This window comes from Conger conger, chromosome 3, assembly GCF_963514075.1.
Source record: "Conger conger chromosome 3, fConCon1.1, whole genome shotgun sequence".
In the NCBI taxonomy this organism is placed as follows: domain Eukaryota; kingdom Metazoa; phylum Chordata; class Actinopteri; order Anguilliformes; family Congridae; genus Conger; species Conger conger.
Genome location: NC_083762.1, coordinates 31,550,780 through 31,665,823, shown reverse-complemented (window position 1 = coordinate 31,665,823; position 115,044 = coordinate 31,550,780). Strand labels below are relative to the sequence as shown.

Below are 115,044 nucleotides of genomic sequence, written 5' to 3'. Positions count from 1 at the left end.
GTCATTAAAAGGGTTTGACAGTAGTAACTGTTTTATTTTGGGTATGTTATTTCCAATGTGTTAATAAAAGGCATGACACTTAAGGGGTTAAAGTAAGTATAATGCAAAAACCGCTCAGAAAAACCAATAGCCTAAGTTACGGAACGCGGCAGTGCAGGATACAGCTACCGCGATTGTGGTGCTTCATGTTTCCACTGAGCCAAACTCGTTCTCACTCAAAATGAGAGGTCTGTGGAGTCTCTATTCCCCTCCCCCACAGCCACATATTACCATCTCTGCTCTGCTGTCTAGAAAGGTCATGTGACCCTCATCAGTCTCTCAGGGTGGGGGAGGGGAAGCAGATTGAACCTGTTCTTTGTTAAGAGGTCAGTGAGAGCTCCCTGGCAGGAAGGACTCTTACCGTCAACCACCTAGTAGCTGTGCAACTCGCTGCAGGGAGAGTAGAGGGTGTCGGAGGGAGTTGGAACGAAAAAAAAAATTGTTGTGGGAAGGGACACAGGACACTGCTGAATCCTAAGGATTATCCCGCCCGGTTAAATTCTATTCTGGATTAGATCTAAAAATATCAGAAAGTAACTAACAAGATCCATTATCACTCTTTACAGGCTTCGGATGGAGAAACAGAATAACAAAAATGATCAGAGCCAAAACAGTGGTTGTATTTCATATTTGACTTTGTGAGGTATTTCTAGCATGTGACACAAATCATGAGCAATTTAGATCAAAGTGTGCATTGGCGTAGACTTGTGTATTTCAACAGAAGCAAAAGGAGGTAAATATTACTAGCACTCCATTCAAACAAAGCACAGCATTGCAGAAGTGAAGACATTTAGGAATTCATAATACCAAAATACCAAGTTACATTTAAGGCCTGTTAATATGTGCTGTTATTTTAAGACTCACAAAGCTATTGTGTGTGTACATGCACAAATGGAAATGTCTTATTTAGTAACAAGTAGATTGACAATATAATGACATCCATCCAGTGGTCATTGTGTATGCTCTTTCAATGCATACTGGGAGTTGGCTCATCTAGGGATTACTGAGCATAATGAGAGTAAGTTATACAGCAAGATAAGAATACCCTGTGTTGTATTGACATATAGCTACAAATATAGTATAGTATTACTACCGTACAGTATTTCTATATATTTTCTTAGTAGGGGGGGGGGGGGGGGGGGTGATTCATCCCAGAGCAAATGCATATTCAATCCAAAAGTTAATTTTATGTGTCGATTGACTATTATAAGATTGTATACTCTACCAATGGTGCAGCTATTCTAAATACGTTGGTAGACAGAGGAATGTGTCACACAAATGCAGAGCCGTAATGATGTCAACTTGTTATTTACTTTCCAAATGTGAATGACTGAGCAAGGCGAAAGGAGAATTAATCAACCACAATGTGACCGTACAGGCGAAAAAAACTCGGCGCTCACATAGCACGCGGACAGAGTGGGGGAAGGGAATCTACACAGAGGCCAGATACAAGGTAATGTTGCATCATGCTAAGACTTAAGTTACTGTAGCGTTTTTCAGTGTTTGCTGATTACGAATAGTGACTCCACAGCCAAATTAATTTGTAATTAATTTGAATGTAGATTTCGAATTTATTTTCTCAGAGTAATATATATAAAAAACAAAAACAAAGAAAGGTTGTTTACTTTATTCATTTTCCTATGTGGATATGACATTATAATTTTGTATTATTTTAGGCATCATTTTATGGCCATGAAAAAATTTACAAGTGGGCTTATTTATTCTACGCAGAGATCAAGATGCAATCAGACCTCATGTTTTGCTTATAACTTCTGAAGCCCAGTAATGGTGTAGCCTTTTTGGAGATCTCAACAAAAACTTAACGATAGACATTTGACCCAGCACTTAAGAAGCAAGTGTTGTTGGAGTAGGTCTACTATATTATCAAACAATCAATGATCTCGATAAAAACAATTACATTGAAGTAAGAATATGCATAATCACACTGTAATTCGCGACATTGAAACAAAGCACAACGCATAGCTAGCTGGCAGACTACATTATGAAATCATGTCCTAATTTTGTGCTAGTGCGTTCTAAGATGGCGTTATTTGTTATTTGTTGTTGTGTGGATGCATTTCACTGTGTTAATAAGCAGGTTTAAGGTCAGTTGCTGATTTCTCCATTGTAGGTCACTGATGGTGCGGTCCCTCGCTTTCTTTCACATTGCGAGTGTTAGCCCCTGTCTGCTGTAACGTTACTGTAGCAAGCTAGCTACGCACACTGAAAACTCCCCAGAAAATATGTGTACCTTTAGATTTTAGTTTTTCTGTTCCCTCCGAACTTTATCACACGCTTGGTCGATCGGTGTCATACACCCATTCTTATGTCCCCTTTTTAATGTTTACAGACAACAAGAGTTACCGGGGGAAGAATTAAGAGGTTCCGAATGAAATGGGAGGAAAGTAGCTAGTGAGCTATACATTTACCTAGCTAGTGAAGTTGGAGGATATTTCCTTGTGGAAGTTAGCTAGCCAGCTAGCCAGCATAAGCGGTGGCGACCACGCAGCAGCGTACTTTCTTTGGTCTAGGTAAGTGGAACTCAATATTTGTCGGTCTAGCTGCTAGTTTACCAGCCAACTATGGCTTTATGTCTTTTTTCTTGGCCAAATGTACTGCGTGGTTCAATTCATAAACTTCTTTGGACTGTTTGTAGCTATCCACACAACTGCTAGGTTGTTAGCTAGCTAGCTGTCTGGCTACCTACTTTTCGTACATGTGCTGTGTGCCTTCGGACTATCCACGTTGTCAACTGTTCTCTAAATGTATGTTTCGAAACGTCAGCATGATTACAAGCAAATACATACAGGCAGAACATTTGCGTTATCACAGCGTTGTTTTGTGATTGAGTATAACGTTATTTGTGAGTGTACTAGACTGCTTAGCTAAGTTCAGAAAGCGTGTCGTTTCACAACTTGTTTGGGCTAGCTAGCTAACGGTTATGTGGTGTATTTCCTCGGCGTTTTAGTCCTCCTGTTTTTCCTACACTGTTGCTGAGCAGGTTCCTTTTAATATTATTAATTTTTTCAGTTATATTTTATAGTATGGTCCACATTGCCTATGCACATAGCTAGATCGGAAAGCTGTGGGGGAGGGGATGTGTTGCCACACAGATTCTCGCTAACTGTAGTAACGTTAACGTGACTTTGCAGACACCGGCCGGCCGGTGTTTGCGAATATGTGTATCAGTTTACTGCAGTTTATCATGTTAAGAAGATAGAACTTTGTTGGACTGTTTCTCGCACTTGATCGAACACTTAATTGATAAGCTAACGTTCGGTTATTGAACACGCGAAATGTACACCATAGCATTGATGTGAACACATGGTCTGCCATCATAGTTGGCATGCGATTGATAGTTATCTACCGGTTGCATTTTTCGTAAATTTAGCTAAGCACATTTTTATTTGATTTCATATTGTATCAAAGAATGGTTTGGACCATTGTTTCTTCACAAAAATGCATCTCAATGAGGTGTATTTTATTGTTCTGTACCTTGGTTGAACACTTAACTCTGACTGCTGACTCATGGATTCAGACAGCAGTTCTTGGAGTCAGTAAACTTGCTAGTTGCTACATCTTGTATCATTATTGACTTTACTGTCAACTTAAACTCTATTTACTTTAAGTAGTTATTATAGTTTGGAAGATTAAGAATTGAGTTGTCTTTATCCAAGTCTTGGAATCCAATAAAGTGGCCTCGAAAGTTACGTTTGCAAGATAATCTGGCTATAGGCTTAGTTGCCAGCTAATTAGCCCTAGGCCTATTTAATGAAGTGATTAAGTGTGCATGTTCTCCTCTATAGGCATATGTAAGCAGGTCCGTGGCTCCAGGTGCATACAGTGATTCCAGGTGTTTATCATGTCTTCCTTCAATGCCACCTCCAACATTACTTGCTGTCAGCGCTTTTGCTATTCATCCTCTAATTTGGTATTAAATACAGTTCTGTCTGTATTACAGATACTGACGTGCAAACAGCTCCTCTGTAAACCAGAGCTGTACATTCTGAGCGGTTGATGGTTTTATAAGTGTCCCATTTTTAGGACTGTGAGCACAGATGGTGGTGTCGTTTCGTCGTTATCTGTTTTTTTGAACAGGGATCTTCAAAAGCCCGGTCTTTGAAGTCAGGTTTGTCTGGTCTGTGAATTGCTGCAAAATTATCTGCTTCTTGTTTTTTGTAATCTTTGATGGGGATGTCTTTTGACCTATTACGGTGTTTCTGATCACTGATCTCCATACTTACAGTATTTGGATTCTAGTACTGATTACTATTACTTACCTTGAACAACAGTAACTAATTTTGGTACAAATTAATCGCAGTGAAAAGTAAGGTGCTTCATTTATTGGATTAGTTTTGTTTTAAGCTTTAAAACAATATGAGCTAGGGTGGGTCATTCGTGAATGATTCCTCCTTTTTCGGTAAAATGGGCTGCCTAACCTCTGTAAAATAATGTTTTGCCAATTTGGTTGACCAATTTCCTCTGTTGTTCATCCCAGACTACCACTAATGAAATTACGGTATGTTTCTAGTTATCCACTGTAGTATCTGTCCATTCTCATTGTTTGGTTGAAATGTGTTTTGTTTTATAAACTTGCGGTAGTTCACCCTGGTAAAGTAGACCTTTGTTGTGTGACATCAAAGCACCAAAAAATTTGAGAAAATCCAACAGTAACGTCTCTTTCCAAATATAATCCCATGGTTAAGCATGAACATTCACTGATTTAATTTTCTGTGAGGTTCCTTCAAACTAGTTTACTTCTACCAAAGTACACCAACTGTGTAGCAGGCAGTAGTATGAAATGTCAGTGGTGGTGACAGAACGTAGTGGAATGTGACGTTTTATAGTTTTTTATTTTCTAAATTGAGAAAATAATCCCCTCACATGAGACTTGAACCAAGAAGAGGGGTATATCCTGTATACCGGCTTGAATCAGACATTGTGGTGATCCAGGTTGATATCTGACCTTTGGGACCATTTTTGATACTCTGTTCTGACAATGCTCATGCTTGGCCACATGGAAATGTGGAAGGGCCCTCTTTTTCTTCCCAGCTGGCCTATTATTAACATCAGGCTTTTATAGTCACTTGTGAGTATGCTGCTTCTCAGTCCAAATTGACTCTTTCTTTTTTTTGGAATATAAAGTTCATTATTACATTTTTTTGAGCTCTGGGTGGCCTTCAGAGCCAAAGTATGCTTGTATGGTTGGCCCTCTGGATCTGGGATGTGTTCAATAAATATTTTCTTCAGAGCTGTTTGTTGGGCTAATATTTGTTTAAAGTAGAATGGAGGGAACATGGCTTGCTCCCCATGAGCGGTTAGCAGTTCACATGGGCAGCTTGCCAGCTGGCAGTTGGATATCGTATTTAGAACGCGCACACATGTAAACACGTGTGGGCTTCTTCAAGTCGAGTGCTTGTATGATATTTGTTGGTTTATGTGGATCTGCTCATTGTAATGCGCAGCTGCTTTGACTTCATTGTTGTCTTTGGAATCTAATTTCTTTTAAAATCTGTAAAATTTAGGGGCACACTGCAGGAGTGTTGAGGACCAGAATCTACATGCATTTTTTTCCCATGACAAAAATGCATTGAAAATATGGCGGTTATAATTGGCAATTGGCAGATTTTTAGAATGTATTATTTCTACAAAACAATTGTCCTTTTTACAGTGCTCAAGTATTAGGGATATGACAAAACATCGTATTTGTAAAAAGGTACCATCCCATTAACTGTGTAGCTAACTGATACTGCTTATGACCGCTAGGGGTTGTATCTAATTCATGAAAAAAAAAAAAAAAAGAAGTAGCCCACTGACAAATTTAATTGCAACTTAAAATTGTTTCATTTAAATGTCAACATTGTAAGTCAGATAATAGCCTAATTGCCAAATTAACGATTGACATTGACATCGTGCTCACAGATGTCCAGCAGTCTGGAGTTAAAGCCTTTAGGCTATGTCCAGGCATGCTGGTCGATCGCGTGCCATCAAATGATAATTCTTTGTGTTTTCATCCCTCTTCCATATGGCTTCTGCCTGACAGACTTTATTGGCATGAAATGTGTGCAATCTGCTGCTATTGAGAACTTTGTTACAGACAGGGTTGTGCACTCAAAATTCTGCGGTCACGTTAATGTCCAATATTTGCATGATATACAGTAACATGATAAAACGTGGTGGCGACACAATAAATCTGGTCTATTTTAGGCAGGGAATCCGGCGGAAACTGTAAATATAACAGTGGGATTTTGTAGAGATTCTGTCGTCGACTGGTCTAAATATAACTTTTATGCCAATGGTTTCTATACACTGGCTTATATGTAACGGTAAACTTATACCTTTTGTTTCTTCTGCTGCAGGACAGTCTTTATGGTGACAGGATTAATGTGGTCCTTTTAAAAGCAGTTCAATAACGTAGTAGCCAAACTCTTTTCTCCTATAGTGTGCAGGAACACAATGAAATATCTGATGAAGGAGATAGGAAGTGGGGTGGGCGGGTGTTAATTACACTTAACTGTTTAAGTTTGTAGGTCACAATTTTTGAAAGGTCGCATTCATATTCCAGCATTGAAAATGCAAATTGCAGTTCAAAATGGTATTGAAATATCCCTTTCTTTCAACAGGCCATTTGGCCCTAAGCTTCAGAAAAGGTATTACCAATGGAGTCAGTGACTCATAAACATTAATTTATCATAGTTTTTTCAGGTGCCAAAAGGTCTTAAGCCTAAGCTAACCTACAGCCAGGAAAATGTAACAGCTCAACATTATACTGCTGTAATTAGCCAGCCCTGTGCATGTACTTGACAATTGAGATTGTTCTATTGTAGTCTGGCCTATCTAAGCCTTTCCCAGTTTCCAAGCTCCTAGATAAGCTCCTACAATAAGAGCAGTGCCTGCTGCCACACTGGGTATTCACACAGGTGACAATATGGTGCTCCCACACTATTCTGCCCTCTGTTAAACCACAACCTTTCACTACTGGAAGCCGTTGCAATTCCACACCTGTATTTCGCTCTCTTAGCTGATAAAATGTTTGCAAATGCATTATTTAAAACCTTATTGTACTTGCAGCAAAAAGAGAAAAAGAGTAAGGGAAAATGGTGCCTTGCGGATGCCAAACACTGGCTGAAAATAAACACATTTGCTTTGTTGCGTCTAACAATGCCGGAACTTGTCAACAAGAGGCCGTATGTGTGAGGACGGCAGTTATGGAAATGGAAACGGAAACTGAGTGATTTTAGACTTTGCACTTGAGAGATATGTGGCTTAACTTGAAGGTCCTGATTCAAAAGATGTGGTGTCTCAATTTGGAAATAAGCCTTGTTTATGTGTGCTTTTTGCTAAATACATGTTCCAGTAACCTAGTAAGTGCTAAAAGGCTGATTGTGAAGCCCTTTTGTTGTAACAGACTGTTCAGTCTCTCAGTAAAGCCAAATAGGTGTGTTTGCTGGCAGCAAAAGTTTTTGGCAAAACCATCACAGTTCATTAATATTCTTGTACAATATAGTCTCCAGCAGGATTATGCAAGATATAATTTTATTATAAGTTGTGCAACATCATTGTTCGCACAAGCCCCCACCTTTCCCTCTTTTTATGGCCACCTTTTTTCACCAACTCCCTTGGTTTCCATCTGTACTAAAAAATGTGGGCTCTGTACATGTAGCTAGAATTACTATTAATGACCTGACCTGATGGCTGAATTCACATGACATTTTAGTCAATTTTATGCAACTATATTTTACTAATTTGTGCATTTGGGCAGTGTTTCTCTTAGGAGTTCTTCCAGCAGCGGCGCATGGGCACTGTTGTGCTGTTGGTTCTTGGAAGTTTACACCAGCCGATTTGCCCCTCAGCTGATTCACCGTTGTTCATGTCAGCATTTCTTTCTCACGTACCATGCAGCCACTCATCCATCACCCCTGTGTTTTTACCACTCAGTACAAACAACACCCCAAGAGACTCCCATGTAACACACTCTGAAAGAATAGGAGTAAACAAGTTGACGTCACAGAGTGACGACTCATTATGGCTGGTGGGAAAATCTAAGGCCACGCCAACAACATCACTGTCAGGACCCGGCTAGTACATTAGATTAAAACGTATTAATACGGTGCAATCTTGTCATTTTGGGCTGTACAAACGGATGAGAGAAAGGTAGTCAAATATTGTGGCGTAGGTTTCCACCTGAATATCAACACGAGACGAGGCAAAGGTGGATAACAGCTGTTCGAAGGAAGAACTGGGGCGTATATCACCAAGCAGCATTACGGAATTAACTGGATAAGTTTACAGAGTAAATCTTTGAACCCTTCCAAAACTGGAAAATGGGCTGAAGTGAAAACTGCTGTTCCGGGTTTTACTCCGTGAACTTATCCAGCTTCACTTTACTTTAGTCAGTTTATTTTTACTGGGAAAATGTGCATTGATAAATATTTCTGTAAATGCGCTAGTTTAGCTGATGTGGCACAATTTTTTTAATGCATCCCCTTGGGCAGATACATTTAAAACAGTAAATGCAAAATACAATTACATACGTAATACAAGTACATTAAAACAGAGATAGCTATACATCAAACAGAGAGCACATATGTTGGGATATTGTAGAACATGGTCAAACATTAAGATATTCAAGAATGAGATTGTTTGCTAACTATAGCTACAATAGCTATATATATTTTATTTAGCAGAGGGTGATATACTGTTGGATAGCTAGTTCCAGCGAGGCTGTTGTTAGTCGGTGTTTTTCACTGTACTGCCATCACTGATAGCCTAATATCTCTGACAAGTCAAATGGTAACGTGTCATTCCCATCGACTAGTTGTTGCACAGACTGTAATGTTTATGTGGATAGGCTACTTGTATTCAGTTCTAGGTTAACATGGGTTCATCACCACCTTTCAGTTGACACTTAATACTGCAGTGCAAGAAACTAATGACTGGCCTGGCCAACCTACCGTCATACCCCCATGTGGGGGGACCAAAAAGAAATTGCTGCAGTGGTTACAGATATTCAGCTAGAAATGAGTAGCAGTGCAGTGCCACTGCTGCTTCTATGTAGGGCATACACTGTAGGGTTCATCTGCAGCCCAATGATCTATGTAGGGCATACACTGTAGGGTTCATCTGCAGCCCAATGATCTATGTAGGGCATACACTGTAGGGTTCATCTGCAGCCCAATGATCTATGTAGGGCATACACTGTAGGGTTCATCTGCAGCCCAATGATCTATGTAGGGCATACACTGTAGGGTTCATCTGCAGCCCAATGATCTATGTAGGGCATACGCTGTAGGGTTCATCTGCAGCCCAATGATCTATGTAGGGCATACACTGTAGGGTTCATCTGCAGCCCAATGATCTATGTAGGGCATACACTGTAGGGTTCATCTGCAGCCCAATGATGTAGGCGGGTCTATAGCTCCAGCAGTGTTTGAGCATTTGTATTTAAGCAAACCTTACTAAACTTTACATTTACCTTGCTATACATTTGGTATACATTGCTATAATGTTAAGGCTTATAAAGCTCATATACAAGCTTAGCAATATATATTATTTTAATACTCCCACAGGACATCTAAAAAAATAATAATTGTGAAAAAAAAAAAAAAAATTCCCTCGGGATGAATAAAGTATCTCTATCTATCTATCTATCTATCTATCTATCTATCTATCTATCTATCTATCTATCTATGTACATTCATTAATTGCCTTGTACTTGAGTTCATTCCAGGCCCATTGCAACTAGGTAATAGGAACTCTTCAGAGCTATGGTGGTTGTACTTGTGAAGCTAACCTGTATTTTGGTTTTTGTCCTCGTTGTGTCGCTGTAAGAACTAATTGCTGTAATCAGTCATACACAGTCAAAGGAATGTGGCGAGTGATATAATTAAGGACCGGTTAAAGAGCTTAAGGTCAGAAAGGTGCAAGTCTCTAATTGAATTATTGATTGCGGTGATTAAGACTCCTGTTATTGTTTACTATGACTTTAGAAAGGCCCGTGTTAACCTAGGTATGTGAAAAGGGCACTACAGGTTTAACAAGTCAAGGACAAATCACAGCTCTAATCATACTGTAAATCCTTTTTGGAAAAATGCTGTATAATCATCTTCCTCCTTACAATAATTTATGCAAAAAATGTCATTGCTACCATTTCATAATTATCCGAAATGGCAGCAAAGGTGTTAAATATTGAGCTGAAAGTCGAGACTGCACCCATAGGTTATACGTTTAAACTAAACACCAAAATGAATGTAACTTTCCACTGCGCCATATATATAAAAGAAAATTAAGCGGTACATCATTTGCAGGCAAAATTACTATGTAGGCAAGTTGAAAAATAAAGGTTTTCATTACCTGTAACCACTGTTCATACTTTTATTCAATCCAACTATTTATTTTTTGGGTTGGCTCCATTTAAGTAAGTTGGTCTTAATGTGACCATATCTAGGTCCTTATGTCACACTGACACAGCCATGGATCATTAGTTTATCATTAGTTTATCTCTGTTTACAGCACATTTGTGACGTGGAATCGCAGATGCCTCAGGAGTGAGAAATTTGTGTTGCTTAAATTAGTAAGGCAAGGTCACAAGGAAAGCAGCTGGTTTTGGAAAAGGAGTAGATGACTGGAGTGGTTGATTTTCTTTCTCTATTTTTGTTATACCAGCAGGTTCTGATGGGTTGTGATTTATATTTGTTTACATTTCCAGTTTCAGGAAATGTATCAACTTGTTTCTTCATTCTGTTTGCAAACTTGGATGTGCTGACGGGACTAAAATGAACAAACTGGAACTAAAATGTGTGATTGCATATGCTGGCTGATTTTCAGGGACACGTATCCTGGGGAATGCTTTACATTTGCAGTCTTATTTCTACAATGTAATGTGGATCTTTGATACTGTAGTGTTTTACTGCTGGGGCGGCCTGTAGCATAGTGGTTAAGGTAAATGACTGGGATACGCAAGGTCGGTGGTTCTAATCCCGGTGTAGCCACAATAAGATCTGCACAGCCGTTGGGCCCTTGAGCAAGGCCCTTAACCCTGCATTGCTCCAGGGGAGGATTGTCTCCTGCTTTGTCTAATCAACTGTACGTCGCTCTGGATAAGAGTGTCTGCCAAATGCCAATAATGTAATGTAATGTTTCATAATGAATCCCTTTATGCATTTTTATTCCTGCTCATTACAAATAGGCACACCATCCTTGCTTGAAGTGCTATGGATTTTGTGGTGCTGAGAATTTGGCATGAGAATACCTAAGCATGGGGCAGCCAATAGCCTTGTGGATAAGGTGCTTGTCTGGGACCTGGAAGTTTGGTGGTTCAAGCCCCAGTGTGGCCACAATAAGATCAATGCTGCTGTTGGGCCCTTGAGCAAAGCCCTTAACCCTGCATAACTCCTGGAGGGATTGGCCCCTGATTGGTCTAATCAATATAAGTCGCTTTGGATAAAGGTGTCAGCTAAATAACTAATGTAACGTAATAGAAAACTACTGTGGGAATGATGAACTAGTTTTTGCTCATAATGAATGCATTTTTGTGTAATCACTTATAAAATAACCCTCACTTGAAACAGCCTCAAATGAGGGGGGGGCGCATTAATAAGATCGGAAAAATAAATGACCACTTAACCAGACCACATTAGTTCTGCACTGATGTGGTCTGGCGTGTTTGCAGCTGGTTTGAATAAGGTGTGAATGGGCTGAAATGGGGCCTGTGGTCACTGGCAGTACAGAAGTGGAGAAATGGAGCTCCGGGCACGGCTCTTTTCAAGTGAATTGGAGGCTTGAGTTGTATGGAGCATACTGAAGTGCTGCATCGAGTGAGAAATGAGCAGCACGTCTCTTCCCTCCCGAGGGACTAGATATTTAGATGTACACAACCCAAATAGTGTGTGATGGATTAAAATCACAAGGTCTCCTAATTGGCCTCGAACGTGTTCCTGTCAACGTCTGAGAATAGAGTTGTTCTCAGTCTGTCTGCGAGAGGTTTTGGGCTGCAATTTCTCTCCTCCAATTCCTGATGGTTTTGGCCTCTTTCCCACCGCAGGAACCTTTCCAGGAACTGGGGAACTAAAGCCCCTTTCCTTCGGAGGAACCAGGGCTGATTTTGCTTCCTGGAGCGTGTTGCCCTTTTTAGTCCCCAGAAGGTTGTGCTTTTCTAGGGGACCAGGAACTATGGGGTGGAGCTTGCAGTTTTGTGCATTGCTGATTGCGACTGCAACCTTCCTGTGAATATTCTTTGAGCAAACTAACCCCCGTTTTTAAATGCCCATACTTTACAAATTTGAAGGAAATGAATTTAGGTCTGATTACTAAACTACGACTTGACATGATTACCAATAACTAAACTGTCACTTCTAGAAGCATATTGATATGATATGGTCACTAATGTTAGTGCCGCGTCAAAAAACAAACTTTGTATGCAAAGGAATAAAAGGATAGCTGAATAGGTGGTTCTCTCTGGTCTCTGGCCTCTGGCGATTCCCTCAAAATAAGCAAAATTTTAATTGTGTCTAACCACAATAACCAAAGTGGCTGACCAGCAAATAGTCAGTTCTTCACCACAGCCCCTTCTACTTTGATGAATCGTTCCGGAGGTGCAATGGGAAAGCAAACATGTACAAGCTCCATTGTGGATATTCTCTGCCCACTTTTAGTTCCAACAACCTTTGCTCCCAAGGTTCTAAATCCATCAGGAAATACACAAATAAAATTGAGAAGTCAATGGTGTTGCCCTGCAGGTCCTTTGAGGCCAATACAATCAGACTGAATGACAGCTGTGTGTAAGTGAAGTGGATAGTCTTTACTCGTCAACAGAGTTGACCATCTCTCAGTGTATGGTTACCAGTACAGCAGAACTAACTGAAGTATAGGCAGCCTGTGAATATTCCTGCCTTATTTTTTGCCAGCTTGCTTCCATGCCAGCAATAGTTGGTATTTTCTTGTCATGATGGTGCACATGACGTGGTTTTAGTGCCCTCATGCACTTAGAAGGCAAAGTCAATGTCCGCTCTTACTCATTGATTCTGTGTGAGCATCTTCACTGTGTTAAAGCATTTCTGTCCTGCAGGTTAGGGGTGTCTTTTAAGACTACAGTGCCCTCATCCACAAGTAATCGGCAAGTGGTCTCAGGAATATGATGCTGACATTATCCGTATATCACTCTATTGACCGTTTATGGGAAATTCCTGCATTACATGACCAAGCAATTGCAAGTTTTGAAACACTTTTTTTGTGCTGCTGGGATCCTGTATAATTCCAGGCACTGGTAGACTATGCAATAATGCATACCAACTGTACTGGCCACATTTACAGGCACTGCAACCTATGAAATTACATTAATTTGTCCTTTTAACACTGCCTATATCGTGATAAAACATGCTAAAGCATGAGAAGCAAATCTGCTGTATCGAATTGAGAGCTGCACTGGTCAGCACGTCACAGCTGTGCTTTCTGTGCGATTTCTACACATTTGTAAAAACTTGTATCTCTGAGGTGTCGAGGCAAAACAAGATCTCTGAGATGGGGCGACTATAGCAACGCTGATGGGAGCAGTTAGATCAGGAGTCACCGTGGGAGCTCGATTTGTTATAACATTGAGGAGCCGACAGTCGCCATGATGTCGCGGTGAAGATTGATGTTATTCCCAACAGCTTTACCACGGCAAACCTGCGCGTTCTCACACTGCTGTTTCTCATTCTCCCCTTTTTTGAACATTTGTGATGTAGCTTTCAACGACACTCGAAGAGATCGGTTCCCCAATCAATTATCCCGGGCATAACCACTCATTTGCCACCCTGTGTTCCTGCTAGCCACGACGTGACTATCGATCGCCCTGGAAACCGGGATCAACCGTCACTTCCCACTCCCGCCGCCCACTGGTCTCCAGCCTACATCTCTTATTGCTAAATGAGTCATCAGCCACTGGGGATAAGAAATGGCAGTGCAGGGTTACCTGTGGTTATCTCTCTTTCTGGCGCTCGTTCTCTCTCACTCTTGTCTGTCTCTCGCCCTCCTCCCCTCCCCCCACTGCAGCCCATCCCGGGGCTTCAAAGGCGGGCTTTACTGAGCAGAGCAGTTCAGGAGAAAATGGCTGCTGTTTCCAGGCCTTGTTTGTGCATCTGTCAGGAGATGACTGCTCAGGAGAAAATGGGGTCTTCCGCATGTCAAGATCATTTCTCCAGCGCTTTATTTAAGTGTGTTTTATGTCCCTTTTTCAACATCTTTTGAAATGTGTCTATACACTGTGCCCTCCAAAAGTACGGTAACAGTAAAGTGTATTTTTTATTTTTTTGTTGTTGTTGCTTTATACTGTAGGCATTTGGATTTGAAATCAAAAGATGAATGTGAGGCAAGTGCAGATAGTGAGCTTTTATGTCATGTATTTTCATGCATACTTTTTATCATTATGTTTTTACCATTTTACAGAAATGGCTATTTGTTGCATCAGCTCTGCAAAATTGTGTTAACCGATGACTGACGAGTGTTAACTGTTGCTCAAGTGTTTCCTTTTGCATGGATTGTTAACACATAAAAGAGCAGTGAGCGTCTATTCTAGTCTATTCTAGTTTTGGTTTCGTATATGGAGACTGCAATTGCAGTCAGAAGTCATAAACCATCATAATGATGCGGCAGTTTGCCAGTTTGGCAAAATGTATAGCAAAGTAACAAATGCCATCTACACTGTGTAGTCACGCATATCAGTAGTCACGTCAATGCAGGATTATTTGTTTTTCATACAGGAATGAGACAATATTGTTGGTGAAAAATACACAGATATATGTGTGTGTGTATATATATATATATATATATATTTTTTTTTTTTTATATAAACCCAAACCTAGTCTTTATGTGTCTGACAGTTGTGTTGTTTATTGATGATAATGTTTACATTGTTGGTAGCATTGCAAGATTGAAAGAGAGAGCGCATAATTTGAATGAAAAGTGGAAAGGTGAGATGTCACGCTCAAGCTAGTTAGCTCCATCAGTAAATTAATCTCCTTTTCAGTATGCGGTAAAAATTTGTTTTGAGTCGAATGGACATTATTTGTTGCTTATTTTGTCCCACTGCTGTCACAACTGTTTTAATACAAGAATGAACGGCATACATTTATTGTGTTATTATTGTCAGTTCATAACAACGCAAGTGAACTACTGTATAAAACTTTTAAAATGTACTGCATTACCTATAACCACACATTGGGTACTGTACCCATCCCTCCCCCAGTTTACTGCATATTTCTCATGAATTGCTATTCAAATGGTAATTTGTTGCAGGGCTGCTTTGCAAACCAAAGAACAAAGTTATTTCCATCCATGGCAACCTGTGATTCGATTGAAATATGTCAAAATATACTCCCACACCACTTGCTCAGCTGATAAGCCGCCAGGGACCTGCTATAGAATGGTAAATATAACTTGAGGACCCTTTTAGCATTCACTGGTTTGCAAAATGAGCCATTTAAATCTGAAAGAGGATGTATAATTGCACTGTATATTGTGTAATTGCAATTTAAGATTGTGGATTGGAGATATTGCTTCATCTTAACGTACAGTGACTTTTGGACTTTTATTTAAGCCATCTGTGCTCTGATCTCCATCTTGGCAAGTCTTGGGGGAAACTTATCCTTGCACCTAGCACCACAAACTGGAGTAGCCTGGCCAGCAAAAATAAGCTCTTGTGTGTGAGGTTGTATCTCTTATAGACCTATGTAGTTTCATTATCAGAGATTTAACATGCCAGTAGTCATTAGTCATTATTGCACTCCTGCGGCTGAATGTTTGGTGATATTTATATCCAAGCAGCCATATTGCTCTAAAAGATGACCTGCAAAACTCTCTTTTTCCATCAGTAATTTACATAGGACAGTAACTTGGGAAAATTTTGCAGCTGTACTACATCTATGCAGCAGTCATTTTAAATAGGTCTCACAATTTCGGGTGGCTACTGGGTCACAACTAAATATACCGTGGCAACATCTCATGTCATAGGTTGAGTTGACATTGCCCCAGAGGGCTCAGCAAGACTCACTGAAGAGTGAGTCACTGTGTAGATCTGCAGAGCATCTTTAACCTTTTCAAATGCCACAGTGAAGTGTGTTCAAACGCGCTCAGTTAATCTTGTCAAACTTGGGGTTTTTTGCCCAGCTTCTCCGTCCATGCCATGCCAATGTGAGAGCTGAGAAGAGTGAACACAGGGCACAATACTACTGGCCAAGAAAATGAGTTAATTTGGTTTTTTCCTTTGTAGGTTGACTAATTATCAGTTGAGTAAATACAACATTGTGAGTAGCTACCATATGAATTGGCTCACTGGTAATTGTTAGGCTCGATTTAGCTAATGTAAGCTTCCTTTATCAGATCACCTTTTGTTGTATTAAAGCATCGGCCTATCACTATGTTGCCTTGAGCACAGATCTATTAATCTCAAAAGTGTAGGGTTTCCTGCAGCCGTGTTTGGTCTATCGGTGAATGTTGGAAAAACTGAGAACACATACTTGGCTTTTTAATTAAGTGAGTTGGTGTACAGTAGCAATGACAACTACTATCACATGTTGCTCTTTGCTAATCCTACTGTATGCAACAACTTGAGAACCCTTTAAATATAACTTGAGGACCCTTTCAGCATTCACTGGTTTGCAAAATGGGCCATTTAAATCTGAAAGTGGATGTATAATTTCACTGTATATTGTGTAATTGCAATCGAAGATTGTGGATTGGAGATATTGCTTCATCATAACGTACAGTACCAGTTCCATGTACTTACTGGATATTGGTAATTTACTTAAGTTAGTTTGGTTGTGAAATTAGTTTAAAAAAATGTTATATAATAAATCCAAAACCATTCTCATGCGAAGCTGAATTATCAGTGATTTATTAATGAGGACAGTTGTGTGAGTGGTTATGTTATCATTAATGTGTCTGGTTATCTTGGTTGTACTATTTCGCTATCTTGGCTAATCAGTATGGACTACTCACTGGAAGTGGAAAGCACTGGCAGCAGTCTAGTTCTGCTTTGTCTATTCTTTGTGCAATTGGGATGCTAAGTCCTGGCAGGTTAAGGAACCATTTCAGTTGGTTGATTTAAGGTTTTAACCATTTTATCTTAGCCTATATGGTCTTTTGTAAGGAATAATCCATGATGAGGTGGTCTTTACACAGCCCAAAATTGCTGCTGGGTCTGAAAGCCAACTGCAGCCAATCTTTGCCGAACGGAAAGAAAACGTGAGGTTATTGTTAGCTCGCAAAATAAAATTTGACACTCTACTCCAGACTTCAGTGCCATGCAACTGAATGGGGCCCTTTACATTTTGAACTGAAGTATAGAAAGACTTCAATTTTTTTTGTTGTACAGCATTGCTGTCAAAATCAGTTGGCACATCTTGTTCTTGCAGCCAGTCCCACCAAACAACATATTCAATTATTACGGACTTCACGCTACATGTAGTTCACAGAGAATATACTGAGTGTACTGAATATATTATTGCGTCTCAGGGCTCTGTGTCTAAGTATATTCCTCTTACAGAGGTTTGATGATTCTCTCCTCACTTGTGTGATTTAAGTTATGTTATTATTACTGCCGAATGTAACCGAGTTGTAAGTAATGCACTCACAATGCCGTATTTGCCTTGAAGAACTTAATCTTAAAACCCTTTAATGACCACCTAATTGACTGTATTCCACTTATACCATGGTCTTTTACCAATAATAGAAATATGAGCAGGCGTTGTCAATATTTTTTGGCAATTCACCCTCAAAATGCAACTTTATTTTGCTGTCACTAACTATGTCAAGCCATTAAGGCGGCTACTGTTTCAGTTCCGCTCAAAATAGAGAAGTTAGGCAGATAAGCTATGTTCGGTTGTATCTTGGTTAAATTCAAGATTTTAAATGAGGCATTAATTGTTATTTTTTATTTTTTATTTGCCACTTTTTATTTCCAATTCCCGGTCCCCTTAAACTCCAAAATAATAGTGTGGGCCTCACATTACATTACTATATCACACAATTTAGCCAACATAGCCAGATTCAGTATTTTATGCTTGTGATAGCCAATAAAGAGAAAGATTATAGAAATTGAGAGTTGTCCATTTACGTTTCACATAACGTTGGAAAACTAGAAAACATTAAGAAAGCTGGCTAATATCATGATGTAACCTTAGAACTGTGAATGGTCTTGTGAAGGATACTATCAGATGCCAGTTCACAATTTGTAAATGCAAATAGCTTTATTGGACCGACAAAGTTGTGGTCAATAAAAAAACTGAAAAAAATAAAAAATATATTTGAACTGGTATCACACTGATGGCTTTGGGTCTCCTTGCAGCAAACTGCCGGCAGCGTATGAATTTAGAGCAGGGATTAGACTTGCCAAACGCTGAATGATTATATTTATTTAATCACCACCTAGCATCCAGTGAGAATCGTGTATTTACCCAGACCATGGTATAAATTGGTATAATCACACAGTGGCTCTGCCTCCACTGTTTTTTTTTGTTTTGTTTTTTTTTACAGTTTCACATTGATTGCATTTTATTTTATTCTTTTGTCTTATCTTTCTTTTATATCCAGAGTGTTTCTGAATTGGGACTTTACAAAATGGTCTGTTTTCCCTTTATATAATCAACATTGGGATTTAATGTCCCTTCATTCATATTGTTGGGACCTTGTGAAACAGTGCACATGGGTGAAAAGGCTGGTTCTTTTGCTGCAAAGGCAGGTATATAGGCTGTTGCTCATGTTCTGTAGGAAACACTAGACAGGTCAATGTGTAGTCACGCCTGTACGCCCACACACTCCATGCGCATGTAATGAATACTAATGAATTATGCAATTTGCTGCCAGGGGTTCTTCCTTCAGTTTTCAAAGCCTTTCAGAAATGTCCTTTTTTCTTTTATTATGCAAATGAGGAGGGAAGACGTACGTAGTTTGCCCTTTTAAGGCACAAGATTAAATGCTGGGTTCTCCCTAGAGAATGTATCTGTTGCGGTGCTCCCTCTTGTGCCACCGGGAACTTTGTTCTACCACTAGTCTATCAAGTGCAGGAGGTTCATTTCATTTAGCTAATATAATAGCATAATGTTTTGTGGGTACGCAGCAGGTTATTCTAGCTCACGGTTTCGGCGGCTTATTTTTTTGTGAGAACAGGTTCACTGTGAATTGTAGACATAAAACCGTCTAGGCTTTTACGCAAAGGCATTTAAGCAAACACCCGGCTACATTTCGTTGAAGTGAAAGTTTCCTAGCTGACTACGACATAGCCAGGCAATATCCTGGACTACCTGCACTACATTGCGATTAACCTTGTCCGTTCATCAAAACCTCTTTCCACCCAATTTACACGTCTAGACCCCGGCTTTCGCTCACTGGGATAGTTTGTTAACGTTGACTCTGCGGTACTGTGTCAGTTTGCAAATGAATGCCATAATGGTTTGTGCTTTCGTTTCATAGCTAATGTGTTAGTTTTAAAATGACATGTTGCATTTCACAGGTTATTGACTTAAATAGCTTACAGGTGTGAGGGTTGGAAGTTACAAAAATGACTAAATAAATGCTGAATTGGTTAAATTGCGATTGAATTAAAGCTTTTCTCAAAATAAAAACAAAAATAAATATCGAATCAAATAAAATGCGATTAGATTAAATATTGAAGTGTTAAAACAAATGAAATGATATCTGATCACCTTCACAATGATTTATTTCACAATTTCATTAAATATATATATTTAATTTTGTTTAGTTTTTTCTGGAAAAAATTGCTGTCTAAAGGAAGAGTTTCTTTAAGGGCGGGGGTGTGTGTATTCTATAGTGCTTCCAAAACATTTACCATTAGTCACAACTTATTCAATTACCAGGCTATCCCTTTCAGCAGAAAACAGCCTTTCAAAAAAACCCCAAAAAATAAAACAGGATTTTCCAGGACATACATGAATAAAGCACTGCATTATAGATATGTGTACACCATCTCAGTGGGGAAAAAAAACTTTGACTGTAAATGTGACCTGACTGTAAATCCAAAAAGACTTGGACTTTAGTCATTTACCATCCTATAAAAAGGTTTTTAAACCTGCATAAAGTGGCAGCAAAGTATAGCTCGCAAGAGATAACGAAACTGGCAGCAGAAACCTTTGACCTCCTCACTTACCAGATTACTGTTCAAATCAGAATGGGATGAGATACTTCTTGTTGGTCTCTGGCCTTTAGAGTATTGTGGATGAACTGGGGAGACTGAGCTATGATCTGTGGGAGTGCATGTGTAGGAGTCTCATGAGCACATTTCTGTGTATAGAATGGATATAACGTTCATGGCGTTGTGTTCGGTACTGCGAAGCGCGGGCGTACAGAGCCGCTATTAGTGTGCTTGGAGCGATGGGGCGAGGGAACTCGGTTCAAGGAATCTGCAGAGTGTACTTCACGTCTGCTGCTGTTATAGTTTACAGCCAGTTTTACAACCCCTGAGCTTGTTAGATGGCACAACTGGACACCAGGGACAAATATTGCATTGGTTTATGTAGACTATATAAGTCCTGTTTCCATATGCAGTGGATATCTATGTTCCATACAGCCCCCCGCCATGAACACAGCTGAATTAAAGGAATACATTTTTGTGAGTGACCATGAATTTCAGAATGGGCTCTTTTCTCTTTAACATGCAGGAAGTATACACTTTGCCAACACTCAAAAATCCTCTGGTGTTTATTTTATCAAATTTTGCTTGTTTCTGTGAATGGTGGACAACATTTAGACTGCAGTGTTTTTATAATGTCATTTTTAAAGATGAGGGGCTTAAACTTGTTGTTTATGGTGGGGGGGGGGGGGGGGGGGGGTTCTCTGGAGGAGGGAGAAAGTGTTTTGATGAGGGAGACATTAATGCAGTGATTCTATCATGTGTCTGATAGATTGATTAGCACTGGAGAAGTCTCACAGGGACACAGGCCCCTACAGTGCTTGTTGCTAATTATGTTTTAAGTTTGGTGCTGAAAGGCAGTGTAGGCATCCAGGCAACCGATCCAAGCTTTGAAGCACAGGGAACCAACGGGCCCCGCTAGTTAGCTAATTAACCGCGCTGCTCCCGACCCTCAGGAGCCTAGCCCGTGCTCATGCAAACTTGCTTACCATGAAAAGCCGGGAGTACAGAGCACTTTGTCTGGTAAATGTACGGTTTTAATTTACATTCATTCAGTTGGCACTTCTACAGCACGCTCCATGTTTTCTTTACTGTGACGGGGAACTATTTTTCATCAGTGTTGGCATGAGGTATTTCCACCTGTATGTTGGCAGTCACCCAGGGATTGTGTTTAATTAATTGTCTGATTGTCTTTGGGACAATTCCAGAGTCTCGATTGTGAACTAAGGCAACATCAATGCTTGCCTTAATGCCTTCTTATTAGCAACAGCAACACATCGGTGATGATGGCGAATGGACTATTGCTGTTTAAATCACAAAGTCTGGACAGATTTTCATATTGTTTGTGTTCTTTTAAAGAGTTTCTGGTTGGAGTAATGCAGACTAAAGACTATAATCAGGGCACTGTGTATTTGATGCTTTATCATTTTTCCTGTAACATTAGGCAAATTTATGACTGAAATGTGGAATCCCCACCAACTTTCTGACCAATCACCAAACACCATGTACAAACCAATTTCTTTATTTACAAATTTGTGCCCTTGAATTCTTATGTGAAACCAACCAGACTAAATAAAAAATATACAATGTCACTATTTAGCAAATGAACAAGGTGTAGGAACGGCCTGAAAGCAGTAAACTTGCATATTTACTTATTTGTTTAGGTATTCGTGTAATCTATATAGCTAATCTAATGATATAGTGTGATGTATAAACATGAAGGGATGAGCTTACAATGCTGACAATATTTGCTATCTAGATGCACACACGTGTGTACACAAAATAAGAAAAAAACAGCTGATTCACACCTTTTGGATACACAGGTTTGTTTTACAGTGTGTATATTCAAGTGTTAGCCATGGCATGTTCTAAATATAAATAAACAACTTGAACCACCTTCCCCATTCTGCATGCTGGTAGTGGGGAAGGTTTGTTTTATGATAACCTTTGAAAACGGCACCGTTGAGTCACTCGCAGAGCAGAGGAACAAGTGAGAGGCGCATCGTGCCCGTTCCCATATACATAAAGACCATGGAGGGGTTTTTTTCTGGGCATTTCCTCTGCATAAACCGTACCAAAATATCAAATAAAAAGGTGGGAACCAGTGTGTACGTGTGTTTACCCTCCACTGCATCCCTGGATATGACATTTCACTTATCAATAACGAGACATTCTCCGTAATTGTTGATTTTCTGTGGCCTTCACCGTAGCTAATTTCTCGGTCCACTTTTACTTTGCGTGTCACCTCTCGCAGTGATAAATCTATAGGAAATTAGTAAAAGAGCGCGTTGTAGATTTGCAGCGTAGATATGTAGACTGATGTATGTGTTCGGATGTTGCCTTCCGTTTTATCTTGACATGTTAGTGGGAATCATTAAGGGGAACATGTCCCATTACTCACATTGACAGCAAGTCTAACCGCAAGCTCGCCAACCACTATGCCTTGGTAGCCACTGTCTGATGATGTCCACTGAATAAATTTGTATCCAGGAGTTGCGCTTTTGCTTCCCCCTGCATGAGTCATTGGCCAGAGGGAAGGTAGAGCCTAGCTGTTGAGTCCAAATATGGTCCCAGTGCTTATTTTTAAAGACTGATTATTTACAGTCATGTTTGCATTTTGGTATAAGTGCATACATATACACATATCCCCCTAATGAATGAAATTGCTTTAAGTTCCAGATGGTAAATAATATTTGTATGGTAAACCTTTAGTGGCCATTCATAGAAAAGCCCTCCTTGTAGTTTAAATGTTGATTAATACTACAACTACTTGACAACTGGCCTTCTGATAACACACAGGCTTGGATAACTCGCGCTTGTGGAGTTGGCTACCGTTATTTTTATCCGTTCCAACAGCTTTTCGAGAAACGGAAGAACATGCCGATTAATCCCAGATGAAGTGTACCACGGTGGATTAAGTCCTCCACTGTCACTTCAGGACATGAGCGTAAATTGTGAGTGGGCTGGTTCCTCGCTGGTTGAATGTCATCTTCGTGGACGGCTTTTCGCTCGGAAAACGAGGCCAGAGCTTCGGCATTGTGGGAGAACACTGTGGGCCGAGCAAGAGGTGAATTATTCATGCTGAGTAACATGTTCAATCCTGCTGGCAGCGCGCCCAGCCAAAATTGGGACAACACTGCTTCTTGTCTGTTCCTTCATGGTTCTCGCTTGTTGCTATGCTACCGGAGAGAAACCCTGGAGCATATGAAGGAGTTACGAGGACGTGTAATGAGACGCTACAGAAGCTGAGGGGGTTGACGCAAACACTGCCTTTCATAAACTAGGCACTGGCTCTCGGTGTGCATTGTTATATTTGTGTGTTTTGCCTTTATTTAGCCTGGTGGATGAACTCAGTTGTCTATTGTAGTGAGGACCAGGGGAGTACAGGGAAAGTTGAGTGTGTAGCCAGTCAGATGTCGGGGATGATTATGCAGCCACATGCAGAGAATTTTGTGTCGTGAGTCAGGACTTACTGTCCTGATCTGAAGGACACACCACCTTTTACATTGCAGCCCCCCTATCTCTGTGCTGGGGCATTGGATTTCTCTTTGATCCAGAGGGAAGAGTGCCCCCTAATGGCCTATTAGCACATCTTCTAGCAGTAACTTCCCATCCAAGTACTAACCAAGCCCTCATCTGCTTTCAGAAATGATATTCATTTAGCACATCCACACAGACTTGCAAAACAAATGACATTCTAATTTAAATATCACATTTTGTACAATGTGCTCCTAGGAGCAAAACAATGTGTTTTTAAGGCTGGTTTAAAGCTGTGCTTTTGCTGCCTTTGTGCCGTCCTTGCTGCCTGTGTGCAAATTGTGACTGTATTGACTAAAACTGCAGTTAAAAGTGCAGGTATGTTTATGTCTACAATTGGATGGTGAAGGACTAGGTTTCAAAACCAAGGGGAAATGATGGAAGCTGTTAACCATTTCAGTGTGCAGTACCCCATATTCTTACAGAGTTTATATAACTCTGTGTGGTTGGAACTGTAGTTCAGTAAGGAAGCTATCACTTGTCTCAAAGGTGGCAAACCAGTAGCATTTAACAGTGTGAAAGTGCCTAAAGTCATCGCACATTTTCCCAACCTGTGTGTGAGATGTGAATGCAGTAAGCTGGAATTGGAATGGCAGGGTGTGTGAAAGCTCCCTTAGCCATGCCACCAGTGTGTGTGCGTGCGTGCGTGCGTGCGTGCGTGCGTGCGTGCGCGTAGCATCAAGGTGCCAAACAACCTCTTGAGTAAACCGTTTGCCTTTGCTGGCTGGCTGTGAGTACAAATGGGAGGGAATTATTTCAGTTGAAAAATCACTGTGATCCACTCTTTGTAAATGGTTTGTTACAATCATTAGCTACAGCCTACAATGTTTTTGTCTTCTGAATGTTACTATCATTATAGATCACAGTAAAGGAAAGACTGCCTGCAGTGCTTGATATAAAACAGATTCCTACATTTTCCTCCATTTGAGATTGAAACAATACTATTTTTAATACTAAATTGAATTGAATTTCAAGTCCAAAGCATTCCGAATTGTTTAGGATATGATATTGTGACAGTCTGAGAACAGGTCTTTCTGCAGAGCTTAGATTGGAGAATGTCTTCGATTAGATTATTATTATTTTTGGTTTTGTGATGTGCGCTATAAACAAGAGGTTGTGGTTCATGTGAGATGTGAGTGAAGGATCATAGCCAGAGAAGAACAGTATCTTGTTGATTATTACAGATGGGGAAAACATTGCCTGTGTGAATTTGGTGATTTCATTGCACTATATCCACCCCCATTTCCTTGCTACTAGATGTTTGTCCCTTCAAGGGTGTGTATTTTTGTGGTTGCTTCTCTTGTGCCATTAAAATGCACACTTCAGATATATACTGTCTGCATCCCTTAATGTGTTGATCATTATACATTAGCCTCAATTAATATCCTCAGAAAAACGGGGATTAAGAAAGAACTGTGCCCAAATCCTCTTATATGTTTAAGAGCCTTCCAGAAATATCAGGCACCTTTGATGTAGACCGCTAATAACTAGCTTTACACACGAGGATATCTTCTCAGTATGGTTCCACAATGTATCCGTCACAGCATTTTAACACAGGAGAAGATAATTGTCCACTCCCTAGAGCCCTGGTGAAAATGTAGGTCACGCTGATGGGGGGAGAAAAAAAAAAAAAAAAAACTGGAAAAACAAAAAGTGCTTCTGCCTCCACTCCGCACAGCTGCAGACACGGAAACTCAATTTGTAATGGCGGAGAGTGGAAAGAAAATGTATTTTTTACATGAAGGACAGGCTGTAGATCCAGACGGGCCACAGAGGTCAGCACGGTGTAAGTGCCCGTTACTTGAAAGACAGCGGATGGTGCACAGTGGAGAGTAAAATCATTTCTAAAGACAATTAATTTATTAAAGAAGTTTGGCCATAATGTTGAGGGCTCATGGTAACTTAACATACTGTGCTTTTCTTTAACTGTTAGGATTCATTCATAACATTCATTTTCAATGTTAATTGGTTAATTGATATTTGACTTGACCTTACATTCAAATCTTAAATTTGTCACTAGGTTTGTTGGTCTCGGCTGCTCAAGGTATTCCTATTACTAGGCTCCTGACCTACAATGAGTTGAACTTTTGTATTGCCCCTGGATACTCAAATGACTATTGCCGAACAAAACATATTCATTTTCACAAACTGGCTATGTTAGTTTCTCATGCTACGTAGCCAGCTACCTGCCAGCCTGCTTGCTTCGTCTCATCATACTGTAGAATGTAGTAGTTTTGTCCTACTGCCCAACTGCAGCATCTGACTTCAGTCAGTTTGAGGTCCGGAGAAATGGTCGGTGTTCATCGAAGGCCCCCTCCTCCATAATGTGACTGGATAATGAAGTTGTCACTGCAGACCTAAAGCCCTTTCCCAGGTTAGGCCATGTCAGAGCAGCCAGGCAGCGGTGCAGTAGTAGTAGTCTCTACAGTGGCAGTTCATGAAAATGTATCATTTTACCCTCTACATAAAAGTGAAACACAAAAGCATTGAACTGTGGTCTACATTCTAACAAGCCTGCCCTTGATTGAAATATACTATAATAATACAGTAATTTTCTCCTTTGTGTTGTTCCTGAAAGTTATGGGCAAAGTTTCTCTGCTGTTCGATAATACATGACGGAGTATGTACTTTGAACATGAACGGAATTGCCAATCTTAGCATTTTAATTGCTATGAATTATTTTTTGTCTTTGTGCAAAGTTACATAACAGGCTTGCACAGGTCACACGTTGTTTAGAGTGGAAAATATGGATTTGTGGAAGAATCACTTGTGGGTTTAGGCGTCGATAGCAGTTATTGGTGAGGGTTAGTTGAGAATTAATGCGTTAGTGGAGATGTTCTCGGATTTCAGATCAGATCTCGGGAGATCTCGAGACACTCTTGCCTTGCCGTTTCTAAACTGCGCTTGCTTTAACAGCCATAGCCACACTGGATGAGCCAGCATGGGCACTGCTTGAACTCACAGAGGGAGGTGTGGAAGAGTGACATACTTTACATATTTGTCATGTTTGAGATATTATCACTCTGAACTGTACTGCTTTCACAAGACCTACAGCAGAATGGTACTAAGCCATGTATGCAAAGCTAGGTCACAGGGACATCAAAGGTGTGGTGATTTGTCCAAATGTGTCACTGGTCACTACGTTTGACTCATAGGGACCGGTTAAAAATCAGGGTTTTCTATTATCTGTGACTGACTTACCTTGTTAAAACGCACGTGCGCGAAATTGCTTGCACAGTACGTACGAAGATACAGAAAGCTGTACCAGGACGGCAGAGCAAACAGCTATGCCAAGTTGGTTTACACTTACAACAGTGGAGATTACTGGTCTTTTCATCTGAAAACCAAAATTGCATCTTGTGGTTACCTTTCTCAATGATTGTCAGCTACAGGTTCAACTAAGTTTCAACTAACTGACAGATGCCTAACCGAGATCTAATCTCTCCATCTCTCTCTCTCTCTCTCCCACAGTGGGCCCACCCTTCATAGAGACCTCATCAGTTGAGGTGGGCTAAGATGAGTATAACCAGTGATGAAGTCAACTTCTTGGTTTACCGATATCTCCAGGAATCTGGTAAGCCAGCTTTCAGATATTTCTGCTCACTCGAACTTAATCTATCTCTCTTCACGGTCAATTTAGGAAACTAAACTGAAACCAAGAATCGCGGTCTAACATTGGTCATGTACATCTCTCCTGTAGCTGCGCATAGGCATTACACCAACTTATGATACCATTCAGGTGTAATGCCTCCACTTGTAGTCCCATTGTGGAGAATGGATTCAGAGAATGTAGTGGAGGCTGCATTTCAGATGAAGGAAAATGAATAGATGAAATAGCTGGGCTGCTTATTGTATGTATTCTGAAAATGCCTTGATAAACTAACCATTTATACTTTTTTCTGTGTGCATGTAATGGTCAAGTGAATTCTTTTCTCAGGTTACCTCTTGGCCTGACCATAGTCAGGCAGTGAAAATGTCTTTGCTTAAACACGTGGTTTAAAATGCCTTTGTATCAGGAAGGCAAATTGGAAATCATTGGAGTGCAGCTTCTCCATTGAACTCAATATCTAGCCTGCATAATAATCAAATCTGCAATCTAGGCATATATTGGCATTATTTCTAGCTTCCATTGTGTGGTACGGTGTGTACTGATCAGGGCACATATTTCCTAAACACGTTTTATGCATTCAAGGGATGCTTGTATGTTCGAAATGGTTCACCGGTAGGTTGTTTTCTCATAGATTCAGAATGCATGTTTTTGCATTTGCATATAAACTGGGACAAACCCCCAGGCCTGCCCGGTTCTATCCAGGGATGGATGTACTATATCCCATCCCAGAATAGGAACAAATACCCGTCAGTGCATTCATGAGCAAATCGCCAGTATTCAATCTATCTTGTAGATTCAGGACTGCGTTCATAAGCACCTTTCGCTATCAGGGCTGTTGAAAAACGCAGAGGATCGCCCTCCTTTAACAGATTCCTCCGTAGTTTAAAACCACCGTAAAGGTTATTTCCCAGTTGCCTGGATTGCAGCAGGATCTGAACGTGATACAATAAGATGTGTCGAGACCGAATCCGCACGTCCCCGGTGGGTAATAGCTGGGTGCATAACAAGCTGTTGAAACTGGCTGTGTAAGCAGTACGGGGGTAGCGGGCGCGCTGCGGGGATCCAGAGACGCTGTGGAGATTTCCCCCGCGTTCTCCACGCTCGCTAAATCATGCTCGTCACGTCTGCCCGCATCTCCCCCCCCCCCCCCTCCCCCTCCTCCAGGTTTCTCCCACTCGGCTTTCACCTTCGGCATCGAGAGCCACATCAGCCAGTCCAACATCAATGGAACGCTAGTGCCCCCTGCTGCCCTCATCTCCATCCTGCAGAAGGGTCTGCAGTACGTGGAGGCGGAGATCAGCATCAACGAGGTGAGCCGGGCGAAAGGCCCCAGACGCCCTCGAGGGCCCCCGACCAATCCCCCCCCCCCCCCGCGCTCTGCAGGACCCCCACAGGTTCAGGAGAATCTGGTATCAGCAGGTTCTCATACCCCTCTTCAGCCAATTCCCAAAAGGCAAGCCGACAAAAAAAAATAGTGCACTTAGAGAAAACTTCACGGTGTCGAAGTCTTATCTTTTCTTGGGGCTTGACTCATCCCATTACTTGACTGCCTCCATTAGTGGCGCTGAGAGCCGGCTCTAAGTGGGGGGAAAAGCGGTTCGTCGAGCTCGGCGGAAATGACTGTAGTTTATCCGTGAGAGCACCGTCCTGAATCTTCCTCCCCTCGAGAGAGGCGAAGCTTTCATGTGCAGCTGGCGTAAAGTCTAGACTGCGCTACTCAATTTTGGAGCTGATATAGTTGCTTTATAAGAGTGGAGTATGACTCTTGATGAAATCTGGTGAGGTGCACTTCGTACTTGTACCTCGGCTTAACAATTCTGCGAGGCGTTAGGTCCTGTGCGACTTCTGTCAGTTCATAGACAGGCTTTATTAATATAGAAATACAGACCTTAAATGTATATCACCGATGTCGTCCCCAAGACATATAGCCCATTATGGACAAAGGCGCCCTTTAGAAAACCCATAGAAATGCCTAAGTCAATGCATTTCAAAGGTCATTCAACGTCGTATCCGTCTGTTCAGGGAGATGTAACGCGCAGGTCACATCTGTCTGTTAAGGGAGATGTAACGCGCAGGTCACATCTGTCTGTTAAGGGAGATGTAACGTGCAGGTCACATCCGTCTGTTAAGGGAGATGTAATGTGCAGGTCACATCTGTCTGTTAAGGTAGAGGTAACGTGCAGGTCACATCCATCTATTAAGGGAGATATAGCCTGCAGGCGGCATCTGTCTGTTAAGGGAGATATAACATCTGTCTGTTAATGTAACATGCAGGTCGCTTCTGTCTGTTAATTGAGATGTAACATGCAGGTCACATCCATCTGTTAACCCCTTCCCCGCCAATTATTTTGGAAAAAACCTGTCATTTTCAGACTATTTTTTTAAATTATATTTAATATAGTATTTTTTATGCTGATTATGAAAAATAACATTTCATTTTTTCCCCATTTTTGTAGTTGAAATTTTATTTTGAAAATACCCTTTTCGGCAAAAACATGTTAACTCGTCTTCCCATAAACCGTATTTTATTACCAAAAGTAAAGGGGAATGAAAAACCTATTTTTTTGTTAGTTTTTTTACATATACTAGCAAAAATATTGCAGAAATTAAAATGATTTGCAAATATAAATGAATGAAATTACTTATGAATGAAATTATTTGGAATTATTTTATAGCACAAATTACCTTTATTTGCAAATATTCAGTCAGCAAATTTATGAATGGTATTATCTGTTATCAGACGTATCCAAGCTTCTAAGCGAAGGTTCATATTCACCATCTTCCCCTGAAGTAAACATTTGGAGTGTAATTTATTGAAAAAAATAATAACGAATGAATGGCCCGAATGAAAAGAAATGCCACTGAGAGCATTGACTACTGTCGGAAAACTATGAAACAGGCGCCCCTTGAAATACCTGCGCGATAGCTAACACCTCTGCCAGACGTATGAGTCGACGAGTAGACTCGTTTCATGCTTAGAAAGGCTCAACAATGCCCATCGACAGAAACTCGTCTGTAGCTGGTTTTAGAAGGTTATGTTTTAGACGTGTTTACTCGTCCGTGACTGAAAAAAACACATTCGGTAAAAACGTATATACTCGTCTCCGCCGGGGAAGGGGTTAAGGCAGATATAGCATGCAGGTCACATCCGTCTGTTAAGGGAGATGTAACGCGCAGGTCGCCTCCGTCTATAAGGGGTTAAGGCTGAAAAATCATACCCCTGCAGGGTATGCTTGATCAGTGCATCGTTCCCCCCCCCCCCCCCCCCCCTCAGGATGGCACGGTCTTCGATGGCCGGCCGATCGAGTCCCTGTCCCTCATCGACGCGGTGATGCCGGACGTGGTGCAGACGCGGCAGCAGGCCTTCCGGGAGAAGCTAGCGCAGCAGCAGCAGCAGGCCGTCGGCACCATGGCAACCATACAGCAGAACGTGCCGAAGAACGGGGAGGCCACCATGAATGGGGAGGAGAACGGGGCTCACACAATGAGTAAGAACACAGCCTTAAATATAACCATCTCTTATTACCCATTACCTGATACCACATACACAATGAGTAAGAACACAGCCCCAAATATAACCATCTCCATTACCCATTACCTGATACCACATACACAATGAGTAAGAACACAGCCTCAGATATAACCATCTCTATTACCCATTATGTGATACCACATACACAATGCGTATGAACACAGCCTCAAATATAACCACTATCATTCCACGATACCTCATACACAATGAGTAAGAACACCGCCCCAAAAATAATCTCCACAATTATGCGGTACCTCATACATTCTTGTTTTTTTTGGTCTGCATCAGTTTTCAGAATGGTAAAATCTTTTTCTCCTGCTCCTCTTTAACAACAGTAGTCTTCAAACATCCCTCTGCCTAATTTTCACAGTATTTCAATTTAAAAAAGATAACTTAAAGTGTGACTTATTTAATCTTGCATCTTGGAGGTTATAATGTACTTCCCAAGTCCCCCCCCCCCCCACCTCTCCTAAATACATTAAGTATATAGAACCCCTACTACAGATTGGTTTGTGGTCCTCAGTGGTGTTTTCTACAGAGCATTTCAGGTCATAACTGGTGTCATAAATTTCATCACCCAAATGCAAGCCCCTCTCCATTCAGTTGAAGTACTCTTGATCCAGGCTGTTGCTGGAACACATCAATTCCTGCTCTACCCACTGCAGTAAAGTCTCTCAGCATTAGTCCACTGGAAATTTATTCCATTGCCTCTAAGCCAAGGATACTCAGATCTGGCCCACGAGGCCAGGAGTACTGCTGGTTTTATTTTCAAACTGAGTCGGCTGATTAATGTCACCGATTGGCCAGAAGTTCCGCTCACCTGCATGCCATGCCTAAATCTGTCTTTGGTTAGAGGGGGAGAATGAAAATCAAGATTGGCCAAATTTGTGTATACCACCGTATATATTCACCTTTATTGTTAGGCTTTTATTTTCCAAGGCAATCTGGAAAGCGTGTTTTGAGGGAACCTCTGATGCTTATCTGGTGAAAGGAGTGATTGTTCTCTGGACAGGCACTACTGTGGATAATCTATATTTCACTAAAAACAGGTTTCACCTGATTGGATTTTTTTTTGCCTGCTGAGTGAAAGGGATCATTCGTTGACCTCCTCCTATTTTATGGAAAGAATCATTTTCAGAAACTTTTTGGGCACAGTTACAGGGTGAAATTAGTAAATGTCAGATTTGATTGTTAGGACCTAGAGATGATACTTTAAATGTGAGCAGGCATCTTTGAGGACATTGAAACAGGCACCATGCAAAGTACTGAGACTTGCATGTCTTATGTATGAAACATTTCTCTTACTCAGATTTTAAATTAATTTTGTGTTAATTTTAAACATTGCAACGCTTGGTGTTTTTTTTCCCCCAAGAAAAAGTGATGCATTTTACACTGGAAACATTTTTTAGAACAACCTGTGCAGGTGGTGCAAAAGCATGCCTTGGGTAATGGCTGATATAATGCTGGTCTGTTATTGTTGTGATGTCTATACATTAAGAACATCTAAAAGCGAGGGCATACGCTGTTTTGAAAACATGTTTTCAGTGTCCGGGTGCTTCACAGATCATTGTTTCCATGGAGATGGGAGCTAATACAAGTTTTCTTATTCATAAACATTGGCTGCTAGGGCTTTTTTTCTGCACATCATTGTACCCGTCAAACAATAGCAAAATAGCCTTCTGCAGTTGCGTCAGGGAAAATATTGTCAATTGATGCAGTAACCTTATGAAAATTTATGTTTCTGATTTATCATACAATTACCTTGTTGGGCAGGATTACTCGTACGTCTTCTGTGTTCGAAAATAAGCGCTGTTCGCTTTCCATTATTAGCAACACAACAATGAACAGCATTGTGTGCTTCTGTAACATAATCGATATTGGATGCCTGAAATGTTATCTCGGGCCTCATAAATTGGGCAATTGAAATACCAGCCATTCAAAACCAGGGTTGCTTTATATCGGATGATATGCTGAGATGACTTCCGAAGCGAAGCTGCATAATGTAGCCCCGTGACATGCGTTGCATTTAGATATTATCCAGAGCCTCTTCCGACATTGCATTCACAAAGGCTTAGACAGACACGCTGTCAATAGAAAGAGACTTTTAACAAAAGAAGAGGCTAGACTAAGATGCATTTACAGTATTTCACTCCAGGCCTGAACATGGAGTGCTGACTGTTGGTCTGCAGAACAGATGAGAAGATGGAGGAAATATGATTGGAAGGCAGATAGGCGGGGGGCCATGTGTGGGCCGTGACATTGAGTAACGGTGTGAACGGCGATTGTGTTAACTGGGGGGGGATGGCTGTCTGGTCGCAGATAACCACTCCGAGATCTCCATGGAGATTGATGGGCAGATGGAGATCCCTGCCAACAAGGCCACCGTGCTGAGGGGCCATGAATCTGAGGTCTTCATCTGCGCCTGGAACCCTGTCAGCGACCTTCTGGCGTCAGGGTGAGTCACGTCCCAAGCACGGCGAGGACGGGCTCTGGTGTGTCTGCTGTCATGTGGATGTGGTAGATTTTGTTAGCGGACCGGCACCCGCATGCAGTATTACTGATGGCCTGACTCTGGTAATGTTATTAAAGGAAACCCATGATGAACAACAGAAAATTGCCTCTACTTCTTTAATGCTCACATTATTTTACTCGAATCATGAAGTAGCACTGAAACTGCATTCTGTTGGAAAATTCACTAAGTTAGCTAGAGGAAATGCTGTGTCTTTTAAAGCTGCATAGCTGCCTTACTAGCTAGGTGGCTACCAACGTTTGAAATGAGCAGAAGGTTCTGCTAGCCACACCCTTAATAGCAAGTCCCTTAGTGTAAATTGATTATGTAGTGAAACAAGAAACCTCATATTTGCCATCTGACTGTAGATCCATAGCAATCCCTACCAGAATTTGCAACTCAAATATCCATCAAGTTTGTGTTTCATGTTTTTACTGAAAGGTATTCCTTTGTTACTGATTAATTATGGCCTAATTTGACGATAAACGGGCAGACAGCTTGACACATGGCATTATATTCGCAAATAATTAAAATTGTCAAATTGGAAATGCATCAGTACCCAACACATTTTCTATACATTAACTGGTCCCATAAATCAAAAGGTGTTTCTAATGTTTAAGCGGCAATTGTTTGGTATAGAAAGGTAGAAGGCGGAGAAAATATTATTTTATTGGGATTATGCTACCTGTCTGTACATTTCTACGCTCTCCATCTGTGGTGGTGATACTCGTATGTTCTGCTGTGTTCTGATTCTTAGCTCGGGTGACTCGACTGCACGTATCTGGAACCTGAACGAGAGTGGGAACAATGGTTCCACGCAGCTGGTACTCAGACACTGCATTAGAGAAGGCGGGCAGGATGTCCCCAGCAATAAGGATGTTACCTCCCTGGACTGGAATGTAAGTGCTCAGAGGCCTTTATTTACACATGCTGGTATTTCTGCGTATGTTAAAGCTGCTGGGATTAGTGTTTATGATGCTGAAGTGTTCTTTCCCCCCTTTTTTTCCAAAGTGTGTTTATATTTTATTTTATTCATATTTTCCCTTCCTAAAGTTCCCCAAGTCCGTTTCGATTTTGTCTCTTGGTCTGTAACATTGCAATTCTACTCTTGGTGTTACTTGTTTTCGGATCTGTCTGTACTTCTTGTGTATCAATTCCCTTGAACATGTCCCTTTAGTTATTTCAGCCAGCTTAACCAGCCAGAGTAACCTCTCCATTCAGTTGATGCAGACTATATTACAGCTTTTCAACATTTGACAGATGTGTACCGTAGTTAAATGCTATGCTTTTGTTTCTTCTGAACTTTCCCCCTTAATTATTTTCTCTACTATTCCCCATTACAATAATTGCATCTGCATTCTTGCATTTAATGTCGCATAATTATTTTGTTATATTGATTTGCTGACGGACAGCAAGAATGATTGATATCCATAATTTTATTGACAGAGTGATGGGACACTCTTAGCAACCGGATCATATGACGGCTTTGCGAGGATATGGACAAAAGACGGTATGCAAATAAAAATTTCATTAACATTAATTAATCTTATTTTATCTTGTATATTATATTTTTATATCAAAATATTGTATACTCACTCATTGGTTAGCTCAAACATAGTATTAGCCATAGGACTGTCACAAGGTGCAAATGTTGTCAAAGACGAGATAGGGCTTTTTATTTATTGTCCAGTTAATGGCCATTTATTAATTAGTATTTTTTGTTTAATGTTTTTCCCCAACAGGTAATCTGGCAAGCACATTAGGGCAACATAAAGGTCCTATATTTGCACTGAAGTGGAATAAGAAAGGAAACTCTATCCTGAGCGCAGGGGTGGACAAGGTGTGTGAGAAGCTTGTTGTGAAATCGCATTTCTTTTCCCTCTGTCTTTAAAGCAGCGGGGAGCGTGAAAAAGCTCTTCAGCATTCCTGACAGGGACTTGACAATGTGTTTAGCCATATTTTTATAGCACCCTGAATCCTGACTTCTGTACGGTGTTGTGTGTAGTCTGAAAGCCAGTCTCTCCTTTTGATTCAAAGAGGAAATTCAACAGCCGCCCAGGGTTGGGAGGATTTTTCATTGTGTGTATATACACATTTGAATGAATTTCATAAGTGTTGCAGGTTTCTGTGTGGCGTATATCCCTATGTGCCTTCAATATTTTGATCTTAGTTTCTATATTTGCTATGTGGGAGGAATTTTGACATTTTGTAGCAAAATGCACTGTCTGCGTTTTGAGGGATCACTGTGCAGTCCGTGCAGGAGTGGGGCGTAACAGACATTAATGTGTTGATCGTATCTCTCTCACCCCAGACGACAATCATCTGGGATGCGCACACAGGTGAAGCCAAGCAGCAGTTCCCCTTCCACTCAGGTAGGTGGCAGCACCAGCCGCTGGCCCCTGGCGACAGGCCAATGTCTGAAATATCTTCCCATTGGTTGTACCATGTCCTTGGTTTGTTGCTGTGCTCAAATTCCCCCCCACCCTGTGCCCCACCTGTGCCCCCCACAGCACCCGCCCTGGATGTTGACTGGCAGAATAACATCACCTTCGCCTCCTGCAGCACAGACATGTGCATCCACGTGTGCCGGCTAGGCAGCGACCGGCCTCTCAAGACCTTCCAGGGACATACGGTAAGCCACGCCAACATGCCTGTGTGTGGGGACGACGAGTGTTACAAATTTACAAGTATTACAAGTGTGTAAATACTGTTTTTGCTCTTATCTACTGCATGTGAAATATGGGTTTCTTACCTGTTGAGTTATGTAGTTCATAACTATGCCACCCGTGTCTCCATTTTGATTGTAGCGAATAGGTACAGTAGTTCGGCAGGTATTTTCATAAGACAATGGCTCCGCAACGGACTATTTATATGTGAATATGCTGAGGATGTAAAGGCACTGCACAAATAATACCAAAAGGTTATATAGATAAAGATATCGCTGAAATATATGGAGGAAATTGGAACTATGGTAACTTTAACTGGCAGTTTCTTATGGAAGAGGGTTGTTTGCTTTCACTGCTGTTCTCCTGGACCAAGGTCAGGGAGCGTTCAGACGAAACCCATTTATCACCGTTCCACCTCTACCTCCACGCTCACTGAAAACACTTTGTGGTGTTTTACAGCAGTCTTTGAGATATGCTTGCTCTTGCTTTAGTGTGTGTGCCGGGGCAGTTAGCGATGCGTTTAAGAATTCATGTCACACCATACACGGTCCGCAGCCATAGCCACGACCCTGTTCGGCTGGGCGTTTTCTATTTATAAAGCGGATTGTGGCACACTCAGCTGCTCTGGTGTGGAGCAGCGGATGGAACCATGACCGACTGATATTTGTTTTACAGAACGAGGTCAACGCCATCAAGTGGGACCCCTCCGGGATGCTGCTGGCCTCCTGCTCTGATGACATGACCCTAAAGGTTAGAGGTTAAGCAGGCTGAACTTCAGGGCCACGCTTCATTGGAGTGTCAGGGAAACGCGAGCCCCATGTCTCGATTTTAACCATTTATTTTCTCCCATTCCTTCTCATTCCAATCTAAACGTGAAACTCCTACAAGGTCTTAATCTACAAGGTCCGAGTTATTATCTCTGTGGTCATTCCTAGTTCCTACTTCCCTCTTGGGCTTTTGTAACCAACCCTGTTCCTGGAGATTTACCGTCCTGAAGGTTTTCACACCAACTCTGACAAAGAGCACATTCACAACAGCTAGAGATCTGCTGCTTATTAGTCTGGTTTGCCATATTGGGGTGGAAAACCGACAGGATGCTAGATCTCCAGGAACAGGGTTGGTTACCACTGCTCTAGGGTCTCTCAGCGCAGTTGTCCCTGGTTATGGGTATACACTTTGTTGTACATCGCTCTGGATAAGAGCGTCTGCCAAAAGCCTGTAATGTAATATCATGTAATGTAATGTATGAAATCAGGGTGAAAATGTACTCCAGCATTGGCCGTTGTTCAGAACCTGTCTAAATCTGTCCTACTTGGCTATGATATTCTATTCTACCATCGCAAGTACCTAAGGGATGCAGCTTTACAAGTGATTTGGCTTGTTTGGACCAAATAGCCAGGCATCATTGGAAGCGATTATGAACAGATGCGATTAGTCTGGCCTGTCGTATTCGCTGCTACGAGCCTGTTGTGAGTACTGCAGTTCAGTGAGATTAAACCCCCATAATTTATTTTCAAAGCAATCGCATCGACTCAGGCAAAGGTTTCAATTCAAACATTTAACTCGATGATCGAATGGCAACAGTGCCAAATATGTGAGGATCTGGGCAGTGTCTGGGGTGGCGCGTCCTTAGTGCGCTTAACGCTGCTACACCCAATACGCTTTCTCTGCAGTAAGGCCACAGAGTCTTCATCTCTATCTGGCCATGTAGGTCACAAGAGGCGAGACTAACATTATTCTGGGAATGTTTTGTGTCAGTGTGGTGGCCTGTTGTTCTGACGGATACCTTGTTTTTTTCATTTTTTACCCAGATCTGGAGTATGAAGCAGGACTCTTGCGTCCATGACCTCCAGGCTCACAGTAAGGAGATCTACACAATCAAATGGAGCCCCACCGGACCTGGCACCGGCAACCCCAACTCCAACATCATGCTCGCCAGGTGAGGACACCGCCGTCAGCGTTACCGGAACCTACCGGAAACGACCGTTCTGAGAAAGCCCGGTTCCACCGTTGGACCACAACCAACCAGTCCCAGCACACAGAATGTCAGCTTAGAGGGCAGGCACCGACAGAGCTCCCGTTAGCACGTTAGCATGGGCTTCGCCCGGCTTGTTTTTCCACGCCTGCACCGCAGCAGTGGGTGAAAAAATAAAGCCGGTCCAGAACAGCGCGGGGGTGCGTGTTCAGCTAATAATACCGTTTCAATTAAAAAGTGTTAATGATCGACGCCGAATGCTCTCGTTAGCACTTGCGCGCTGCACCGTTTTTTGGTGACAGACGCATTTGCGCTTTCGTGGTTACATCAGCGTCAGTCCCTGGGATTAACATTGAGCATGTGATCTTGGCTCACAGTTACATTTTGTAAAATTCTGGTGACCCTACCCTGTCAGTACACAGTACTGAACACAGTAAAATTAGCTCTGTGTGCATTAAGAGACGGGCCTGGCGTTTGTTAGGAAAGGTTAATCACACAGACGGCTGGGTCAAGTGCGTCATACTTTTGCAAAACCCCCTCTGTAAATCTGACCAAACTGGCAGGCCCTGGTGTTCCCCACAGCTTAACACAAAATGTTCTCACAATGTTACTGGATTATTTTTGGCAGTAAGTTGTGTGAGCCGGGTCTGTCACTGCTGCAGCACAAGCTGTTCCAGGATGGTAACAGGGTGGGCGTCTGAAGACAGATGTGACTGTCTTGGTCCCTACACTGCAAAAACCAAAAACTAAGTCAATCTCAACAAGTACTTAGGTCTTATATTTTCACCTTTAAATCTTATTTATAGTTATTTATTTATTTGTTTTGCCTCAATTTCAAGCAAACTGTACCGTGGACCGTGGATTGTTTGGCGAGACGCTGTTGGTTGTGCCAGTTTCGAACACGTTGTGTTTTGAAATCAAAACCGCACAACAACCAGCAACCAGGTTCCCCTCAGCAACACCGAAAAAGGCCACCTACCTGTGGGGACGGGGGAGGGGGGGAGGGGAGGCCCTGGAAGAGCCTCAAGAACCCAAACAGAAGGCTGTGCCAAAAAAAGGAAAAGCTCCAAATCCAGAAAACCAAAAGGAAGAAAAAGCCCCTCTGGAAGATGCAGGCTTGACACAGCTTAACACAAAATGTTCTCACAATGTTACTGGATTATTTTTGGCAGTAAGTTGTGTGAGCCGGGTCTGTCACTGCTGCAGCACAAGCTGTTCCAGGATGGTAACAGGGTGGGTGTCTGAAGACAGATGTGACTGTCTTGGTCCCTACACTGCAAAAACCAAAAACTAAGTCAATCTCAACAAGTATTTAGGTCTTATATTTTCACCTTTAAATCTTATTTATAGTTATTTATTTATTTGTTTTGCCTCAATTTGCAAAGCAAACTGTAACTTAAATATTAATACTAATATTTTGTTATTTAGACAAAAAAAAATATCTAACTCTCATTACAAGACTAAAACACTTGTTAAGATGGACTGTTTGTGCAGTGTAGACCAGACCCCACTCGGTCTCCGAGGTGACCGCTGCTGTGCTCCCGCTCCCCCCTCCCCTCCCCTCAGCGCCTCCTTCGACTCCACGGTGCGGCTGTGGGACGTGGACCGGGGCATCTGCATCCATACGCTGACCAAACACCAGGAGCCCGTCTACAGCGTGGCCTTCAGCCCCGACGGGAAGTACCTGGCCAGCGGCTCCTTCGACAAGTGCGTCCACATCTGGAACACCACGGTGAGGAAGGCCTGTCCCAGAGTACCTGGGCTCTGCTCAAATACTGCAACACCAGAGATGAGCAAATCTGAACTTAAAAACGGGCTGGGCAATGAAATACAAAAGGAAATATGGCGGACTCACACTACACCATTCTAAGCCTTGTTTAGCTGTCGTCGCCGACAAGAAAATGGGGACTGACGGTCGTTTATTGTGAGCTGCTTTCCAATGTTGGGATTTTTGTTGGGTAGCGTGAGCCCGCCTTTACCAATTAACTTAACAAAACTGGTTAACCTGGGCTGCTGGATGGCCCGTTCTGTTAATGCAGTGTATGTGTTTTTTTATTTTAACCATCCATGCCAATGCCCATGATTGCTCCATGTCGTTTCCCTTTAATGAAAAAAAACAAACTTGATGATCTGTCTAACGGCTGGGGGGTCATAACAGTGTTAAATAACTGTAATGTTTGTCTGAGGGGGCAAAACCAATGGGGTGGTGAATGAAGCCGCTCTCAGTGTAAAGTGATTGACGCTGTGTTGCTGTGGTTTCAGAGCGGAGCCTTAGTGCACAGCTACAGAGGGACCGGGGGCATCTTCGAGGTGTGCTGGAACAGTACAGGGGACAAAGTGGGGGCCAGTGCGTCCGATGGATCGGTAAGCCTACCAACAGTCACCTCAGCCCTTATACTCACACACTGGAGCCAAGCAGAATGTAAATTTATAGTAAAAATAATCTTACTGACTTTCTGCATTATCGGAGCAAACATTCTTATGTTAATGATAAACAAGTAGTAATAAGCTCAGCTTTTGTGAGTCTGGGGAGAAAAGTGCGTTGGGGGTTTAAGTTAAATGTTTTTATTAATTTAGTAAACCATTCTAATTACTTGGTCTTGCTTCCCCAGGTTTGTGTTCTGGACCTTCGAAAATAAAGTCCCAGCACGGATTTTCAAGATGGACCGTGGATTGTTTGGCGAGACGCTGTTGGTTGTGCCAGTTTCGAACACGTTGTGTTTTGAAATCAAAACCGCACAACAACCAGCAACCAGGTTCCCCTCAGCAACACCGAAAAAGGCCACCTACCTGTGGGGACGGGGGACGGGGGAGGGGGGGAGGGGAGGCCCTGGAAGAGCCTCAAGAACCCAAACAGAAGGCTGTGCCAAAAAAAGGAAAAGCTCCAAATCCAGAAAACCAAAAGGAAGAAAAAGCCCCTCTGGAAGATGCAGGCTTGAATTTAACTTTGGACACCGTTCCAGAAGGTTCCGCTCCTCGACTTTGAGGGTCACTTCCTGTGTGAGAGTTGGGGTTATCCCAGGGGGCCACACTTCATTTCAGTCACTTTTATAAGCCAGTCAAAGAAGAGAGCCATCCTTAGTTTCTTTACCGGCTTTCCTTGGAATGTTGTCTGGACTTTCGCTGGGGCACCCGAAGAACACAACTTTTTTTTTTTTGTTAGTTATTTTTTTCTTTCTTCTTCTTTTTTTCCCTTTTCAATCATGTGGAATTGGATGTTCGGAGTTCGGAAATCGGAAGGACACGGTCATGAGGGTCATTGTGGGAGTTCTGTGTACACGTTCTTTTATTAACATTAAGATCAATGAAGAATCACAACTGCCAAGACTAACTTTTTTATTGAAGTTTTAATGAAATGTCTACTTCATATTAAAAAAAAGAAAAAGAAAAAAAAGAAAGAAAAGAAAATTGTGGATATTTAGTGCTGACACAAAATGAGTGATTCATAATTATATAATCTCCCTTGTTTGGATGTAAATTTAATGAATGTAAAGATTTGTAAATTAGATGAATATACACATTTATATACTGTGTATATATGTTTATATACAGTGCACAACACATAAGTCATTCTTTAGGTCTCCAGGCTCTTTGTTTTTTCTTGCCATTTCCCCAAGCAGACATTTGGCTAATAAATGTTTATTTTAAAATATTTACCTTTTTTTATTTTTATTATTTTGTTTCAATATTCCTAGATTCTGCCAGTTGGTAGTTTGGTAGTTTGTGCCCACTGGATAGTCCAGAGGTCAGTGTTCATGTGTGGGACAATAGCAATGGCACCACAACGCTAGCAGTGTTCATACCAGCCTTTTGAGTGGCTCTCAGCCTCTCTTTCCACCTCAGGCATTGATGGATATGCCTTTGTACTGCTAGTGTCAGGTGAACTCTGCATTGTGTGCACGCCGGGCCTCACTGCTGCTACCGCCCTTCCATTAGTGCCCCTTCTCCAGGGTTGAAACGGAGCTGGGCTGGCTGGTTCCTGGTGGGTTTTTTAATGGGTTTATTTGAAACTGCCCTACGTTAGCTCAGCCTGCCAAGTATTACGTGCACATTATACCTGACCTGCTGTCAGTAAGCTGGGTACCTCCGCTGCGTCCTTTGCCACCTCCACATCGGTGCTAAATAAACAAAATGGACGACAAAGTTAAAAACGCAGGAGAAAAGAGCAGCCGCCTTCAACCAAAGCTTGGTAGAATCAACCGAGTCTACTTTGGTTTGAGGGTGAACTTCAGCCTTGAATTGCAGATGGCAGCTCAGGACCTCTGAAATGGTGGCAGATGGCAGTATTGTTTGGGCGTCACATGCTGTACCTCTGGTTGCCAGTAAATGGGATAGAAAAATCATTGGGTTTTACTTCATGGGTCTGTTAATATTCCTGCTTGTGTTAGCCTGGTTCCAGTTTCTACAGTAATTAAGAGGTGCGAATGACCTGCTAAATTCTTTGTGATGGAAACTGGCCCGTGGTGGCTTAGGATTTCCTGATTTGAAGCAGTTGACGGCTCTCTTCATGTCTCGATTATTGCTTACTTGCGAGACGAAATTGGTCAGGTGATCAGACTGCCAGATCTGATGAGATTTTCTAACTGAACCACCAACGGCTTGGATTTCTTCAGGCGTGATTGCTCAGGCACAGTCCTCAGCTCTGATTGGCCCTGTGAACACTGGTTGATCCAATGGAAGTCTTATGGCAATATCCTAATTGGCCACTTGTGAGATTTAGCCTTTCTCGACTTTGGATCTGCCAAATTTGATTGGTTAAGTGGAATCCCTCATTTTTCCTGTCTCGGCTGTGATTGGTCAGTGTTCCTCTGCTTCCACGGACATGTGCATTCATTGTTTTTCGTGACCAATGTGGTGGTTTTAGCTTTAATTTTGTATATTTGCTTTCTGCTCAGTAGGGTCTGGTAAATGCAGGAGACCATTAGACAACTTTGACAGGCACGCATTTGTTTTTTTGTTTGTTGTTTTTTTTTTTTTATATTTTATTCCTGTGTAAAATTGTTGAGTAAAAGTTCTCTTTCTCTTTTTTTCCCCCCCAAGCAAATTGAAGTGCACTTTGTGAGATGGATCTGCTAGATTTCTCTGCATAATTTCTTTTGGAAAAAAAAAAACTAAAACATTCTGTTCAGTTGGTCAACGGTTCTGGGTGGTTCATCTGAAAGCTACCGTCTGGTTTCTGCTGTTATTGTGTGTGTCAAATTGACTACCAATAGGTACTCTCACTGAGAAAGTCAGTGTGGAGCAGGTGCCCTGACACTATTCCACCCTTTGCTCTCACCTCCATCCAAGTCCAGCCTAGGTTATCACTGCCCAGGACGAAACATTGAAGTCATACTCTAGGTCTCAAATAAATCACTCTATTTTGTTATTGGAAAACACCGCGCTTGTCTTCCATTTTGTTTTGACACTTGCTATTGCTATGGTGGGATTTTTTTGCGTGCGCTTGAGTGGCGGTATCTCTGTGAGGGCATGGGGGGTGGGTGTTATTTGATATTGCCACTTCATCAGAAATTACTGGGGCACAGTTAGACATGGGTCCATTTCTTAAATTCGGTTTTTGGTATCAGATGTTTTTTTTTGTCATTGTTTTTTATTTTTTATTTTAATGAAAATGACTACTCACAAAGTTGTCTAAAATTTACTGGTAAAATTCCATATATAGCACTGGAAGATGTTTTGCTGCATATAAATAATAAAATCCATTTTGTTCAATGGCAAAATATTTTTTAAGAATATTTTTTAAATAACTGACCCCCCCTGACTTTATAATGACATGTTTCAGAAGAGCGTACAAACCATGATCCAGGTCATCATTCGGTCAATATTACACAAGCACAAGACTTGAGATTTTATGCAGTCTGCAATTCCCAATTTCGGTTAAAGGTTTCTACACATTTGAAAAGTAGGCATTAAAAATAATGGATATAAATAATTCAAATAATGAATGTTAATGAATTAGGAATTCATCACCAGAAACTAGCACTTAGTATACAGCTCAGGAAATAAAATTGAGATCGCCCCATATATATATATATATATATTTTTTTAAAGATATTTTTTAGGCCTTTTTCAGCTTTATTGGACAGTATATAGTATAGAGAGACAGGAAGAATGGGAGCGAGAGAGAGGGGAAGACATGTGACAAATGTAGGACGGTCGGATTCGAACCGCCGACGTCGCGGCTCGCAATGAGCATGCGGTCAGTGCTCTACAGGCTGCGCCACCGAGACACCCCCACCCCATATTTCTTAAGAAAAATTGGCGTTACTCTCCCAAATATTGATTGAATGACTTCCTTTATTTATGGATATCAACTTTAGGTTACATTATTCAAAATATAAAAGCACTCTATTTTTGGCCAGTTGTCCTTTTCTGCAAAGACATGTTAAATGACAATACTTGTGTCTGGAATGAAAATAATGTGGTTAGGATAACTTGAAAAATTGTATGTCTTCTACTTCCCGAGCTGTATGCATAAATGGTGCAGATTATAGACTAATAGTGAAGACTAGCTTTTTATGTGAGGACATTCAACTTTCAAAATGAAAGAACCCTTATGTAAACAACGTCACATCTTGTAGTAATGATACTTGGTCCTTGTTCTGCCTGAATAATGGGTCAGGCTGTCGGATTGAATTCTGTCGTCACCAAACCAATTAAGTGGGAATAGCTGAAGGCAACACATTGTGTTGTTTAATGTACAGCCACATATGCAAAGCTAAATTTCAACTTTACAACATAGATTTCAAACATGCATGTCTGTGTGTATCATTAGCTAGTGCAGTTACAAAATGGCCGCAGTGTACACCTGAATCTCAGCAATGTGATATAATGCTAAATAAGAGTAGAGCTAAATGTAATCACTTTTGCTTCTGAGCACATACCAAAAATAATTTTATATTGCCATTTGATTAAAAAAACAGCACTATTTGTTTTCCTAACCAGCTCAGCCCTCTGAACGCAAACATGAACCTTTTTGCACCATATTTGAAATGTATGAATTGCCGGCACACCCTTCATAAACAAATTCTGTATGCAGTTTCTCAGCATAGACGTCTACGCATCTCCTTTACTTTCTGGATCATTGTTTGGGCTTGACAGTGAGAACCCAGTGAGGTAGCTTTGGACTGACTGTTTAATGAAGTTTAAGGGACATAAAAAAATATGTACTTGCTCAGAAATGCACCGTTTATACTTGTGTAATAAATGAAAGAGCCCTTAGTTGGACTTTGCACTTTGTTGAATGTATAATAAAAAGAGTAAAAGGGGGGGGGGGGGGGGGGAAGCAAAATCTTTTTGCATTTAAAGTCTAATGTATGTCAGTGTTTTTTTTAAACACTTCTTGGCCTTCAGTGATTGCTCTCGAGGACGGACCTGTGCCCAGTCTTGCTCTCCTGAGGTAGAAGGGCTGGCCAGCTCTGGGCTAGAGTACCGTGCGTAACCTTGCGTACTGCGTTCACCAGGCCGGAGTAGTGCGGAGAGGGCAGAGTCTGGCAGCCGGTGCAGTTGGTGTCCCCAGCTACTGCCGAGTGGAGTTCTCCCACGACTCTCCATCTGCGTCTGCATGCTCATGGTCTCGCAGCTCACTGGAAATGTGGATTTCAATTGTACTAGAGTCTGAACCTAGCAAGACAAAATGAGGGAAATGACTCCATTCAGTTGGATATATTGTGTGTGTGTATATATATATATATATATATATATATATATATGTATATATATATGTATATGTATGTTTTCCATTCATCATGTAATCCACATGAAGTTTAGTCATTGATCCAGTAATGCACAAGTGATTCACCAACAACTTTTTTTCTCTGGAGCAAAAATACACTGGATACTGTTATGGAAGGAAATTGTCACTTTGACTTAATGTAATCTAGTTCATTTAACTCAATGATTTATAGAAATGTGGATCTCAGCTGACCCTGCAAAGTTTATTATGCATTCATTATTCATATTTGTATACTTATTTATTGTACACTTTTGGGATTCCCATGTCTAGCTAGACTACTTTTAGTGACTGATAGCTGTTCAACTGTTGCATTGATCACTTTTGATCAGTTTACTACTATTTTTACTGAATGGAAAAATTTGACCATTATTGTCCAGTTTGTCAATTTAACTGTTTGGTTTGTTACTGTTCATGAAAATAATATGAACATGCAGTATAGTAAGGCTGATTTATAGCAGAAATAATTCTATTTATAGGAAATGCACTTCCTGAGTTCTATTTTAATGTGGAATAATAACAAGGTACTTTCTTGTATGGACAGTTGCTGAATTAAATCCTTCCTGTATTCTCTCAAAACAGAAATTCATTGGTCTGGATATGTTTCATGCTTAAATGGTAATAATATTCACACCTTTCCAGTCATATTGGTGTTTTTATTATTTCTCAATTCACAAGTAAAAAAATACAAAACAAAAACACAAAAACAAAAAAAAACAGAAAAATTCAAACTGCATTGCAGAAGAAAATGGGTCACCCAAACAATTGCTTAGGCTTGCATTACACAATCCATCCTGCTACTAGACAGTATTGCAACACTACAGTAAACATCACTGATAAGACTGGAGTCCAAGGGTTCTTTTATAATATGTGTCTGACAGAAGGGTTATTGGCTGTTGAACAATCACTGGTTGTTGCAGATGAATTGCAGATATGTAGGCATTCATTCATTTCTAATCCTACAGTAAGATGCAGTTTAATATGCTATGCTACTGCTACTGTGTCACTACAATCTCTCTGTAGTATTTGTATTATCCCCTTTTTCAGTGCTTATGCCTTCACTTTTCCCCATAGTATAAGTATGCTAAGGAGCTTTTAACCTTGCCCAGGGAAGCAGCATTCCCAGGCCTGAGCTAAATTACTAGCTCAAATAATTAAATAATTTTCACAACAAATGTTTCTTGAATATTTCCATGGATCTGCAGGAGTGTTTTCAACTTTTACCAGCATATAAAGCGTTAAAGTACTTTGAATACAGATTTCACCTCTGCTTGTGACTACAAATCTAAATTCCATTTGGGAGACAGGTTCACACTCACTTAAGCAAACAACTCTGCCAGTAAATGTATAAGGCTTATTTCAGTTTTTGTTTTCAGTAACACTTTAGAATAAGGTTAAATGAATTTGTTTGAATGTAATTGCTAACTAACTACTGAGAAGTCCATCTGAACAGCTTTTTAAATGTATATTTACATCATTAGTTCTTGATTAACTGATGCCAATTCATATAGGAATGAGAATAAATGTATATTTGTTAATAGTTAACTCATTAGAAGTACATCCTATGGTTTGCTAATGTTTAAATATTACTGTAACTGATTCATTAGTCGTTAAATGCATGACAATGAAAAGTTACTTTCATGCTTGTACATCAATTAATTCATGTTAACAACTACATTAGTTAATGCCAATTCATGTACCCTTATTGTGAAGTGTGACCGATGTTTTATTTACCATCGCAGCTATCCAATATACTGTATCCTAAATTCAGTGTTTATTTGCTTGGTTGACGCCCTTGCCAAGCATGTGTAGCTTTTGCATTTCCTCCCTTAGGAGCAAACACAAGGGTGGATACTTACTGAAGCAAGCTGGACTAAGGCTGCTACTGTACAGAGTAATGGGAGTTTGCTTTGGGCAGAAAACCTGCAAGTGTCTGGTTACAATCCCAGATCCTTAACTGCTATGCCACACTATGCCTTACTATAAAGCCTGATTCATACTTGATCCGGCAGCCTCTGTAAGGAGGGGCCATACGGCGATTCCAGAGATTCTGGTACCGGCGGAGGGTCAGTCCGGAGCAATCATGATGTCTCCGTGCCTCGGAAAAAAATTGTAGCCATATGGGGTGCTCCGTATTGACTGAACTATGAAGGCAACCACCATATGGATTCTCTGGCCATTACCATATGGCCCCTCAATAGGGTAGAGTCATCGCATGAATCAGGCTTCATGGCCATCAATCTCAGTAACAACAAATATCCAGAGTTTAATGAAGAGAGTTAAGCATTCGTTTAAAAAAAATGAGAGACCTGGAATCCGCCACCCCACATCTAGAAGACCTGCAGCCATGCTGGTTGCCGGTTGAGCGTTACCAGCCCTGATACACTGGAGAGTTACCTTCCGAAAGCACACTGATGGCGTCAGAGGGCTGCTGCCCGTTGGCAGCCATGTTCTTCTTGGCCTCCTGGACATGGCTCTGGTAGTGGAGAGTGGAGCCCACGATGGGGTTGTAGCTGTCCGCGGGAGCCGCCGAGGTGGAGGCCGAGTCCCAGACCAGCTCACGCCGTCGCTGGAAGCTCAGGTCCACATCGCAGCCTGTCCAGCCGTGGAAAGCCAAGGTGTTCAAGAAGCCCTGCATGGGGTTGAGGATCCCCTGGAAAAGCACAGAGGTCAGTAACATAACGGTTAGCCGTTTTCTCATATGTAGTCTCGTTTTTATGACGAAATATTGGACAAAGAAGTTAAATGCAACAACTACAACGATGACCCCAATGAAAGAATGATGATGAGTCACTGTTATATTGTGTACTTTGTATACAATATAACAGTGTATGTGGAATCAATTTCACCGTTAAATGATACTGTTTCAAGGGTTAATCAATAATAAGGCACTGTTATTGTGCATGGACAGACCCCACATTCTGAATCTACACCACGCTCGTGCTGACTGTGGCTGGCTACCCTGCAGGGCGATGTCCAATTGGATCTAGCACAGGGGAATGCAGGTCATGTGGTCATATGCCCTGGAATGCATTCCAACCAAGCACTTCACCTGCAGATATCATTATTTAGTTCCCTCTTCCCTATTTGAATGGGTGTTAATTGGTGAATACAGCTGGTGTAGTGCTTGGACTGAATTGAAAAATGTGATTTGTTACTGTATTTTTTATTTTTTTAAGTGAAAAAACTAAGAGGGAAAAAAGGAAAGAATCCCGATTGATTAGCAAACGTACAGGCACAAGATCACAGCGTGAGATTACCCTTGTGACATGACCTTCTGCCCCCGGGTGCTGTTGAAGGCAAAAATATTGCTAACCAAATTGGCTCTCAGCTGCAACAGTCTAGCAGTATATTTTTCACTGCTACACTGTCTGCAAAAATCCATAAAAAACAGGTGGTGGAGTGAAAAGAAGCAGCAATTGCCTACAGTATAAAGAATATTCCAGCGATCTGACAGGCTTACAATAACGGAATAACAAAGAACCTAAAAATGGGAATAATATTAGTTCTAAAAAATTCGTTTTTTGAATAATTCATAGTCTTGGTCAGCAGTGCGGAACTCGGTCTCGCTGCACTTCAGAGCGAGGTGCGGGCCGAACCTGCGCAGGGTGAGTCAGACTGACGGAGGCTGCTCTCACCATAATGAACCAGGTGATGAGAATGGCATTGCGCACATTCTTCAGGTGGCTGGCTTTGATGTCCGCCTGCATCTCCAGGTAGAACAGTAGGCTCTCGTTGATGATGTTGGGCAGCCAGCTGGGGAGAGAACCGACATGCCGTGTCAACGCTATCTCTCTCCACAGCGCGGAAGCTGAGTGGAAAGTCACAAGTACTTTTAGACATACTGTTTGTGGACTTATTTTATGTATGGGCATCATTCAGCAGTGATGGCTTCCTGAGAGAATATGTTTCTTTGGTTGATGCAATCAGAGGTGCTTGATTGGTTGATGATGACATGTGACTAGTTGCAGGCATTAGAGGCACATCCATTTCTATAACATGCAGCTTTATACACTCAGTGAGCACAGGTAGACCTGTAGACTAGCCTGTTAATGTTAATATTTAATCAGCCAATCATGTGGCAGCAACTAAATGCATAAAGGCATTCAGACATGGTCAAGAGGTTCAGCAGTTTTTAGACCAAATGTCAGAATGGAGAAGATATGTGATCTAAGTGACTTTGACCATGGGATGATTGTTGGTGCCAGACAGGGTGGTTTGAATATCTCAGAAACTGCTGATCTTTCACGCACAACAGTCTCTAGAGCTTGCAGAGAATGGTGTGAAAAACAAAAAACATCCAGGGAGCAGCAGTTGGCAAAAACGCCTTGTTAATGACAAAGATCAGTGGAGAAGGGCCAGACAGGTCAAAGCTGACAGGAAGGTGACAGTAATGCAAATAACACATTACAACACTGGTATGCAGAAGAGCATCTCTAAACACACAATGCGTCAAATCTCTAAATGGATAGGCTACAGCCGCAGGAAGTCTAAAAATAAGTCTTATCAATACCTAATATAGTACTCACTAAGTGTATAATAAGACACGCTGTTGGAGGATACTCAACTCACCAGAATGCTGCAAAACTCACCACATCATGAAAACGAGCATGATTTTGAAGAATCGTATTTTGATCTCAGTTCCTAGGCGTCTCTCATTCTCAGTGTAGACTCCTTGCCGACCCTTCAGTAGTGCAGTTACTGTATTAAAAATGTAAAATAATGCACATAATATGTCATTCTGTAGCTACTGAATAGAACAATTTAAAGAACACTCCTGCAGGCAATGATCACGTTAATCGGGTGTTGAGCTGTCAAAACATAGCATGACCATCTTCATGTTATTAACTTAGATAAAAAAAGTAAAAACATACTTTGATTAAACCATAACCTCTGTTTTGTATCTTTTTTCTTTTTTATGAATCTTTTTGTTGAGTTTTCATTAGTTTTTTCATCTCTTTGATGCCATTTTATTTTTTTTCTTTAATGCTTGGTGTGCTTGTGCTATACTGTTGAGAAAGTGCTTCTCAAACCAAGATATTATAAAAAGCCATGTTTTTGTTGCAGGCTAACAGCAATAGAATTGGTATAAAATGTTGGTGTCAAGGATGATTGCCAAACAGTGTTTCTCTGAATAGCAGCCACAAAGGGCTGTCAGTGTTTATCTATTGAACAGGATTCATGACAATTTGCACGTCAATGTACAAAATGTTTTATGTAAGGTAAAACGAAGTGGGCAGATACAGGCCGTTTATTTTGCAGGATAATTGATACCTCTCGGTCAGAGCTTTGGAGGACCTGGGGGGGGACCAGACCTGGGTCAATTACACAATTGTTTTGGATTCAATTACTTTTCTGTGCTCGATTGAGCTTGCCTGGTGCAACTATGCCAACCATTTAATAGGTCCCAATACTCCAGATGAGAGAAATGTATTTGAATCCAAAAACATTGATGTATTTGAGCCAGGTCCGGGTGAGACTCACCTGCGGACACGGTGCGGGCGAAGAGAATTGGGTTGACGACCACGACGAGCAGCAAGGGTGCGTAGGTGGTGATGTAATGTGGCACAGCGTGCTGCAGACCGTTCTCACAACTACAACGAAAGCCAAAGCTGTCAGTTGCCCAGGCAACATCGGTCATGTCACTTTAGTAGAGTGCAAGAAGTAGCGAGAGACACAATTTAACCCGCCAATTGTAAAGAGCAATACGTTTGTGCTGAACCACCAGGGGATCATTTGAAAAGAATAATCCATGCCTATGTAACTTGACTACTTTAAGCGATGAACAGAGCTGGAGCACTCAGAGACTTTGAGCATTACATTAGCTAGACAGGACAGGGCAAGACTGACCCCAAAGGAATGTAGTATATAGTATATATCATACTCTAAGGATGATGTCATTATTGTTAAAAGTCAATTTGCTCCATTCTGTTTCAGCTTCATTCTTCAGGTTAGTCAGGGTAAGGATTCCTTTTAGACAGTGCCATTCTGAATGGGTCACAAATTACAACCTGCTGGGGGGGAGGGCACTCTACCATGCAGACCCAAATCCAATGCTCCTAGGTCCCCATGTTAATTGTGTGAAAAGGTGTAAACGATTGATATATTTGATAACGAGGCCCATAGAAACGTCAAAAAAACCTTCCATAGTGTAGCATGAATCTTTTCAGAAAAAAGCTTATTTTCCAAAAAATCTTTTTCAAGCTCCATTAGTTCAGGTCATTTTGCATATTATTTCTTCAAAGAAGAAAGGTAGAAAAAATCCTTTTCAAGCTCCATTAGCTTCAGGTTATTTTGCATATTTCTTCTTCAAAGAAGAAAGATACCCTTCAGAGATTGAACTCTTAACTGCAGTTGACAAAATGTATCCATAAAATGAGCTCATTGTCAGGGTTTGACCCAGTAATGGGAGAGTGTTGCTTCAATGGTTCAAGTCAATGATCAATTGTGTGCCGATGAAAAGATTCAGGAAAAAAAAACACCACATGAGCAAAACCTGGCAGAAAGAAGATACCATTGTGTTATCCCACTACCTTGAAATTGAGGGGTAGTAAAGCATGGCCACTCCTTCAACGCACAGCAATACCGCCAGACCCCATGTGATCATGTGATACAACACGATAGTGCTGGAAGGGAATACACATACAAATAAACCACACAAACACACACTGGTCACATGGCAGTCCTTGCATATTCATTGTAGAAGGCAAACACTACAATACACTACTGTCATTATTTCTTTCAGTTTTTAGAGAAATGCCTTAACTTGCTTGAAAAAGCTAGAAGCTACTAGTGTTAATGTCATAGCAGATGTATGTGACGATAAAGACGTTTTGTGGTACTAGACTAGAACAAATCCGCTTTAGTATTTTGAAAAGTAAAAACAAATCAGTATATGAGCAAATGCTGTGAGCGGGCCCTCTGGATTCAACAACACTCTCACAAATGTTCTTTGGTTTGGTAGCATTGCTTTGGAGGAGAAGATAGAGGGGAGAAATAATCCATATAAATGGATGAATTGTGTTATCCTGCACATTTATTGTAACTGGAGGAAGAGGAACTGGTTTGTAAATAATGAGCACAGTTAAACAGAGCGGGTATAAAGGTACCTCAAACCAGCTGATCTTTTCACCACTAGGTAGACATCTACTGCATAGCAGAAGGTCCACCAGAAGGAGGCGCTAAAGAAAAGCTGGATCCACATCTGAAAATGAAGGTAAAACCATGGCAAAAACAGAGCACACTACACCAGTTATTTTAAGATATGGAACAGTCCTCATCATTCATCTAAAAAACATACAAAGGCCACAACATTTATAGATCCGTGAGATGATAATAGCGTCTACTTATTTTCTCTTCTTCTGTAAATTATAGTCATGTGCCACAATAGAAGGGTGGGGTGATTCAGACATAAAATAATAAATTATATGTAAAATATGTAGAGGATCAATGATCAATCTTTGTTTCGTGTTACACCAGCATATTCTACCATCAGCACAATTAATAGCTGTGTAGGCAGTATACAGTAATACAAATTAGTGTGGGGCAAGGAACAATAAAATGAATGCATGTGCACAGTAATGTGAATAGGATTTGAAATGCATGACAATTATCAGAATATGCACAATATCATCCAAATCGTATCCTGTGTTAAACTGACCCCACCATAAGGACAGTGTTTCACTACCATCCCCATCTGAAATTAGAGTTTCTCAGAAGGAGGACATGAGCTAACTGTGGCTTAGTATGCAGGTTGATGTGCTTCCTGTGGTTGGGGGCTGGGGAGGAACCACACACGTACCGCACTGCCCACACAGAACACCTCTGGCCACACGTCACTGCTGGAGACATCAGAGATCCTACTAACGAGGTCAGGTAGGAGCAGCCAGATGGATGATCTCACAATTATACCTGGAAGAAAATGAAAAAAAACGATATGGATTATTCCATACGTAGATCAGACCCTGGAGGGCCACATTGAGGTTGGTTCCGTTTCGATCAGCAGCCATTTTAGGTCTTTCAGGAGGTCTCTCTAGCCAACCATTGACTTAAATGAAACACTGCTGCTGGAACACATCAAACAATAGTGTGGAACTTCAGGCAACAACCCTATTCTTGACATTATGCTGTATATCTCGATCAGTCATGCTCACTCTTGGTCCTGGAGAGCTGCAGCCCACAGGTTGTGTTGGTTTTTGTTTTCGCTTCAGTGTCAGCAACCAATTCAGACCCAAGAAACCAGGTGAGGTGAGCTGTGTAATTAACTGCCTCAATTGATCACTTAAGTGCAGAGTAACAACAAGGGCTAGCACACCATGTGGCTCTCTGTGACCAGGAGTGAGGACACTGATCTAGATACACAGCTCAATGTTATCAAAACAAGGGTCTGGAATAGGATTGTAGCCTGAAGTGTGTGTGTTTCAGCAGCAGTGTTTAATTTAAGGCAATGGTTGGCTAGAGAGTCCACAAACTCATGTAAGACCTAAAATGGCTGCTGATTGAAATAGAACCACAGTGGTTCCACTCTGCACATCAAATTCATCAGGATGACATTGTATTAAAAGCATTTGCTCACTGGCCCTGCAAAACAATAATAAACAATAATGGGGAAACCACTCTAAACTGCAACACATTTGAACAACGACCTTGTGGCAATGTCAGAACAGAATTCTATTATCATAACAAAGAGAAGATGCCAACACATAGGATCTCTATACATGTGAAAATACATTTATGTGATTGTACAATAAAAGCGCTTCGTAAATCTCATACATAACTGCAGTGTGAAAAACCCAACTTTGGGTAAGATGGCAGTGGGGGGCTTCACATCGGCTTCAGAGTGAACTCACATACGTTTCCTTTGAGATGTATACCATAGATAGACTTTTCAGAAGGTCAAAGGTCATGTGACCCATAATACCTTCAGAGATTTCCAGAGAAATTCCAATAAATTGTGACTGAGCTTTTCTGATTTACAATTCTTTTACTGTAAACTTTATATAATAACTACTTTTTCCTCTGAAAATGTCTGGATTAATGTTTCTCAATTAAGAAAGAAATGGTTGTAATCTTTATTAAAGTAAAGCATAATACACATGTAGAATCAATTAATCCTGCATATTGTGAAAAAGCGTTACTAAATGTTTTTGTCATTACTAACACAAAATGCACATTTGTGTTTGCAGTGAAAAGCAGGGTCCGCTTATTCAAATAAACTCTAAATATAGATTATCTTGGAATCAACTGAATAATTTGAAAATCAAATTACACCACACCAGAAAGTCTATTTTTAGCAGGCTAGGGTTAGACAGGATCATCCCACATTGCTTTATTGATTACATTATCTGGTGCACATGTTCTTGGTGGGTTAGATGTGTAACATCAGCCACACAGCCAATTATACACATTACTGCATGTGTGACTTGATATAGTCATGTCAACAGCACTTTCACAAGAAGTGGGCCACCATATGAGGTCACTTCCTCCTTATCTTTATCCACACCTAGGTCATCGTGATCTTACGGAAGCTGGCCTTGATATGTCAATGCTGCCACATCAATGCATTAGTTCAACAGTAAAGTTTCCTCCTTTATTTCAGTGGGGAGACTTCCTCTACAGTCTCCTTGCCCTAAATTTATCCCAGTGACGCCTAATAATCCCTCAGACCCTCAACGCCCACACTTGTCTGCTACTTACAGTGAAATATTCAGTGTTACATCAACTTTTACTTTGACACAGTACTTATGATCCCCTTGCCTCCATAATGAAGTTCAATTAACACAGCATTTTATCTACAATATTTATTGAGATTAAAATAGCTTTTACTTCATGTTTTGATGCCTATGCTATAATAGAGCATATGTATTGAAATGAAGGTCAGTACTAAAAAAGTAAAAACATTATTTTATGTACATTCATGTTAAATACTGCCATAACAACAAATAATTGATTGACCAGTTATTTTTTCCCCCCCATATGATATTGTGGCCGATTTTTTCCCCAGTTAAAACAGAGCAACATGCAATGTTTGTGTGAACACCTCACTACTATGGTGTTCATACTGCACAATATGCACAATACAAAATAAAATTGTGCTTTCTGAATTGGAGCTGCAGCATTACCATAAAGGCCCAGGTTAAACTTTTCAAACAATAATCCATTACACTTTGTTCAATAGGAGCTCATAGAAAAACGAGAATGTCCCAAAAAAAATTCAAAACAGAAGTTTAATTCATGGTATGCAGTTCATCAAGAGCAAGACACTGTGACACGTACCCATGCGGGCCTTCGCCGTGCCTTACCTGCACATCCCAGCATGTCACACACGCTAATGATGAACAGTATTCGAGAAGACGAGGCCGGCTTGGGAAGCGGATATTGTCCAAGGCGCCTGTAGCTCCTCCGTTTGGGCAGCATCTGCAGGATGGAGAAAAGGAGGCTGACGCCTGCGCTACCGATGCAGATGCCGCTGAAAAACAGCGGCTGGAAATTAATGACGAACTCTGTGGACGCGTCTCTGTTGGGGCAGCAGAAAGTCTCGAGCCTGGGAGATGCCATTGCAAGCTGCTCTCGGAGTGCGGTGTCCGCAGTAAAAGGAAGTCCATTCATTTAGTCCGCGGCCCTGAGCTCCCACAGAAATCACGGGTTGAATCATCATGTGCTTCTTTTTAATCCTCCCAGGCTGAGCCCGACAACCTCGGCAGGAAAGAGAAGTCAAAAACCAATATTCGGCCCTTATTCATCTTAAACAACCATTTTAGTCATTGTAGAAATGCCATACACCTGTATGTGCACGGTTATTTATTAATTATGTGACCCATTGATAACTGCTGAATGAGGCCTAACCCTCAGTGGAAGTAGAAACTCAAAAACTCCACTATTCCATTAAAAGTTTCAAAATTTTCTACAAAATTTCTACATTTCTTTTCGAACAATTGTATAGATGACGGAGCCTTTTTTAGACTTTAGACACTTTTTATTTTATTTTTTTATTTTTTGCTGTGTTCTGATTTGTTGAGATCTCCATTAGTGACTCACCTCTCTGAAAAATGCTTTCAGAATGTAACCCCTCTTAACGGCCTCACAACACATTCATAACTGTCATATTTCAAAGCTTGCAAATGAATCAAAAACAGAACATTTCAATTCAAGTTAAAAATAGTCAAAATGGCAGAAAGGAGACACATTTCCATATCATTTACTGCCATCTGGTGGTGACAGATAAATATTGCAGTGCACATCCTGGCAGGCTTATTTGTCAAAAACCACACACAGACACATGCACTCTCTCTTGCTCTCCTAATCTGTTAAAACAAGGGAACTGTTTTATGAAATGCAAAACAAAAATCCTTAATGCCAGAAATGTTCAAGCAAGTTGTTTATTCAAATATGTCTCAGCCTTTATAGTCCTGTACAGTATTAATGATGAGTGAAATGCACTGACAATTTGATAGACATGCTAACACATTTACTTTACACTTTGACACGTTATTAAACACGCTGCTTAGAAACTACAGGTGGGAATTAGCTGCTCAGCGATATATAACACCTTTATATTGGTGATAACAGGGATGTGTTGAATATTGTATGCTGCCCTTGTCATCTAAATACTAGACATGAATACAAAGATATATATTATTTAAATATGCCATGTTCTTACCTGTAGAAATCTATAGACAACAGATTCTCTGCTGTTTGCTTTTGAGTGTAATTCTACACATAGAATATGTGGTCACATTTCAAAAATTAATGAGAAAAGGAAAGCTCCGACCAGGGAGGAGAAATCGCACAATGCTATTTTTCTTTGTCTCCCTTTTTGTATCAGGGTCTAGTGTTGCCATCATGTACATTTGTGTGATGATTAAGTGACCTTGGGTTTGTGAAAGGCGCTATATAAATTGAATTTATTATTACACCTGATTTAAATAATCAAGGGTAATTTTTGGTTGTTTGATTGGTTCAGTGATTAAATCAGGTGTGGGAGTTCCTGGTTACAACAAAAACCTTCCGGCAAGTGGGTCCCGAGGACTGGAATTGAGAGACACCAGTGTAACAGATAGGGGATAAACATCCAGCTCTGTAAATTTACTTTATGTTTAAAATACTTACAGTATCCCTATCATGCTGGATAAGAGCATCTACTAAAGGCCTACATGTGAAGTACATGTAGAGATGGAGCTCTTAGTGGAATGTTGTAATGGACCCCAGCTCATCATGAAAGGCCTCCTATAGTATGTAGCTGCCACACAGTGTTATGAGAATGACTGGCATAGCATGATTGTGATTGGGTTTGCTGTGATGTGATTGGCATGGGCAAAGGAGTTGCAATTACTGAGTGTTTTACATATCCATCGGAAGCACTTACTCTGGAATATGATTTCACTGGCCATTCAAAAATGGGTTGAAAGCTGCATTTACTGTTCTTATAAAGATATCTGGTGAATAATGTTTATATTTTTGAGGATCTTTCGTTATAGAACCAGTTTTAGTGTGTAAGTGATTGAGAAAAAACAATAGGCGTTTTGGCAAGTGTACAGTCACTGTTATGATCAAGACCACATGGGGGCGCTAAAGCATTAATGGTAAAAAGCTGCACAAATTGTGTAAATGAATGATTCAAACACTGCAGTAAGTTCAGCTGAGATAATTAGGTGAGCTGATCCTAGGTTTGTACATATTTTCATCAGTTATATTGTCTGTACTGTTGTTCATAATGTTGTCTCATTTGCCCAATGGAACTACTGAATTTGATATGACTATTTGTATTAAGTGGAGGGAACTTTGCTTAAAGATTGTAACTGGCTTGGTATAATTATTAAGTGTATTATTACATGTACAGAGTGATGCAGTTATTTTTAACTGAAGACTGTATTTCTGCGTTGAGGTCTCATCGCTGCAACTATGAACCCTGGGGTTTACTGTGTGTTTTGTCTGAGCTTGCTATCAGTTTTATGGATCTGAGACAATGGCTCCTCGGGGATGCAAACAGTGTGTATTAAATCCTTCTCACAACCTCACTTCCTATTCTCTTGTGTAACAAGCCCTTCGGTAACTAGCTGCCATGTCTACTCAGGCTTGACGTTGACTCGTATCGACACATAACACAACAGGTGCCGATCTTCCGCAGTTTAAAAGCTCCAAACTCCTCGGTATGAAAGGAAAGCCAGGAGGCTCAATTACAGAAGATTCACAGATATCTGAGTCTGTAATCGCATTGCTTTAAACAGGGTATAATAGTCTGACGTTAAAACAGCAAGTAAGGAAAACAACAATATGGCAGTGAGAGGAAGATTCTCATTTAATTATGTGCATTTGAACATATTGGAACACTTTATCATTTCCGTTTATCAAGTTAGTCTTTATTAGTTAATTAGCGTCATCAGTATCGGGCACTGTAATGGAACTGTCCCTATAATTTTTCTATGAAAATGTGATATTTACATTTTCATTAAATAAAGTGCTGAGATCTCTATGACAATGTTTATTAGCTGAATATGGTTTCAAAATTCTGTTTCATAACATAGGAAAAAGGAACATATGCTTTACAGATCTTTACCAATTTGTCTATATTTTCAATGTCAATATAGCAACTAATAATAAGAATAATGATAGTAATAATAACAATAATATTAACCATACATATCGCTGCAAGCAGTGATACACAGGGTCCAAGCAGACAATGAGCACCAGGGGAGGTGAAATCCAATCCTGCTGGGCTGGTGTGTATGCAGGCTTTTGTTGTACTGGACACATTCGGTAATAAGTGCTGCTTAAACTGTTCATTTGTGACACAGGATCAGTCTTCAACTGTTACGTCGTGATCTTATCAAGACATGCAGCTAAAATATAATACTAAATAAATGACAAAACTAATGAAACAGAAGAATTTAACACCGCAGCCATGATTGTTCACAGATAACATCTTTATAGAACTTTTAAATGGACCCGGTAATACTGCATATTGTCAGTTGCAAGCATTCTGAAAAAGTAGTGTGTAGCTAATAAAAATGGCAGCTCAAGTTCAAGACAAATATATAAAAAATAATTTGGTTGTTATAATGACACTTGGGTTTAAAATTTTTTATCAACCACTACAATTGCTTCCCTGTGTCAGTTTCTTTTTTTATTTTCTTTTGGCAATTTCCTAGATATAGGCTCCTTTAGTCTGGGCTGATAAATACATCCTCTGATGTGATTTCATGTCATGTCAATCTCATGTATCGACACTGTGTTTGACATTGTGTTGGATTACAGACCCATTACCTGTCCCGGGCGACTTACAGTTCTTAGTAGTGTGCAGTGCACATTGGCATGCTTCTCATGTTAAATGACAACTGTTTACTACCATCTCTGCATACTGCTGCAGTATGTTCTCCACAGGTATCTCTTTTAAGAAAATATTCAAGGTTCACCTGGTTAGATAAAAGTTAAGTAACAATAAAAACAGACTGGTCTGATTTACTAAGACTTAGTCCATTATAGTGTAATTATATGTACTGTCTATCCACTAAAAAGGTTGGGACTGTCTCATTTGGAAGTGAGAGTAAACGACATTCAAGGACAGGAATCAAGTCCGTGTGAGCTAATCCAAAGAGATGTGGCTAACACGCACATATTAGCTATCCTTCATCAACACTCATCAACTCCCTATCGATTCTCTTCCTCCAATTAGCTGAACACCATGAATCATTACCATCCCAGTGACAATGGATACAAGCAGCCCTGTTCAGCTTCACTTGGCATTCTGCTCTAATTGTTTTGGTATCAAATTGATCTGTTTAATTGGTATTGCCCCAATCAGCCTGGCTTCTACACGTCGAATTAGAGGGACTGAGGTGTGCACTCTTGCCCCAAGACCATAGAAAAAGCTGTCATGTTTGAGTGCATGTGAGCTCCACAATCATAATCTAAATCATAATCAGCACCATATAGCATCTTTAACCTTATCAAGATAGTCCATCCCTGCTGTATTAAGCTGTAAGATAGACACCATATACCATTGATGATTACATGTTTTTATGTATTTCTTTTTCATTTAATAAGACCGGGGGAAAGCAGAGAGCATTACGGATGGCCATATGGCCACAGTACGGAAAGTTCATAGTTGAGGAATCAAGTCCCCGACCACCCAGAGAGATTTGTACTTGGATTGAGAGCTGCCCCTTCGACAAACTGCACATCAAGATCTTCCTCAGTCAGGTTTCTAATCATTACAGGGCTCAAGGAGTATCCCTAATTCATTTTCCAAACAATAGTGAAATAAACATTCCTAACTTCCACCTCCCATCAGCTGGTCTACAACCGTATAAATTAGTGGCATGCACATGCCACGTGCTGGATGGTAAAGCAATGAAAACTATGATAGCTGAACAGTCTGCAAAGCTTCCCATTCAATATTTTTTTATGCGAGTGACATCATCAGATTAGTGAAACATCACTAACTCTCATGCATTAAAAAACCATTGAATGGCAGCCTTCCGGTGTGTGAACCTGAAGTTTACTGGTTTACAAGTTTACAGACAAGGGGGACCTATGGGCTCATCCCTATTTTAGTGTGGGACTTGTAGCTGTGCAATGCATCTGATAGCATGGTGTGCCTTTAGCTGCACTCATAGCTGATCCCACTTGCACAAAGGCTTTTACAGTACATCCACTGAAGGGCCAGCATTCCACATTCACCTCCTTACTCCTGCAAATGGACCAGCACTTACAGAAACAAAACAGCAACATAGGCAGAAAACACAAGTAATGCTAAAAACATGTTTATTTCTGTTGGTAACGGGAAGGCTGGGTAATGAATTGTGAGTTGCGTGAACACATGTAAAACTGATTTCCACATCTAAGAAGCAAGGCATGTTTCCACTACATATGTTCAATTGAGTAAATAACTGGAAATATGAACACACAATTCCAGGAAGTCAACAGAGAGCAGACACTGTATTGTATATTTTAATGCAAAAAGGTATACACTTCAATTGATAACTCAGTTAAGATAATTTTAGGAATTAACTTCCACTGTGCTTCTGTCAGTTAATTGGTCCATACTTATGAGGGACTGACCTTGACACCCACATTCCATATACTGATATACAACTGGTATACATGTTTAGATGCATTTGTGATGCATTCTTGAGCACACCCAAAAATAGTGAGGTGTTTTTCTGTCATGTTCTTTGCCCCATGTCTTGTTGTTGTCCTAGTTCAGAGGTGTCCAATCTTAAAAGGGCCGGCGTGGGTGCAGGTTTTTGTTTTAACCCAGCAGTAACACACCTGATTATACTAATTAACTAATCATGGTCTTTAATCAAAACCTTGATGAGTAGAATCAGCTGTCTTAGTCCTGTGCTAAAACAAACAACCTGCACACACACCGGCCTTTTCTGGATAAGATTGGACACCCCTGTCCTACTTATTTCCTGATTTCCTGATTTCTATGTGTTTTCAGAGTTCCGTGTGCCGTTCCATTTTTTTAATTTACCCTATTCACTACCGCGTCCCCCGCACCTGATATGTGTTCCCTCATGTTTCATTGCACTCACCTAGTCCTCATTGATTCCTTGTTAGTCTTGTATTTAAGCCAATCTGAGCCACACTAGTCTCTCCAGCGGCTTTGAGCCACCCTGTTCCATTTCATGTTTTTCTATCATGTTCCGTGCCATGACTTGTTGTTGTCCTAATTATTGCCTGATTTCTTCGTTTCACAGTTCAGCTGTGTTTTCACAGTTCCGTTCCATGTTCTGAGTTTATGGTATTCATTACCGTGCCCCCCGCACCTGATGTGTTCCCTCATATTTCATTGCACTCACCTGATCCTCATTGTTTCCTCATTAGTCTTATATTTAAGCCTGTCTGACAAGCTTTGCAATATTGTCTTGTGCCTTGCCTTCATGCTCATTCCTGCTATTTTGCATCTGTTTCCCAGTTGCCTGCTTACCTGCTCCCGTGTTCCTGGTTCCTGTCCTGTCTCCAGCAATTACTTGGGAGCATAATAGAGTGCGACTATCTTTTTCCTTTTATATTTATCAAGGGTGCCAATAATTCTGGACCTGACTGTGTATGATCGGAACTGCTGTGAGGTAAAAGACAGGGACATTGTGGAAAACATGACCAGATGTGAAGTTATATTCCTGTATCCAAAACAGTGCAATCTAATTCCCAAATTCACTTATTAATTCACTAATTCACACCTTAATTAGTCTGGAATCAGGTCTCTTGCTCCCGCCTTCCCCATTGAGCTCTTTCAGTGGAGCTGTCTCTACCTAAAAAGCAGTAATTACCTTGCGATTTCCATCTTATTCTATGGGTAATTAAAACAAAGGCAAACAAACAAAAGCTAACTGTGTGAGACATCGATCTCCCAGGTTTCTCTGGAGTCGGATGAACATTCCTCACAATCGAGAAACCCCATTCTTCACACTGTTTCCAATTAGCAGGCTCTGCCATGATGAGATTGGATAGTTTGTTGGAGCACAAAAGCCGGGATACCAATTAGAAACATTGCACCTGAATGAGGGGCTGCATGTGAAAATAACATACCGTATGTTCTACAGGAGTAAATATGTACGAGAATGTATTGCAATGTCTGAAAGCAGCATTCATTGATATATTTGGTCATACAATATGTAGTGATATGTTGCAGTATCTTGGCAATATATATAAGGGTGTAGGCATTTATGTGTGTTTGTGTGGACCTGACTATATACTTGCTGACTCTTGCAATTTAATATTTTGGTAGCTAAGACAAAGACTTAACAATGTCAGTTGGTAGTTGGTAGATTAGATCTCTCTATCATTGTTTTTTTGTGTGTGTGTACACAACTTTGACCAGGAGGATGAGCAGTGGTTAGAGCCCTGGAATCTCTGGATTTTGTTTAACTGGATCATGCTCCAGCTTTGCTGGTGCTGCCAGCCTCTGCTGAACAATTGCAGTTGATTTATAATGAGTGAATGAATGAATAAAATGTGTTTTGGAGGGCTCCGAAGCCGATTGAACATGTTGAATCGGCGTCGGAGCCCCCGGAGCCGTCGATGAGAGAGAGCTCTCTGATTGGCTGTCCAGCTAGCGAATCAGTGCACGAGAAGAGAAACGGAAGCGATGAAAGCAAGCCATTCCAAAGTTACTATCACTACCAGACATCATTTTCGATTAGTATTACTAAATAGCGAGAGAACAAGGAAATTGCTGCGAACTGTTTGTTGTGAGCGAGACAATGGCTGCTTCTAGGTCCAATGCAATGCAAACGCATTCCCCGGTCTTCCGGTTTCCATTTTTTGAAAGACAAATACGGACTACCGCCACCTGCTGGTGTGGAGAGTTATTACCTCTCACGCAGGCGCAGAACGTACGTGCAACTCGTCCGTCGGCGGACTGTCATTGCGGTGTGTTCGGCACAGCCAACATTAACGACGCGTATCGACGCGAGGCGATCTTTGTCGGCGCTCCGCGGCCGACCGTCGGTTTGGTGTGTCCGGGTCTTTAAGGAACAGTAATGCGAAGGAGCAACCATTAAAATGACCCTCCCCCCCTTATTTTTATTTATTTATTTATTTTTTTTGGATACAGGAACTGTCATTGGGCTGGGAAGTAAAGACGGGGAAATCAAGAAAATGTGAATTAAGCAAATGGATGCCCTTGCTCCTTCAAATGTCAGCTACATATGTGGCAGATGGAGAGTGGTGGAGCCACAGGTTGATCATTATATGTCAGGATTTCTAAAAAAATTAATTAAAAAAAACTCCCATAAACAATCCGCTAATGTTTTCTTGCTCAAAGGCAAGATTGGGAAATCCCTACTTCTAGCTCCTGGAAAGAATATTAAAGGGTTTGGAATGTCTTTTAAGATGGTGGACTTCAATTCAGGAGCAAGGAAAGGAAAAAAGTGGAGAAAAATAAGCAATTGGAATGAGCCCTAAGTCCCTTTAAAAAGGTTTAATTTTTGCTCTTTGTTATTGATTTCTGATAGTTTTGGATGTGGCTTAGTTGTGTTGTGTCCATTTCTATGTAACAGATGTAACAGACCTACTGTACATTTAAGTAGGCTGAAACAGAAATACTACTATAGCAATATCATAAAATATTTAGCGTTAATTTTCAGTTCTATGATTGTCAGAAAGGGATCAACTTAAAATAAACCCAATTATACATTTTATTAAGCATAAATGGCCAGTTTCTCAGACACAGGTTAACCTTAGTCCTGGACTGAACTCAATTTTATATGGATAGTCTCCATTCAAAATGTAATTTAGTCTAGGACTAGGCTTAATCTGTGTCTGTGAAACTGGCACTTAATGCTGTGCAGTATGGATAATTACACACAATGACCTTTGATCTTGGTTATCATCATCATTACCATTCTAATTGTCGGTTTGCTTGAAAGATTCTAATCTATCTGTCTTCTTCAAACACAAATGTAATGATTTGTACCCATATATATTTATATTAGCAGTTGGATATCTAAAACAACTCGAGGACAGCAGGCAGCCCATGTCTCAGGTCTCTTGCTTCAGTACTTTAACTGTGGTGCAATGTTTTCAGAAACCCAGGAAAAGCAGTAAATGGCTTTGCCTCCCCAGTAGAACAGGGGCCAGTAGTTCCAGTCCCAGAGGGCTGGTGTGCTTTTGGTTGCACAACTCACCCTGGCACGGTTAACTAATTAGCTTCATCCAAGAAAAAACACAGGTTCAAGTATAGGTCAGAACACAGTAAAATGTTATAGGCATGAAGGGAAATGTAACTAAAATGCCATATCATGCAAATTATATAATTAAGGCTAATTATATAATTAAGAGCAGAAGTTGGCATAAAATCCAGAAACAGATATAGAATAGAGGTCCGTAGGTCATACAAGACAGAAGATAATCAAGGCCATGGTGTGGAGACGCATTAAGCTGCTTGCACAGACAAAACCTCCTAATGTGTTTAACAAATCTGGGCCTGTCTCACAGTAAAGTCTGTGTTGGCCAAGAATGGCCTCGAGCGCAATAAATATAGACTTTTTTTTTAGATTCTGTGTTCCAGCAGAAGCTTTTTCATGTTTATTTATTTACTTTCTTTTAGACCAAAAGAAGCGTGGTTTAGGACATAACATATGATTATTTTATCACTACTGAAATATGTATGTCAGGGAGAGAAAGCAGCACTTTATCAGCACTTTCAGGGGCTAATAGAACCAAACTGGCTGATGTTTTTGTAGTCCTTGTATTTTGTAAGATTATAAATGTGGAGAGAGGGTGCAGTATGCAGTTCACAACCACTGAACTGTGGGTGAGCTGTGTATCTACTTTATATTGTGGTGTTATACACACACACACACACACACACACACACACTCACTCACACACACACACACACACACACACACACACACACACACACACACACACACACACACACACACACACACACCACACCCAGTTGAGCTGTTTGATCTCTGAAGCCATGTGCAGTTGTGGTGCTTAAATTAGAGGACTCAAAGGCAAAAAGGGATTTATTTGCGAACATACAAGATTCCTTTAATTATTCTTTTCTTGAAATACGCTAATTTGAACTTTGATAAAGCAGATGCATTGACATAATATCATTTCCAGAATTCATTCAACAGAAACAGTGTGTGTTTTTTTTCTTCAGGGACCAACTGGAGTATGAAACATTTTTTCATATTAACTCCTGAGCACCAAAGCCCAGTTCTTGAAAGATTTGTTTTAAACTGGTAAAATAACACATATTATGTAAAGGTTTCCTGTGAAAATATTTATGGTTTCACATCAAAGCCATGTAATTTTACTATGAAAATTTGCCAAGGACTCTGCATCTCACTTTCCAATTTCTAAGACCTCCTTTGAACTCTAGAACCAAGCCATGGAGCATTACTGTAAATCTATACTACTGCACCAGTAAAGGTTTCACATATTTCACACTCTTACCACTTTAAAGTTCTCAATCCAGCTAAAAGGGATTAAGATTCCTGTCTGGTGTTTCCAATCCTTTAGCCACTGGGAATTTCCCCTGCTTACACCACCAGGCTATGGCTGTGAACTCAGATGATTCTAACAGCTTGGAAAAGTTTTTTTGTTACACTTTCTCAGCAGATAAAAACCTTTGGCACATTTGTTTGAAGATCACCACATTGCCATCCAATTTGTCCCCTGGTGAGTCCTGCCTCTGTATTAAAATATAGCTAATGTGACAGCTAATGTGAGCTAGCAGCACACAAACACACACACAAAGAGGCCCAGATCTGTTTATGGCACTAATCAGTAACTTAATTTGTCTCATAATCTCACATCGAAGTATCAATGCATTGCTATCTAAGATTAGAACTGTGAAATACTGTATTCGCAAATACTGTACATACTGAATACACTGTATTGAATATGGTATACTGTACAGGTGTCCTCTGACAACTTAGTATTTATACTGCCAGCTACATCAAGAATCCACTCCTAAAACACAACCAGTCATACAACTATAGATCTCAGAATATGAAAAACAAATGTTGTGCCGCAAACAGATTTTCACCTTGGATTTTTATTTTTTTAAAGGATACTTCTTATAAAATCACACAGAATCACACAATATTTAACTAAAATGATGCTGGTTCACTTTTCACTCTTAAAGTATCCAAGCTTTTAACTTTAAAAGGGTCAAATGAAGTATTGGGCTAATTACATTATTAAGAAAAGGGAATCTTGAAACAGCTAGAGCCTCATTGTGCACCCCTGCTATAGACAAACATTTAAAGGCAGCTGTTTTTTATACTCATCCCCCTGTGAGCCTGCAGTCAGGCAGTGGAGCACAACAGAACCATTGACTACATCTGCATAGACATGGAGAAGCTAAGAGCTGCAGGGTGTCACTGTGATCCTGCTTGCTCAGGTGCTAGAAGCAAAGCAGATGAGAACAACAGTGACTATAAAGCACAGGCTCTTTAAACCCTCAGGACTCAAGCCTACAACAAGGTCAAGCGCACTATTAGTGGGGCCCACAGACAAACCCCATGGATATACACTCACTGAGCACTTTATTGGGAACACCTACTTATTTATGCAATTATCTAATCAGCCAACTGAGTGGCAGCAGTGCAATGCATACAATCATGCAGATACAGGCCAGGAGCTTCAGTTAATGTTCACATCAATCATTAGAATGGGGAAAAAATGTGATCTAAGTGACTTTGACTGTGGAATGATTGTTGGTGCCAGACAGGGAGGATTGAGTACCTCAGAAACGGCTGATCTCCTGGGATTTTCATGCACAACAGTCTCTATAGATTTTGTAGAGAGTTGTGCAAAAAACAAAAAAGCATCCAGTGAGCAGCAGTTGTGCCGGCAGAGAGGTCCGAGGAGAATGGCCAGACTGGTCAAAGCTGACAGGAAGGTGACAGTAACGCAAATAACCACACATTACAACAGTGATGTCATTGATTGGTATTTATCAACATACACACGAGAATACGAAAAAAGCTGTGTCTATTACTGTATGTGTGATTGTTTCCCATCACACATACATTTTCACAAGAATTTCCGAAAATATTGATAAATTAGGCCCAATAAGTCTAATAAAGTAAATAAAATAAAGTGCTTACTGAGAGTACATCATGGTCTGGTTTGAAATATAATTATCAAACCGTATTTGAAGTTTGAGGATTAGCAACAACCTCTGAATATGGTGCATCTCCTTTATAGATTGTACAATCAGTGCACTTTAAGAAATGAGAGAATGTTAAGAGACCCGACAAATCCTTTCCGCATGTATGGGGATAGTGAGCTAATTAAACGCTTTTGTTTCTACTGGGCTGAGATATTTCAATTAATCAACAGGACTCAACCTTGACCGGGGAGTGTATCACAAAGCAAAAAAACTAAGTTAGCTGAAGAAGTAAAATCCAGAACAGCGGTTTCAGTTCATCTGGGTTATGGGTTTTACTTGGTACACAGTAATCCTGCTTTGTGGAACATGCCCCACTAGGATTAAAATGTAATGTATCTGCAGATAAATGCTGTTGATTATGTAATCAACTCTCTGAGTTGATTTATATTTTACTGTGTACCTTTTTAGGAGAGAGAAACAACTGTGCATTTATTTCTAATGCACATTTCAGGGAAAGTAAATGCAACTCTGCTTCTCATCTAATGAGACATTTCACTGGAATGATGGAATCAATTTGAGCTAATGTAGCTGTCCCTCACAAGATTTGTTCTTTAGAGGCATACTAAGCAGGATTTCTTTCCGATCTTTGCACCTGTGTTTACATGCGAAAAATGCCTGTGCCCCATTTTCAACCCTGACTACCAAGATCATTCTGTCTAGCTGTTGGTAGCTTTCTTTGTAGCTCCTTTGCATGTGCTGTGATAGCAATGAGCTAAGAAACCACAATCTAATATGATTTGTAAAACATCTGCTTTAGTAGTTACTTTTCACACAAGCCATTTTTTATTTAATTTATGTATTTAGTTAGCTAACTTTAGCTAACTTTAGCTAAACATTGAACCAATATTAGCCCCTGATGCTAACACCAGTGGATCTCAGTCTACTCCAGCCTGCCTGGAAGGAAGCATTGCACAATTCTGTAACACAAGCATGCATACTCACAAACACATCAATTCATTGCCACTTTTATTTATTTATTTATTTATCTCAAGTCTTCTGAAAATCTGGGAGACTTTTGGATTTAGGCATGAGCTCCCTGCCCAGGAAAGGAAATACGCTGGTGGAATCTGCCAAAAATATAAGCAGTATGATTAGTACTATGCAGTTGGACCCAGCTATCATGGCCAGCCAGCTGACGTACAAAACTGAATTTATTTAGCGAATAATGCAGTAGCTATCTAATGTTACCGAAAGCTGTCCAGCCATTTGATTAATGGTTGGCCACCAAGGCTAATCTCTCGCAAAACCAGCTCACTTCTGCAGTAGCCAATCATCTCCTCATTCAGATTAGCACAGAAATAAAAAGGTGAAAAGGTGAAAATCCTGCATAGTATGCCTTTAAAAGGGGTTGCTTGGGAATTGCATATTTCACATCATGCAGGCAGCCCAAAAGCATCCCAGAAGTTTCTTGAGTCTAGTAGGTTTAAGCCTCAGCTCCCCCACAATCCCACAATTCATGTGGAATCTTCAGGAAATGGTTTGTTATCAGAATATTATGAAAAATATTGAAAGATTTGCTGATTTGTGCAGTACCACATTACGGAAGAGCTTACAGTATGTTGTCTCCTAAATATCTCCCTGAAATTAATTAAATGTCTCCTGAAATTTGGCCAGGTTATACTGTCTGTAACATGGGTCCAAATGCTTCAGAGAATAAGTCTGTATTGTAATGCCTTTTGTTTTCACACATCAGTGTATCACCCTTATTTGGATCTTTGTCAGAACGGCGATGGAAACCAATTTATTTTAATGGGCAGTCCTAGTAAATCCTGATCATTCAGGAGTGTTGTTGATCTCAACTCACCAGCTGTCTGATTTCACCGCTGCTGTTCTCTTGCAAGTAAATTATCCATGGGAAAAGTTAATTAGAAAAGAAATAAACTAAATAATTAAGTTTCTGAGAGAGCTATCCTCTGTCTTGATTAGTTATTCCCTTTCATGTTTTAGTTTTTTGTGTGTCATGAGCTCATGAGACACATTCTGCAAAACCATTATTCTGAACTAAAGTAACATGTTTTGATTGAGTATTGATGCTTAAAATGCAGCTGTGCTCAACAGTAGGATGTTGTTGTGGTCAAGTTGAAACTGTCAATAGGCTAATTTAAACAGTGAACACCACTAGCACATTTACGTTTAAGGGGGCTGGCTGTTTGTGAGAGAAAGCTTGGAGGCTTTTCATAATTGTGCATAAATCTACAAATCATGCAGAGCTGTACATTAGCAGGACCAATGCAGGCGATTTATCATGCTGGCCTGCTTGCCCATCTGGGATGTATTTCAGAACTAGACAGGCTTTGGCTTCACTGGAGCAATCGTACCAGACATTGAGAGAAATTGCATCGTGACAGTGTTCCTGTCCGATTGCTATGGCAACAGACATTTAAATAGCCATTGGAGCTCCTTGTCGGGCACATGTGGCTGGTGTAATACTGGCAGCTCTTTCACCCTTGGATCCCCCATCTTGATTTTTACTGCTGGGCTTGGATCCGAGAAGAACAGGAATACAGCCAGAGAAACCGAGGGAGGGCCCATCCATTCAGTATTAAAACAGAAACACAGGCAACTGGTCCAAAAAAAGAAAAAGAAGAACCCGGACAGCTGCTTCTGTTGCCCTACGCCTTAAACCATTTTTCAAGATGAAATATTTACCAAGGCACTCAGTAATTCCAGTAGCTGCAGCAGCAGCTTGTTTTCCTGCAGGAGAGAGTCTCCTGTGAGTGACTGTAAGTGATGTGTGTTTTCCACGTCAGTTGAGAGAGTGAGTTTATCGGTACTGACGGAGTCAGTTTCCCCCTGGAGCTACCCAGACCCACAGCAGGACATGACCCAACCCACACTCTCTCTCCACATTCACACCTCGGTGAGTGGCCTCACCCCGCTCAGCTGGAGACAGTGACCACTGTCATTGAGCCCACCCAACTTTTAGCTCTGCCCGTCTCAAATGTGTCTGTGTACACCTGCCTACTGCCGTTTAGATATTAAACAGCTGTTGCTCTTTGGAGGATTGCAAATAAGGTTACCCAGTGCTGTCTCATCTTCCTAGACATCTAAAATGTGGTCCAAGGGAAATTATGCCCCACTACATGACACCTGGAAAAAGTATGTAAAGGGGGCCATTAAAACCAAGATTACTTTAATGTGACAGCTGGTAAAGTGTCTGTAGAGAGCTTCATTTTTAAAATATTTGTAATAATCAGCACAGTTATAGGGTTGTACTTCTCTGCTTCTATTTCTTGTCTTGAGCCAAGCCTTATTCCAGATTTGGCCTCTGAGGGACACCCTTTTCAACTCCTGGAATCTGTAGTTTGAAAGAGCTGTAGTTACTCCAGACTTTCTGTTGTCCAATCAGAACTGGCAGCTGCTGTGACACTGTTGGAATGGGGGGAGGCCTGAAAAGCACTGAAGGTAATGATAATTTAAATAGAGATTTTCTTTGTGATCTTCAGTGGAAGTGACATGACCACATGATTTCACTATGACCTAGTGCCATTAGCATCTCCATTAATATTATTCATACATGTGGAAAGGCAACACATTACCAACATGAACATGCTTGCACGGCAAAAAAGGAGAAAGATTGTGTTGATACGGAAATACGTACTGGATTAAAAATATGAACATGTACAGTGTGGTCTGTAAGTATTTGGACAGTGCTATAATTCTTGTTCTTTTGGCTCGGTACTCCAGCTCATTGGATTTTAAATGAAACCATGAATATGAGGTTACATTGCAGACTGTCAGCATTTTTATATATAGTCCCCCCATTGTATGGGACCAAATGTAACTGGACAGTTGGCTTCTCAGTTGTTTCTGACTCATCGGGTGTATTCAATTGCTTGCTTAGTGCCGGTATAAGAAAGCTTTCAGTATCTAGTCTTGATTCTAGGCAAAGTGTGGAGGCTAAAACGATCTGCCAAAGAACCAAAGCACCCACCCTCATCTGTTAAACATGGTGGTGAGAGTGTTATAGTTTGGGCATGTATGGCTGTCATAAGTGCTGGCTCACTTGCCTTCATCGATAATGTTCCCTGATCTTTGACTTACAGGTCTTTGAAAATTAAAATGTAACTTAAAGGAGGGTTTGCATTATTATATGAACATACTAAATCCAAATGAGATGAATAAAACTTAATCCGCCCTTGGCCAGTGGCTTCAAAAGAGAAAGACCCTCACATGGGTTTGCACTATACACATTTAGCTGACTTGGCCTTCCTTTTTATGTAATTTAATTTTAATCTTCTGTTAGTAATATCTAGTTCAGAAGTACATCCCAGATGGGCAAACAGGCCAGCATGATAAATTGCCTGCATTGGTCCTGCTGTATGTACTGTCTGTAAATGCATTTTCTGTTCTTTCACTCAAGTATAACTTGGCTACTTTTCATATAATGGATTACATGGATGTACATATTTCTGAAAAATAGGTTGCAATTTGTAAAGGATTATGTTCCATGGAAATTGAGGTATTAATGGAGTTGGATTCCCTGTCTTTCTGAGTTAAACATTGTTGTTATTGTTGTTATTTCAAAGATAAAAATGTCAACTTTTATCAGAGGGCTGAGCCTATGCTTCTACAGTGAAAGAGCATTAGAAGCCACATCTTTGTTACTTGCAATAATGCACTACAGCGCAGAAGAAAGTTGTAAACACAAATAATGTTACCAGAGGCAATTTGCAAGAGGAGCCCTTCATGAAGGTGAAACTGACTTAGCAGTGGTGGGCCTGCTGTTTGTACTGATGATGAGTGACATAAGGTCTCGAGTCCTGGTCCCAGCCTCGTACCTCTGGGCCAATGATCCAGCCCAGAATATACTGTAAATCCTTCATTATTTATTCCTTCTTCTTCCTCGACTCTGTCGCTGCCTTCAGTTTCTAGGATGTGGGCTATTGTGACAGTCCAAGCAGCATCCCATGGCAAGTGCCTGAGGTTGCTCCATATTCTTCATAAACAATAATTGGCCAGATTCTACTCGATAACTCGATAATGTGTTTGACAGCTGTGGCCACAACAGTGTTCATGAGCTGCATCTGCTGTAAGGACAATGTTTGGTAATGCTGTACTTGGTGTGCATGTCGTAATGCCACCGTAAATTTGTCATCAGCAGTAATAATACTGAATATCAGTCGTAAAGGTACAATAGGTAATTTTGTACTTCTAATGGTCAAGAGAGGAAAAGCAGCAACAAACACCTTCAAACCACAACACTGTTTATCCCTCCCCCTTCTCTGTAAATGCACTGATGTTGAAACGCCATTGGCTGTGGCAATTAAAACCAATTTTTGTGGCAACTACAGTTATAAAAAATTTTGGTACAGTGTCGGGCTGTCAACTGTATATTTTGAAACCCAAATTTAGGGACTATAAACAGAGGCAGAGGGTGAGTCAACATGTCAGTGAGCCTTTTTCAATGATAGGAAGGGATTTACAATGGTCTTGTAACAATGTTTTAACACAACAATCTTACCTATTGTACCTTTAAGTGATAGATGTAAGGCAGGGGTGCACAACTCCAGTCCTGAAGGGCATGCAGGTTTCTATTCCAACCAATTACCTTAGTTTGTTTTCTGATAATTCTAGAAACTTTGCTGGTTCACTCCTTTACTGAAGCAGTCTGAAGTTGCAGTCTGTGTCTGTAGCTGGTGCTTATATAGATGTCAGATCAAGATATGATTAAGCTAATTAAGTAATTATGAGCAGAAGTTGGCACAAAATCCTGAAATGGATCAGCCCTTGTTGTGCACCCCTGGTGTAAGGTTATAAATCTATATCCTTCAAGAGAAGAGAAGGAGAAAAATGCAATTGGAAAGGTGATCTGTGTTCAGCTGCAAGCCCGAGATTACCGGCTGCTCAGGGACCCACAATCAGTACTGTGACATTGAAACCTTTCAGTTACAGAGAAAATGATGTCCCTGTTTCTTTAATTTAACCCTATCCACTTTACCCCCTTGTGGTTGAGTTGTTGACATCTCAAAGTATTGTTGTGTTCATATTTATATCATGCAAAAAACTGCTACGTAATAAAACCACAAAATGGTGAATACAGATTGTTAAAAAGACTCAGCTAGAGAGAACAGCAGTTTAGATGCTTATCAGCCTCTTATTTGCAAACTGCGCAATAAAAGAGCAGGCTCCCGAAAGCCACTGTGAGGGTTTCCAATCAAAGGCATATTGTAACAATCCTTGATTCTATTTTTCTATGTCAAAATATCATGTTTCAATATAAGAACAAAAATATACAATTCAGATTGCATGAATAAACACATTGGTTTTTTTTCTTCTTAACTCAATTTTATTCCACATTCGGCTGACATATTTCCATATTGGTAGAAATATTAAGTTTGTTTTGCAAATTATTCGATGCAGAAATATTTATGGAACCAAATATCCCACCTGGTTATGAAGCTACGACTGTTCTCTGAACGTTAAAGTTTATTTCGTAATCCGTTCAGCAATTTTCAAGAACTATATTTTTCCTGTATTCAATGCTGTCTTGAACTACTTCTTATTGTTGCATAAATGCATTGCTAGGTCATTTAAGTAAGAAACTAATGTAACACATATTAAACTTCTTGCACACGGTTTCCTACCCTTACCAACAAGGTATAATGTGTCATATTCAGGTGATGGACAGTTTAGGAATATCATGCCATTTGCATAGCAGAATGAATATACAGACATGCGTAATTACAGGAGTTGAACCTTTTGGTTAGAGAGGGTGATTAATCCTCTTTGAAGAGCTTTTTGGACAGTTTTGGCATGCTTTACAAAAAACATACTCACATATACATATACGCACTTTATTAGGTATTTATTAGACTTATTTTTTAGACTTATTAACTCTTCAAGAGGATAGGCTGGATAGGATATAGGCTGTAGCCTATGCACTTAGAGGTTTGATGCATTGTGTGTTCCGAGATGATATGCTGCCTACCAATGTTGTAATGAATGGTTATTTGCATTACTGTCACCTTCCTGTCAGCTTCTACCAGTCTGGCTGTTCTTCTCTGACCTCTCTCATTAACAGTGCGATTCTGCCCGCAGAACTGCCCCTTGCCGGATGTTTTTTCTTTGCACACCATTCTCTGCAAACCCTAAAGACTGAAAATCCCAGGAGCAGTTTCTGAGATACTCACACCACTCTGTCGAGCACAATCACTCCACGGTTTATTCCTCATTCTGCCATTTGGTCTGGAAAACAGCTGAACCTCTTGACCACGTTTGCATGCTTTCATGCATTTAGTTGCTGCCATATGATTCGCTGATTCAATATTTGCATTAACCAACTTGTGTACAGCTCTACCTAATAAAGTGCTCACTGAGTGTAGGTGAATAAAACACATTTTCTTTACATTTTGTTTAAAAAAATCAGTTTTAATAGAAAGATTTGCTTTTCTGATCAAAGATGTTTTGTATTTGGAGAGATTTGGGGACACTTGAGGACATCTGGGTACGGTTTTGGGAAAATTAATGTAGAATTTGAATACCGATAGATATATTTACCATATTTTGTTGACATCAAGTTTGTGCACAAATATGAAGTAGTTGTGGGTTGCTCCTTCACTTAGGAATTGAGATATTCAGTGCTAAACTATAAGAACATAAGATGTTTTGTAATTGCTTTGTATTTTCGTGTATCTTTTGTGTAAACTGTATGTACATGCATAAATTAGTAAATTACATAAATTAGTTCTGTCTCAAATTTCTGTGGTACAAGCCTCTTCTTTAATTTAAGTCTTCAAACATGTGTGTGCAGTAAATTGTTTGGAATTGTTTTTGGCAGACAGGGTAGTTTGAGTATCTCAGAAACTGCTGATCTCCTGGGATTTTCACACACACTCGTCTGCAAGGAGTTTGCAAGGAATGGTGCAAAAAAACAAATAAACAAAAAAATCCAGGGAGCAGCAGTTCTGCACACAGAAACGCCTTGTTAATGACTGTAAGTGCATTGGCTACAGCAGTAGAAATCTCAAAGTGCTCAGAGTGTATATGTGGATGATATCTGAAAACATTACTTTATCAATGTTTGAATTTGCATTTAATTCAATAGTACTGCAATGTACAGCAATGTGTGTTGAACATGCGTGTTAATTGCACGGCTGCTAACACTACATAAAAAGTAATAATATTCAACAGTAATTAACAATAATTAGGATTACAGTACAAATCACACTTTACTAAGTGGATTGGACCATGGAATATCACCCTCTTAATTTTGCTTATGTGCACAGTCAGTTATTTTTGTGTTAAAATATTGCAGTACTCAAAGATTTAACCACTAAGTAGTATGGACTTACATATAAATATAAACACTGTGACAGGATTGTTTTCATTTGTCATGCAGTTATTGATGATCCTATTGCTTATCTGGAACAAAGTGATACGAAGTGAAAAAGAGAAAGCCCAGTCAATCCAGATGTCTCCAAGAGGGCTAATAAACCCCATCCTTTAGCCTCAATAAACTGTCCTGGTGGTTCCTATTTAGACTTCCTTCAAGCAGGTAAATGCTTCCTGCTGTGGCGGCCTGAGGGCTAGCTTTGAATCCCATTAACCTGTGTTAGCAGCACCACATCACCTTGCATTTATGTCACTCTGTAAGTGACCCGGAGAGATTCCACGGTTCAGCAGGCATTCCATCGTATTGTGTAGTTAAAAGGAACGGGCAATTTTTAATTTTTTTATGTTGTAAGGAGAACACGACAGTCCACCATCCTCTCATAGGGTTTGCTGTAATCTGACTGGTCAAAGGCAGAGTGGGTAATTGATAGAGAAGTGGCCACTGCTGAAAAAGAGCCATTAGCTCATTAGCATCAGTTGGGTGGCATACAGACTCCACCATACAGTATGTCCCACCTGGAACAGGCAGTTTTTTCAAGGAAAAATGGGAAGCAAGTAATAAAGTAACAAACTAATATTAGTTTTGAATTTGGGCCAAACACCTTTTCATTTTTTTTGTTTTTCTTATTCTGGTTCTTCTGCCTCTTCTCCGTCAGTGGCAGGCAGGTTGCGACTTATTACAAGCATCAAATTCATCAATATGATGCTTGTTAGGTATTTGAAGCCATTGTTGAGTCTTTACATAAATTGTTATTTCATGTTAATTAACCATATTAAAACTAGACTTGCTTAGCTTACTGGCCTAAACCATGTAAATGACTATAGACAACATACTGTATATGAGTTGAACAATATGAATAAAAACCTACGTATGTGCCACACATGTACGCACAGGCCCACAACAGGTGTGAGGTTTGCATTTTGCACCTTGTAATTTACATATATTAGACAAAAAAGAAGATTTTCCAATTATGTATTTTTTAAGTGTTTACAATTGTGTTCTCGATTTGCTAAACGGTCCCAAATGTAGTCAGAAATAACAAAGTACAACAATGGCATGATAATGTGCTTGAAAATGTATTCCTGATATATCAAAAGAAAGCTCTCTGTAGATGATTCCAAACTCTCAAAAGATATACAAAATGACATTAGTTATGTCAGAAAAGACAAGCACAAGCTTTTCAAAATGTAGGCTTTAGACTATTGAGTAATGTGTTTACCAATGTGTGCTGTTTCAGTAATTGGCCATGTAAATAGTAGAATAATTTTACCAAGTCATTTCTAAGTGACTACTGACCTTTAACCAGAAAACATTTCAAGGTCCAATTAGACGTACATGTACATGAAACAACACAATATGGATGTATTAACATAATTATGCATAATGCTCAGTAATAAATAGAGCTGTTCACAATATCTTATTATTCACCTGTTCAAAATGCTCAAGAACTTAATTACAATACTCTCATGTACATTTTCACACTGCCCTTCCATTTGAAATGGCCTTCACACAAAACCAACAAACTGCACGGTGCATTCATTCATTAAGAAATGCTTATCAGCTTCAGCTATGTCATACAAATATATTTGCAGAATTGAAACAGAAAGTTGGGTCCATTATTTGTTACCGTACATTGTGTCTGGACTATAGACAGTGTGGTTGTGTCATCAACTCATCATAGACTGCCTGCAGTATTACAGTAGTGTGCAAAAATTTGGGCACACATTTTACAATTAATATAATATTAAGTGAACAGAAGTGAACCTCACCTCTAAATGGTACAACGTTAAACATGACACATTTCTTCAAATTTTAAAGCAAGATTACATTTATTTTGATTTATTACAGTTTCAAAATAATAAATAAAGGAAAAGGGCCCTGTGCAAAACCCTGTCAGTTAGAACTTTGTCAGTCAGTGATTTATAACTCCTCCTCGGGCAACGATAACAGCTTGTAAAGAGTCTTTCAATTCTCTCTTTTTGAAATTTTCCAAATTCTTCCTGCAGAACACCTCTAGCTCAGAAATATTCTTCGGCCTCCTTGCATGTACGGCATGTTTGAGGTTTCTCCACAGATTTTCAATAGTATTCAAGTCTGGGGACTGTGGTGGCCATTCCAAAACCTTCATCATCTTTCCTGGAGGCACTTCATGGTTGATTTTGAGGTATGCTTTGGATCATTGTCTTTCTGGAATACCCAACCTCTCTTCAACTTATCTGGACTGACCTTTGAACATTAGCCTCTAGAATTTCTTGATATTTGGTGGAAACCATTCTTTCTCCACCCGCGCAGTATTTCCTGTGCCCCCAGTGGCAGAGCATAATTAATCCACTTCCATACTTTACAGTTGGCAAGGTGTACATCTCTACAAAGGCTTTAAACTTTTTTCTCCAAACTTTTTTTTGGTGGCCAAAAAGTTTAATTTTGGTTTTGACAAAGCACATTGTTCCAAAAGGCTTCAGGCTTCTCAATGTTTTCTTTTGCATACTTCAGACACTTAATTTTGTGTTGAGGTTGTTCTGTCTGGAAATATGTCTTTGTTGTTTATGTTGTATTGTTGTCCTGTGAACAGCTAGACCTGTTTGCTACTCTTTTTTTCAGCTATTTTGCAGTGATGTGTGGGTTCTTCTGAGCATTTCTGAGCACCAGGTCAGATAGGCATTCTATCTGAAATCTGTCTTGGTCTTCCAGACCTTGCCTTGGCTTCTACTGTTCCATTTTTCTTCCATTTTCTAATGATGTTTCTGACAGTGGAAATAGGTTTGAAATGTTGAGAATTTTTGTAGCCTTCTCCCTCTTGCTGGAAATTAACCATTCATTCTGAAATCCTTGGACAACTGTTTAGAGAAACCCATGGTTGTTAACACCAGACAGAACTGCCACTGTACTTGGATACTTTAGAAGGCATGGAGTTACTTCAGAATAAAAAGTTCAGCCCTGGAATTATACTCATCTGACTCATCGAAGCCCCAACGAGTAAATCACCTGGGTCTGGGCGTTAGTATTCATCTTTTTGAAAAGTAATAAAGAATAATCCAAAAGGGTTCCTAAACTTTTGCACAGGGCCCATTTTTAAAAATAATTTAGAAACAGTAAAAACTGGAAATAACTGGAAATAAAAGCTGGAAATAACTGGAAATAGCTATCAAATTTGCAGAAAGGTCTCATGGTTAACTCTGTACCGTTTAGAGTTCAGGTTTGCTTTCAATCACATACAGATTAATTATAATAGACATTTAAACCAGATGTGCCCAAATTTTTGCACCCCCACTGTAAAAGTTACAAATGAGCATAATTAGCATAATACTTATTCACTCCTTTTTCTTTTTTTCAATAATTAATACAAGTAACATCTGTCCATTTATCTACGTAGAACACATCACATTATATTTGCGTGCCCCTCGCAAACACTCGCATTGCACATTTCATAATATTATTCACTAGGGACATGAGGAAGATTATTGTGCATTGTATATATTTTTGTCATCATATGGTTTTATCTGAAGTCCCACTGGACACGGCGGTCAGTCTTTGTGGATGTCTTCATGCCAGATGATCTTATAGGTAATCCAGTAGATAGTGTTGAAAATGAGGAAAGCCATAGGAAAGACTGCTCTGGATATGGTGTCGATCCTCTTTGCCCTGTCCACATACTTCCTCCTGGGCATGTCAATTTCTCTGAGAAGTGGTGGTGTGTCAGAGGTGGCATTGAGCGTAGTAGCCTTGCCAGTGGTCCCATCCTTGACCGGGAGACAAGGACCCACTCCGTAGGCCGCTAGATTCAAACGTCCATCCCTCATGTGTTCATCCTGGCAGTGCAAAATCGAACAAAAATGGGATACAAGCTTCAACACAGAGAGTTTTTCATAAGTATCATGAATGAAAAAAGCTTTGTGCCTAAGTTAAATGTAGATGCTGGAGTGTACATTATATTATATTACAGGCATTTGGCAGACGCTCTTATCCAGAGCAATGTACAACAAAGTGGTGCACATAGTTCAAATGAATGTGATAGCAGTACAATGGTTAGGCTACTGACCTTGCCATGGATGTACCCTCAAGCAAGGTACTTAATCTGAATTGCTTCAAATATCCTTCTGTATAAATGGACCGTACATGAATAAGTAAGGTGTGTCTAAGTGCCTCTGGATAAATTGACTGTTAAGCGCATAGATGCAAATGAGGGTGGCTTTCAAGCAACAAGGCATGTGAATCCATTATGTACTCATGTGTCCTCAAAGCGGAGCCAGCAGCTAAATTCCTCACTCCAGCAAAGTCTCAGGTGTAGCTGTGTCTGAGAGCTGGACTGCGGCACCTCTTTATAGATAACGCCCACAGACACATTTCAAACCGCTTGGATAGAGTTCACTTTAGGCCTCCTTTTACTAAGCACACATATGCATCATTTACAGGAGTAAACTGGCATTACCTGACATACTGTTAAGATGTCTGTTCTTTTTAATATTAATAATAATATTTTGACTTTTTAAGATATTTAAGATTTAAGATTATCATAAATGAAGGCATCCAGCATATCAAATATTTTGGAAATACCAAACATGTAATCTACCATGGTGACAGTAGAGTGAAATTTGTTATTTCTGCTACATAATGAAGGCATTTGGATTTGAATATAATAATGGTATATGTGCATTTCTAAAGAGACAGTTCTTCGATAAATTCCCGACTTTGCAAAATTAAGATTTACAGATAACCTGACAGGCGTTAGCTGTTGCCCATGTGTTTTCTGTTGCATTGTTCACACCTAAAAGAGCTGTGAGTGTCTAGTCTAGGTTTTAGCCTTTTTTTCACCTGTGTTGATTGCATTTGGCATCAGAAGGCATACACCATCCGACCACTATGCCTGTAGACTGAAGTGCTAGAAAATCCCAGGAGGGCAGCTGTTTCTGAGACATCAGAACCGCCTTGTACAAACCACCATACCATGGTCAAACGTGGTTTCAAGTGTCAGCAGAACAACACAGATTCCTGTAAAAATCTTACCTTGTCTTGTCGTTTTTGTCTTCGTCTCAACCGGAGGAACTCCTTCTGTTGCCTGGAGACAAAATTAACTCCAGCATATTCCAGTAGAGCAGCAAACACAAACAGAAGACACACGGCCATCCAGATGTCAATAGCCTTCACGTAGGACACCTGTCAATCGCAACACAGCCAGTCAGCTAATGCATTTGACCCACTGTTTATCTTCATAATGTGATAGAAACTATTTTTGCCAAGTGTGGAGTGTCACTGGCTAGAGCATTCATAACCACTCACATCAAATGTAACACTGATGTGGACACTCAAGTGCTGGATTGTACAGAGGTCAACATTACAAGTTTGATTTTGACACTAGTGGCAGCTGTGACATCTCTTGTACATATCAGCATCACCAGCCATAGCAGCTGAGTACCTGGTTGAGAAGTATGTTTTAAAACCTTATTGTTTTGTCGCCATTGCTAAAAGAAGTTATATACTGTACGTTATGTAATTTATCAAATTTACATTGATATTTGTGTGATGAATCTTCTGTCAGTGCTGCAATGAACAAAATGCGAAAAAGTTGAAAAGGTAAACATTTTGGGGATTTACCTATACATTTAATTGGACCGTTAGCCTCGCTGTGCAGAATAGGGTAGCTGTTATTGACAGCTGAAGGCGCTTATGATTACTAATATGCTAATTTGTTATCTCATTGAGATCTGAAATCTCTTTTTCAAGCCAACACAGTATCGATATACACTCAGTGATCACTGTACACTAGCCAGACAGGGTGGTTTGAGTATCTCAGAAACTGCTGATCTCCCGGGACTGTCACGTGCAACAGACTCTAGAGTTTGCAGAGAATCGTGTGAAAAACATCCAGTGGCCAGCAGTTCAGCAGTTCTGCTGGCAGAAACGCGTTGTTAATTAGAGAGGTCAGAGGAGAAGGGCCAGACTGGTCGAAGCTGACAGGAAGGTGACAGTAACGCAAATAACCACACATTACAACAGTGATATGCAGAAGAGCATCTCTGAACACACCTCTAAGTGGATAGGCTACTGTGCTCACTGAGTCTACATTAAAACAATAGAAAATACATATACTAACATATAAAAAAAAGATAAAATCTAAGTCCTGTCTTCATCATGCATGGCATTTACATGTTTCAGTTACGATGTTTTGTACTTATCCTACAGGAAGTAGAACGTATTGTGCCGGACAGGGTTGGTGAGATGTGGGTTTCTCAGGTGTTCCCCTGTTTAACTCACCTTCGGCAGCGAGGCCCGGGACCCGGAGCTCTGGGTGGTCATGGTGAGAACAGTGGTGATGCCCAGGGCCACGCGGGCAGGGGCAGCGTCCATGTTGATCCAGAAGGACACCCAGGACAGGATGACGATGAGCAGGCTGGGGATGTACATCTGGATCAGGTAGTATCCCATCTGCCTCTCCAGGTGGAACTTCACCTCGATGCAGGTGAACTTACCTGAGAGCAAAAGCAGGGCAAGGTACAGCTCAGCAAATGCAGGTTGCTTATGGCCAATCGCTGTTGATTGGTGTACAGAGAATATGTCCTGCTTTACTGCACCCTCTTACCAGTGTTGTAGTGTTTGGTACAGTAGCCTAAATCCATTTCGTCTCTCATGACAAACTGAGGAAGGGTCAATCCTTCGGATATCTGCACTGGACCCTTGTCGAGCCACTTGAAGATGAGATCGTTCATTGTGTAGCCGACTGGAAAAAACAGATAGATTCAAGTATTTTGTTGGCATGCTGTTAAATGTCCAGTAGTATGCACCAAAAAGAATAATATATGGCCATGGAATCATATGCCTTTTCAAAGCATTCATTCATGTATTAGGGATTCGGTACTACTCTGTACAATAATTTCTCAATAACAACTTAAGTGTGTCACAGCTCATTAAAAAAAGAGAAACAGTAAAAATATTTTACTTTTGCTGTACACTTTTGCAACACTTTTTTCAATATTATTAAGACCCAAGAACTCGGTTTTTGTTTACCTCCTGTTTCAGTTCAGCGAACTTTGTGAAACCAATGGAAATAAATTGTATAGACACATATCACATCACATTTACATCACAATATCTGACCTTTTCCAAATATTGGCAATTGAATGAAGGGTTTATTTTTTCTGCAGACCTGTTACATCAAATTAATTTAGTGATAACCAGATGGTTTCATTAATTATGCATGCTGGATGTAGTGACTGTAACTTTACATCCACTTTATGTCTACTTGAAGCTCCAAGAAATTTGTGTAATGTAGACACTACATCAAGTTTTTTCATCATTTTCTGTTTGATGCCAATGTTTCATGGATAATTAACTGAAAACCATTACTGACATTTATTTTGCCCTTTGGTAGTTTTCAACTCACTGTACAATAACACGACATGTCACTTATTTATATATGCTACACGTAATTCAGCTCATTCAAATGGGATTTAGCGGTAGTGAAATGAACTTCAACTCACAGCTCTCCAACTGCATGGTACAGGTCTGCACATCCATGGGAAAGTTCTTTAGATCCATGGGACAGGACAGAATGAGTGTCAGCCTTTAAAAAAAGAAACAAATTTAACATATTGTCATTTCAATGCACTATTTATGTCTCTATCTAATGATTACCAAGTTAAATATTAACAGTTTATCACCGTTTATATTAGTCAAAGAGAGATCAAATGTTCTGTATGTTTTTTTTTATAGTGTACTGTTTTATTTACTTCTAATTTAATATACAGTATATTCTATTTGTGTAATTTATTTTAATGATACTAATCCCAGATGCCTTTAATACTTGCAGATATGTAGGAACTCTCCTTTGTATTTCAGGGATTCTGGACACAAGTGAAATGGCATTACTTAGATACATCAGCTTTTGGTAGAAGTATGACTGTGTAGCATTGTGGTCATTAAGAGTGTGGGCTTGGGACTCAGAGAACATCGTTTAAAATCTCAAGTGAGACACTGTAAGGTACTGCAGTTTTACCTTTGACCAGTAACCTTAATCTGAATTACTCAAGAGTTTTAAATTAAATGTAACATTCAATGGTACAACATCTGTTTATGGCACAATATGGTAATATGTTTTAAATAATATTTTGGTGCAGTTCACTGTTGCACTGCGTGTGTTTGAGGGAAACTTGCTGATACATTACATTACAATCACTTGGTAGGCATTGGCAGTTATCTAGAGCGACATACAGAATATACAGGTGAAAAGTTGTATTTAATTACTCTTACAGACAGACATTGACTCTCATACATTTCTGGAGTATTAAACTAAGATTTCACATAACCCGATACTCAATACGTGATCAGGATAAAAGATGTTTTCGACACGTAGTCATGCGGCAAGCTTTTGGGAAATTATATAATGTGTAGCTGGTGTGAATGGCACACTGTCTAAGTAAGGGCATTTGCTTGATTTAAAATCACACATCTCTGCTCATATAATTTGGTGTCAGGTGTTAATTCAGGTGTAGATCAGGTGTAAAGAATGGTGGCTAACCTGATGCTGTACAGCACGTTCCCATCCTTAAAGATCCGCAGCAGCTTGTTGTCAGTGGTGACATCATGGAAGTTGGCACCCTTCTCGTTGGCAAAGAACAGGTCAGGCTTCCAAATCGAGTCTAACATGGAGGGGTCCAGATCCAGTGAGTCATCCGGGTACTCGCTGTATGCCAGACGTGGATCGTTCCACTTCTGCCGCAGAAAGATGTTTACCCTGTAGTCCTAAAGAAGCAGCAAGATTTATGAGTGAGGCAACATGGTCGCTTCAGATTTAGCCAAAATGAGGACTATTATCTGAAAGCAAACCTTTGCCACATTTCCACAGTCAGGCTGGCCAGCTATATTCTACAGATACTATATCTGGCCAGCTCGCTAAAAGGCCAAATTAAAATTAAATGGAATGATGCTTTTGCCTTTTTCTTGTAGAATGACCAAGTCATAGCTTGGCCATAGAATGGAGCCACCTTAGCAGTGTTTACCTCCACTGTGTTCATGACAGGTCACAGGATGCACATGCTCACATACTGTAGAACCACACACGTTTTTAATGTAAAGGTTTTTTGGTCTTAACATGAAAGCTGTGCGATACTCAGAGACTGGAACGAAAAGAGGATGCAATGTTTAAAATAACTTGGGTATGTGTTCTCATTTCATATCCATCAACAGCATTATCACTTTCCAATTAGCATACTTCAGTGTGAAAATTAACATCAAATTTTGTAGAACATTGACACATGTCTGTCCTGGCAAATTTTTATGACACGATTAATTATGGTGGAATTCAATAAAGCGACTAGACTTGTTATGTGCCAGCTTCCTGAGCTGCAAGCTTCTCACAAATGTTGCATCAATCAACGCATTTTGTTCTGAAAGGTGTCAAAGCAGTAAAGGTGAGCTTTCTGGGTGTGTAATTTTGTAATTACACAACCAGTCGTAATTTAGTAATTTCGCCCGACAAAATATCTGACTGAAGTGCAGGTCTTGACCCCATATCCCCTTTTTGCCCATTTCAAGGGCAAGGGAGAAAATATTTGATTGATGTGTTATCCTGGAACATGGATTGCAGCGGAACGGTTGGAGAGAAAGGTTGGAGTGATATTCCCAGCTCAGCACTGATATTTCTTGCAGTGAATAAAAGCCATTTATGAACATCAATGCAAATAATCTAGTTTTCTAAGGACTGCTGCGGAGTCGATTGTGAAAATAAAATGGCGACTCTGGAAAATTAGGTGGTATAAACATGCAAATTAGGCACCGTGATTAAATAAGTACAGCTGTAATGGGACTCAATGGGACATTCCTGGATAAAAATAATTATTATTTTAATCAAGAAAACAGCCCGATTTCCATGAGTATATTGACAGACAGTCCTGAAGGCCAAATGACAAATAACTTTTTTCACCACAGACTGTAAAACTGAGACAGGTCGACACTTACCATGGTTGTCTCTGTGACCGAGCCAAAGCTGTTGATAAAAATATTGCAAGTAACGTTTACTGGAGGACCTGTGGAATGCAATGAAAATGTGGTGATGCATGTTGAAAAGTAAAGCAAGATCAAATCACTTCTTGCAAAAAAAAAAGCAGCACATGCATCTGGGAAATAAGTCATGTCTCGTAATATGTAATAATTTGTAAAAGCTGTTCAATTTTATCCTGCTGCTGGAGATAATAATACAGTATATGAGAAATATCAATATATCTCATTCAGCTGCTGCTGATTGTAGTGTTATATTAGCATTCTATGAAACAATGCAGAAGATTAATTATGATTAGCCATGATTATAATGAATCTCATTATGCATGCAACATGTTTTTCATTTGAGTCACAACAACAAGCAAATCAACAAATAAAGTTTAACCATTTGGTTCCTTTTGCATCTATTCAAATCACAACAGTGAAGCCTTTCTTTTTCAATAATTGGATCTAACATGCTTCTGGTTTCTTCCAATGGCTGTATTGCACATAATTGACATAATTAACTAAATGTGATGGAATAAATATGTTAAATGAAGCAAATTAATTTAATCATTTTTATCTTTGTAATGGAGACATGGTAAATATCAACTGAGTAAAATATAATGACTGCTAAGAAAAGAGAAGTGAAGACACAAGTACAGTGGTACAGTGCAGTCCGTAAGTATTTGGACAGTTGTATAATTTGTTATTTTGGCTCTGTACACCAGCATATTAGATTTTAAATGTAAAAAATATTTTAACATGCAGGCTGTCGCCTTTAGTTTGTCAGTCGATCTGTGTAGAAATGTCCTTTTTATCCATAGTCCCCCTATTTTAGGGGAACAAAAGTAATTGGACAGGTTTATTCAATCCTTAGTGCAGGTATAAGACAGCTTTAAGTATCTAGTGTTGATTCTTGGCATTTGATTGCCTTTGGAGTATGTTATTGGGATTTGTCAACATGAGGACCAGAGTTCTGCCAATGACTGTCAAGGAACCCATTATGAGGCTGAGAGAAAAAAATCAGCTAGCGATATAGGCTAAACAATTGGCTAACCAAAATGAACTGTTTGGAACATCATTAATAACCTAATCAAAAATAATGTAAATTGTTCCATTGTCCAAATATTTATGGACTGCACTCTACATACTAGTCTTGTTCTCACAAAAACACAACATATTACTCTACCACTGGGGCATTATATTCTGGAGCTGATGCACAATATTCAGTTTGTAATTAAACAGTTTCTTCATGTACATTCAGGTTTGAGCAGACATCTTTATGCCTGCTGTTTTGCATTGCTTAGTGTTTACCTCTGAGAACAAGGGGATAATTTAATGGCCGTTTTAGAAAACAGGAGGGAATTCCCTTGCCACATGGAATAAAAACAGTGCCCCACTCAACTGTTTTCAATTTTAAAACACAACCATAAATACATAATAACCCAGCAGATTTGAACAGATGCAGACCCACACATGCACAGCACACACAATAAATGGCGAGTACTGTTTACTAAATTTTAAATTACATGGAAGACTAAAGCATTTTAATATTGAATATAATGGCTGCCTTCTATTTGTGAGTTTTTCATCAATGTTTAATGCGACTGAAACTCTATTTGTCACAGGTCTTAATGTGGCTGCATTTGATATTAGTAGGAGAAAACCAACTCCATACAGAAAGATGTTCTGCCAGCTAAAAGTGATTCCCTTGAGCTGCCCTGCTAGCATCTGTTGTTCAAAAGGATCAGCTGGAGGTTTGAGGACATGAGCTTATAGACTGGTTTAGACGTCATCCCAATGACTCCACAGTTGATAAAATACTGTATGTAGAGCCAGCTAAAGCACAATGGCTGGTGCTTTAACTGTCTTTAACCTGCTTTAACGAGAAACCGCAATGCTGTATGTGACCTACACGGTAACATATCCGGTGTTAATAGTTTATGTGAGTCCATCAGGGATCGAGTGTGCATGCTATCAGAGATAGATAACACTGAGCATTTTATTATGGATGAATATTATCAGCACCTCTTAGCCTACCCATAAAATAGATATCTCTCCCTATGTGATCTGTGCACAAGCGAATCAGTTAGTCAGTGATACATGAGAACCCAGGCAGAAGCTACTGTACTACTGCCACTAATGTGATGCTGGTTTTTACTTTGCCACTGTCGACATGTATGTGATGTGTGTTGTGCAGTAAATGCAGGTATGCAAGCTAGGCTGTAAAATATTCAGTATTAATTCAAGTTTGCATGAGTCCAACTGGGAATAATACTGTGTTGCTTTAAAAAGTGCTTTATCAGAATTTTCTTTAATTCAGGTTTTGCTGTGTGTTTTCATTTTTAAGGTTTGTCAGTGAGTAATAGTAGATATAATAGCAGCTGAGCCAAGATCTTTATACAATTTCACTTTCAAATAAGTAAAAAGATCTTGGTGAAATTGTGTGCAGCATTGTATGTGGTGCACTGATAATTGGCTTAATAGTCTGTTCTTAATTTTCAATTTATTAGCAGACCTTTTAATAGCATTGACGTGGAGTAATATTGTCTGCTCATGACGATAATGAATAATATACTGCATTGCTTTTGCACCTGAATGAAAAGTATCTTTTTGTATTTTTCTGGTATTCTCTGATTTACTTGTTGGGATATTTTTGGAAGTTGAATCCCTTTAGCTTCTTAATTCAGTGGACCCAGTATACAATAGGGTCTTTGACTGGCACACTTCTTTAGTAAGCTTTGTGGTGAAACAGGCACTATTTCACTTTGCTCTGACCACACAACAGTGATGTCACACTCACAGTCAAGGGAGAGGGGAGATAACCTCACCCTTAATGCATACCACCAGTTGAGAAAAGCAAGGACACAGTGAAAGACTTTACAAAGTGCAATCCAGACCTTGGCTGAACTTCTGGAAAGTGTCAGTTAGTGTCCCAATGTGTGAAGTGCATGTATTGAGGATTCAAATGAATTATACATCTATCCTGCACAGTGCTGACTCCTAGCTAGCTAGCCTGGCTTCTCATTTTGTAATTACAATCTTCCCAGTATTATTATTAGTAATTATTATAATTGTTATTGTTATTATTCATTATTATGCCCTCCCCTTCAGGAAAAAGAGCAGCTCTCAAAACATTGCTTTATGGTGATATTTAAATGATTTAATCGACAACTATGGCAACCAAAAATTCGATATCCAGTTTCCCGGTTTCTCCACTTTACAGAAAAACCATGTTTTTCTAATGAGATTGGCAAAGCAGTAACCTTCACATTGCATTTCAAAGCTTTTGAGCCCTTTCCATTTATGATCCTGAAGAGAACAGGAATCATGATCTTAATTTATTTTTTAGTATGGAATCTCTGGAAAACACTGATTAGGAGATTAACGTTCAGTCCCTCAAAGGATTTGGATTTGTTTATACTGTGAGCGAAAATTAAATGAGGGCTTGTGAAGAAAAGAAGAATTATGGTCAATTGAAGTGTTATCACATATTTCCACCCCTTTTAATAGCAAATTTATGCTAGATCTGTTTTAAACTGAAGTCGAATCCTCCTGACATCTACGAGAGAAGAGCTCCAAATCCGTGAATGTATAAAACTATTTTAGAGTGAAGGTAAATGTGGACATGAAAAGTGGTCCAAATGGTTAAAGATAGTAAATTCCACCTGTTGAGATATTTTGTAGTGCCACAATTATTTCAGGGGTTAAGCATTTCATTGTGAAATAAATATGAGTGAAAGGACATCCTGAGTGGGGCATTACTATTAACCTTTACTGTGCAGTTGACAAATGTGGATCTAATCCATACAATGCAATCAAAAAATTGGTAACATTCAAATTACAAAGTTGTACCTTTGAAATTTGGCCTTATCCGTGCATCATAGCCTGATGTCTTGCCCATTAGTTTGTCCAAGAAGTCAGAAGGAGACATTGTCTGTGCTGAGCCTCTTCCTGGAGTTCTGAAGTCATGCTCCTTAGCACATACAAATCTATAAGAAACAGAAGAGGTACACTCAGTAAGCACTTTATTTGCTATTTATTAGACTTATTTTTTTCTGCTGCTGTAGCCTATCCACTCAGAGGTTTGACACATTCTGTTCAGAGATGCTCTTCTGCATACCACTGTTGTAATGTGTGGTTATTTGCGTTACTGTCACCTTCCTGTCAGCTTTGGCCAGTCTGGCCCTTCTCCTCTGACCTCTCTTAATAATAACGTGTTTTTGCCCGCAGTACTGTTGCTCACTGGATGTTTTTTATTTTTCGCACTATACTCTGCAAAATGTAGAGACTGTTGTGTGTGAAAATACCAGGAGATTAGCAGTTGCTCAGATACTCAAACCACCCTGTCTGGCACCAATAATCATTCCACGGTCAAAGTCACTTAGATCACATTTCCTCCCCATTCTGACATTTGGTCTGAAAAACATCTGAACCTCTTGACCATGTTTGCATGCTTTTATGCATTTAGTTGCTGCCACATGATTGGCTGATTAAATATTTGCATTAACAAGCTGGAATACAAGTCTACCTAATAGTGTAGATCACAGTACTGGTCAACCAGAATAATTTTTGCTGCAAAAGTCATATTCAGTTATATCATTATTCTTTATTTTTAATGAAGGTAGTAGGCCAGTGGACCTCACTCCTGGTCCTGGAGAGCCGGAGGGTGTACTGGCTTTTGTTGTTACTCAGCACTTCATTTATCAATTAAAGCAGTTGTTTTCACAGTTAACTCACCTCAACTGGTTTATTGGATCTGAACCTGCAGCTCTCCAGGATCAGGAGTGAGGACCATGGTGGTTGACTGACAAAATTGTGGTGATTCCATAGTATGGGTGACTTTCCTGCTTTAAAAAATGTCAGTTTTCCTACAGTAGGTACTGCTGAATAAACTGTCTGCTCTTATGAAATATTAATTTCAGTCAATTAATAAAAAACTGCATTACTCATGAATGACATTGCTTTATTCATTAGTATATTTAAATTATGCAGATGCTCACTTCAAAATAATTCAATAGATGAAGGAAAATATGAGTAATTTCAGACAGCACACAATTCAGTTAATCTCAATTGCTCTATTACATAGATTGGATACTCAAATCCTAATTCACTGAAAAATGAGTAATTCAGACTGTCTTTACATCTGACTCCCAGGTAAAAGGAGGGTAGAAGACTAGCAGTGATATGAGTAACAGCCCGGTCTATATAAAACTCAAATAGTACAAGTGGTACTTTTGGTACTGTTTCCTTCTATTTCAACTAATACTATTGCCGCAACTTTCAACTAAAAGTACCATCATCATCATCATCATCATCATCATCATCATCATTGCCATCATACTTACATTGATTCTGATTCTGTTGATATTATGTAATGGGATGTCCCAGGTAAAGATCAAAGAGCCCCAGTCATTGCATTCCAAAATATGCATGCATGTGCTGTTGTTATTATCATTGGTGTTGTGCAACGTTTATGCATTGTTCTTATTTCACAAACAAAATGCACTTATAGACTATTACTTTTTCAGGAAACCGCAAACTGGAATCGCTTTAAATATTTATTCCAAGGAAGAACAGTACCAACAATCCATGGAATTACCCGACATAATTTCCAGGTACACAACTTGGCATGTATTTCTGCAAATGTAGTAAAAACAATTAACACACAGACAGAGGGAGAGAGAGAGTAAGAGATATTTACCAATTACTTTGCAATTACTGATCACCATACGCAATTACACCTATTGTGTCAAAGGGCACAAAGCGCACATTATCTCAGGGTGGAACAACAAATGTATGTTCAGCCAAGGCGGGCAAAATGATTTATTTTCAGCGTGATGGAATACAGTTAAAAAACGAACATCATAGCAGGTGTTCCACATACCTGACATTGGTCTCTATGAAACACGCACATATGATCGTAAGGAATTTCTCAAAGGGGCAAATCATTCCTCTTCATCTGTGTGGTCAGTTTTCGTCTGTTCTGTTTTCTTCCATGGACGGATGTTGGTCAAATGTAATATCCACGAGACAATATCGTTGTGCGTCTAACTAAAGCGCAATTAAACGTTTTTGTGGAAAGCAAATAATACGCGGGAGGCATTCCAGTCCTTGGGATCATAGTCCTAATTCAGTTTGGTGGATAGTGATACCCACGCACACTATAATCAAGAGTGAAGAAACGTCCGCAAATATTACTTGTAAGACACCAAGCCATTACTTCCATAAAGACCGATTAGTTTATGGCTGCACTTGGAAAAACATTAAATTATCAAAACGTAGAACATGAATAAATTCCATTCCCTTTTGTCATCTCAAGGAACATAGTTCATAACGAATAGTCTATTAAAGATGTGGAGTGAAACCACTGACTACCCACGGAAAGAAACAGCAGTCTATCGTATCCTGTCAAAAGGAGGAACGTGCGCTCGTGGAATCGGATAGATTCCTTTGAGCTCTTTAGATTCAAGTTCCACCGTGCGCAAGCGCGCAGACAGCTAATGCATTTGAGAAGTCTCGAAATGTTATAAATACGAAATGTTATGAAAACTGTTATGACAAATGTTCAACAAGTGAGGGTTCCACCTGCATGACCTGCAACCGTATCTAGAAATTGCATTGTGCTATCTGTCTGAATAGACTAGATATTTAATTCACTTATAGCAACAGTGGCAAGTACTTCTGATTTTAAAAAATAGAAACTTTACCTCTTTATGAAAGGTTCTATGTAGCTACTCTGTCAAGTAGTAGCAGAATTTCACATCTGTCTGATGACTTAAAAATTCTTCCCTGATAATGATACTTCTACTAATGTGATCACTTTTGTCTGATTTCATTCTCATCTATTTTTGTTTAGCAGTCTCAATGTTATAGGTAAAATGGTTTAACTAATGGTCATGGCTGCTTCAAACTCACATGCCAAAATAACTGTCTATGTAATGGCTTCCCAGATTGGGGGTGGTTGTGATAATTGTTTTTAGCATTTATTTCTCAGCATGCCTAGGTAATGGAAGAGAAAAACAGATAGGGCTATGCCAGTGGACATACTAAAGTACACTCTTGTATGTACATGGGTAGTCAGCTGATATATTCACTCACTTGTGCGCGCGCACACACACACACACACACACACACACACACACACACACACACACACACACACACACACACACACACACACACACATACAGTATATTGTATTGGAAAGAGAATACAAGAGAATACAACTTGAAAATATATAAATGTTTTTGTTTAAATGTAACAGTGTGGATCTGATTTAAGCAAATTTTCTGTACCCGTTACATCTATCTCCAACTAGTGTTACAACTTACCCCAGCAGTAGGGTAGGTTGTAACAGTGGAACTCCTTGTATTTGACATTAGATGATATCTAAATGACAAGTGTTTGTAACAGGCAAATATCTGCCACAAATATCAGTTTGTAGCTTATATCAACGTTTGAAAGCTCTAGCATAAACACTCATTGACTTATACCTGCTGGAGCAAAAGGTGTTAGAATTGTGCCCGGTCTCCCATATAAGTTTTCCTGAAGCGCCATATGGTTGATGGAAATATGGCCCCACTTTAATCAGCTACATCATGGATATAAATGGATTTACTGGTGTGTTTTATATTAATGTATTTTTTCCACAAACTGTATGACTAAACCATATCATATCAATTATCAATATCAATATTTTATTATTATCAAGCCTGCTGCTTTGTTGCTGGTTCAAATCTTCCAGCACATTTGGAACAGCAGCAAGGATTGATGGATAGGGTTATCGTAAAAATAAAATATTGTTTCAACAAATGCCGTGTTGTATAAATGAACGTGAAAATAGCCAAACAAACAGTTCAAACAGTAGGCCAAGGCACAATTCTAGCCAGAACTGAATTCAAAGAAAAACATGTAACTGTGTGCATCCAAGCAAATATGGCGAGATACAACGTTCTTGTGCACAGAAAGTGCACGTTCAACAAGGTGTGGAGAATTCAATTACACACAGGCTATATGCAGGATTGCTCAACCGAAAGCCACACATCATCAAGGGGGATTCTGAACATAGCTAATGGTGGCAAGATTGAGACCTTTTCTCGTATCAAATCAAAATTTCAATCGGTTATCAGCACTATAAAATAAATTAATATTAAATAATAATAATAATGTAGTTCAATAATATGTTTATTCTGGTTGTCCATTTTAGCGTGAAAGAGTGAGTCAATCTGGCTACAACCAACGGGACTACAGCATATGAATATGCCTCTGTTTTAATGCGATTTAATGAACTGACATGTTTCAGTCGTATCTCAAACTTATAGGCTACAACAAATTACTTTTCGCCATTTCGTATAGTGGTATGCGCAAAATGCCAATCGCAAGTTGCCTCTGGGAATGCATTTGGAACCCTCGGTTGCCCGGGAAACAGGCGTACTAACCACATGATTGAGAATGAATACTCACAGCCCAGGGTCATGTTAGTGGGACGGCACGGCCCACACAACTGCCTGTGAATCCGGAAGGTTCCATTCTACAGTCGCCTTTCACACATCCCCCCAGCCACTTTCAGTCATTAAATGAGTGTTTCAGTTCATTTTGATTGTCATGTAACATATATTTATAATGGCTGTGGTATTTGGAGGGATTGTTTTAAAAATTAACCATGAACAGAGATGCAACTGCCTTTCAGTTTTCTCGAAGTGAAGGTATTTAAGTAATGGGCTGCATTTTGAAATGAAACATTTAGGGTAAAGAAGGTATGATTCAACCTGGGGGTTTAACATCCCACCAAGGAAAGCATTTACAAAGCGCACATGATTACTAGGTCCTTTCCTGTGCACCCAGGGATCCCCAAGCATCTGCTACAACGACTCACTCACAAGCATTTTCTCTTATCCCACGAGACTCATTGGTGACAGATTAACAAGCACAGTTCTCAAAGGTTTTGGAGAAAAAACATTTGTACTTCATGTCAAGGGTCTGAGTGCCTCTCTGCTATTCAGCTGTCTGAAATCTCAGAGCCAGCTGAGCATTGAAACCACTGAGCTATCCAGGTGTTGAAATGCAACAGAGCCATATTGGCCCATTTCTGGGTGTGGATGTTTGTTATTTCATGTATAATATCGCAGGAATGAAGGGCATCAAATGAAAACGTTATCTTGTTCATTTACAGTGTCTGCCGTCTGCAGAATAAGGGCTGGGAATTTTGTGGCATGTTCCTGAATGCTTTCCAGCTCTTTCTCTGAAGTGGGCAACCTTGATTACATCTGATCCCACAAGTACAGCAGCGTGAATGAGTGCCTGTTTTTGGACAGACCTTGCTTCAATGGTTCATTCTTGCAGGCAGAGAAATCCTCTCTACTACACAGAAGGATAAAATGCAGACTTGGATGAATTCTGCGGGTCACAAATTTTGTCGATAAGAAGCCAAAGATACAGTACATACAGTATCATCAGTATAGTTAAGACAAAATGTTTTGAAAAGACCACAGGAACAATGCAGCCCATTTTTATTTCATGGTGATCTGTACTCATAATTCAATGCAACTTAGAGAAATATATATGGATAACAATTTGCATGACAATAATGAAGGACTGTAAAACAAAATTGGATCATTAATAATGATCTGTTGCATTTAAATTCAACAACCAGTGTGAATTTTTTTACAGCATGAAATTTTCCTTTTGGGCGACATTCCTGTTCGAAGCGGCTAGAAACCTGGCAAAAGGCAGCATGTAATCTGTGATCTTGTGCAGTAGGCGAGAAATCGTGCTATTCAAATGGTTCCCAGGAACTGAAAACTGAAATACTGATGCTGCAGCTATTAAAGATAGTCAAAATCTGTATTTTCACAAATGTAGTGATTTAATTGTATACATTACATTACATTAATGGCATTTGGCAGACGCTCTTTTTGGTGACGTACAACAAAGTGCATACCCATAACCAGGGATAAGTGCACTGAAAGACCCTAGAGGGAAGTACAATTTCAACTGCTACCTGTACAACAAAGATAAAGACCAGGGCCTATTTGAAATTATTATTATTATTATTTTTTATTTTTTTTAAACAAACAAATAAACAAATAAACAACAGAGGAAAAGTGACCAAACTTAACTAGCCAAACACTGCTTACCTAGCCAACTAAAAATACCAATACACAAAAAAGTAAATCACAGAAAGACAACAATTAAGGTTCACAGGGAGGTAGGGAGGGACAGGGAGAGGTGCTGCTTGAAGAGATGCGTCTTCAGTTTGCGCTTGAAGGTGGGGAGAGATTCTACTATTTATTTGTTACCTTTGTTGCTGAAGACCCTCATACAGAAAACTTACATATTCCATTCCATTCCATTACATTCCATTAGATTAATGGCATTTTGGCAGACGCTCTTATCCAGAGCGACGTACAGTTGATTAGACTAAGCAGGGGACAATCCTCTCCTGGAGCAATGCAGGGTTACGGGCCTTGCTCAAGGGCCCAACGGCTGTGCGGATCTTATTGTGGTTTAGGATTAGAACCACCGACCTTGCGTGTCCCAGTCATTTACCTTAGCCACTACACTACAGGCCGCCCTGCATATTCCATATTTTGGTTGCTTTGTACTTTTTAGCTGTTGCTGAGAAAAGCTATCATAGCCTTTTTGGCTTCTCATTTGAAATCAATGAAATAATTCCCATTCCATTTCTCCAATATGACACATCTTTTCAGATTTGTTTTCAGATATGTGACCTCAAAATGCCTGTAATATGTAGGTTATTGTGGGGTCATGATCTGGAGCAGTGCTCAAGTGCTTAAACTGATGGATTCAACTTTGCTTATTAATGTCACTGCAAATTATCATAATGTTTCAGGGAATGTTTCAGTCGCAAACACAGTATGATTGCATGCTGATTTGTTTCTGCTGTTATCCCCAAGAGAGATGGAATATTTATCCATTATGCCAGTAAAATATTGCAGTTGTCTTAACAAAAATTAGAAAATGCTTGTGAATACATCACAATACAACCCTGCAAATTATGTATTATTCCTTTTCTGCAGACTAATCAGAAACTGGCTCTGTGCTGTGCTAAAATGACATTCTGTAAATACGTACAGAGCATTTGACTGCCATTTTGTTAATTTTGCGCAAATAAAATTATATATGAATGTCAAATGTTTTTATTTTTATTAGTTTTACATGAGGTTAATGTATTATCTTTGTAGGTGGAAATGTTTATAACTTCACAGTTCTTTTCATGATTGGTTATTGATTAAGTGTTCATAACAAGCTTTACCATAAGCATTGCCCCATAGCTTGATAGGATAAAATCTAGACTCATTTTGTTTGAAAATCAATGAAGCACTTTAACTAGAAGTTACAGCATTTAGCCAAAGACAGCCTTACTTCCCATTCACCTCGAGTATTTAGGCAAACATATCTCCTTGGTATCAGCAGTTACATGTCAGTTGTTCCACTGAGTCTGTGGCATTTGAGAAATCATTTCCTTCACGAAACATTCACCGCTTGTGGGCTAGTAGCTCATTCTTTTGGTCTGCCTGATCATGCAGTGTTTTAGCTGAGGATTTAGGCTATTGAACATCACACAGATCATATCTACTGTATCAGGGCTATGGAGGGAGATACTGATCCCATTCAGCTTGGATAAACCTCACAGTTCTTTACCTCTCACAAGTCTTATGTCAGTTCATGTTAATGGTTGATCGTGTAAACCATACAAAACACAAGTATGAAATACTGTATTTTGTATTCAGCCTCACAGAGTCTATCATTATTTTTGCCATTATCCAGTCAGATATCATGCCTTTAACAGGTTTCCAACCAATAATCATCATAGTAGTAGGCCTGTTTGTGTGTGGTGTCTTTAGATTTTAATGTTAAATGTGAATCATACAGTTTCCTAATTGTTTCAAGTCCGTCTGTCACTGTACATGTTTACGTGGAATCCATGTAACACCTACAGACATTAATCTATTTTTTCCTTTGTCATCAATGAACCATTTTTAGGACATGGCTAGCCTGTAAATCATTTCCATGGCAACATCAAAAGGAAAAACATTGACAAGCGGACTGGTGCTCAATGTGTCTCATCGAATATGAAGTTGTGGGTTCCGGTGCATGTGCACAATTTAATAATGTGAAGATAAAAGTGTAATGAGATTAATTAAAAAATATGGTAATTTATACCAGGTGCATTATAGGACTTGGAAGTCTGATCAAAGCTATTTGCCCATATGTGGGTTTCTAAACTAAAGCATAATTTATCTAAGGAAAAAATAATTTGAGTTTCACAAAACCATCTCCGTCACAGTCTGTGATAAAAGCTGGCATTTAATGCTTGCATGTTTTTTATCTGGACACATTTCTCTCTTAAGTTGCACTGGGTCCACTGAATTCTGTTTCAAACCTGTTTCTGTTTTTTTTTCTGATGTTCCGACAATGGTTTGACTACTAACCAATTTAAATCAAAAGCACTTTGCACACTGTCACTTGTTTTAGCAGATTGAATTAAAGTTCAATCTTCAAATCAGATATTAAGATATTTTAATTGCAGGTCATGAATCTTTACATCAGGTGGTACTATGCCTGAATCCTGAAGTTGTTCACTGGATCCAAGAAAAAGGCGTGTTACTTTGAGATGGATTCCTACAGTCTGTGTTTTTTTCAGCTGTAGATAAGTAAGTAGGTAAGATAATAAGCTTAAATCTATAAACTTTTTGCACACTTTATTTTGTTGTAGATTTTAATAGATTTTAAATTGATAAAATAGCCATTTTTCCCCATTGATGCTCAATAACCCATAATGACAAAGTGAAAAAATGTTTTTAGAAATTATAGCAAATTGATGAAAACTTAAAATTAAATCTCTCATTTTATAAATATTCAGACCCTTAATTCATTACTTTGTAAAAGCCCCTTTGGCAGCAGTTACAGCTTCAAGTCTTCTTGGGTAACTGTCTCTACATCTAGACAGGCTCCATTAATTTGGCTGCATGCCCTGAAATTTTGAGTGTCGTTTTTTATTGGTTCTCTTGTTTGAATTGGCACCACCTCTCGCCTGCCAATCAAATCAATGAGTCTGCCATGCCTGTGACCAGCTGACCACGCCAAGGCGGGTGGCCATGTCGACGGACAAGAACGCCTTTCAATGCTGGAAATTCAATATTCAATATTTTCCTTTTGAAATCCGAAAAGGGCTCTAACATTACTGTACAGTGTAATGTTTACGAGCCGTGAAAATGGTGTCAACATCGAAATGCCTGATGTCAAACCTGAGGAAACATCAACAGGGAAGTTAATGTAACCACAATCAGTGACTTAAAATAAAGTCCCACCCCACCATATTATTTATGTGTGTTCAAGATGAAATGTAGCTCCATATACACTCAGTGAGCACTTTATTAGGTATTTATAAGACTTATTTTTTAGACTTCTACTGCTGTAGCCTATCCACTTAGAATTTTGATGCATTGTGTATTCAGAGATGCTCTTCTGCATACCACTGTTGTAATGTGAGGTTATCTGCATTACTATCACCTTACTGTCAGCTTTGACCAGTCTGGCCATTCTCTCATTAACAAGGCGTTTCTGTCAGCAGAGCTTCTGCTCACTGGATGTGTTTTATTTTTTGCACCTTTCTTTGCTAACTTTAGAGACTAGTGTGCATGGAAAATCCCAGGAGATCAGCGGTTTCTGACGTATTCAGACCACCCTGTCTGCCACCATCAATCATTGCACGGTCAAAGCCACTTAGATCAAATTTTTTCCCCTTTCTGATGGTTGATGTGAACATTAACTGAAGCTCCTGACCCATATCTACATGATTGTATGCATTGCACTGCTGCCACACAATTGGCTGATTAGATAATTGCATGAATAAGTCGTGTCATGAAGCAAGAATGTTCCTAATAGTGCTCAGTGAGTGTATATTGCTTGTTGCCCATCCATTAGGCTACATATTTATGTTTAATCTCCATTCATGGCGGATTAATTTCTAATTAGCTAACAGAAACCTTTTGCACAGCCGCACCTCCATTTATGAACTCTTTGATAGAAAATCTCATACAGCTACTTTTCTATCAAAGCTTAGCTACTGATAACTTTTAATAAACATTTGACAGTAAACAGTGTTGAGTACTGTTGTGAGGTTTACACTGACTTTAAATGTATGTTTTTAGGACTTTTCAGCTTTATTGCCCAGTTTAAAACATTTGTTATAAAAGTAATCAAAAATAAATAAAATGTAATGAGTTACATTACTTTGATGAAGTAGCTAAAATAGTTACTTATTACAGTTTTAACAGGGTAACGAGTAATCTGTAACCTATTACATTTAAAAAGTACATTTAGTTAATTTTGTTAAATAGTTTTATTGTATGGAATATTCTGAACAAAATGGCATGAAAGCCTTTTAAAGTAGTATCCAAATTTTGTGTTCACTGTTTTTTGTTTATATCCAGAGCGCACACGCACACATACACAACATGTTATGTTTGTGAGTTTTCCATGGTTTTAATGAGTATGAGTGACATCATCTGTGCCTTAGGAATAAGTGTCATTTGTCATCCATCTGTGAAGAGACTGTTGTGGTGCATACTCACGGCTGCCACATTTCCTACTATTGATTCATGGTTTACCTTGAGGGTTGGGTTTAATTGGAGAGACACAAATTCAGTCACCTGTTGCATTTTGGTGTGAAGTGGTGTGGGTGTACGTATCTATATAATTAAATCCAACCATTAAAGATAACCCATTAATCAATAACACCAGGAAAAGCTGTGCTAGTAGAGGCAGTCCTGATCGGCTGCCCCTAACAAAGGATTTGTTTTCAAAATTTTTATATACATATATCTCAAGCAATGTTTTCACCTTAAAATAAGAATATTTGGCCAACAGTATATGATCAATGTAAAAAAACCTGACATATACCTGAAATATAACTCATATATCATATAGTGAGCTTAAACTGCAGAAAATGACTCACAAACTACTTTTAAAAGGTACACTATAATGGTAGCAAAATAGATAGATAGATCAAATCTACAAAGCTACAAAGAGACCATTTAAAATAATATAAACAAGATTTATGATTGAATGTTTTTAATAGTTTACATTTTAATAGCTAACTCTAGTTCTCTGATATGTAAAATACCATACCTTACTGGAGTGGTATTCCAGTGATGGACATCTGTGCATATTTTATTGTGATCATCATGGAAGTCAAACTACTGAGGCATTGTCATGGAAAAGGATAGAGAGTCACTAAAGTCCTTAGTCTGGGGGCTTTGGAGGGCCTTGGGAGTCTTGCCAATTTTGAGAGGAGCACTGGTACCCATGAAACTCCAGTCTCATTATCTCAGAAATATATGTACTATACATATGAGGCTAGCAAACTGGTCAACTGCAAATGTGAGCTTCCAATTTAATTCATAATATAGTCATCTGAGTAATGATGCTGAGCACATATATATATATATATTTTTCAATGACTGGCAAAAGGAAGTGACCCCAGCAGTAAATGATGAAATGAAAGAAAATCCACTTTGGATTAATCTGAACGGCATTTCATATCTGTATCTATGAGTTTACAGAAGACATTGCCCATTTTCATCTCTCTCCATCCAACGGTCACAGGAGCCACACAAACACAGCACAACCTGTTCAGACCCTGCTGAGGCTCTCCACTGAAAGTGCACTAAACGCATCGGGAGCACGTCTGAGGGGATTTCTGAATTATTCACACACTGTACATTTCCTTCTCTTAGGTTAAATAAAGAAACGGCCTGTTTGTGTGGAGTGGCTGACCCCTCCTTTCATACACTGCTACACAGTGGGAGGTGAATCAGCCTGGCTGTATATTTCCACAAGACATACATACATGGATTTTCACAAGACATCACATAATCACCATTCATAAATCCGTCATAAATTTGACAGCTTAAGGATTTGTTTTAAAGATCGGCTGTGAATTTATGATTTATGATAATACGTAAGACTATTGATCAGTATATCACGATCGCAACATGATTTGATTTGACTTGACCAAATCTTTATTTCGAACATGTAAAATAGTAACAAAACAGAAACAGTAGTTAAAACAGATGAACGACAAAATATTTTAAAAAATCATAAATTTCCTCCACCGGCACTTAAACCTATTTACATGTCCAAAAAGGAGTAGGAAGAAGTAACACTTATGTACTCCTACCCCTTAATTATAGGAAACTTTTTCTCATCAACATGCTGTATTATTTCAGGGTTGGGGGGGATTCAATTACTTTTTTGTGCTCAATCTTGCTTGGTGCAACTGAGCCAACTAAGAGGCCCAGAAGGCGGCAGGGTTTGCACTTTTGTACTTTATGGGCTCCGATACACCAGAACAGCTTGGTGAAGCACAGACAAGTATTTCAATCCAAAACAACTGCTTATTTCACTCCATGTCTGCTACAGGAAACAATCACCCAAAACAAGAACATCATATTGTTTTTTGTCTTGTTTGTGTCATTATTTTGTTATCTTGTTTTGTCCTCCCCCCCCCCCCCCCCCCTAAACCTAAGCCTCAAATAGAGCTGAAGCAAGCAGGATATTGTGGCATTTCACCATCTTCCTACTGTGCCTCACCGGTGACCAGTGCGCTCACGGGAGATCTTGTAAGAGGGAGAGGTGGAGGAACACACAGGAGTGCTATTTTCTTTTCTTTGAGTTGTCTTTTGGTTTTGTACTTCCAACACAGAAATCACACAGACACCAGGTCAGGGCTGGATTTTATGCCGTTAGTTTGCCAGCTGTGAATTGCGTGAACATCCATCGTGGCCTTGTAACTGCAGTTACGGTCGGCTTGGAGAGTGGCGCCAGGTTAAGGTGGTGGTTTGTGACATACTAGGCAGGTACTGACTCCAAGGTGGGAGGGAATAGTTTGACTGTGAGATATGAGACAAAGGTAAATCGCACCATATGATATTATTTATGTTATTAATATATTTACATGCCCAATGCCAAGTTGGCTTACATCTGCCTGTGTAAAACAAGTTGACTTGCATCTGTTTTATATTATTTATTCACAATACACAGTATCTATTTATATTGCCGGCTATATTTACTGCAGTCCCACTTTGGAGATGAACCTGAAAACTATGTATGTATAGCAGGTGTGCATGCAGGATTTCTTTCCAAGATACACAAAAAATATAAAACATATTTACTGGTAAAATTAAGTTCTCCAACAGGCTATTGCAGTTTTTAGTTTTAGCCAGCAGATGTCTCACTATAAGCATAAAATCATTTTTAAATGAAATTCAAGGTTTCTTAGGAATATTTGTAACAGTATCTCCAGTTATGTCATTAAAATTATACATAGACTTGACTCATTCCTGAGGCTTTCAAAACTGCAGTTATTAAGCATTTATTGAATAAATCAAATGTAAACAGTGGGGTATTGAGTAACTACAGACCCATATCAAAATTTCATTTAATATGTAAAATACTGGAGAAAGTAGTTTTTAACCAAATCAGCAACTTTCTGAATAAAAGCAGTTTATTTGAAAAATCTCAGTCTGGTTTAAGAGCCAACCATAGCACAAAGACTGCCCTGACCAAAATAGTCAATGATCTAAGACTTAATATGGATGCCTTGTCTATTAATGGATGGAATTGATGGAATTGACCACAATACGGGTATCCTCATAGATCGTCTAGAGATCTCAGTCAGCCTCCCGGATTGTGTTCTAAATCGGTTTTGTTAATATACTGCCGGGATGAAACTCTTTGTTAGCCTTGGGGATTTCGTGTCAGCTAGGCATGATGTATCCTTTGGTGTTCGGCAAGGAAGCTGCCTTGATCCGTTCCTTTTTCCCCTTTACAAAGGTGCTACATAAACAAAGTTATTATTATTATTATTATTATTATTATTATTATTATTATTATTATTATTATTATTATTGTTATTATTCATTGTTGTATAATTGCTCATGGTCTTTTTGATGGCTTGCCACTTACTACCTCCATTTGAGCGCCTACAGTGACATCTTGCGGATAAGGACTGAAATACAGGCAACGTGTTTCCCAACTCTTCTGGGAAATCTCATTACTTGGTGACATCATTTAATCTGGACCTTGGGGTTTCTCTTTTGAAAAGTAAAATTTGAATAAATGAATGCGATACATTACGATAGAAGTATTGTTAATTAGACAGCAGTACAGGCAGAGAAAGGAAATGTAATAAAAAAATATGTAAATATGTAATGGCTGAATCAGGTTGCGACACATAAAATTACCGCTGACTTGCATCATACTTTGTTCGAAGTCTGTGTAGAAGACTGATACAACCAAATAATATTGATCTCTCACAAAATCAACCAGTTCTATTTCCCTTGTTCCACACCTTCAGGCCTGCAAACATATATAGATAGGTCTCAGTTTATCTGGTGGGTAATTTATAAAACACATAAAGTGCTGCGAGGAGTTAGGTTTTCTTGAAGCGTTTCGTTTTTATTCGTTCCTTTCAAAGGAAGAAACTTGTATGTTTCACCTCCACGTGGGCATATTGTAAGTAGGCTACATCGCCCCCTTGAGATTCAACAGGCAGCCTACGGCATTTGAACAGAAAACTTTGCGATTATAATGAACAAACGCTACCTTGTTTTATAACGACGAAGCATGGTACACTAGCACACTTAGGAACTTCGTTTCGTTCCGATTTCCCCCAATATATACATGTATTTTACAATTAAAACAATATATTGTATATTGCAATGCAATATCCGCCAGATGGCAGTACTATTATACGGCAGAAATTACGGTGACAGCTTAGAGTGAGTGGTCGTGCTGGGAAATGAAACCGATTCAGCTGTAACGAACGAACACTAATGTTAATTTGAGAATTAAATTGTTTGCCGTTTAAAATGTCACTATAGTGTCGTTATTTTACCCATCTATCTCCGAAATCTTATCATGTTTCACGTTTGTGGGTGTAAATTGCTGTTGGGAATTAGCAAACTATTTCGCCCTATCGTAATCATAATCGTTAGCCAGCGCTGCCAGATGTCAGATAAAGATTCCGCCTTGATTCATGTCAGACAAGCCAGCATGAATCGAGCCATGTGATTTGCAAATGTGGAGGTCCATTCATCTTGTCCTGATTTTCTCATTAGTCAAATTAGTTTTGGATGAAATAAATAGGCCCACATTAGGAACAAATTAAGCCTGTCTGATAAAAAAGTCATCCTTTATTTTTCATTTATTTCTTGCAGTCTCCAAAATTATCTAATTTACTTTGCCAGTACAATCTATCAATAGTTGTATTAGTCACTTAACACCTAATTTTTTAAATGGCTATATTAATCTCCATAGTGATGCCATATCATGGTACTTACCTTTATTCAATATCTTGTGAAAAGGAAGAGCACAGAATTGGGTGTAGTATTATTTTCCCTTTGCTAACAAAATATGATATACGTGGGTTTGCAAATTGTTGGCTTGGCACTTATTTCCGCCTTACAGATGACCCTGAGGCACTGGCTGTAAGAACAACGTGACCTTTGTGTCAGTGTGTCAACATGACTTCCCATACTGATCCCAGTATAAAGGTAGGATTGAATGAGTACAGTGGATGTCAATAAAGAAGGGGTCACCTGCCTGTTGCAGAGCTGATAGTCCCTTCTCCTCTTTGCTCTACGGGAGCAATAATCATTATATTGGGGAAATCACACTGATTTCAGTTCAGGAGACTTTAAACAGTGATTATTTTAGCAAATGTTTTTCTGTCAACCATGTGCTGAAGGAAATGCTTTAAAACAAAGTGGCTATGTTCATGGCAAGCATAAATGGTCATGTGTTTAATTACTGTTGGCATGCCCCATACAAAATACATACACAAAGAATAAGAGGTCTCAGATATCATGTTTTCCTGCTTTTTTAGTTTCCATAGTGCCCACATCCAGCCATGTTCTACCGAGCAATTTTCCGAAATTACATTCAATTGTGGTGATTTTGTGGGGCACATCATTGGAGCCATGGATTTAGTATCAGGAAATTATTAAGAAAGCCATTTTACAATTACAGTAAAATTGGCAGAACCCATGTTTTAGCCCAGATTTTCCGAGGGAATAATATGGCCATGGGATTCTTTACCCCTGCTTTGTCAGAAATATAAATTACCTAGTTTAACTAAATAAGTAAGATTAGTTGGCAAAGGTTAACTGAGAATGAAATTGCTCTTGATGAGCCAAGTCATCATGGGATCATATTAAATACCACCTTCAGCATTCAGTGTTTTGAATGGTTCTGTGCTCCTAATTTACAAGTGGGAGTGATTACAGTGAAGTATATAGCACCAATGGCATATAAATTGTATTTATAATCAATCTTCTGTAAACTGAAAGAACGGCAATGTCTGTTGATGGTATAATATAATCCAGAATAGACCACAATTTATTTTAGGCGATATCTATACTTGATATTCCTGAGAAAGACCATTGAATAAGAGAACACATTAGAGGCATTCATTGACCGTTTTTCAGCCATGTTTTTGGGAGAGAAAGAGGGCAAAGGGCATTGGGTCTTTTGGAACCGAGCTGGCAGACAGCTCCTCTGTCTTGTTCCTCGACATGCCTCTTCGTCTGTTGCCTGGAGATGGAGCGGTTGTTAAAAGGAGAGTTTCTTCTCCACCTCTGGTTGTGAGATTAGTTCTCTTGTACCCAAAGCCAGCCTGAGGGGCCTCGTTTAGTGGGATCCAAGTCTTGAGAGAGACCATTTGCTCCACTTCTACTTCTGTGTATATTCTCTCAGATTCCCACAAATGTTTAATGAATTATTTAAAGTATAAACAATCTTTATAAGGAAAGTGTGCGTAAAATAACCAATTCTGGACAATTCTTGGTCTTTGACTAAATGACACTCAACCCACAACTGAACATGTTTTTGCCCATTAATTGTTCAGAACTGGAAGTTGAATGGCACAAAGGAATCAGATCAGCAGGCTTGTGCTGACCCAATTCGCTCACACAGTAGCCTGTAGTCACACGGACCAGTTCCCCTCCTCCTGGCCTGCACTGAACTGAGGTGCCCCGAGCGCCTTCCCTCCCCCTGTCCTAAAAAAACTGGCAATTATGGTGCCGTATACTCCATCTCACTTTCTATCCATTTTCAACTGTTTCTATTTGTCAGAATTTCTTTCTAAATGCACATTCCTCGAACAATCATATTTCCCAACATATTGTTCTGTGCTGTAAACCTACAGCCTGTGTTTATTGTAAAACTAACAGGTGGCAATTACTCTACTCTAATCAGAGCTGGGATTTGTGTAACATTAATTTTATATTAAGTATATTAAAGGAAAAGGAAACTTTTATATGGAAACAGTGTGATATGAATTCATAAATCACAAAGTCAATCAGAATTGTACCACCTTTCTTGGCCTTTCAGTTATTTGAAAGTAGGATGGAAAGTACAGAACAAGCAGTACGGTCTTTGTAATAAATAATACTGTTGACACCACTCTCAGTGGGTGATATGTGACATTGTGCTGTACAGCTGTGAATAGGTACTGTATGTTTTTTTTCTGTACAGGTAATAATATACTTTCTTCCTGTGCTCATCATAGCAGTCTGTAAGAATATTTTCTGTATCTTGGGACAACATTGATGGCATTCAACACATGTTCTTTCAGTGGGACAGTTTTCAGCATGCCTTGCTCCTATGGCCAGAAGTGTGATAAATTACAGGGGTTAAGCGTAACACTTCCTCTGAGCATCCAGAGTGGATGGGGATCCCTTCAGAGCTGTCCCTCCTGATATTTAGCTACAAATTGGGATGTACAAAATGTACCTAAGTGGACTGAAGTCAGTCCCTGTTCTGTAGAAGCCATTACAGAGCGCTTCTAAATAAAAATGCATGCAATATGTGCCCGAAACTGGAACTTAATGTTGCAAAGTGACTCAGTACCTATTTTAATTCAAGCTGTATCTATGAAAATTTTCAGTACAGATTTAGCTCTGACTATAGTACTGAAACTGCACTTGTTGAGCTTGTAAACAACTGTCACCAGACTGCAGACTGTCATTGTGGATCATGAGATTGTATTGGGCAGACTCCAGGGCTGTATTTGGACAGGCACTATCTTGGTGCAGGTCATAATTATATGGGAGGAACCATATAACGCTCAGTGTTAGGATCAATTATTTTCTGTTTCTGCTGCCACTTGGCATATTTCGGTGTAGAGTTTCACTGCTATGAAGATGACACACAGCTGTTCACAGCCCTTCTGCATTTTTGTGAAGCACTGCAGCTTCTCGGCATGTGTTTAACCCCTTAAGTCTCAATGGCCCAGGGTTTTGTTTTTGCATTCATTCCTTTCTTCACGGTGCAATTGCCAATAACTATGGAAACACGATTTAACACTTTCAAACAGATTGTTTGAAAGTGTTAAATCTCACGGTTCTATCTGTCTAAACTGTTTTAAGATGCCATTGCATTTGCAACAACAGTTCCTTATTTTGTAACATGTGTTTGTTAAAACAAGTGTGGGGGGACCTCCCATTCTCTGCATTTTGGAAATCCACAGACAACAAGAAATAAGGTCAGTGTCCTTTTCACTTTTCCAGTGGACCAACTGCATAATAGTTTCCATTCTAAAAATGATAGAATGTCCATTGTTTACTTAGAATTTCTCTAGAGGAATTATAGTTTTATAGTTTTCCATTTTTCCATTGTATACTTTCACAAAAGAAGTTGTACATAGGAATGTTATAATCAAAATTTTGTATAGGCCCTGGGTCTGTCTGAAACAGGCATTTCTTCAGTCAAAATTCTAGGTTAAGGAGATGCCCATTGCCCACCATCAAAATGATATTTGCATATTAAATCTTGCTAGCTTGCGAGATTTTTCTGATGTGTAATAAGAAATAGGCTACAGCATTACATTAATGGCATTAATGTAATGCCATTAAGCATCCCATATCAACCAGTCAGCTAGCTAGTTAGCTAATGAGGTAGACCACAAACTACATAGGAGTGTTATGATTTAAGTTTTGTATACAAAGACAGGTCTCACACACACACACACACACACACACACACACACACTCGCACAGTTTTTTTCTGGACATACTCCTGGCCTGTATCACCATGGTAACACACCAATGTTTAGACACAGCAGAGCAAAGATAGCCGTTGCTGAAGCTGCAGAAAACCAGGGGGGAGCAATGGAAGAGTTGTAATTTAAAGTGATGACAACAGACTACACCAAACACCACAAAGTCCAGCATGAGTCATGTGTTTGCTTTAAAGTTCAGATTGTGAAGAAATGTGCACACTTACAAATTTAGTTTCAGATTCAAAGTAACAGCAAGGCTTTTTTTGACGTGAACTTTGTCTGTCTAATTTATTCAAGGTTTGCTTTTCTCATTCCTGTCACAACTTTAGTTTGGAGTTGAGAGTTCACTGATAACTGAGATTTTTCAACTTTGTTGAGCAAAGTCAGATGAAAATGCTTGGAAACTATATGTGAACACCATTCCCATTTAATGTAAGCTCAGAAAGACTGGCTCCAAGCAGTTTTACTGCAATGAGAATCCACTCCAAGGTTATTGTGTGAGGTGACTGTAACAGAGGATTGGCATGTCTTTCTGTGCCAGACAGTGCCCTTCTGTGGATGCCAGGTAAAAGCTCCACTTCGCCTGGCATTTTCTCCAAGCCCCCGTTTCCATGGAGGTCATGTCTTTGGCTGCCGTGTTCCGAGAGGTTTTATTTGCAATTTAAAACTTTAAAAATGACCTCATCCTTTTTTTCACTCTCCCTCCTGGAAGCCCCAACTCTCTTAAATGAACAAATGAGGGAGGCTAATGCCGTAAAAGAAAAAACAAGAGGCTAAAGGAGTGAGAAGCTAACAGCAGGGAGAGTGATGTTTAGCATTCCATGAATGATAGGGGATAGTGATGAATTATTGTTTTTTATAAGCAGCAAATGCTTAGTACACAGTTTTTTTGTTTATATGTGGAGAACTAATATTATTTTCAGTGATCTGTTGTGAAAGTTTATAGATCTGAAATAAATCTATGGGCTAAATCACCAATAGAGAAGCTCTTTGTTTGCTTCTTTTGCATGGACCACCTACTTAGTGAACGAGAACTCTGTCTCAATGGCAACTTGGTCTTTGGCTGCTTGCTTTCAGACACTGTGGTGCTCAGAATACCAATTGGGATGGAAGGTTTTTGTAGAGGCCATTTGAGAATGCATTTTCATAAGTTGATGATGATTTCTTCAAGATAATAACACTAATAGTGATAATAATAAATATTATTATTGTAATAGTTTTTTCGTTTTTTCTTTTTTTAATTCTTTTTTTTATGAACTCTGCATCATTTAATGACAATAGCACATTTCTTAGAAAAATATGGATAATATGGGATGGCTCACTTTTAGTGCATGTTTTAAATTGTTTTAAATTTAAACTGTTTTCCACACCTATACCAAATGGCAAAGCAAAACAAAATGGTGGGGAATGACAGGAAATGGCCTTTCGAGGGTACAAAGAGAGGAAATATTCTGACAATAAGGGCTAATAATAATGCATTAATTATATATTATTGCCTTATAATAACCTCTCACCAGCCTCCTGAGTTTCCCTGCCCACCACCCACCACTGAATAACACTCTCTAGGAAAACATCAATTTCAATGTTGTGTTTAAATGTTGGCATGACCCTTTTGTTTTCTAAAGAGAAGTACAAAGATGAACTTTAAACCATGGTTAAAACCATTTTTTCCAGGGACTGATTGTTATATAGTTTGTTTTTCTATGGTTTTAGTGACCTCCATTCCAACAGCCATTGTTATTATTCTCTTTAGCCAACACATTCTGGAGTAATGTACATGTTATAAATATGTTATCAGACACTACATTTGACTTAGAGTCCCCTTGAAAAGTATTGGAACACAGTTTTTGCAAAACACTGATGACATTTGGGGTTGAGATAGAAAGAAGAACACGAGACAAAAATTCAGAATTTCAGCTTTTATTTCCTGGTATTTAAACTACTTAGAACATAGCACCTTTGCTACCAGACCACCCCATTTTTAGGTGAGAAAAAAGTATTGGAACACAGTATTTAAGTAAATGAAAGTAAAGAACACTTAATATTTGGTAGCATATCCCTTGCTTGCAATAACAATTGACATCACTGTTGCATTCTTCTTATGGGATGTTTTTTTACTGCAGCCTCTTTCAGTTGTTGTTTGTTTCAGGGGGTTCCCTTCAATCTCCTCTTCAGGAGGTGAAATACATGCTCAATTGGATTAAGGTCTGGTGATTGACTTGGCCAGTCTAAATCCTTCCATTTTTTCTCCCTAATGAAGTCCTTTGTTGTGTTGGCAGTGTGTTTTGGGTCATTGTCTTGCTGCATGATGAAGCAATTAGTTTAGATGCATTTCTCTGTAACTTCGCAGAATGTTTTTGTAGACCTGCTGCTACCATCACAAGTTATGTTATCAATAAAGATTAGTGAGCCCACTCCAGAAGCAGCCATGCAAGCCCAAGCCATGACACATCTATATTTGAGACGGGTGCGTGGGGGGTTGGACCCAAAATGCACGACTCAGAAACAGTGGTGTAATAAAGTCTCGTCAGGGCTTTATTCGGGGAATATCCAGAGAGTGTGGTCAAAAAACAAGCAATGTTCATACCCAAAAATCCAGCCAAAAAACCAAAGCGCAGTACCGAGGGAGAAGGCAGTCTCGTAGTCAGTACACATGCAGGAAGTCCGGTAACCAGGAAAGCTGTCAGCGGGGCAGAAGTACAGGCGGACGGTAGGCAGGCTCAGGGTCGATGATGGCGCAAGAATGCCGCGGGGCAAAAGTACAAAAAAAACAGCAGGCAAATGTTAGTATTACCCAATCCTGATCTAGCATTAGTAGATTAGTAAGTAGACAAGGGAAATTGAAACAATTAGGGTGTGAGTGACAGAAAGGGAGAGAGAGAAAGCAGGAATGCAAGATTTGCAGAAAGACATGAAAAAGTGTATGCTAATCAATGACCAGTACAATGTAACATGAAACATAAATTGTGACATAACAAGTTTGCGAAATATGACAATAAACTAAATAACAAGACATGGCAAGACGAACAATTAAATTGTAACAACAACTAAACATGAAACATAACATGACATGAAACATAAAAAGGTGGTGAGACTAGACTAACATAATACGTGACATGACAATAACATAACCAAGACAATAACTAAACATAAAACATTACATGACAAACATGAAACATGACAATATTGCTGGTTTCTAAGTCTTCTTTGAACGGTTGATTGAGAGACCTTTATGCTTGCCCTGTGGAGATTGTGTTTGTGATGTCATTGACTGATGTTTTGGGGTTTTTCTTCATAGCTCTCACAATGTTTCTGTCATCAACTGCTGTTGTTTCCCTTGGTCGACCAGTTCGATGTATGTTGTTCAGTAGGCCCTAGACCAGCATTTTTTTCTTTCTTTTCAAAACAAGCTATCCTCAATGCTACTTCAATGGATTTCCCCTGTTTGCTAGGCTTCGAAATGGCTCTCTGGTCTTCATGTTGTTTTATCTTTTCTCACACAAATGCAGTCTTCATGGGCAAAAATCAAGGCTAAAACCAAGAGTAGACATTCAGTACTATTTATTAACTAACCAATCAATCTAACAAGACACATCTGGGCAGCAAGAAACACCAGTCACATATTCCAATACTTATGCTCTCCTAAAAATTGAGTGGTCTGATACAAAAGGTGATATGTTATAAATTGTTTAACAATCTAGATAGAAATACCACAAAATAAAAGCTGAAATTTGGATCTGTCATCTCATCTTTTGACCTCAAACTCAATTGTCTTCAGTGTATAGCAAAAACAAAGGAATTTACCTTGCTGTTCCAATACTTTTGGAGGGGACTGTATTTTAAAAGAAATTGTATTTTTTATAATACAAATATAAATTACATTAATAATAAAATCATTTTAGCATGTATGAAATAAAATGTGTAATTATCCTCCCAGTAGTGGTTCCCACTCTGTAGAGATGCTCAATGCAGAATTATTCTGCCAGTTTCCAGGTACTCAACTGGCATTTGTTTGCTGCATTCTACACAAATGCCATTTGTAGCAATAGATCCAGTTTGGCCGAGTTTCCATAGGAATTGAACAAGTCTTTAAATTAATATAAGATGTTGTCCTATATTTAAAACATAGCGAAGTTCTAAAAACCAGAAAGCTGTTGCGTCTCTTCACACAGAAAACAGGTTTAAACCCTCATAACAACTACAATTACAATACAAAATGGTCAAAAACCAGTGACCAGTATTAGGTCAGCTATTATGCTACTAATAAGGTCAAGTATTATGCTACTTGACCTTAAAGTATTAAAAAATCCTTTAGAATGTGATATGATTATTCTCATAATGCCTTAAGAGTGATATTTTGAGTGCTTATAACAATAATTATACATATTATGAGCAGATTATAATACATTATTAGTATGTTTATGCTGTATTATTGACATTGTGTATCATCAAAAGTTTTTTTTCTTCAAGTGTAAGAATTTCTTCATAGAACTGCCAATTAATTTATCTATGAATTGTGACTGTGATGCATTTTGAAGGTACTGGTGTGTGTAAAGAAATTATAATGAATTCCTGCAGACATAATTGGGAAATTGCAGATGCTGTTTTTGCAGTTATGCACCTTCCCCTCAGCAGGTGGTGGCCACGACTGTTGCCAGAGGCAGCTGTAGGCTAATGACCTCAGTCAGCAGTTGTGTTCTTGTGAAGTTCATCATGGATGACTCCCATTCCAATAGACCAACTATAATAAAACTAACCTCTTAGATACAAATGTGGGATTCTAATTCATATTTATTTACTGTATTTACTGTAAAATACTCTCGTAATCTAAATGGTTATAGTTTAATGATAACATGATATGTTCTCATACTTCATTTTTCAGTGCTGATTGACTAAAAACAAGTGCAAATGTCAATTTATCAACTGATGCTTTAGCACGAACTCGCTTTGCAAAGAACCTTTCTTCAGTTCCTCTTAAGATTGTTTTTTGCCTAAGAACCTCGTAAACACACTCGTTAATCCTAACATCCAGGGTTATCAGGAAATCCAGCCAAGATTTTTTAGGTAATCAACAACATTCATTTTTCAGGATGTCCTAAACTTTTAATCAATAAGTTGGGACAGGGTATGCAAGATAGGCACAGACAACTACAGTATGTTTAGTGTCCCCCACTGTCTGCAATGTAAGTAGTTTATTTTCAACTTTTGTCTGAGTGATGTTACGCGGAAGCTGTACTTGACCACAGCATGAAGGGACCCATTCAGCGTGGCCACT

The 115,044-nt window shown here is 39.6% G+C and overlaps 3 protein-coding genes across 7 annotated transcripts; 1 reads left to right on the top strand and 2 right to left on the bottom strand.

Annotated features, from left to right (window-relative positions):
* Window positions 1-1,361: 1,361 nt before the first annotated feature.
* Window positions 1,362-40,787, top strand: LOC133123792 (F-box-like/WD repeat-containing protein TBL1X). Of its 4 annotated transcripts, XM_061234341.1 has the most exons (16): window positions 1,379-1,492; window positions 2,390-2,570; window positions 27,170-27,272; window positions 28,473-28,618; window positions 30,583-30,796; window positions 33,160-33,295; window positions 34,107-34,248; window positions 34,796-34,859; window positions 35,092-35,189; window positions 35,661-35,721; window positions 35,860-35,981; window positions 36,691-36,765; window positions 37,827-37,954; window positions 39,557-39,722; window positions 40,253-40,354; window positions 40,603-40,787. In XM_061234341.1, the coding sequence occupies exons 3-16, from the start codon at window positions 27,215-27,217 to the stop codon at window positions 40,627-40,629; spliced, it is 1,539 nt and encodes a 512-aa protein (XP_061090325.1). In that variant the 5' UTR covers window positions 1,379-1,492; window positions 2,390-2,570; window positions 27,170-27,214; the 3' UTR covers window positions 40,630-40,787. The 4 variants fall into 4 exon arrangements, with proteins under 4 accessions (XP_061090326.1, XP_061090325.1, XP_061090328.1 ...); XM_061234342.1 differs by lacking the exon at window positions 2,390-2,570 and having other exon boundaries at window positions 1,362-1,492; XM_061234343.1 differs by lacking the exons at window positions 1,379-1,492; window positions 2,390-2,570 and adding an exon at window positions 3,022-3,040.
* A 4,191-nt stretch (window positions 40,788-44,978) lies between these two features.
* Window positions 44,979-56,279, bottom strand: gpr143 (G protein-coupled receptor 143). Its single transcript, XM_061234340.1, has 9 exons — window positions 56,024-56,279; window positions 53,524-53,633; window positions 52,832-52,926; window positions 52,256-52,348; window positions 51,207-51,316; window positions 50,315-50,423; window positions 49,361-49,478; window positions 48,120-48,375; window positions 44,979-45,613 (listed from the first exon to the last, which is right to left on the bottom strand). The coding sequence occupies exons 1-9, from the start codon at window positions 56,277-56,279 to the stop codon at window positions 45,510-45,512; spliced, it is 1,251 nt and encodes a 416-aa protein (XP_061090324.1). The 3' UTR covers window positions 44,979-45,509.
* Window positions 56,280-77,660: 21,381 nt separating this feature from the next.
* Window positions 77,661-90,669, bottom strand: LOC133123853 (glycine receptor subunit alpha-2-like). Of its 2 annotated transcripts, none has more exons than XM_061234496.1 (8): window positions 90,533-90,669; window positions 86,657-86,684; window positions 85,218-85,441; window positions 84,181-84,263; window positions 83,283-83,420; window positions 82,958-83,172; window positions 81,710-81,859; window positions 77,661-80,514 (listed from the first exon to the last, which is right to left on the bottom strand). In XM_061234496.1, exons 2-8 carry the CDS (start codon window positions 86,657-86,659, stop codon window positions 80,230-80,232), a joined length of 1,098 nt encoding a protein of 365 aa, XP_061090480.1. In that variant the 5' UTR covers window positions 86,660-86,684; window positions 90,533-90,669; the 3' UTR covers window positions 77,661-80,229. The 2 variants fall into 2 exon arrangements, with proteins under 2 accessions (XP_061090480.1, XP_061090479.1); XM_061234495.1 differs by having other exon boundaries at window positions 86,657-86,724; window positions 90,533-90,655.
* Window positions 90,670-115,044: the final 24,375 nt, after the last annotated feature.

What these genes read in the sequence shown, in the direction of transcription:
- LOC133123792 (XM_061234342.1), top strand. Translation starts at nt 27,215, where the DNA reads ATGAGTATAACCAGTGATGAAGTCAACTTCTTGGTTTACCGATATCTC. An exon ending in TCCAACATCATGCTCGCCAG is followed by an intron (nt 37,955 to 39,556) that starts GTGAGGACACCG and finishes CCCTCCCCTCAG; the next exon opens with CGCCTCCTTCGACTCCACGG. An exon ending in CCAGTGCGTCCGATGGATCG is followed by an intron (nt 40,355 to 40,602) that starts GTAAGCCTACCA and finishes TTGCTTCCCCAG; the next exon opens with GTTTGTGTTCTGGACCTTCG.
- gpr143 (XM_061234340.1), bottom strand. Translation starts at nt 56,279, where the DNA reads ATGGCATCTCCCAGGCTCGAGACTTTCTGCTGCCCCAACAGAGACGCG. An exon ending in AAAAGATCAGCTGGTTTGAG is followed by an intron (nt 52,349 to 52,831) that starts GTACCTTTATAC and finishes ATTCCCTTCCAG; the next exon opens with CACTATCGTGTTGTATCACA. An exon ending in ATGCTCGTTTTCATGATGTG is followed by an intron (nt 49,479 to 50,314) that starts GTGAGTTTTGCA and finishes TTCTCTCCCCAG; the next exon opens with CTGGCTGCCCAACATCATCA.
- LOC133123853 (XM_061234495.1), bottom strand. Translation starts at nt 90,611, where the DNA reads ATGTCTCCTTCTGACTTCTTGGACAAACTAATGGGCAAGACATCAGGC. An exon ending in TACCAAACACTACAACACTG is followed by an intron (nt 83,173 to 83,282) that starts GTAAGAGGGTGC and finishes TTTTGCTCTCAG; the next exon opens with GTAAGTTCACCTGCATCGAG. An exon ending in GACAAAAACGACAAGACAAG is followed by an intron (nt 80,515 to 81,709) that starts GTAAGATTTTTA and finishes TTGCACTGCCAG; the next exon opens with GATGAACACATGAGGGATGG.